Source organism: Lissotriton vulgaris, unplaced genomic scaffold (genome assembly GCF_964263255.1).
Source record: "Lissotriton vulgaris unplaced genomic scaffold, aLisVul1.2 SCAFFOLD_1616, whole genome shotgun sequence".
Lineage (NCBI taxonomy): Eukaryota > Metazoa > Chordata > Amphibia > Caudata > Salamandridae > Lissotriton > Lissotriton vulgaris.
In genome coordinates this window covers 80,882-225,060 of record NW_028242739.1, presented here as the reverse complement: position 1 = coordinate 225,060, position 144,179 = coordinate 80,882, and the positions used below count along the sequence as shown (strand labels likewise).

The window sequence follows — 144,179 nt, the reverse complement described above, 5'->3', positions numbered from 1 at the left end:
TGGTTTCCCCGTTGTCGAGAATTGACCTGATGTCGTCGGTAGCTGCGATGAGGGCGGTCTTGGTGCTGTGGTTTGCTCGGAAGCCGGACTGTGATGGATCGAGGGATCCGTTTGTCTCGAGGAAGCCGGAGAGTTGTTGGTTGACTGTCTTCTCGATGACTTTGGCAGGAAAAGGGAGGAGCGAGATGGGAAGAAAGTTCTTGAGGTCCGTGGGGTCCGCAGTGGGTTTTTTCAGGAGGGCGCTGATCTCGGCGTGTTTCCAGCTCTCCCGGAAGGTGGCAGATGCGAAGGAGCTGTTGATGACATCCCGGAGTTGGGGTGCGATGATGGAGTCGGCTTTGTTAAAGATGTGGTGTGGGCATGGGTCGGTGGGGGAGCCGGAGTGGATGGTGCTCATTGTGCGGGCGGTGTCTTCAGTGCTGACTGGGGTCCAGGTGCAGAGGGTGGCGGTTGGGTGCGCTGGTTCGGTGGTTGGGTGCGTGGTCTGTGCGCCGAAGCTGTCGTGTATGTGGGCGATCTTGCCATGGAAGAACGAGGCAAGTGAGTCGGAGAGGTCCTGCGAGGGTGTAATGTCGTTGTTGCAGGCACTGGGGTTGGAGAGCTCTTTGACGATGCTGAAGAGTTCCTTGCTGTTGTGGGTGTTGTTGTCCAGACGTTCTTTGTATGTAGTTCTCTTGGTGGTGCGGATCAGTTGGTGGTGCTTGCGGGTGGCGTTCTTGAGGGCTGTCATGTTCTCTGTCGTCTGATCCTGGCGCCAGGTTTTCTCCAGGGAGCGGCAGGTTTTCTTTGAGTTTATGAGATCGTCGGAGAACCACGAGGCTTTCTTGCTGTGGGGTCTGCTGGGTGGTTTCTTCAGTTGTGCGAGTGCGTCAGCGCAGTTGGCGAGCCATTGTGCAAGGTTGCGGGCTGCTTCGTTGGGGTCCGTCGTGGTGGTGGAAGGGTTCTGGCTGAGGGAGGTGGTGAGCTGGTTGGCAGCGATCTTGTTCCAGCTTCTGCGGGGGCCTGTTGCTGGTGGTAGTGGGCCGTGGTTTTCCTGAAGGAGAAGTGGACGCAGCTGTGGTCTGTCCAGTGGAGTCCGGTGGAGTGGCTGAAGGAGATGTACTTGCTGGAGGAGAAGACGGGGTCAAGCGTGTGGCCGGCGTAGTGGGTGGGGGTGTTCACCAGTTGCTTGAGTCCGAGGTTGGCAAGGTTGTCCAGCAGGGTGATGGTGTTGCTATCATTGTTGTTCTCCAGGTGGAAGTTGAGGTCTCCTAGGAGGATGTAGTCTGGGGATTAGGGCGTACGGGCTTATGAAGTCTGCAATGGCTTCGCTGAATTGAGTGCGTGGTCTCGGGGGTCTGTAGATTAGGGTGCCTCTCAGAGTGGTCCTGGGGTCGGTGTGTATCTGGAAGTGCAGGTGTTCGGCGGCTGTGAGGGTGTCTTCCGAGTTGGTCGTGATGCGGATGGTGTTTCTGTGGACGATGGCGATTCCTCCTCCGGTTTGGTTGGTGCGGTCCCTCCGGGTGATCTTGTATCCGTCCGGGATGGCTATGGCGATGTCGGGGGCTGAGGAGACGTTCATCCAGGTTTCCGTGAGGAAGGCGATGTCAGGTGCTGTAGTGTCTAGGAGGTTCCAGCGTGGCGGTGGACGGAGCGGGTGTTGAGCAGGATGCACTTGAGGTGATTCTTGCTGGTGGTAGGCTTGGCGGGTTCCGGCCCAGGACGGATGCTGGTGAATTGGCAATCTTGGCAGGTGCAGAGTCCGTGGGTGCGTTTCGGAGTGGCCAGGTGGCAGGCGGAGTTCTGTCCGGTGTTGAGGGTGGCGGCGTTGTAGGTTCGTCGGGTGTGCTGGCATCGTCGAGATCCAGGGTTCCTGGCGGTGGGCACGATCCAGGCGCGGATGGGCGTAGACGGGCTTGCCTTTGGCGCGCCTTCGACTTGCAATTGGCGCGCCCGCTGCGTGTGGCCGCTGCGCGTATGCGTGGACTCCGCCATAAATGGCAAAGTGGGAGGAAGGTGGAGCTGAGAGGCGGGAGCGGGCTGGCGAATGGGAAAGGGGAGAGGGTACAGAAAGCAAGAAGGGGGCGGGCCGCGGGGGAGCAGCGGCAGGGATCGGGGAGCGGGAAAAAAGGCGGCAGAGAAGCCGAAATGACCGGAAAAACAGGGGCGTGACAGTGGGACAATCAAAAGATTATAGGCACAGAAGAGCAAAAAAGACAGACCCAACAGGCACCCAAGCCACGGGGCTGCGACAAACAGGCGGAGGAAGCAAGGCGGGGCCGGCGCACTCAGGAGGAGCCACGCGGCGGGTGGAGCGACCAGCTCTGACAAGGTCAGGTCAGGTCATAGCTCCCCGTCGTGTGTCCACGACCTAAGTAGCCAGTGGGAGGGAGGCGCAGCTGGGAGGCGAGAGCGGTGTGGCGAATGGGAAAGGGGAGAGGGTACAGAAAGGAAGAAGGGGCGGGCCGCGGCGGAGCTGCGGCAGGGATCGGGGAGCAAGAAAAAAGGCGGCAGAGAAGCCCAAATGACCGGAAAAACAGGGGCACAACAGTTGGACAATCAAAAGATTATAGGCACAAAAGAGCAAAAAAGACAGACCCAAGAGGCACCTAAGCGACCGGCTCTGACAAGGTCAGGTCAGGTGACCCTACACCACAACAGTAGGGAAAGCGTTGGATAGCGTAAGGGTAAAAATTACTATTCCCATTCCAGAGAGTGCAACAGTAGGGAAAGCGCTAGATAGCGTAGAATTTAAATTTAACATACTTATAAATATTTTTTATATTTAAAATAATGTATAATTACATTTTTAAATGAATCTACATAATTTACAAACAATTAATAATTATGAAAAACAATTACATTTGAATAATTAATTAACAATAAATTAACAACAAATACCAATAAATATTAATTATTAAATATTACTCACCAAATAATAAATATTAAAGAATAACATATTTTTCATTAAAAAAATAATATTTAAAATGATTTCACAAATAAAAATTATTAAACAATATACTAAATACTACTACTTTATAAAACATTGATTACCAATTAATTACAAATATTTTGCAAATTAATTTGAATTAATTACCAATTAAAAATATTAATTGCCAATTAACACAATTATTTACCTATTAAAAAATGAATTACCAATTATAAAAATTATTTCCCAATTGCAAACATGAATTACCAATTAAAAAAATGAGTTAACAATTAAAAACATTAATTACCAATTAATAATTAATGAAAAATAAATTAATTATTCATTACAAAAAAATTATAAATCATTAATTAATTAATTTAAAATTACTTCCCACCCAATTCACCTATAAACCCACAACCCGCTACAGAAATAAAAACAAACATTTATTAAATATAATTAATAATTCCTAAAAATGTATAATTCATTTAGTATATTTAAATTACTTCCCACCCTATTCCCCTATAAATCCACAACCCGCTCCGGTACTAAAACATAAAATGTACTTAAAAATAACATTAATTACCAATGAAATAAATAAATTATCAATTTAAATATTTAATTGCCAATTAATAATTAATTAAAAATAAAATAATTATCCATAACAATTTTTTTTTATAAATCATTATTAATTACAATTAAATTACTTCCCACCCAATTCCCCTATAAACCTACAACCCGCTATAGAAATAAAAACAGAAATTTATTAAAATTAATTTATAATTCCTAAAAATTTATATTTAATTTAATATATTTAAATTACTTCCCACCCTATTCCCCTATAAACCCACAACCCGCTTCGGTACTAAAACATAACATTTACCTAAAAATAACATTATTAATATATAAAAATAATACACAAATAATTTTAAAAAATTAAAATACTTAACAAAAACATATTACACATACATAATTAAAACATATAAATAATACAAATATCGATATTAGTAACATCGAAAATAGTTACATAGATATATATGCTATCGATATTACTAACTTCAATATTACTTACATCGATATAAATAAATTCGATATTACTTACCTTAGGGTCGATATTCTATCCAACGATATTCTTGACATCGAAATTCTGTACCTTCGATATTTCCAACTCGATATTTGTGTAGGTCGACAATTAGGAATCGATATTTTGACTGTGTACCAAATTAGTTGCATCTGTTCTACTTAAGGAGTTAATTGATTGGGCTAAAGAAAACCATTTAATTCCACCGAACCAATTAGGTTTTGTACACAGTCAAGGTACAACAACAAATGTGTTAACACTGGGAATTTTAATGGAAAGATATAAAACAAAAAAACAGCCATTATATTTATGATTCATTGATTTTAAAGCTGCCTTTGACTGCATAAATAGGCAGATTTTATGGAGGAAACTGGATCGTTATGGTACTAGCTCCAGCCTTTTAAATGCAATACAATTGTTAGATACTGATACCTGGACAAGAGTCCGGCTAGGGAATGGTTCAAAGCTTTCGAGGAAAATTAAAAAAACTCAAGGCCTAAAGCAAGGGTGTGTTTTAGCTCCATATTTATTTAATCTATTTTTATCAGACTTTACTCTTGCAATTAACAATGAGTTAGCAGACTCACCAAAGCTGGATGAGAAACAAATATCGAACTTATTATATACACTGATGACGTCGTCCTGCTAAGCCAAACAAGGATAGTACTGCAGCTATTAATAAACAAAACATCAATGTATTCAATTGAGAACAAAATGACAATAAACGAAATAAAAACAAAAGTAATGGAAGTCAGTACCAAGAATCGGAAGGGCAGTCAATACAAATGGTACCACCAAAAGCGACAGCTAGAAAAAGTTCAATGTTATAAATATCTTGGGTTACTGTTTGACGAGAAAGGAACTTTTTCATACTATAAAATGCAGATGAAGAAAAGAGCCAAAAGTCTACAAAGGGCTTTTTGCCTAATTTATAGCTCCTTGGGAGGCCCAACTTATACCCCATTAAAAAAAGTTATAAAAGCAAAATTGCTCCAAAGCCTTATATGGAAGTGAAATACTCGTGGCTTGATGCCGCCCAGTGGGCGTGCCCCAGCCCTGAGACGCTGGTGCTGCTTTGCCAAAAGCATACCGAATTCTCGGATGAAGATAGGATCAAGCGCGCCGCTTTGGGGAGGGGGACCGCCCGGGACGTACCCTTGCTAACCTCCTACGTCCACCGCGCGATGCCTCCTATATACCTGCTCTCAGTGATGGAGCCTGGACAGGACCACCTCTCCGGAAGATATTAAATCCTGTTTTCTTGACTTTTACTCTCACCTCTATTGTGCCGGCACTCCCTTGCCACTGGAGGAGTTCGACCAATATTTTGAGTCCTTCGCCCTCATCTGGCTCGAAGACTACCATCGAAGATTTCTTGATGAGCCATTCTCCAGGGAAGAAATATTGGCAGCCATCAACAGTTTACCTAGCGACAAGGCCCCTGGCCTGGATGGCCTGCCTGGTTCTACAAATCATTGGCTGACATCCTGGAGCCGCATCTGGTGGCCATGTATAATGAATCTTTCGACACCGGGCTATTCCCGCAGTCCCTGCGCGAAGCATTGATAAATTTGCTCCTTAAACCAGACCGTCATGACTCCTACCATCCTCTTTCCCTAATAAACATAGATAATAAAATCTTCACCAAATCTCCCTGATCAATCTGGCTTCATACCTGGCAGGGCAACCTCACATAATCTTCACACCATTTTCTCTGTCCTGCATCAATTTAACCCTAACTTGCTGGCCGTGGCCGCACTACTCGACGCCACCAAGGGGTTCGATACATTGGAGTGGTCGTTCCTGTTCAACATTCTACAGCGTGTGGGTTTCAGCGCTCACTTTCTGCGTAATATCAAACTCCTTTACACCAGTCCCTGCGCGCGTCTCCGCATTAATGGTCAGGTATCCGACCCGATAAACATTGCCCATGGCACTCGCCAGGGTGTCCGTTATCGCCCATGCTTTTTGCCATCGCCATGGAGTCCCTGGATGCCAGGCTACGGCAGCACCATACACACAGGGGCATCCATTTCTCTTCCCGCTCTCTCCTGGTCTCAATGTATGCGGATGACGTCACTCTATATGTCCGCCACCCCCAGGAAAATCTTAGCCCCCTGGTTTCGGGAAATCATACGTTTTGGCGGGCTTTCGGGAATCCAGATGAACTGGAGTAAGTCAGTCCTATTTCCTCTGACTGATGCTACTGTCCCCTTCACACCGGACTTTCCATTTGTGTAGGCATCCGGCCCCACGCGCTATTTGGGCATCTGGTTAAGTAGGGATTTTGAAGAATTGTGGAGGTCGAACTTAGGGACAGCTGTTGATTGGCTTGAATCCAGAATCCCTTCGTGGAGCCGATTGCCGCTATCCTTGGCTGGCCGTATCGCCATAGCAAAAATGGTGGTCCTGTCTAAATTCCTCTATCTCTTCTTGAACATACCTATCCCCCTCACCTCTCATTTCTTTCTCAAACTTCGCTCTCTAGTCATTTCGCTTATTTGGGCAGGTGAACAACCCAGGGTGGCCTATAATATCCTCACCCTCCCTTTGTCTGCCGGTATGATGGGTGCGCCTGACTTTCGGATCTACGCCTTATGTGCCCAGGCCAGCTTCTTGCATTTCTGGACTCAACCCACCCCATGGAATTGACATTTCGGAGGCGGACTGGTTGTATTGCTGTAATCAAATCAAAAAGTTGTCCCCGAATTACCGGCTCCGCCTGATCCACTTCAAGTACTTGCACAGACTGTACCGCACCCCAGTGCTGCTCCACCGGTTCGGGCTCACCCCTGGAGATACTTGTATGCGTTGCGCTGCTCCCACCGCAGACTTTGTCCATTAGCTTGGCTCTGCCCCAAGGTCTCTGAGTTCTGGCAGGCGGTGTGCTCCACCGTCTATGACATCACCGGTACTGCAGTGCGCCCAGACCCTCCCCTGTGCCTTCTTTGCTTTGTTAAGTTTCGCCCTGATGCTTCCCGCCGCCTGATTTTGATGCTTTTGTTCCTCGCCAGGTGTAGGGTGGCCATCTGTTGGGGTTGGAGGCCTGCTCCTAGGGTCGAGAGTTGGTTGGAGGATGCCTCTCGATGCCAGACTCCTCTCTGAGTTTTGGGATTCAATGCCTGCCAGGTCCCGCCCTTTCGACATTTGGGCCCCCCTGGTCGCCTATCTCCTTTTCCCGCTTCCACCCCAGCGGCACTACCTCTCCCGCACTCCCGGACGGCCCTGGGTCCGCAGCGGCCACCTCCCCTATTTCCCATCAGCACCCCTGCTGCTTTAGACTTTCATCTGTTATTGTGCTTCAATGCGTGCTTCCCCTTGGGAGGCTGTAGCCCTGGACTGTGGTTCAAAGGGCACCCCACCACAGGTAGTGGTATAAGGGGGGCCTTTGTTGTGCCACCTGATTTGCCACTGGCTTGACAGGTGACACATGAGCGACAAAACTCTTTGGTGTCTTCAGACATATGGGGCCAGTGAAAGTGAAGGACAAGCCTGTCCCAAGTCTTGTTCTAGCCTAAGTGACCAGCAAGGGGAATCTCATGGGCTAAGGTAAGAAGGAAACCTCTAAGAGACAAGGGGATGACCAGCCTCCTGGCAGCACCAGGCTTGGGGTCTCTTGCCTCAGAGTATATGAGTCCATCATCCCAGTACACCTTGTGGGTACCTGTAGCATTCCCTGCAGCCTCAGCAGCAGCTTGCTGTCTGAGGGGTTCAAGGGAAGAACAGTCTAACGGTGCCTGCCTCAAGTCTGCCCTGGAAGGTCCCCCTGTCCCAAGAAACTCAACCTGTTCAGTTCAAGCTCTTCTAGGACAGTTCCTTCTGGGGTCTTTGGGTCAGCCTCCTAAGAGGGCTGATCCTCACCTTGAGGCAGGGGGGAAGGCACTGCCTTAACCCTACTGCTCTTCCTCTTGGGTAGTGTCTGGTCCATTGTTCCAGGATCTTACAGTAGGGGTCATATCCATGTCCCCACTACAAACAAGAACAGCCTGAGTAGGTATTCTGACTAAGTCAGAACCCACCTCAGTTCCCAGGTTTAACCCAACTATAGCTTTGGGGGGTGCACTACCACTACTAACTGTACTAGGCGGTGCAGGTGCCTTAGGGGCAGTAGTGGTAGGAGCTGAGCCTTTCTTGGTGCACTCACTAAACCAGTGAGTTTTACTTTTACAGTACTGGCACAAATGGTTTACTTGGAACATCAGTCTTCTTCTTTTGGGAATTCTGGGCCCCACCCTCCTTAGATTGTTGGGGCCCTGTTGAAGACTTATGGTCGTTTTGTTGATTCTGATTACTACCCTTTTGGTCTGCTTTCTTCTGGCCACCACCCTGGTTCTGGTTCTGATGCTTGACCCTGGTTCTGACCCATCTGTCTGCCTTCTTTCCCAATTCTTGGGGAGAGGTCAGATCTGAGTCAATCAGGTGCTGATGCAACAACTGGTTCTGACAATTATTTAAGATTTGTTCTCTCATAATAAGATTGTACAATCCTGTGTAATCAGTAATTTTACTTCCCAGTAACCGGCCTTCCAAAGCCTTAGTGGCACAATCAACAAAGTCAATCCAATCCTGAGCCTGAGTTTTCTGGGTGTCTCTGAACATCAACCTGTACTGTTCAGTTGTTAGGCCAAACCCATCAATCAGTGCATTTTTCAGGACTTGGTAATCATTAGCATCCTCAGCTCTAGTAGTGTGGAGCTTATCTCTACCTTTACCTTCAAAGGAGACCCACAATATAGTTGCCCACTGACCCTGGGGTACCTGCTGTACTGTGCAGGCCCTCTCCAAAGCAGTCATCCATTTGTGGATGTCATCTCCTACCTTATAGGAGGGCACTATTTTACTCAAGTGTCAAGTATCAAAACTCCTGTTTTTATCTCTAGGGATAATGCTGCCACCAGTGGGTTCTAACCCACTCAATTTCTTCTCTCTGGCAAATGCAAGTTTCTCCTTGGCAAGGGCAAGTTCTTCCCTTTGGATCCTCAGATTAACTTCCTTCATCTTTGCCTCATGCTCTCTTCTCTGAGGGGAAGTCAGTCCTCTCTGAGAAGATGTGTGAGAGACATGGGAGTGAATAGATTTGTTAGAGTCTCTGGAGTGAGATCTACCTCATCTAGGTTAGGCCTGCTTGTGGATAGGTCTGGGGCTCCCCCAGTTCCATCCCCATGTAGGCTTAAGTTGGCCCTTGTAAGTCTGCTGACTAAAGCTTGGCCATTGTCTACCTCTTCCTCAGATGAGTTCCCATCTTCCCTACCATCTACATCTTCTGTTTCAGGGAGGTTAGACTCAGGGTCACCTTCTAAGGGGGGGCATGCTTCCATCTGCTGGATCTGAGCGGCCTGGATTAGAAGCCCATCTAGCATCATATGTCTCTAAGAGACCTAACAGAAAAGGAAGGTTAGGTGTTGGACCCGGCCTCATGGCGTGGTCCCCCTCCTTCCACATGGCAGGCCCTGGATGACATCGACCCCTATCCCGGGCCACCAGCTCAGGCCCCGACTCCATCTTGGACCCTCCACATCCAGCCCCGTGGCCTCGGCCTGAACCCGGCCGTGGCCCCAGCGAAGCCCCGACATCGAGGCACCAAGGTCCGGCCAGGTGGTAAAACGGCCACTTAACTTCGATCCGACACCAACCACCTTAAATGCATCCTCCTCAACACCCGCTCGGTCCACAAACACGCCATCGACCTTTGGAATCTACTCGACACCACTTCTCCGGACATCGCCTTCCTAACAGAAACCTGGATGAATACCTCTTCAGCTCCAGACATCACCATAGCCATCCCGGACGGCTACAAGATCATCCGTAAGGACCGCACCCTCCAAACAGGAGGAGGCATCGCCATCGTCCACAAGAACACCATCCGCGTCTCAACCAGCTCAGAAGACTATCGCCGAACACCTTCACTTCCAGATCCACACCGACCCCAAGACCACACTCAGAGGCACCCTCCTCTACAGGCCACCAGGACCCCGCATAAAATTCAGCGAGGACATCACTGACTTCATCACCCCACACGCCCTCCCCTCGGAAGAATACATTCTACTGGGAGACCTCAACTTCCATCTGGAAAAGAGCAACGACAGTAACACTACCACCCTTCTGGACAATCTCGCCAATCTCGGACTCAAACAACTCGTCAACACCCCCACACACTATGCAGGACACACCCTTGACCCTATCTTCACTTCCAGCAAGCACATCTCCTTCACTCACACCACACCCCTCCACTGGATGGACCACAGTTGCATCCACTTCATTTACAACAAGACCACGATCCACAACCACCCTCAACCAACTCTGCGAAGAAATTGGAACAAAATCACCATCGACCAGATCTCCACATCGCTTCTTCAAAAAACCCCTGCCTACTCAACGAACCCTAACCAAGCCGCCGTCAACCTCACACAATGGCTAACCCAATCCGCCGACAAACTAGCACCCTTGAAAAAACATCAAATCAAGCAAGTAAGCAAGAACGCCCCCTGGTTCAACGATGACCTCAAGAAATCCAAGAAGCTCTGTCGCTCCCTTGAGAAAACTTGGAAAAAGACCCAAACACTATCACCCAAGCCGCCTTCAAAAACTCCACCCGCAAACACCACCAACTAATCCGGACAGCCAAGAAATCAGCACTCAAAGACCGACTAGACAACAACGCTCGCAACAGCAAAGAACTTTTCAACATCATCAAAGAATTCACCAACCCCACCGCCAGCTCAAACGACATCACCCCCTCTCAAGTCCTCTGCGACTCCCTCGCCTCATTCTTCCATGACAAAATCGCCGACATTCATAACAGCTTTGACAACCAACCCGTAAACCAGTCCACCCCACTCACCTCCGAACCTGTACCTCCTCCGAATAGCCTTTTCAACTGGAACCCAATCACCACAGAAGACACCATCCACCTGATGAACTCCATCCACTCAGGATCCCCCACAGACCCTTGCCCCCATCACATCTTCAACAAAGCAAACGCCATTATCGCACCCCATCTCCGAGACGTCATCAATTGCTCCCTCAACTCCGCCACATTCCCAGAAAGCTGGAAACACGCCGAAATCAGCGCCCTTCTGAAGAAGCCCACAGCTGACCCCACCGAACTCAAAAACTACCGCCCCATCTCGCTAATCCCATTCCCTGCCAAAGTCATTGAGAAGGCCGTCAACAATCAGCTCGCCGCCTTCCTCGAAACCAACAAATCACTTGACTTCTCACAGTCTGGCTTCCGAGCCAAACACAGCACCAAGACCGCCCTCATCACAGCAACAGACGACATTCGCACACTACTAGACAACGGAGACACAGTCGCCCTCATCCTCCTTGACCTCTCGGCAGCCTTCGACACAGTCTGCCATAGCACCCTGATACAACGCCTCAGAAACATCCTAATTCAAGGAAAAGCATTGGACTGGATCATCTCGTTCCTCGCCGGAAGAACTCAGAGAGTCCGCCTCCCCCCTTTTAAATCAGAGGCCTCCGAAGTCATCTGCGGGGACCGCAAAGGTCATCACTCAGCCCCATCCTCTCCAACGTCTACATGAGCCCCCTCGCAACCATCGCACGTCAACACAACCTCAACATCATCTCCTACGCTGATGACACCCAGCTGATCCTCTCACTCACCAAAGACCCTATCACCGCCAAAACCAACCTACATGAAGGAATGAAAGAAGTAGCCGAGTGGATGAAGCACAGCCGTCTGAAACTAAACTCGGACAAAACGGAAGTCCTCATCTTAGGTGCATCCCCTTCCGCCTGGGACGACTCTTGGTGGTCAACGGCCCTAGGAAAAGCCCCCATACCGATGGACCACGCACGGAACTTGGGCATCATCCTGGACTCTTCACTCTCGATGGCAAGACAAGTCAACGCCGTCTCATCTTCATGCTTCAACATCCTACGTATGCTCAAAAAAACTTTCCGCTGGATCCCCACCGAAACAAGAAAAACGGTCACCCACGCACTGATTACAAGCCGTCTGGACTACGGAAACACCCTCTACGCCGGTACCACCGCAAAACTGCAAAAAAAACTCCAACGCATCCAAAATGCTTCAGCCAGACTCATACTAGACATCCCTCGCAAAGACCACATTTCCGGTCACCTGAAAGACCTGCACTGGCTTCCCGTCAACAAAAGGATAACGTTTTGTCTCCTCACCCACGCACACAAAGCCCTCTACGAACTAGGACCGGAATGCCTCAACACGCGCCTTTCCTTTTACACCCCCACCCGCCAGCTGCGTTCGCCGCCGTCCCGCGCATCCACAAAGCCAGCTTGGGGGGAAGATCCTTCTCCTACTTAGCGGCCAAAACCTGGAATTCCCTTCCCATCCACCTCCGCCTCACTCAAAACCACCTTGCCTTCAGAAAACAGCTCAAAACCTGGATATTCGATAAGTAATCTACCCCCACCCTTCCTCAAGCGCCTTGAGACCCTCTGGGTATGTAGCGCGCTAGATAAATTATGACTTGACTTGACTTGACCTCGCTGAAACCGTCTTTGGAGCCCTGCTGGCGCTGCCACGGCCCGACCTCGCTGAAACCGTCTTTGGAGCCCTGCTGGCGCTGCCGCGGCCCGACCTCGCTGAAACCATCTTTGGAGCCCTGCTGGTGCTGCCGCGGCCCGACCTCGCTGAAACCATCTTTGGAGCCCTGCTGGCGCTGCCGCGGCCCGACCTCGCTGAACCATCTTCGGAGCCCTGCTGGCGCTGCCGCGGCCCGACCTCGCTGAACCATCTCGGAGCCCTGCTGATGACGTCGAGGCTCGACTGTGCGAAACCCCCAGCTCAAGGACCGCGAGCTGAGGGTAGGGAATCCCTGTGCCAGGCTGGTACGAAGACTGTCCCGCTACCCTATTCTCCCAGTTACCGAGACATTAAGGATCCCTCGATCCGATTGTACATATTGCTGAAAGAACCTGCCTTGATTGCTGATAAAGACTCTAAGAATCTATCCTTGTGTGGTGTCCATTTGTAGTGGTGTGATTGCTCGGCTGTACGATTCTAGGAGAGGAACCTCGCCAGGAGGCCTCTCGACGGCGCTCGGCCAACTCCAGAAGGAAAGGTGGGTCTCGGGGTGGTCGGCCAGACAACTTCTGCCTCCCCCTAGGATCGCCTTTCTAACAGTAGGGTTAGAACCCTGTTTCAGTTACCTGGAGGTACACAATTGTTTCATCTCCTGGAAGCTGAGTGCTGCATATCTGGAAAGGACCTGTGGAGGGTCACTAATCACAAGGGGAGTCACTGTGTTCTCTCCTGTGATAGACATGCTTTCTATTGAGGTGTAAGTGGTGCACTTACCTACACTGTGGGTTTTCCTACTGATCCCTTGCTAAGAGTTGTAGTCAGGGTGTGCTACTCCTTTTTTACTACAACAGCTGGTTCAGTAGAACTCAGAGTTTTTCTAAGCTTTGTTATATGTACCTATGGTACCTTATGTGATCTTTCAAATGATATCTCAAGATTATATTTGGTAAAAACAATTGCAAGCTCAAACCCCAACCGCTGCACACCAATGTGAGAAGTTGGCCTGATATATGATGCTCACTAGTTCTAGTGATCCCCTTGTATCAGTCCAAACAACCCTTATGGTGATTGGTTGTAAGTCAACCTTATAGACCAGCTATCCTAATGGTAGCATGGACAAAGCAGTCTTAGGCTAAACTCTTTTGGCATGTGAAGCCAGCTGTTTTACCACATATAACCCCTTGAATACCAAATGAAAGGACACCACACAGGTTGTTATGAAAATAAACAAGATATTTATTACTAACAAACACCTCTGAACTCTTTATGAGATCAGAGGGCTAAGCACATGACAAGACTCTTAAGAAAAATACGATAAGTTGCACAAATTACAATGGTGCCCTAGGGGCACGACAAACCATATACTAAGTGAATGGTATAAGGAAATCGATAGAAGGAATGGAGCTGTCCAGAGGCTGTAGGATCGCTGGGACTACACTACGCGGGTGCAGAGTGTGAACTCACACGAGATGCGGGACAAAATCAATGGACACTACAAGTTATGAAAGGTAAGTAAATGACAGTTCCGACTGGTTAAGACTAACACAACAGGATACCTGGACACTAGGAGAGTCAATCTACCCTTGAGCACCAAAATGCTCTCGTTACCTCACCCACGGGCTGCGGGTGCATAGTTGTGAAAGCGTGTCGGATTTCTGCGTCGAAGTCTACGGAACCTTGAAGAAAGATGCTGCAGGCGACCAGGAGGAAGATGTCCGGAGCGATCCAAGGGTGGATCGAGGAAGATGGAGACCTGAAAGCAGAGGGGACAATGTTCAAAGTCACTAGCCAGTGACCGGAGTGGAAACAGGAAGGAACCAGATGCTGTTGTCGCGATCAGGTGAAGAGTGGACGCTTGACTCTGCAGCCACGTGGACCAGGAGGTGTCTTCGACGACCAGGATGGAGGCACGAGCTGTCCCACGCAGGCTCTCGCTTTCAGCGGTGTCGGATCCGGATTCGGAGTCAACAGGCCTTGGCAAAGGCAACCCACACGGCGAGTGGAGATGGCGTCTGGTGCGGACCAGGTGGGTCCGGGGTGCTTCTCCTTTGCAGGGAAGCAAGGGCCAGTCTGGGGCAACCAGACCAGCGGTGTAAATTTCTTGGAGCGTCGTCTAGGAGGCCACTAGCCAGCCGGCAAGTGACCAGACAACGCGTCGATCAGCAAACAAGCAAAAGGGCCCCACGCAGATCTCGTGGATGCTGGAGGGTTGATCTTCTGTGCAGGAGCTGCTCGGGCTTCTCAATCCCCAAAGCACTTTCTCGAGGATGCCTCTGAAGTCGTGCTGGAGGCGACGTGCAGTTTCTCCAAGATGGCCGGTCCCACGTGTCTCGTCACACCCACGGATCTCAGCTGTGCTGCAGGTGTGGGTAGAGGTCGGAGAGGTCTGGAAGTCCGGGTCTCGTCGGGCTCTGAAGTCTGGTTCAACCGGGAAGGACGACAAAGTGAACCGCTAGGACGCTTGATGGTGCCTGCTTGTGCAGGGTGGTCACTCCTTGGCCACAAGAGAGATTTCCTCAGTCTTCTGTGGAGCAGAACGTCGAAGTCCAGAGTTTCTTCTTTGTAGTTTCAAATCAGGATTAATCTAATTTGGAATGGGACTAGCTCCTACCTTTATTCTCCTAAAGGGGGCTGTAATGTGACTAGGTCCCTCCTATGGGTGGGACCAGGAAGGGGGGTGGTTACACCCCATATCCTTTGTCGGGTTTCACGCCAGAGCTGGGGCTGGAGTGCACCAGCATCTGGTTTGAACCGGGGTATGCACAGGGACACCTTATGTGCCCCAGGCATGTCTCATTCCTTTCAGCCTGTCCTACCTCAATACACAAAATCCTGTCTGGGGTGGTGCTAGCACCTCCCAAGGCAGGAAACCCTTTGTCCAGGCCTCCCTCGCTGGAAGGGCTCCCAGCAGCAGGAGGTCAGACTTGTGTCTGTGGTGGCAGCATCTATTTTGTGATGCTGAGGCTCGAGTTAACTTTAACCGGGGTTCACAGTTACATACATGTCGTGTCCCTCTAGAAGGGTGGAATGCTACCCCAGTCGCCAGAATTGGCGAGGGGGTAGTATTCCAATTCGTCTGACACCTTACTCGACATGTTTTGATAATGCTATGCCAAAGTTAGCAATAACCGCAAGAATTATAATGCACTTAAGAGTATATGGTATAGCGTTATCATGGAAACAGCTAAAGGACATGGTTTCAAAAGCTGCAGACAGGCCCAGCTCATGCTAGAGCACCACCTAACATAATTCTAAGTACTCTGCCTCCAGGATTGATAAGGCCAGCCATAGGAGGCTCTCCGTCAATAAGAGGATTACCTTCCGACTCCTAATCCACGCCCACAAAGCACTCTACGAACTTGGACCCGAATGCCTCAACACACGACTTTCCTTCTACACCCCCCCTCGCCAGCTTCGATCTTCCAACCAAGCCCTTGCTACCATTCCTCGCATTAATAAAACCACCATGGGAGGCAGATCCTTCTCCTACCTCGCAGCTAAAACCTGGAACTCACTCCCCACCCACCTACGTCTCACACAGAACCACCTAGCATTCAGAAAGCAACTTAAAACCTGGATATTCGACAAGTAACTCCCTTCCCCTCCTCAAGCGCCTTGAGACCCTCTGGGTATGTAGCGCGCTATATAAATTTCCTACTTGACTTGACTTGACTATGTGCCCATTTTAGGGTTAGATATAGGTATACTACATCTAAAGCAAAGGGTGATTACACCACCTTGCCCCAGCTGTATTACCAGCCAGTTGTGTCTGTTTAGATGGCCAGCCAGGGGTGGCACAATACATGCTGCAGCCCCTGGTAGGCCTTGGATGCACTTATGCCCTGGGTACCTATGGTACACTGTACAAGGACTTACAAGAGTGACCCAATACCAATTGGTAAATGCACCTAAAGTACATGGATGAAAATTTAGAGAGAGAACAGCTAGGCTGTGGGTCTGATTAGCAGGCCCACAGCCAGGGAAAGTCGTAAACCAGTGAAGCAAAAAGCAAAAATCTTGGGTGACTATAGGATTGCAGACCCTACTCTCCTACACTCGGGTCCAGAGATAAATCCACATTCAGGATCTTAGGTCTTCACATTTTAATCCCTTAGCTACTCCATCCTTTAAACGCTTGAAACTGGGGAACTAAGATTTGTGGTCCTGGCCCCTCGATTATGGAATTCTCTCCCTCAGGACAATAGATCAATGATATCATATTCTCAATTTTGGAAACTCTTAAAGACTTGGCTCTTTCGCCAGACTTATGAATGAATCACTTAGCAATCACTTAGTCCACAGCGCCATGAAACCTTGTGGTGTACGCACGCCTTATAAGTATTTTAAACATAACATAGCATTTAACATAGTCTAAATGGGGCAACCTGGAAAGTCCATCTGCATTGGCAGTCCCTGGTCTCTGTTTCACTTCAAAGTCTATTCCCTGTAGGGTGATGGACTACTTTAGCCGTTTGGGAGTTTCACCTTTGATTTGCATTAACCATCAGCGAGGCCTGTGGTCTGTTTGAACTAGGAAGTGAGAGTCAAACAGGTTTGACCTAAACTTCTCAAGGGACCAAACCACAGCAAAGGCATCCATCTAAATGGCAGTTCAACGTTTTCCCCTGGGGATTAGCCTTCTACTGATGAAAGCCACTGGCTGATCTTGACCTTGGTCATGTTTTTGGGATAGCACTGCTCCTACACCATGTTCAGAGGCATCAGTCTGCACAATGAATTGCTTGACATAATCTGCTGCTTTCAGAACAGCTGCAGAGCACATCGCTTCCTTCAGTGTGTCAAAAGCCTTTAGACAGCTCACAGTTCAGTTCACTATTTGTGGGCATTCTTTTGGAAGTTTGTTCTGTTAGGGGTGCCACAATGGTGCCATAATCCCTCACAAACCTCCAATAATACCAGAGAAGCCAAAGAAGGCTCTCACTTGAGTCTGGGTAGTTGGAGCCACCCAGTCCAGAATGGTCTAGATCTTGGGGTGTAAGAGTTGAACCTGGACTCCACTCACAAGGTGACCCAAGTATGCAACCTTTCCCTGCCCTATCTGACACTTGCATGCCTTGATAATGAGGCCTACACTTCTCAGAGCCCCCGGTACTTTCCTAAGGTGGATCAGGTGATCCTGCAAGGTGGAGCTAAAGACAGCAGCAATATTGTGTAGATATGCTGCACTCAAGGATTCAAATCCAGCAAGGGCTTAGTTCACCAACATTTAAAAAGTGGCAGGTGCATTTTTCAAACCAAAGGGCATTACAGTGAACTGATAATACCCATCTGGGGTTGAAAATGCTGATATTTATTTTGCTCCTAGAGTCAGACCTATCTGCCAGTACTCTTATGTGAGATCAAACATACTCAGATACTTGGCTGCTCCCAACCTGTCAGTAAGTTCCTCTGCCCATGGAGTTTGGTATGCATCGCTTTTGGCGGCAACTACTCTTGGCCGGCCTTTCCATGAGAACATGAAACCCACCTATGACAGCTGGCGGGGATTCAACAGGAATTGGAGTGGTAGGTGACGGAGTCTGAATTTGATAATTGTCCCACTCAGTAAGGAGGGATCTATCACCCATTCCCCTTCTTCTCTGTCGTCGTCAGTTGTGTGTGCGTCCTCCGGGTGATGAGGCATTGATGCCACCGGAGGGGGCAGCTCGATGATCGATGAAGGCAGAGGAAGAGGCATCTGTGGGAAAGATGAGGCCAACTTTGAGGGAGGAAATCGGCGGTAGTAGTCATCAAGCATATGTTGCAAATTAGAGATGAGAGACCTGGGCATCTGCACAGCTGGAATCTCAAGTGGTGGTTGAGTATTAGGCTCACGGTAATAATCATATCCTTGGTCATTATCAATATCTTGGCATTTGATGAGAAGATCAGAAGGAGTACGAGTAGCACGGAACCGGTCATCCTCTTCTGAATCCTCCTCATTAGCGCCATAGTCAAAAGCTCCACAGGAAGATTTGGTGATGGTTGAATTGGCAATAAATCCAAAGAAGAGTTCCTACGTTGAAGTAGGGAAACATCTGTCGTACCTGAAGGCGGCAAAAGTGTTGCTGAAGATTTCAAGGGGACTAGACTCATCAGAGCTGAAGGTGGAACCAAGGATGCCGACGACTCAGCGGTCGACGACGAAGAGCGTGGTTGAAGTTCCGTAAGCAAAGGCTTCTGTGCTGTCGACGAGTCAACTGTCGATGAGGCAACCCTCGACGAGGCAACCGCCGACGAGGCAATCGACGACGAAGCACCCGTCAACGACGAGGCAACCTTCGATGATGAGGCATCCGTCGATGAAGCAGGTAGAACCTTGAGAGCCATCGACCATCTCGCCGGTAAGGAGGCATCTGTAGACGACCGACAGGAGACAGTCCTCTTTATCATCGACAACGAAGTGAGGGAGGTGGCAGAAGAGCGAGGCTTCACCGACATTATGACAAACATCGACTGAACGGACGCCGATGACATAATCATTGTAGGTTGAGGAGAAGAGAAGGTGGAAGTCATCCTTGTAGCAGTGGCAACGGAAGTCTTCGTCGACAAGGGACCCATTTTATTAGGTAAATTGTCTCAGGAAAAGACTTAGATGCCTGAGACATAGAGGCAGATCTCGGAGGCGTAGAGGGCATAAGTTGTCCCTTAGAAGGAGCAGGAGCCATTTTGAGGAAGAAGTCTGGCCTTTATGAGTAGAGGTGTGGTCTTTCTTGAGCACCTTAGCAGATACCATCTCCGCCTCACTAGCTCTCTTCTTAGAGATGACAGTCCTGAGAGCGGAATCACTCTCAACATCTGATAAGGGAGCATCCTTGGTCTTGAGTTTCTGTAACCAGAGAAGTAGACATCCCTCTCGGTCTCATAAAGTCTTTTGAGGAAAATTCCTGCAGGTTTTACAATCTCTCACCTAATGTTCAGGGTGGAGGCAGTAGATACACTGTTGCCGGATTGGCTGGAGTATGGACCATATCTAATGACTTGGACAAGTATTAAAGTGACACGTTTTTTCCTGTAAACGTCTATGTTCCAATACTTCCTATTGCTCTTATAGCTATGCTTTCGCTATTGCTATATTGCTATTCTATGTACTGTGGGAATCCCACTTTGACGACGGGGAATGATGCAAGCATGTGAATCTATGAAAGATATCCCATTACTGGAGAACAGCAGATTTCTCACTACTGAAGCTCTTACTCAAGTTGCTTTAGCCTTAGCCATCTCTCACATTGACTACACTAACTCTTTACTTTGGCATTCTGGCATATCAATCTAAAAGACTGCAACTAGTGCCGAACCAGGCTGCTAGATTAATCTATTGCCAGCCAAGAATCCAGTATGTCACCCCTCTTATGAAGAAGTTACATTGGCTTCTGGTAGTCGAACGCAATGCATTCAAGTTGGGATGCCTCCTCTTTAAGGCGATCCATGGCAACTGCCCATTGTCTGTATCTACTCGGGTCCAGAGATATATCCACACTCGGGATCTTAGGTCTTCTCATTTGAATCCCCTAGCTACTCCGTCCTTTAAACGCTAGAAATTGGGGGGGACTAAGATTTGCGGTCCTGGCTCCTCAATTTTGGAATTCTCTCCCTCAGGACAATAGATCAATATTATCATATTCTCAATTTTGGAAGCTCTCGCCAGACTTATGAATGAATCACTTAGCGACAGGACTCCCTTGTCCGCAGCGCCCTGAAACCTTGCGGTGTAGCACGCTTTATAAGTATTTTTAGCATAACATACCATTTAACATCGTCTAAATGGGACAACCTGGAAAGTCCATCTGCATTGGCAGTCCCAGGTCTCTGTTTCACTACAAAGTCTATTCCCTGTAGGGTGATGGACTACTTTAGCCGTTTGGGATGTTCACCTTTCATTTGCATTAACCATCGGAGAGGCCTGTGGTCGGTTTGAACTAGGAAGTGAGAGCCAAACAGGTTTGACCTAAACTTCTCAAGGAACCAAACCCCAGCAAAGGCATCCATCTAAATGGCAGTTCAACGCTGTTCCCTGGGGATTTGCCTTCTATTGATGAAAGCCAGTGGCTGATCTTCACCCTGGTCATGTTTTTGGGATAGCACTGCTCCTATACCATGTTCAGAGGCATCAGTCTGCACAATGAATTGCTTGACATAATCTGCAGCTTTCAGAACAGCTGCAGAGCACATCGCTTCCTTCAGCGTGTCAAGAGCCTTTAGACAGCTCACAGTCCAGTTCACTATTTGTCTGCATTCGTTTGGAAGTCAGTTCTGTGAGGGGTGCCACAATGGTACCATAATCCCTCACACACCTCCTATAGTACCAGGGAAGCCAAGGAAGGCCCTCACTTGAGTCTGGGTAGTTGGAGCCACCCAGTCTAGAATGGGCCAGATCTTGGGTTGTAAGGGTTGTACCTGGTCTCCACTAAGAAGGTGACCCATGTATGCAACCTTTCCCTGCCCTATCTGGCACTTGCATGTCTTGATAACGAGGCCTGCACTTCTCAGAGCCTCCAGTACTTTCCTAAGGTGGATCAGGTGATCCTGTCAGGTTGAGCTAATGACATCAATATTGTGTAGAAATGCTGCACTCAAGGATTCCAATCCAGCAAGGGCTTAGTTCACCAATCTTTGAAAAGTGGCAGATGCATTTTTCAAACCAAAGGGCATTACAGTGAACTGATAATACCCATCTGGGGTTGAAAATGCAGATATTTATTTTGCTCCTGCAGTCATCAGACCTATCAGCCAGTACACTGATGTGAGATCAAACATACTCAGATACTTGGCTGCTCCCAACCTGTCAATAAGTTCATCTGCCCATGGAGTTTGGTATGCATCTCTTTTGGTCACAGCATTCATGCCCCAATAGTCCACACAAAACCTAATTTCTTTCTTACCATCCTAGTTATGAGGCTTGGGGATTAAACCAACTGAGAGGGACCAGGGGCTCTCAGAAGGCTTTAGAACTCCCAATTCCAGCATCGTGCTTACTTCAGCTTTGATGCTCTCTTTCACATGTTCAGTCGGTCTGTATGTTTTATTCTCAACAGGTAGTCTTTCATCAGCGTCTACATCCTGGATACACCAGCTAGTCTGGTGAGAGGTCAAAGAAGAGCTCAGCAAAGTGATTTAGGACTTACCTGCAATCAGTCTCCTGATGGGCAGCTAAGGTGTCTGACAAGACCACACCTTCCACTGACCCACCTTTTGGATTGTTGGACAGGTCAGGGACAGGTTCACACTTTACTTCCCGATCCTCATCTGTAACCATGAGCAAGGTCACATCTGCCATGTCATAGTAGGGTGTAAGGCGGTTGATATCTTATGATTCCTTTCAGAGCCAGGGTCTACCAGGTAGGTGTCCGCCCCTTTCCTTTCTAGGTTAGGGTAGGGTCCACTCCACTTACCTTGCAGGGCCCTAAGAGCCACAGGCCCCAAAACCCACACCATCTGCCCTGGCTGGAACTCAACCATAGCAGCCTTTTGGCATCACCAGAGATCTAGGCTGGCCGCAACGTTTTTGCTTGCTTTTTCCACTTACTCATACATACTGGAGCAAAAGCCAAGCACACAGTCCACTATATCTTGCTAAGGTTCAACAAGAGGTTTCTCCAATCCCTCCTTCACAAGGCACAGTGGTCCCGACAGGAAACCCAAACAGAAGCTAAAATAAGGAGGACCCCACTCCCTTCTGTGGCCCTTCCCAATAGGCAAAAAGCGGGCATGGAAGTAAGACATCCCATCTTCTTTGGAATTGTTCATGGAGTCCACGAGTCATGCCCTTCATGGTCTTGTTAAATCTTTCAACAAGGCCATTACACATAGCAGAGTGGCGTTGGCCACACTGACCAGGACTTATGCCACGGGGGATTGGAGGTCCCACATTTGGACCCCTAATAATATGCCGTTCAATTGCAACACGGAGCTCGATGGCTCAACACAGTCCCTAGTTGGGAAATGCGGCTCTTGGCGGGAATGGTGGACGCTGGTTGTCTTCTAGAGCTGTTAATGGAGGAATCGGGTACACCGAGAGATACTCCATATATTGAGCGACAGACGGCCAGAGTATGGCAATGGTTTGTAGTGAGAGTACTTAAGTGCGCACCATTCCATAGGGAGCTCCCAATCTGGATATAAAAATCAGGCAGATAGCACTCAGTATGTCCTTCCAGGCATGGAGGGAGGGGGGATGCGAGCAATAGGGTGAATTATACCCAGATGAGACTTATCGCCCTTAAACATGCCAGCAAGGAGTTTGGTCTAAGCCAGGGGCAATTTTTACAACATGCGTGCTTGGCGGACAAAACTAAGCACACCTGGCCATGCTATCCGACAGCTCCGCAGCATACTCAAACCCTTGCGATACTGCTAACGTATGGAGCGTGTAGACACCTAATTATGCATCTTTACAGAACAATGCGATCAGATACAGTAGGCACTACACACGGGCCCGACATTCCAATGGAAGATCAAGACTGGCAGCGGGCTATGAACTAATACGCATGCTTTCTACTAATGCCTATTTTCGACTGATACATTATAATTTCCTGCAAAGAACCTACTTAACGCCACAACACCTTCATCGAATGGTCAGGTCTTGCCCAGATATATGCTTGCGCTGCAACACTGTGGAGTCTGATTTCTTACATTAACCATGGTCCTGCGATGAAATACACTCCTTCTGGCAACTAGCTGCCGAAGAAATGGTGCATGCCACACAACTAAGTATTGAGCTGACACCCAAATGCTGTTTATTAGGCCTCTTTAGATGCCAGAAGGGTGCTAGATAACCTATACATTTGGTCAGTCGCCTATGGAACTGGCATGACGTAGAATTGCAATCACATGGCTGCCCCAGCATGCCCCAACGATTGGGCTCTGGCATAGAGATGGGCCTTTTCTCCTATGGCGGACGGTTCTATCTCGTGTTGGTCAGATTCTTCCCAGAAGATATCCAGAGTGTGTTGAATGCTTTGACGCTGCCTCTGTCATCATCGAGCCTGATGATCGGGTAGATTCCCCTTGGACCGAAAGGACTTACAAGCACGCAGTCTTCCTCCTTGTGCGCTGGAGAGAGGCACAAGTTACAAACTTGATGTAGGTCAGTGCAAGGGTACTTGGCATGGCACCTAGGACAGAAACAGAATGGAGTCCATTCCATTTGCAGGTGGCTGGCCCTACGCAGCAAGGCCTGACGGTTGCCCACAAGGTTTTCTATCGAAAATTGAGAGTTTGTCGATCTATTTGAAACGCTGTGAACAGTGAAACGGGTACTGAAACAATACCGTTGAGGGTAGAGTGGACTGCGGTGAACCTAAAGAGCGGTTTCAGAGCGCAGCAATACACATCCGAACCCGTTTGGGGTAAAAAACTAACAATGGAGTTGATGCCCATGCGCACTATCACCGAAAGGAGGAGTCACCTTACCTCGTGACTGGAAAGACTTCTACAAAGAAAAACAACTTGCAAACATCCGGACCCAACACAAGATGACAGGAGTATGGAAAGCATGTGCATCTACAGCACACAAGCCTCGAACAGAGGATTCATGCCCCCAAATCCCTGCTGTGGTATCTTGTCATGTTGTGGCTGAGTGTGCCATGTGATGTGGCGGGCTATAGTGCTTGGTGTGAATTGGTCATTTTTGACAAGGTGGAGTGGTGACCAGTTAGGCAAATTTTGATTTTCTTTGTTTTTGGGATTGTGTGAAATAGTGCGGTACCGACCGTATGATGTAAATACATTAATTACATTGCTAATATACCATAAGAATGTGGGGTGAGTGTTATTAGGGCCAAAGCCTTGCTGATTATATGCAGAATAACAGGTCTGGGAGGTCACTACTGACTAGTGCAGTTTAGGAGCTGCACAGGCCTTGGGCATTGATCCTATTGAAGATAATATGTGACGGGCACTGGTGACTGGACCTGGGTAGCAACAACGCTGGCCTCTGGTATTCATTACAGGCAGGGTAACAATGCATGTCAATATTGACTGGATCTGGTTGGCAGTAGAGTTAACCTCTGGTTTTGAATATTTGCAGGATTTAAGGTACAGGGGTCACTACTGACTGTAGTTACTTAGCAGGATAATAGGTCTCAGGGAGCCAATACTGACTGAAGCTGGTTAGTATGATCACTAGTCCCAAGGTGCTACTAACGACTCAAGTTGGCTAGAATGATAACAGGTCCCAGGGGCCAGTACTAACAGGAGCTGGCTAGTAGGCTTTCATACAGGTCCAAGGGGGCCACTACTGACTGGAGCTGGCTAAAAGAATAACAGGCCCAAGGGTGGTGGGGTGCGACTGGCACCAGTGACCGGAGTTGGCTAGAAGCCTTGACAACCTTTGGTACTGATTAAATGCAGGATTTCAGGTCACAGGAGGCACTGCTGAATACAGCTGGCTAGCAGCAGTGGTGGCCTCTAGGAAGAAGGAATTGAGAAAGCATAACTGGATATACTGGTTTCTTTAATACCGATAATTGGTTACACATGAATGCCACACGTGCATTGATACATTACATTACCAAATTACAATATTCGTATATTAGTTTGATGTCTCTGTTCGCCTTAATATGCCTGCAAAGTTACATGATTCTATTAGGGCCCAGAACCATTTTATTTAGTGATGTCCATCTGCACACTTTCCTGCACCTTGTAGTCAAGTCAAAATTCTTTATTCAGTTATTAAAACACAATAACCATAAAATATCAAATAAAATCACAGTCATTAACAAAAACATCATAAACACCGCGGTCAGTTCATCATAATTCAGGATACAATTGATTTACGTGATTTAAAAGGCCTGAAACTGGGGCAAGGTACTCCTTACTAATTCTTTGAGAAAATCTTCACGGACTATTTTAGTCCATTTTAATGAGTAACCATTTTTCCTGGCCAGAGAAATGTTATCTACTAGTACATTAGGCGTACCTCTATCGCGTAATGCACTAAATCTACTTGGAAGTACTAAACTAAGGGGAAAATGATCACGCAGTGAATTCTCAAGAGTATTAAATGCCTTAATCAAGCCCCCATGCCTTACAGTCACAATTATAAAATCAATCGTTGAGGTTGCCCCTCTGCCACAATAAGTGGGGAGAAATGGACATGCTGGGCTAACCAATCTATTTGCAAAGCCCATATCACACCCGAAAATGACCTCGTTTAAATGGTCCCCACACTTAGTATGTTCAAAGTGGGACAGACTAGTGTCTTTATACAAGTTCAATTTTAGTACATAACATCATGTTAGACACGTATGTGCTTAAAACCCCTTTTGACATTCCATGGGCTGAACTGATTGCTGGGGAAAAGTAAGTCCTAAAACCATTGACATGGTCTGGGGCCGTGGTCCAGGTTTCTTGGAGACTAACAACATCTTGATTATTCACAAGTTTTATCCAATTCTCATTTCCCAATTTTGACCTCAGACCAGCGATATTCCAACTCACGAATGACCATGTGTCCTTATTCTTAATACTAGCCAAAGTGTCCACAGTACACTTAGGGTCCAAATTTACCCCTAGGGATGGATCTTCAACTGGGATGCTGTTGTTCCATAGGACCTGCTCCTTTTTCATGGGATCTGTAGGCCCTTCCCCATCCAATTCCTTTGTCACATTTACATGAAGTCGTAGATATTCTGGGACTTACAAAAGATGCGTCTGTGGGAAGTCAATCGATGTCCTCCATTCCATGCAATGTGGCAAAGTGGTTGAATGTTGGTATATTGTACCTGACCCCATTCATATTCCACAGCTCCCCTTGTTGATAGGGATTTGCTGTGAACACATTAGAGAGCTTCAATGGGTAAAAATTAGACAAGTCCAGGGTTTGAATCCCACAAGTCATACTGTATCTAACAGCGCGTCTATCTCTAAAGTTAACTATTATGTATTCCCCAGGTGTTTTTGTGTGTGTCCAACCCAGCCCACTCTACGAACATGTATAATTTCTGCTTGAACATGTCCTGGAAGAGGCCTGTGAGTGTTCAACCAGAAGACAACCTTATTTCTCAAATCTGAGTAAGATTCCCCTCTGTCGTTTTTCTGTTCCAGGACCCCTGTCAATACCACAGTATAAGGCATAGACTCTGGTGGCAAATCTATGCGTGAACATCTGACCTTCTGTGTATCAATACTGTTCTTTCCTGATCCTCTATCAGTATTATCCACGTTTCGTTCTTCCCCTGGTTTGTCTGTTATAGTCGCCCTTTCCACCCTCTTTCTTGCAGTGTTTTTCGTAGCCTGCACTCTATTCCCCGAAGGTAGAGAATGCTTTAATCAAGCCCCCATGCCTTACAGTCACAATTATAAAATCAATCGTTGAGGTTGCCCCTCTGCCACAATAAGTGGGGAGAAATGGACATGCTGGGCTAACCAATCTATTTGCAAAGCCCATATCACACCCGAAAATGACCTCGTTTAAATGGTCCCCACACTTAGTATGTTCAAAGTGGGACAGACTAGTGTCTTTATACAAGTTCAATTTTAGTACATAACATCATGTTAGACACGTATGTGCTTAAAACCCCTTTTGCCCTTCCATGGGCCGAACTGATTGCTGGGGAAAAGTAAGTCCTAAAACCATTGACATGGTCTGGGGCCGTGGTCCAGGTTTCTTGGAGACTAACAACATCTTGATTATTCACAAGTTTTATCCAATTCTCATTTCCCAATTTTGACCTCAGACCAGCGATATTCCAACTCACGAATGACCATGTGTCCTTATTCTTAATACTAGCCAAAGTGTCCACAGTACACTTAGGGTCCAAATTTACCCCTAGGGATGGATCTTCAACTGGGATGCTGTTGTTCCATAGGACCTGCTCCTTTTTCATGGGATCTGTAGGCCCTTCCCCATCCAATTCCTTTGTCACATTTACATGAAGTCGTAGATATTCTGGGACTTACAAAAGATGCGTCTGTGGGAAGTCAATCGATGTCCTCCATTCCATGCAATGTGGCAAAGTGGTTGAATGTTGGTATATTGTACCTGACCCCATTCCTATTCCACAGCTCCCCTTGTTGATAGGGATTTGCTGTGAACACATTAGAGAGCTTCAATGGGTAAAAATTAGACAAGTCCAGGGTTTGAATCCCACTAGTCATACTGTATCTAACAGCGCGTCTATCTCTAAAGTTAACTATTATGTATTCCCCAGGTGTTTTTGTGTGTGTCCAACCCAGCCCACTCTACGAACATGTATAATTTCTGCTTGAACATGTCCTGGAAGAGGCCTGTGAGTGTTCAACCAGAAGACAACCTTATTTCTCAAATCTGAGTAAGATTCCCCTCTGTCGTTTTTCTGTTCCAGGACCCCTGTCAATACCACAGTATAAGGCATAGACTCTGGTGGCAAATCTATGCGTGAACATCTGACCTTCTGTGTATCAATACTGTTCTTTCCTGATCCTCTATCAGTATTATCCACGTTTCGTTCTTCCCCTGGTTTGTCTGTTATAGTCGCCCTTTCCACCCTCTTTCTTGCAGTGTTTTTCGTAGCCTGCACTCTATTCCCCGAAGGTAGAGAATGCTTTAATCAAGCCCCCATGCCTTACAGTCACAATTATAAAATCAATCGTTGAGGTTGCCCCTCTGCCACAATAAGTGGGGAGAAATGGACATGCTGGGCTAACCAATCTATTTGCAAAGCCCATATCACACCCGAAAATGACCTCGTTTAAATGGTCCCCACACTTAGTATGTTCAAAGTGGGACAGACTAGTGTCTTTATACAAGTTCAATTTTAGTACATAACATCATGTTAGACACGTATGTGCTTAAAACCCCTTTTGACCTTCCATGGGCTGAACTGATTGCTGGGGAAAAGTAAGTCCTAAAACCATTGACATGGTCTGGGGCCGTGGTCCAGGTTTCTTGGAGACTAACAACATCTTGATTATTCACAAGTTTTATCCAATTCTCATTTCCCAATTTTGACCTCAGACCAGCGATATTCCAACTCACGAATGACCATGTGTCCTTATTCTTAATACTAGCCAAAGTGTCCACAGTACACTTAGGGTCCAAATTTACCCCTAGGGATGGATCTTCAACTGGGATGCTGTTGTTCCATAGGACCTGCTCCTTTTTCATGGGATCTGTAGGCCCTTCCCCATCCAATTCCTTTGTCACATTTACATGAAGTCGTAGATATTCTGGGACTTACAAAAGATGCGTCTGTGGGAAGTCAATCGATGTCCTCCATTCCATGCAATGTGGCAAAGTGGTTGAATGTTGGTATATTGTACCTGACCCCATTCCTATTCCACAGCTCCCCTTGTTGATAGGGATTTGCTGTGAACACATTAGAGAGCTTCAATGGGTAAAAATTAGACAAGTCCAGGGTTTGAATCCCACTAGTCATACTGTATCTAACAGCGCGTCTATCTCTAAAGTTAACTATTATGTATTCCCCAGGTGTTTTTGTGTGTGTCCAACCCAGCCCACTCTACGAACATGTATAATTTCTGCTTGAACATGTCCTGGAAGAGGCCTGTGAGTGTTCAACCAGAAGACAACCTTATTTCTCAAATCTGAGTAAGATTCCCCTCTGTCGTTTTTCTGTTCCAGGACCCCTGTCAATACCACAGTATAAGGCATAGACTCTGGTGGCAAATCTATGCGTGAACATCTGACCTTCTGTGTATCAATACTGTTCTTTCCTGATCCTCTATCAGTATTATCCACGTTTCGTTCTTCCCCTGGTTTGTCTGTTATAGTCGCCCTTTCCACCCTCTTTCTTGCAGTGTTTTTCGTAGCCTGCACTCTATTCCCCGAAGGTAGAGAATGCTGACCAGTGCGATTGTTACCCTCCCTCACTAGCGTAGGTGTCACTTGTGATGGCTTATGGACACTACTATCTGTGGTTATGATTACACCCGGGCTAGGTTTATCCCCATTTAAACCATTTATTTTAAGATGTTTCAGTAAATCCGAATTGCTTGAGACCGACTTTTCCAGATTCCCTATTTTGTCTGTTAGAACTTTTATTCTTTCCAACAAAGGTAGAATTAGGAATCTCAGCATCTGCTCTAAATGTACCATGAAACCCACAGGATTTGGTGGTAAAATTTCCTGATCAACCCTCTCTATACTATGATGTACCTCAGGAGTGGTTGGCTGACCCTCGGATTTTTCTCTACCTTGTCCCTGTGCAGTGGGTACGTTTTTTCGCTGTATGCGACTACTTTTACCTTTCCCCCTATTTTATGCTGTTCTTTCCTACCATGGGTTTCTTTACGTTTAGCTTTTTGCCCTCTTGTTCTATGAGGGAGGCTCTCGTTATTTGGACTGCCTGATAGCTTAAGATCAATCGCAGAGGAGGCATCCTAGCCCTCTATATTAATTAAATAATTTTTCGAAATGGAAAACTCCGCGATTGAGTGTGATTGTAGCAGAGTAGGTGTTAGTGAGAGTCGGCTTATCGAGGGGGAAGGTACAATGGGTGGATTTTGCAATGGCGGAAAAGTGTGGTTGCCCTCTTTCCTTGGGAACTCTGCATAAGAATCCATGAGCATGGAATCAAAAGAGTTGGCTTGTGTTACAGTTGTGTTAGATTGTAGTAAAGGTAAACACATATTAGGGGGAAGCGAGAGGCGTCTCTCAGTACTCCCGATTGCAGTTACAACAACCCTTATTATTTTCTGCAACATCCTGTCTATTGCAGTCAAACTTGGCAGGGGGGTAGTAGTACCTTTTTCTGTATGGTGCTAGATCGAGTGGTCACAGGAGTATACTTACCCATAGTTCAGAAATAGCGAACGTATTCACAATGTAAATAGTGTAATGTACCTTAACTTCACCTCACAGTACAAGTCCAGGATGATCAGAGCAGCAGAACCAAGAGGGGTAGCCCAGCCCAGCCTTGGCCAGCCCTGGACGGCCACAGACGGCCTGCCCTTTGCCCGGGCTTAGCCCGGCGCCCGCCCGCGCATGTCCCGCGATGCGGGGGCTCTCGGTGGTTCTTATGCGCTTCCGGACGCGGAACTGGCGTAGGCTTCTTCCTGATGCTAGGAAGGCTGGGCGGTGTAGTCCCCCCCTCTCTGCGGCCGTGCCGCGATCACAAAGGCAATGGCGGCGGGGGAGACTGGCGAGTATGGCGCAGCGTCAAGGGACCAGCAAGCACGAGAAAACAAAAACAGGGAGCCTCCAGTGCCTCCCCTGCTGCACCGGTAAGTGATGTGGTTAAGCCCCGCTCCACCGAGGCTCTCGTGGTTCTTATGCGCCTCCGGGTGCGGAACTGGCGTAGGTGTCTTCCTAACGCTAGGAATGCTGGGCGGTGTAGTCCCCCCCCCTCTCTGCGGCTGTGCCGAGATCACAAAGGCAACGGAGGCGGGGGGAGACTGGCGAGTGTGGCGCGGCGTCAAGGGACCAGCAAGCACGAGAAAACAACAACAGGGAGCCTCTGCTGCACCGGTAAGTGATGTGGTTAAGCCCTGCACCTTGTAGTAAATTGAATATTGACAAACAGAAGTGTTATTTCCAGAAACAGTGAATTCTGCAGCTTGTCTGTGTATCTTTTATCTGCACCTCACGGACTCCTCACATTCCTCTCGAGAGAAGATCCTGCCTCCTACTCCTTAGTGTTGTTTCAGTAACTGTTTCTATCACGTGTTCATGTTTCATTGACTTGTATTAGGAGAAAAGTGTATAAAAATACATGGGTAGTATTAGCATTATATACTCCAACTTGCTTTAGGGTGGATGCTCTCGTCCATTGCAAAGACAATTGTCACTTGTTAGTTTGCTTGGCCTTTTGCTATTTTTGCATTAAATGTAAGATAGATTTGTTGGTCTCTCGGTGTGTTGTGTTTTATTTTACATAGCACAAGAGATGACGAGGAAAATGACTGTCCAGTATACACATTCTTCATATAAATCAACTCACAGTATACTGTTCTGGAGGTTAGTCCCACAGACATTATCTCTAACTAAACACCCTAGGAAGCATGTGCTTTTCAAACCAGTTGCCCTCTGATGCGGCGTCCTCGCTATTGGATAAGTCAGTTTGTCCTGAATTTTATGAGGGTTACCGTATCTAGTGCACTCTGTTAGAGTGTGCTCACCTGTGGAAGTAAGATGGTAATAGGCACCTTATCACCTATGCACGGTGCAGGGCTTTGAGTTACAGAGCTCCTCACGCTGTGGAGAAGATTAGGTCACATTTACCCATTCCTGATGAAATGCCAACAGATTGCTCCATGACTACACAAGGCATAAAAAAAGTTGACCTGAAGTACAGACCCCAGCTTACCAGCAGGTCCATAGGTAATCGACACTTTCACACAGTGATAGGCGCCATTAGTTCCTCAATTTCTCTGCCACTGTTTTTAATCTCAACATGGACCAGGAAGATCACATAAACTATATTGCGGCAACTGGTCGATAGTTGATCTTATATTCAGCCTTTCACCAATCTCACATCTTATGACACAACATCCTCTGTCCTACTATGCTCATCCGGCGTACTTAATAAAAGATTTGCACCAAAGTGTCCTCTTGTGGTGCCCGCCAGGCATTGTAGCGCCGGCCTGGTGAGGAGTATAGCCCAATGATGAAGCATGTCACCTTTAGGTGAGTGAACGCAACTTGTCTTAAAAGCACATGCTTCCTAGGGTGTCTGCGTTCAGTTACAGATAATGTCAATGGGACTGAACCTCCGGAACAGTATACTGTAATTTGACTGTTATATTTTAACAAATGTACATAGCAGATATTGGCCCTTCCTTGTTTCACAAAAATGATTGGATACCTGCCTCAGAGCGCACTTCTTACAGACGAGTATGGGGTTATCATGTTGCTGCTACAAGCTCCTTACCTGTGCGAGTTATCGCGAACGATGCAGGGGGCTGACCCAAACCAGCTACACATGGAGATCAATGACAAATACTGAAGAATTAACAGAGCTTCCAAGCTGGTGACCATTACTTAATTGACCTGGAAAATAAAAGACACATTTTTAGTATTCTGGTGACTCATGACCATAAAAAACAAAGGTTATAAATTCAATATTGTGTCAAATACTTAAAAAATTGAACTGGATGTGCTGAATCGGATGTTGTCCCAGGTCATGCGTGACACCTTCCACCACTATTACTTATAGGACTTGTAGTTTTGTTTTTCTCGTTAAAAGGATGGGCTCTAAAGTCCCAGTGTTCTAAGCAATGTTGGTTATAATTGGAGGCCTGAGTGAAGGTGAAGCATGACACTGCTCTGCTTAGCAGTGAGATGAATGGCAGTTCCCCAGCCCTTCCATTCTTTGACCTACAGAGGCTCGTCGGCCGTTTTTACTTTTTTGCAATGACAAAGAAACCTTTATTGCAGCTTGAGTCAACTGAAGAGATAAAACCCCTGGGCGTGTTTCATTAACCCCTTCGACGCTCATGAGGAGCTCAGCTCGTCATGAGTTACGCCTGTCGTACGTTCATGACGAGCTGAGCTCGTCATGTAACGCGGGTTTTTGAAAAACTCAGCGCACAGCGGGAAAACCGCTAGCGCGCATGCGGTTAACTACTGACAAACATGAACAAATAAGAACATGAGTTTCTGGAAAACTATCAAGCACCCAATCAGAATCAGCCGCCCTTCACACCCAGGAATTCTTGAGGCTTTGGAGAGGGTGAATTGCACGTGGTATAAGAGGAACACTACATGACTCAAAGCTCACTTCTCAGGGATGTACTGAAATGCCAGCCGCAGGGCACACTTAGCCAGCTCTTCACCTCCTCCTCAAACTGTTGACCAGCTATCAGGGCAAATGAGCCTGCAGCAAAGCATCGCTGGCTTGGTTCCACACCGGACCAGACAAGGTGGTCAACTCAATACTCCTCCAAGTCAGCAAGCACTCTGGTCGAGCCAGTCCTATCCCCACATGAATGTTCCCCATCACAACAATTTTAATGGTACTAAGTTATGTTTCTGCCAAATGTATGACTCAAAAAGTGAAAGGGTTTACTTTGAAGTGCTGAAAGAAAAATCATGAAGTTTATCAATATTTCTGAGTCTGCCAAAGTACACAGGAGCATTATTTCTCTACAGCAGCAAATCATGTATGTGCCCTGTAGAAACACGTTTGAATGAAACATGGAAGGCATTGCAGCCAAAGATCTGTGCAACAACTTAGAGTGCAAGATAACTGTTATTCTTCCAGCAGAACAAAGTGCCATTCCTAATGTGTACGTCATTTTAAAGACAAACCCAGAAAAATGTATGGTCAGTGTTGTTCTTCTGCCTGTTAAAAGACAATCTCCATTAATGTGTCAGGAAAAAAATGTAGCCGGACATACGCTCGACCCAATCTTCACCTCCAGCAAGCACATCTCCTTCGATCACACCACAGCTCTCCATTGGACGGACCACAGCTGTGTTCGCTTCAGCTACAAAACTACCTCGACCCACAACCCCCCACAACCTATTCCGCGAAGAAACTGGAACAGAATCTCCACTGACCAACTCCTCACATCGCTCAAACAAAACCCTCCCGCCCTCTCATCGGACCCAAACCAAGCTGCCACCAAATTCAAACAATGGATCACTCACAGCGTTGACGAATTAGCACCCTTGAAAAACCACCGAACCAAACAGGGTAGCAAACGATGACCTTAAGAAATCCAAGAAACTATGCCGTACTCTCGAGAAAACATGGAGAAAAAAACTCAACCACTGACAACCTGACCACCTTCAAGACAGCCACCCGCAAACACCACCAATTGATCCGATCCACCAAGAAATCAGCATTCAAGGATCAACTCGACAACAACGCCCATAACAGCAAGGAACTATTCAACATCGTCAAAGAATTTAGCAACCCCACCGCAGCCTCAAACGACATTACTCCCTCCCAAGACCTCTGCGATTCCTTATCCTCTTTCTTCTACAACAAAATAGCCAACATACATAACAGCTTTGAGAACATTTCCAATGAACAATCCACTCCACCCACCTCCGAACCCAAACCGCCCTCTAATAACCTTAGCGCCTGGAACCCAATCAACACTGAAGACACCATCCGCCTAATGAACTCCATCCATTCAGGTTCGCCAACCGACCCCTGTCCCCACCACATCTTCAACAAAGCAGACTCCATCATCGCACCCCATCTCCGTGATGTCATCAACTGCTCCTTCAACACCGCTATCTTCCCAGAAAGCTGGAAACACGCCGAACTCAGCGCCCTCCTGAAGAAACCCACAGCAGACCCCTCTGCACTTAAGAACTACCGCCCCATCTCCCTCCTCCCATTCCCTGCCAAAGTCATTGAGAAAGCCGTCAACAGCCAGCTCGCCGCCTTCCTTGAATCCAACAACTCACTCGACACCTCACAGTCCGGCTTCCGAGCCAAACACATCACCGAAACCGCCCTCATTGCAGCGACAGACGACATCAGAACGCTTCTGGACAACGGAGAAACAGCTGCCCTCATCCTACTCGACCTCTCCGCCGCCTTCAACACAGTCTGCCATAGCACCCTCATACAACGCCTCAGCAACATCGGCATACAAGGAAAAGCCTTGGACTGGATCATCTCGTTCCTCGCCGGGAGAACCCAGAGAGTCCGACTCCCCCCATTCAAATCAGAGGCCACCGATCATCACTCAGTCCCACCCTCTTCAACGTTTACATGAGTACCCTCGCATCCATCGCACGACAACACAACCTTAACATCATCTCTTACGCTGACGACACCCAGCTGATCCTTTCCCTCACCAAAGACCCTAACACCGCCAAAACCAATCTTCACGAAGGCATGAAAGAAGTAGCCGAATGGATGAAAAACAGCCGCCTAAAACTTAACTCAGACAAAACGGAAGTCCTCATTCTAGGATCATCCCCCTCTGCCTGGGACGACTCATGGTCGCCATCGGCCCTGGGCACGGCACCCATACCCACAGACCACGCACGTAACCTAGGCTTCATCCTAGACTCCTCCCTCTCGATTACCAGACAAGTCAACGCAGTCTCATCCTCTTGCTTCAACGCACTTCGTATGCTCAAGAAAATCTTCAGTTGGATCCCCACCGAAACAAGAAAGACTGTCACTCACGCACTGGTCACTAGCCAACTGGACTATGAAACACCCTCTACGCCGGAACCACAGCCAAATTACAGAAAAAACTCCAACGCATCCAAAACGCTTCTGCCAGACTCATATTGGACATCCCTCGCCAAGCTCACATTACCGGTCACCTGAAAGACCTCCACTGGCTTCCCGTCAACAAGAGAATAACGTTCCGTCTCCTCACCCACGCACACAAGGCCCTTTACAAACTAGGACCCGAATGCCTCAACACACGACTGTCCTTCTACACACCCACCCGCCAACTAAGATCCTCCAATCAAGCCCTCGCCGCAGTTCCGCGCATCCACAGATCCACCATGGGAGGAAGATCCTTCTCCTACTTGGCGGCCAAGACCTGGAATTCTCTCCCCACTCACCTCCGCCTTACGCAAAACCACATTTCCTTCAGAAAGGAACTTAAAACCTGGCTTTTCGATAAATAATGCACCCCCTCCCCCAAGCGCCTTGAGACCCTCTGGGTGAGTAGTGTGCTATACAAATCCCTGAACTTGAACTTGAACTTGGTGCAAAAGACAATTAAAATAGTAAAGTACAGATCATATGTATCATAGTTGTATTCCCAAAGGTACTTGTGCCCCTTATATGTTTATCACAGTAACAATTAAAAAAGGAAATAATAAGAACTACTACAAACAAAATACATTATAAAATATTAAATACTATATACAATAAAACGTTTCGGCGATTCAGTCCTGCAATACTCAATTAATGTTCTTTTATCCTCTATTGCAGAATCCTAGTTAAAATTTCAAACCCTTCTTCATTCTTATATAGTTGATATCCAATAAAAATCTAGAAACTCCAAATACAGTAAGCTGGGTGTTATCTGTTTTTAAAATGCGTAACATATCATTATATCTCCTGACACCCATATTCCTGCCCAACGGACTCCAAGGGCTAAATCTTGGACCTAGTTATTTCTAAAACAGGCATGCTTCCCATCACTACCCCTATTCATGTAGACTGGTCTGGCCACCTCCTCATCCCATTCTCTATTCAACTATCACACTCTATAACAGTTGGCCAACCCAAGAGGGCTAGCTCCTGGTTCTGTGATGTTAAAAATATCGATGTTGGTCCCCTCTGTGAATCAGCTTTGTTATCACTTCCAATGCTAGACCCGAACCTAGATGTTGACGATCTCACCTCCCAATGCCTCACAGTTCTTGCAGATGAAATCAATAACGTTGCTCCACTCAAAAGCAAAAGGTTAAGGCCCACCCCCTCAGCACCTTGGTTCAACAAATCCCTCTATGAAGAAAGGAAGCAGCTAAGATTCCTGGAGAAACAATGGAGGCAAGTGCCCTCCACCGATAACTTGTCCACGCTTCGCTCCGCAAGATCCAAATACCACAAACACATCTTCCTTGGGAAAGCGGCGCACTTCAAAACCCTCCTTGACTCAGCCAAAAATAGACCCAAAAAACTATTCGATCTCATCAAGATTCCTGACTGCTCTCCCCCATCCTCCAAGTAGGAGGATTCTGCAAAGAGAGCAGCGGATTTTGCTATATTCTTCAACGAAAAAGTGAAATCACTTGTGGATCAGGTCGCTCATCCTACCCCTCCAGAGGAGTGCAAATCCTTAGCCATTCAGCAAAACTTTGACCCCCTATCTGAAGATGCCCTTCTCAAGTGCATCCGTGAAACAAAGCCCTCCAAACAGCATCTGGACCCCATCCCCAGTGCCATTGCCATTGACTTTTATACCCTTTCCCTCTCCTACTGGACCACTCTGGTCAACCTCTCCCTCTATCAAGGCTCCCTTCCTGTCTCCTTCAAAACTGGGCAGGTCACCCTGCTTCTTAAAAAACCAACTGCTGATGGGTCTGACCACAACAACTTCCGCCCCATCACTAACTTACCCTTTCTTGCGAAGATTACAGAAAGATGTGTAGCGAAACAACTCTCTCGTCATATCAAGGACAATGATCTTCTTGACAATTTCCAGTCTGGCTTCATTCAAAACTGCAGCACTGAAACAGCCCTACTGCAAGTGGTTGATGACGCGATGAGGATCCTCGACTCGGGGGGTCCTGTCTTCTAATTCTCCTCGACCTTTCTGCAGCCTTTGACACTGTCAATCACAACACCCTCCTCAACATTCTTAAACAGAGAATGGGCATGGAGGGCACTGTGCTTAAATGGTTTGCCTCCTTCCTCTCTGATAGATCCCAAATGATCAAAATAGCAAACAGTCTTTCATCTCCTGTGGCGGTAGGTCAAGGTGTTCCTCAAGGCTCTATACTTGCACCCACATTGTTCAACCTCTATTTAGAACCACTAGGAAATCTCCTAAGTAAAACCGGGATCCACTATCATCTCTATGCTGATGACACTCAAATCTACCTCAAGGTTGCCTCCACTCACAATCTCTCTATCCTAAGCTCTACTCTCGACTCCATTCATAACTGGATGTTTACTCATCAACTGATTCTGAATCCCTCCAAAACCGAATTCCTCCTCTTCTCCTCTTCAATCTCTCCTCCCCCGGTACAATCATGGATGGATCAGTTGAATCTACTTAACACTAAACCCATCATTGCCGACAGCGCAAAATCCCTGGGTGTCATTCTTGCCAAAAAACTCAATCTAACACCCAACATCAATTCCGTTGCAAAGTCTGCTCGATACCATCTGCGCCTTCTTTGGGGAATCCGTCGCTTCTTCCCGGAGCAGGACCTTATAACCCTGGTGCAAACGCTGGTCCTCTCCAGACTTGACTACTGCAATTCTCTTCTTACTGGCCTCCCCAAATCCCACTTGTCCCCCCTTAAATCTGTTTTCCATTCAGCAGCTCGTTTCATTTATGGGGCCAAAAGAAGCGACCACATCACACCGATGTTATCCACCCTCCGCTGGCTTCCAATCGAGGCTAGAGCTATCTACAAGACTGCTTGTATCACCCACAAAGCCTTGCACTTCTCCTCTCCTCGCTACCTGATGAATAAACTGAAACTCTCTGGAGGCTCTAGACCATCACGTAATGCGGAAAATCTTCTGCTTGAACCTACCACTTTCAAGAAGGAAAGAACGATGGCACAATCCTTTTCAGGCAACGCGGTGAGAATCTTGAACTCCCTTCCGCCGCAGCTCCGGACCACCACCTCCTCCCAGGCCTTCAAAACTAACCTCAAAGTTATCCTCCTTCAAAGACACTTTCAAATGTAATCCATGCCCTCTCTATTATCTGAAGGTAGCCCTTCCATTATAGAAAAATCTACTTTACATGACTATGGACGCTTCCCTAACAGAAGCGATTGTCCCTAATGAATGGAAGCATGCAATGGTGGTACCATTATTAAAAAAGGCCAACGCAGACCCCAATAATCCTTCCAATTTCCGCCCTATCTCTTTGCTCTCTTGCTTTTCCAAGATTCTGGAGAAACATGTTAATTCTTTGCTTAACTCCTTTGTTGAATCCACCAATTTTCTTCATGGTTCTCAATCCGGGTTCAGGGCTGGCCTCTCCACGGAAACAACTCTCCTTGGCGTGTCAGAAACCATCAGACGCCAAGTGGATAATGGTGAGACGGTGGCACTCATTCTGCTTGACTTGAGTGCCGCTTTTGACACCGTCTCCCATTCCATCTTATTGTCCACCCTGGAGGCACTCGGTGTCGGCGGTACCGCTCTGGCCTGGATTGCTAATTTTCTGTCTGATCGCACGTTTCAAGTCTTTTCTTCCACATCTGTTTCATCTACTCTCCCTTCCTCTCACGGTGTCCCCCAGGGGTCTATCCTTAGTCCCCTTTTCTTTAACCTGTATGTGGCCTCTTGCTTTCCTGGCGGAACAGGCTGGCCTCACAATTTATTCCTATGCTGATGACACCCAAGTCATCTACTCTCTTTCCACCAATAAAAACCTCCCATCTTCCTCTCTCCAAGTTGGGCTGAAACATATCTCGGACTGGATGCTGAAGCACAAACTGAAACTAAACGGGGACAAAACAGAGCTGCTCCTGTTTGGCCCAGACACCTCTCTCTGGGGCCCACACCATTGGCCTCCGGAGATGGGTCCTCTACCCATTCCATCTGTGTCTGCCCACAATCTTGGTGTGATCTTCGACAACCAACTTACTTTCAAACAACATGCTGTGAAAGTCTCAGCCACCTGTACCACCATCATCAGATGGCTGAGAAAGATCACCTGGATGCTGCCTGCGGACACCTTGAGGACTGTAGTCCAGGCTCTTGTCATCTCACGCCTGGACTATGGAAACATCCTGCTCCTAGGTGCCGCTAAAGAGGTAATTAAGAAGTACCAGGTGGTACAGAATATGGCTGTCCGCCTGATCTATCACCTTCCTGCCAGATTGAGGTTCCGTGACGGTTCCGTGACGACTTGAACCCGTGTTTTCAAGTTTGTCGGAAATACATAGTATTGGTATCAGTGAACCGCAAATGATCCATTTAGTATATCCTAGTGTTTTCGCTACGCTACGAGCAAGAGCACTCCTTCCATTGACATATTTCTGATATACCCACGGCATCCATCTTAGATCATGGCCGCCATTTTGTGTTTCCTTGCCCTCACATATGCAATAGCCTCTGATCATTTCATTTACTCCACTTTGATTAAGGACACGTAGCCTTAGCCGGAGATTCACCTCTTACATGACACGTGCACCTTAAACCAGATCACGCTGTAGCTGCATGACTCGACAAAGGCTGCCTCCTCTGCCCAAGGCCAGTCTTGCCAAACTGGTCTTCGTGTCCATTGTACCTGATCATGATTAGGCGGCCGAAGCCGGTAGCCTTGCCCATTTACGACCTACAAACATCCCTTATCCCACTTTTCTATCTTCCACACCTGGCTCTGTTTCTTTCTTTCTGAATCTTTATTAGGGGGAGGTAACGAACTTTACGATGAGGCGGTCCGAGTCCTGAATGCAATATTGACAGGGGATTGTGATGAACTAGTGGGAACCCCTCTTCGTAGATGTTTGGTATCAGATTTTATCGACGGTTCCTGTGTAACGTCAAATATTTATTGTTTAGAGACACAAAGGTTTGGGAATGTACCGACATGTGAAATATTTGCCTAGAGCACAATTTTTAGTATATAAGGAGCGACCCACTTTGTACAAATCGAACAGGCTCCTAGTTTCTGCCCGTGCGTAGATTCTGTGACTTCTGTGTCCCTGCAGTAATAAACCTTTGGTCTTTGACGCCACCATCGAGAAGCCCGTGTTTCTGTTCATTTGTGCACCAAGGCAGGTGGAACTCCGGGGTCTTTGGGTGTTGTACCCTGACACCTCTGGACGGAACCAAAAAGTCCAGAACTCCAATTGGCGCCCAACGTGGGGCGACGTCATTCGGTACCGGTCCAAAAGCCTGAAGAGTTCGAGAAGCTTCGTGTGAAGATTCCTGAGGGAGGCGCCCCACTTCATCGATCCCGGCATATCGCAAAAGTGGCCCAAAGTTCTCTTCCACGAGGGTTTCCCGTTCAGGACGGCTGCAGTGGGCCGTTGCCTTGACCGTCGCCCTGTCTTGGACCCGAAGTGGTGCAGTCCTTAGTACGGCGAAACGTGACGGGTTTCTCCTTGGTGACGTCTTCAGTGCCTCAGTTAAGTATTTAGTGATAGCTAGCTGGTTACTTTGTGAGGATTGTTAAAAATCCTTGATCGGTTCTTGGTTTAGTTTGGTTTTGTTAGATTATCATTGGTTGTTCTAGTTACGATAATCTATTTGGTTTAGTTTTGGGTATCGATACATCAGTTCGTTTTGGTAGGCCTAAGTTCTTGGTTCGAGTGCACATATTTGTTCCGTGTTTTGTTTGTTTTGTGTTCCGGACTGAAAATGGTAAGTCGGAAAATGTTGTCTTGTTTTAGTTGCAACAGTGACTCGCGATTGGAGGACTCTTGTCTGGTTCCTCCGATTGGGACTCCCCTATATGATTTATATTGTAAGTATGGCGTGGGTCCTATAAATTATAATGAGATATGGGTCCGCTATTGTAAGAAGGATGGTGTCCTTAGTTGGCCACTGCATGGTAGTTTTGAGCAAGAGATTCTCGACAATTTAGAAGCGAAATTGTTCAAGAAGAAAGCCCGGCCGGCAATGTTTGATTCCTTCCGTTATTGGCGGAAAGAATCCAAACAGAGAGAAATGAAAAGGTTGAAGAAAGAACAGAAAGAACAAGAAGGGTTAACTCTAGAGCAAGCGACTAAACAGTTGCAGGCTAACGAGTGTGAGAAGGTCATAGATGTAGCCATTAGAGAGCATAACCTAGCGATTGACAAGTGCTATCCTGCCTTGCCATCGAAAATGGCTAAGATATTGGAGGACTCCGAAAACGATCCTCTGCTGTCTTATCTGTTACGGTCACCTCCACCGTATGCACAAGGTGCTACGGCTCCACTCGTCCCGAATGTTCAATTGCCGGTTGCTGGACAACCTGGTGCTCCTGCTCCTGTCCCTCAGAACCAAGTTCCTGTACTTCCTGTGGTGAATGTAAATGTTCCTACAGCTCCTCCTCTTCCTACACTGCCAACTCTTATACCTACCTCTGTACCTACTGCTCCAGAAGCTATTTTCCTCGATACTCCTACTGCTTCCTCAGCTATTCCTACCTCCACTGCATTCTCTATGTCTGCGAGTGTACTAACTCCACTTTCTGTTCGTCGAAGAATCACTGATTCAGTTACTAATATGCTGTCTCCTATATATAAAACCCTGATTAAGACTCCTACTCCTGACTCTGTACAGAGACGGAGTCAGCTTCCTAGTACTGAGGAACGGGGAGTTTTAGACTCCACGGCTCTCAGATGGATTTCGAAGGGTAGAAGATATAGTACGAGAGATGTGTTAGACACATTTATGCAGTGGGGAGAACCAACGCAACGATACGTCTTTGATGAGATGTGCTCGTTGTTACGTGAAGAGATAGAAGAAGACGATGTCGAATCAGATTTGGAAGATTTAATTAGGGTTCAAAAGGAGTTTGCTGCTGGAATGATAGTGGGTGAGAATATAAAGCAAGCGATGGAACTCATTTTAAGTTTTAGGAATGATCCATCTCTTCGTTCTCCGAGAGATTTAGAGAAAGGTAAAATGAAGCTAAGTCGCCAATATCCTATGAGGGAAGTTCCTCCAATCTGGCGCGAAGCAGTGCCACGTGATGATAATGCTGGTATTGCAGGTGCTCCAGCGCAGTTCCAACGAGTGTGGATACACATTCCATGGAAACGAGCAGAAGTGTTAGCAGTAAAGCAGGCCTTGCCAGATCCGCGTAAGAATCCAGCCGGATATTACAAGGAATTAACACAGACAGTTGAGGCTTGTATAATGAACTTAGCCGACATTGATATGTTATTTGGTAACGTAGTTCCGCAACCAGTGTGGGCTAAAATTCGTAGAGAGGATCATCAGGCTGCTTTAGGTGGTGATTGGGTAGCTATCACTGCAGCAGATGGTCAACAAATAGGTGGTGCGAAACCCGAACCTTTGATCGCTAATCTGCCAGGTAGAATAATTGATCTAATGAAGACTCTGATGCCAGCATTACGTGTTAATTGGGACAAGTTGTCAGCATGTAGGCAAAAGAAAGACGAAAGTGTCTCGGACTTCTTCACGAGGTTCGAAGAGACTTTTGTAGATCATAGTGGTCAGGATATGAGTACAGAAGGAGGGCAAAGATTGTTTGTCGATAAATTTGTGCATAATTTGTTACCTGAATTATGCAATAAATTAAAAGACTCAGAAAGTGCGTGGGCTGTATCTACGACAGCGCAAATACTTGCGACTGCGCAGTACTACGAAAATAGAGATAAAGAGGAAAAGGAAAAATCAGAAAAGAAAACGAAAGATTTAAAAACTAAAGTTCTTTTGCAGCAGGCGTATCCGCCTCGCGCGAACCAGACTAATACGCAGCAGAACTCATACCAAAGGACAGATTATAGTACATCAAGACCTCAATATCAATGGAATCAATGCGCGTACTGCAAGAAAGAGGGTCACTATAAAAATGAATGTCCGATCTTGGCGCAAAATAATGCAGCAGCAGCTCAGAGAGGTCGTGGTGGTTTTGTGCAGAATTCTAGAGGTCGAGGACGAGGTGCTATGCCTCCACAAACTAATGATCGTCCATCCAATCACTTTGATCAACGAAATGGACAGTCTGTTCAGCAAAATAGATCTCAGCAATATCTTGTTAAAGATTATTGTGAAGTAGAAGAGGGTTTTCAACAAAATGGGTACTAGGACAGCCATGGACAGAGAGAGGGAGTAGTATCAGTTCCAGTGGATCAGAGTGGGCCTTATGTCGCAGTAGCAACATCAGGTGTAGTCGAACCGTTTCTGTTGGATACTGGTGCCGCAAAAAGTTCTATAATGCATGCGAAACTCCCTGGCGCACCTTTGTCTGGCTCAACAAATGTTTCCGTAGGTTTTTCAGGCGCCCCTGTGTACAACCCGATATCTGGTCCTTTGTCTATTTCTGTTGGACCGTGTCACTTGAAAGCACCCCTGATTTTGACGACAGGTTGTAATGAAAATCTGCTTGGTTTAGATTTGTTAAAGCGACTATATGCGACATTGTACTGCTCTCCGGAAGGAGTACAGCTTACACTGGGAAAAAACATCACCTCTCCGATGTACTTGTCAATGGACGCACTCCCGCCGGAGCTCCGTTCACTCCCTGATTCTCTTTGGGCGACTGGTCCTAATGATGTAGGTCTCCTAGAAATTCCACCGTATGTAGTGACTTTGAAAGCAAATGTGAAATTTCCAAGAATTCCCCAGTATAAAATATTGAGTGAAGGTGAGCGTGCACTTTTATTGATTGTGCAAGACTTGATTAAGAAGGGTGTAGTTGAAGAAACTAGAGGAAATGTCTGTAACAGTCCTGTATTACCGATTCTGAAGCGAACTGACCCTACAAAACCTCCAGTTTATAGGTTTGTCATAGACCTTAGAGAAGTTAATAAGATTGTAATTCCGCAGTTTCCTGTAGTGCCAGACATTACTGCCTTGTTAACATTGATACCTGCTACAGCTACATGGTTCTCAGTTATAGACCTAAAGAATGCTTTCTTTAGCATTCCGATAGCCGAAGAGAGTAGGGATATTTTCGGCTTCTGTCTAGGAGGTCGCAGTTTCAGATTTAAACGCGCTCCACAAGGCTATTGTGAAAGTCCATCCATTTATAGTCAAGCTTTAAAAAGTCAGCTAGATTCTTTTGTCCTTCCTCCAGGTTCTGCCCTAGTACAATACGTAGACGATCTTTTAGTGGCTGCCGATGACAAGGAAACTTGCAAAGCAGCTACGATTTCGTTATTGCATCATTTGTCCAATTTGAATCATAAGGTGTCTCCTTCCAAGATGCAATACTGCTGCCAAGAGGTAACCTACCTAGGTCACCTCTTATCAAAGGAGGGAAGGAAGTTGACCCCAGAAAGAATAAAAGCAATTACGCAGATGAGTGTTCCACGCACACAGAGAGAAGTACGTGCCTTCCTAGGTATTACCTCTTACTGTAGGCAGTGGATCCCAAATTTTTCTCTTTTAGCGAAACCATTGGTAGCTTTGACTGGGAAAAATGTTCCGAGTCCGGTGCCATGGTCTGATGAATGTCAAAAGAGTTTTATTGAGTTACGAAAAGCATTGTGTTCAGCTCCTGTATTAGGTACACCTGATTACAGCAAGCCATTCACGCTCTACGTTCACGAAAGAGAAGGTTGCGCGTTGAGTGTTCTGACACAGAAGTTTGGTGATAAACAACGCCCTTGTGCGTATTTTTCATCAACATTAGATCCGGTAGCCAGAGCGTTACCTAGTTGTTTGAGGGCTACAGCGGCAGCTGCAGCTTCCATTCGACAATCTGCTGGTTTGGTGATGAACAATATGCTAGTGGTCATGGTTCCTCATGCAGTGGATACACTCATGAACCGAACGAAGACTCAACACCTTACTAGTGCGAGATTATCTGGTTACGAGCTGACGTTATTAGCGAGTCATATTCAGATCAAAAGATGCAATGTATTGAATCCAGCAACATTGTTGCCGACTGATCAAGAGTCGAGTGATTCTGAGCCACATGACTGTTATTTCAAAACGGAGGAAGAGACAAAAGGACGTATCGATTTAAAAGATACTCCCCTGTCCGACCCAGATGGTACGCTGTATGTGGACGGGTCATGTTTTAAATTGGAGAATGGTGATGTGACTGCTGCCTACGCGGTAACGACTTTGAAGACGATTGTGGAGACTGCAAGAGTGAGTCAGAATTCTGCCCAAGCTGCAGAATTAATAGCTCTAACGAGAGCGTGTGTTTTAGCTAAGGGAAAGAGAGTGAATGTGTTTACAGATAGTCAGTACGCATTTGGCGTGGCCCATAGTTTTGGCCGGTTGTGGAGAGAAAGAGGTTTCATTACGTCCCATGGGACTAAGATCCAACATGGTCAGCTAGTTAACGACTTGTTGGAATCTCTAACCTTGCCGACTGAAGTTGCGATTGTGAAGTGCAGTGCTCATAAAGCAATCACGGATGATGTTGGTCGTGGGAATGCCTTTGCTGATGAAACTGCTAAACAGACAGCTAGAGACACGATGAGTAGAATGTACGTTGCTACGTCTGCAAGATGGATTGCTGAGTCTGGAATGTGTGAGGACACTATGGAAAGTGTGAAAGAGATTCAGAAAGAAGCGACTGAGGAAGAGAAACGTGTATGGAGAGAAAGTACGGGCAAGTTGGACTCGAATGGATGTTGGATTGATTTGACAGAACAGCAGCGTTGGATGTTGCCTGATGCATATGTGCTTGCAGTAGTGACGATGGCGCATGGAGTGGCGCATATAAGTTCTAAAGGGATATGTAAGATGTTAGCTCCGGTTTGGAAGAATGAGGGAATCAGTAAGTGTGCAGAGAGAGTGGTGAAAAATTGTATGGTATGCTTGATGCATAATCCTGGCAAGGGAACTCCAACTCCAGCTGGTCATTTCGCTCCTCCTTCCTGCCCCTTTGAAGTGATTCAGTTAGACTTCATTCACATGGAACGCTGCAACAATTTAAAGTACGTCCTGGTGGTAGTTTGTGCTTTTTCCAGGTGGATAGAAGCATACCCATTAAAGGACAACACTGCCCTATCAACTGCCAAAATTCTTCTCAAGGAATATTTCCCTAGGTTTGGAATGCCACGGATTGTATGGTCAGATAACGGAAGTGAGTTTATAGGGAAAGTTATGCAGAGTGTGTGTGCTGGTCTAGGAGTGAAACAAAAATTCCACAGTGCAAACCATCCCCAATCTGCTGGTTTAGTCGAGGGTTACAATGGCACTCTGAAGCTTAAGATAGCCAAGATACAAGCATCCACAGGTTTAGCCTGGCCAGACGCACTTCCTTTGGCCTTGTTATCAACGAGAGCAACAGTGCATTCTAGAATAGGGCTTTCTCCATATGAGATTGTGTTTGGCCGTCCGGCAAATATCTGGGGTGTGCCGAGGCCTAAACACTTTTGCTCCATTGAATATCCTATGTTGATAGACTACCTTTACGACTTGACTGCTAAATTGAGTCTTATTCATCAACAGGTCTTCGATGCTTTGCCAAAACCTCCGGAGAGTCCAGGGCATCAGCTGAAACCCGGCGACCACGTGGTGGTCAGAAATTTTGCGAGGACAAAGAATCTTCAGCCTCGCTACATCGGCCCCTTCCAGGTCCTACTGGCAACGAGGACAGCTGTACGTGTCGCTGGCCGTAAACATTGGATTCACGCCTCTCACGTAAAGCGTGTTCCACTGCCGCTGCCCTACGACGACTGGGTGAAGAAGGGAATTGGTGCCTCCGAATCTGAAATAACTCCGAAATTTGTCCCTTTCAGCGATGCCGATTTGATTACTGACACTTTGAAACTTGACTCCCCTCCTGAAAAGACTGCTTTGAACACTGAACATTTGTCTCCAGCATCACAAGAAACTTTGCTATCTGCGAACTTAAACTCTGCAACAGCTGCTAGTAATACACTATTTTCCGATCAGACAGTACCAGCGAAGAAAAGATACAACCTTAGAAGCCATAAAAAGGACTAATAAAGCAGGCAACTGCATACTGTGATTTTGATATATTTATATATATTTTGAACTTTTGCCTTCAGCCAGGAAGTTTGCTATTGTTTATTGTTTTTAAAATTGCCTTGCCGTCTGGGTAGCCGTAGGGTCGTGGCTGTGTGCCTAGTTTGAATTTGCAGGGGTCTGACACAAGGTCGATCTTTCTGTTGGTTCTGGGAACTCCCAGGGCTGATAGAGGCATTTTCATCTACGTACACATCATCAGTGGTCGCGAGCGGATTGTAGAAGATGGAGCTTCCTGCGCTGCAACGAAAGAATGTGATTTACGTTCGCAGAAACAGACTTAATAGAATTCTTCACAGCAAATGTTTCTTGATGCAATGTGCCGTTACATTTTTGATTGTTTTAGCAACATTGGTGGGTGGAATCGTCTTTAGCATAAATTTGATTTTTGTGCCAGTTTCTACAGTACCTCCCCTTGATCCTGCTATTTCTACTGTTTCCTCTATACACTCTTTTCACTCGTTTCCGGAACATGAGCAAGCCAGACGCTCAGAATTCACCAACAACACTTTTGTACAGCTCTTGCACCAACACCAACTGGTAGTTAACACTACAGACTGCTGGGTATGTGGCTTGATACCTCACACTATGGATAAAGGTATTCCATATTTGGTTTTGCCTTACAGCTATAATGGATCATTTCAGGCCTTCCAAACCATCTTTGCTTATGCCCTTGAAACCTATCCTCCACGTCCACCACGTTCCACTAAATATAACTCTGCCAACAAAGCCTTAGTCCAGGGAATTATTGACATGGTCAAGGACGTCAATAATACTCCATCTTACCCTAGAGACGAATTGCGAGTATATTTAAGTTGGAATACTTCAGAGTATCGCCTTAGTTTAGGAGAAAGCAAGCGTAAAAGCTCAACTCCAATCTGGGTCGTACCTCACCGAGGTCAGGTCTGTTTGCAAGGTAATGGGAGAAATCCGAGAGCTCAGCTAGGGAGGAGTGAGTGCGTAGAGACTTATGTGTTTCCGGCTAACTCTTCCCCTGCCTTCCTCACTGCTAGGGGTACCTACTTCATTTGTCGAGACAGAGCTTATACATGGTTGCCTGCCGACTTCTCAGGATCATGTTATATTGCTCGATTATTGCCTCCGACATACACTGCTTCACCCGATTACCACAGAACAAGAGTAGCGAGAGGTGTCTTCAGCAAGGAAGATACAGCTGGTCAGGAAGCTGGAGACTTCTTCAAAGGCTTCCTTCCGTTCTGGGGACCTATGGCCAATAGTAGAAACATACGTCAGCTAACACGGGTAGTTGAATCTACTATTACTGAAACTGCTGGTGCCCTTAGCAATCTGACAGCTGAGCTTCAGGCGGATAGGCTCATGACGTTGCAGAACCGTATGGTTCTAGACGTTATACTTGCAGATCGAGGTGGGGTATGCAGAATGATCCAATCGAGCTGCTGTGTCTTTATTCCTAATAATGCTCCAACAGTCTACGAGGCGATCTCTAAGTTGCACAAGATTTCGGACTCCATTCATGTAGACAAGGGAAACTGGTCCTTCATGGAGTGGTTTTGGACTCTGATCTCAGCGTGGGGATGGAAAGTTCTAATGGTCATTGGTGTCATCCTAGTATTCCTATTCTCATGTTGTCTGATTATCCAGTGTGGTCCTGCTCTGTGTAGTCTTTGTGCTACGACTTGTCTCAGAAAACCACCTGCGTTTGGAGAAAAGACACGAGAAAGGATGATGATACAACAACATGTCACTGACCTGATGAGCATAGAACTAGATTCTGACATAGACTGAGTAATTGCCTATGTAAGGGCAAAAGGAGGGTCTGAGGTTCCGTGACGGTTCCGTGACGACTTGAACCCGTGTTTTCAAGTTTGTCGGAAATACATAGTATTGGTATCAGTGAACCGCAAATGATCCATTTAGTATATCCTAGTGTTTTCGCTACGCTACGAGCAAGAGCACTCCTTCCATTGACATATTTCTGATATACCCACGGCATCCATCTTAGATCATGGCCGCCATTTTGTGTTTCCTTGCCCTCACATATGCAATAGCCTCTGATCATTTCATTTACTCCACTTTGATTAAGGACACGTAGCCTTAGCCGGAGATTCACCTCTTACATGACACGTGCACCTTAAACCAGATCACGCTGTAGCTGCATGACTCGACAAAGGCTGCCTCCTCTGCCCAAGGCCAGTCTTGCCAAACTGGTCTTCGTGTCCATTGTACCTGATCATGATTAGGCGGCCGAAGCCGGTAGCCTTGCCCATTTACGACCTACAAACATCCCTTATCCCACTTTTCTATCTTCCACACCTGGCTCTGTTTCTTTCTTTCTGAATCTTTATTAGGGGGAGGTAACGAACTTTACGATGAGGCGGTCCGAGTCCTGAATGCAATATTGACAGGGGATTGTGATGAACTAGTGGGAACCCCTCTTCGTAGATGTTTGGTATCAGATTTTATCGACGGTTCCTGTGTAACGTCAAATATTTATTGTTTAGAGACACAAAGGTTTGGGAATGTACCGACATGTGAAATATTTGCCTAGAGCACAATTTTTAGTATATAAGGAGCGACCCACTTTGTACAAATCGAACAGGCTCCTAGTTTCTGCCCGTGCGTAGATTCTGTGACTTCTGTGTCCCTGCAGTAATAAACCTTTGGTCTTTGACGCCACCATCGAGAAGCCCGTGTTTCTGTTCATTTGTGCACCAAGGCAGGTGGAACTCCGGGGTCTTTGGGTGTTGTACCCTGACACCTCTGGACGGAACCAAAAAGTCCAGAACTCCAAGATCCTCGGTCGCTCACCATATGCGGAATCTGCACTGGTTGCGGATTGAAAGCAGAGTCAACTTCAAAGCTCTCTGCTACATGCACAAAATCATGACTGGTAGAGCCCCTCGCTATCTCTCTGCTCTGGTGCAGCAATATATTCCCCCCCGTACACTCAGGTCCTCGACGCAGAATAAATTTAAGATTCCGCGCACCAACAGAGCCAAGATGGGAGGACGCTCGTTTTCCCTGCTGGCTCCATCCTTATGGAATTCCCTTCCTCAATCTCTGCGCACGGAATTGTGCTTTCTGAAATTCCGTAAGGGAATAAAAACTTGGCTCTTCAACAACTAACATTATGATCTGATGCTCCTCCCTCCCTCTCATCGTTTAGTTTGCCCTAGCGCCGGGAAACCTCCGGGTAGCTGCGTGCTTAATAAATGTAATTATATATATGGAAGTGTCTTCCCAGTGTGTTCTTGTGGTTTGAGAGTCTGCCATTTATTGCAGTATTTTCTTTCTGTGTTTTGTACTCGTGTGTAACATGCACCCGTCACTTTCTCTTGTAACACACTGTCTTCTACCTATTACATTTGTTTATTTTCGATACCTGCACAAGTGCCACCATTGCCTACATAACGTTTGTTCTTGTGCTTGAGTGTCCTCCGTATATCGCAGTATTATACCTCTACTTGTACTTCCTACGCTTTTGTACCCTGCACACGTCACTTTTTCCTCATGTAATGCACCACTTGCTTCCTCTTGTATTTTGTTGGCTCACGATTGTCATTTTTGCTTCATTTAATGTAACGTTTGCTTTTGTATTTTGTTCACTTGTAATGTTCTCATGTATCAGTTCTGTTCCTATTGTGAAGCGCTCTGACGCCTTCGGGTAAAGTCCGCGCTATATAAAAACGCACAAATAAATAAATAAATAAAGTCTGTGCTTGCTGTGATTGAGATTGTGTTCCTTTTGCCTGCGTTCTTTTGATTCTATGGCCTGCTATTTTTATTTGTTCCATCCTGTAACAGTTCTCTCATGTAATGTAACTGGTTCTGTTGGTTCTATTGTACGGTGCTCTGATACCTTCGGGTAAAGTCCGCGCTTTATAAGAATGCATTCAATAAATTACCTCACCTGGGGTTTAATGAGGGTGCTGTGCTCTCTGTTGTGGGTCGGGTTAAAAGACCTGTGGATAAACAACTGCGCATGTGCTGGGGACAGATACAGCTTCCCACAGCGCGGGCTAAAGAGGCATTGGATTAAGTACGCATGCGCTGAGAACAGACACTGACTCCTTCTGCGGAGCGTGGGCCTGATGGATGACCAACTGCGCATGCGCTGAGGACAGACATCGACGTTACTACAATCCAATTGCAGAAGTCGGTGCAAGAAAGATTTTTTCATGTAGTTCACAGCACAGGCCCCGACAGCACGGAGCGCAGTAAAGGGCGACAGCTCAGAGCCAGCACAGTTGAGACGGGGTCCGAGCAGAGACACAAAGATGCACAAGAATAACAGTGTCCGCGCGGGGACACAATGAATGAGATACAACCGCCTGCCGCCGCGGAGCGCGAGGCGCCTCGCGCCACAGCACAGGGTGAGAAGTATTTAAATGCAGAGCTCCTCGGTCCGCTCCTCTGGGGGAAGTGTCTCTGCATTACGCATGCGCAGTGAGGCTGAGCGTCCTCAGTCCAAGGCAGTTCACAGTCCGTACCCCATGCAAGGTCCTAACTCGGCGATAGGACGTAGTATCTTCGCTCCGCACGTGCGCCGCTGTGACACGCGGTCCTGCGCGTGCGCAGCAGTGAGACGCTTTGTTTTATTTTGTTGAGCGCGCGCGTCACTCGGAGGGGGAATAACGCACCGGGCCCCACTCCTCACAGGCAGCCGGGCCCCCGGTGCCTCCCGCCCCCCAGACCCTGCAGCCCCCACTGAGCGGGGCTCCAGCAGAGGTGAGGGAGGCCTCTGACCCCAGGGTGACTCACGAGCACGGGGGCATCTTCAGGACACTGAGAGGCAACATTCAGGGCAGGGGCTGTGCAGTGCTTTCCAGACTCTGAACTGTTTCATACATGTGTGACTTAAGAAAAGAAAGTGCATTGAAAATGAATAGTTCCACCATCTTTCTAAAACAATGTACATATGCAAGCTGTTGTGTTTAACATAAACTATTGCTTGGTCCTTATTGCACGCGCAGCATGTTCTCTGCACGCGCTGCCTGCCGGTGCATTATGACGTCAGGGTGTTCTACCTGACCACCGGCAGGCTGACAGTTAGGATGACAGTTGCTCGCCTATGGCACTTGCTGTCAGACGTACCTTTGGTGTCAGGTGTTTCTTTACACATTAAAGACTTTACTACTTACCGGTATCCTGTCATCATTACACAAGCATATACAAACTTTATATAGCATTTTCCTACTATGCTTTCCCGTGTGTGTGTCTGTGTGTCTGTCTCCCATTTCCTGTAGGGAAAGTATGTAGCTCCCCATTGTAGAAGAGTTGGTCAAGAAGGAGCACACTGAATTGAATAATTTCTTGGTATGCACTTTTTATTAGTATTACAGGAAATCGCAATGATTGATTGTCTCTGTTATATTCTTCTTTCCCACAGGGTCTTCCTCTTCAGTCCCTTAGGTGAGCCTCGGCCTCCGTCGTCCCTCGGACAGAAGGAAAAGACTCAGGTAAGTGTTTTTGCTTTATGGTTTAGTCAAGGGAGGATGTGAGGGATAAATAATAACTATGAATAAATGTGAAGGGAGGGGGTAGAGGTTGGAGCAACCAAAAGAAAAAGAGTAGCCGATGATTTCTGCTCTTGTCTTTCTTTTCCGTCTCACTTATTTCCTTTTCCCTGGGTCCCTTTCACCCCTCCGCCTCCCCTCCCATCCCTCTCTGACTCAGCCCCTTTCCAAAAGCCCCATAGACGCCCACGCACCTTGAAGAGTCACGTCACTCCGGGGCCGTGGCGTGGTGACTCCACGTCCTTCAGTGAGGTCTGGTCTCGTTCTGTTTCGACTTTCCCTCGCCAACAAGCTGTGACCTCCCCAAGGCTCCAGTTCTCTCTCTCGGAAGGCTGTTCAGTGTTCTCCGTTCCCTGCTGGTTTCTCCGCCTTAGGTTATGGCTCACTTGAGCTCGTGGAATGCCTTTCTGGCGGCTTGGGGAGGATTTACCAAGTTTTAGTTCCTTTTCTCTTTCTTCAGTAGGTCGGTTAGTGGTGCTGCTATTTCAGAATAATTGGGTTTAAACCGGCAGTAGTAGCCTTGTAAGCCCGAAAAGGATCTAATGCCTTTTTTGGTGGTAGGGAAGGGGGTGTCTAAGACTGCTCTCAATTTCTCTTGTTGCAGAGCCATAAATAGCCCAAATATTTGACTTTGGTAAATTTTATCCTGGTCTTTTTGGAGTTCACGTGGAGCCCTGCAGTCCTAAGTGCTTTGAATATCTTCCCACAATGAACGACATGTAGTTCCCAGTTAGGGCTAAATATTATGATATCGTCTATGAAGGCTACGGAGTTCTCTTGATGTTGGGAGCAAACTTTGTTCATAAGTCTTTGGAACGTCGCTGGTGCTCTGTGTAACCCCAAAGGCAGTGCAGTAAACTCATATAGCCCATTAGAGGTGCTAAAGGCGTTTTTTTCTTGGTCTTCCTGTTTAAGTGGTACCTGCTAATAGTCTTTTGTAAGATCGAATGTGGTTATATATTGGGCTAAGGCTAATTTCTCGATTCATCGACTCTTGGTAATGGGTATAAGTGAAATTTCGAGATGGCATTGACTGCTCGGACGTTTATACAAAAACGGATGGAACCATCAGGTTTCAGAACTATGACAATGCGGGAGACCAGTTACTGCTGGAAGGTTTTATGACTCCTAGTTGTAACATGCTCTCTATTTCGGCAGGAACTGCGTCCCGCCTAACGCCTGGTATTCTGTATGGGCGTTGTTTTATTACGTTATTTTGTGGGGTAACAATGGCATGCTCGAGTATTGTTGATTTTCCCAGGAGGTCGGAAAAGATAGAGGAGAATGACTCTAAGAGGGTCTGCAGAGACACTTTTTGTTCCTCTGTTAGATGTTCGTTTATGGGCAATTTATTCAATGTTGAAGGAATGGGTTTTGAGTCAGACAAAACGTAATGGGTGTCTTTGGGGAGGGGTCCCAACCATTTCTTTAGTAGATTTATGTGGTATATCTGGGTTTTGGTTGAGGAAAGGCGTAACCGGTAAGTAGTGAGGCCTATCCTTTCAGCACCTTCATATGGTCCCTTCTATTCTGCCCGTTTTTGGCGTATAGAGGAAGGTAGGAATAGGAGCACCCAGTCATGGACCTGTAACTGTTGTCACCTCTTTCCTTTATTGTAAGACATCTGCTGGCTTCTTTGAGCTTTTTCTAGGTTTTTGTGAGCAAAATCTCGCAATTTCTGTATGCAGTTTCTTAGGCTTTGGGTGTATTCTAGATGGTGTTGTGTCTCTTCTTGTTTCTCTTGTTCCCACGCTTCTCTTGTCATTTCTAGCAAGGTTTGTCGCTGTCTCCCGTAAAGAAGTTCAAAGGGAGAACAACCCAAGCTTCTCTGAACCTGGCTTCAGATAACAAAGACGGCGAGTGGCAACAACATGTCCCATTCTTTACCTTCGGTGGTTAGCATTTTCTTCATGGTTAGTGTTGGACTTGGCCCTTTTGGCAGGTTCACCCCTAAACTTTTTGCTTTTAATGGTGACCTAGTGATGGTGATTTTGGGGTTCTGCGCACTTTCACTGTGTCCCAGTGGAAAGTGTGTGCGCACTCTGAGTGCGTGGAGTAAGGTTGGCCTGCCCTCCCATAGGAATGCATGGGGAATGTATGTGTCCCTGGTAGTTCCTGATGCGTGGGGTGTACAGGCTCGAGTCTGGTATGTGTGGACTCGTGTGATTGAATGCTGCGAAATGATGTAAGCGGCGTGTATGTGTCTAGTGTGGAAGTGCCACTTCTAGACATGGCTGTGTGTGTGCTGTAAAGGTGCTGGAGTTTGATTGGCTGGAGCTGGCTGGGATGCCAGGCTCCATGAGTCATGATGGGTCTGCCCGGGGGTGAGTGTGGAGATTAGCATGCTGATGGCTGGGGAGGAGTACGCATGGGTCCAGAATAGGGCTGGGCTTTCCCCACACAATGCTGGCTCCGCCCCCTGTGTTGCGTCTAATGACCCTAGCCTGCCTAGTGAATAGAGTGAGGGGCTGAGCACATCAAGGGTGCTCCCAGACCAGCTGGGACTTGTTCTTCCCCCACCCTGCACACAGACAAAGGATTTATTAGTATAAAAAGGGGCTGTGTCCCCTGGCATGTTGTTCTTTCCTGATCTTACTGAGGGGGGCTGCTGCTGCTGCTGGCGCCAGAAGGAACCACCACTTGGGACTGCCTTCCTGCCTGGAGGGCCCAGTGAGCTGGCCCCTGGCCCAGCCTTGGCCCCCCATCTTGCTGCATTCCAAGGACTTTCCCTGGACTTGTGCTGTCCTCTAGCGCTTGGAGTGCTGGAATTGCCTCCTAGCGCTTGGGAGCACTTTATTTGCGCCTGGACGCACTTTATTTTCTGGTTATAGCGCTGGGAGCACTTTATTTTACCTCTAGCGCTGGGAGCGCTTTGTTGCTGGAGGCCGGTGCCCACCCACAACCATTCCCCCCAATCTGACCTGCACCTAGTCTTGCTCTGTGTGTTTTATAATACAGGAAGAGAAGACTTTATCCTTCCGATTTTAAGGCGCCACAATTTTAAACAATGCCAGGTGGCACGGTACTTCTTTAAATCTCTGCCTGATCCCTTTGTCTGTGGTAGCCACCTTTTGGTGGGCCTATATGAAAAGGAGAAAGGCGCGAGGTTGGTTTTAACTAACAATTATATGCAGAAATGAGTAATTTAATGTAAACTAACTGGATTCGGTCTATGAGGCACATGATGCACTTTATGGGATAAAATGTCCTGTAAAAAGTATTTGATGTTCTTTTTAGATAATTCTACTTGCTCTAGGGTTTTAACTTGCTATGAACTGGGGCTGGTTGTTGATCACTGATTTAAATTGTGCTTTTATGATCTGTATTTAAGAGATCGAATACAGATTTTATTGATTGATTGTTTGCATGTGTGTCTCAGAGTCTCACACCTCTGTGCTCCCTCTACCTGCTGCTTGGAGCTGCTGCTGCAGTGTCCCTGGCATGGCAGTGAGGAGATCATGGTAATCCAAGGCCCGGGAGCAGTGTCTGTCCTCAGCGCATGCGCAGCTGTTAATACAAGGCCCTCTTGAAGGTGTCTGTCCTCAGCGCATGCGCAGTTGTTAATCCAAGGCCCTTCTTAGCTCGCGCTCCGCTGCGGGACGCAGTGCCTATCCCCAGCGCATGCGCAGTTGTTAACCCATCAAGACCTCTTTAACCCGCGCTCTTAGTTAAGTCCTGGGTTTTCAGTTTTTCTGAATGGAAGACAGTGTGGACGTTCCCAGTTGCGTCCCCTCTCGGTTGGACTCTCCAGGCCGTGCTTCCCCGTGGGCTGCTCAATTACACACTCTTTATGTTTCATGGGCTCCGCTATTCTCAGCGCATGCGCGGCCACAACAAGCAGACATCCTGTGCATGCGCACTTGTGACAAACTGAGTGTCCTGCGCATGCGCAGCTACAGATCATCATGGCGGCCCTTGTCCAGCGCGCGCTTTGTTGTCATGTGGGGCCCTCGGTGTGTCCCCTCCACCAGGCCGACACTGCCCCCTCGAAACCACAAGAGAGGTAAGGGGAGACAAGGACTCGAGGCAGTGGTGGAAGAGCATTAACTTATGATTCCTGAGAGGGGGCGGGGCCTGTGGGTGTCAAGGCGGGGCCTGTGGCAGTGGGGGCAGGGCCTGTGGGTGTTGATGCTCCTCCTCTGCCCAGGGCAGGGTCAGTGAATGTGGGGGCGGGGCCTGTGTGGGGCAGGGCCTTTGGGTGTGAATGCTCCTACTCGGGCGGGGGCAGTGAATGTGGGGGCGGGGCTTGTGGGTGTGGTGTCTGTGGGGGCGGGCCTGTGGCAGTGGGGGCGGGGTCTGTGAGTTGGGGGCAGGGCACATGGGCGTGGTCAGTGGCTGTGGGGGCGGGGTCAAAACAATACACCTACACAGCCTGGAGGCATCGACTGTTTCGTGTTCCTCACTGGAGACTAGTTTGTCCTTACGCTTCAACTCTGGAATGTGTTTTTTTGGAACCCTAATCGCTCCAACTTTAGTTTGTATCGTGTAATTTTTGGTGGATTTATACTCTGTAAAGATGTTACCATAATATCTAATCCTATAAACTTCGCTCTATTGTAAAGCGCTCTGACTCCGCTGGGTAAGGTATGCGCTATAAAAAATGCCTAAATAAATCCAATGCCCTGCGACCAGGCTGTTGGAGGCTCGTCGCGGCATTTGGGCTCCCAGTCACACGTCCTCAGGTCTGTAGACTAAAGACTGTTGCAGCTTGCAACTCAGAACTGGCAATTCCTCAGGCTCCGGCGGGCTGCTTTTGGAGGCTTCAGGCATGATTCTGAATGCCTCCGTAGTCCGCGAATCTCAAGCTGCACATTCTTACCTTTCTCCTGAGCCACCGCAACCACAGACTTTACCCACTTGCTAACCGCATCTATAAAATAAGTTTATGACACAAGTGTGTCCACATGAGCATCTTTTAATTTGGCTGATCTGGGGTTTGCAGCAAATATTTTTTTTAACCCTTGGATGCGTGCGTTGGCCAACAGCCGTCGCAAGCACTACCTCAGTAGTGCTGCGCACGTCCGTTAGCCGACACTGCCCCGCCTGCGCATTCGAACTCCCACACCGCAGCGGAATTGCCGCTGCAATAAACGGGTTAAAGCCATGCTCTTGTATTTACAATCAACAGAAGCTTGTGCAGTGAGGGCTGGTGCTGTTCCTGACCTCCCATTCATTTTGTGGAAGTGCCTGGACCAGTCTTCAGCGCGTTCCTTGCTCCCAAAAGGTGCTTCTCAGGCCCTAGACCCTTGCTGTGGTTCGGTGGGCTCCTATATCAAGCTTTTGAACTCTTCATGAGTGGAAATGAGCCCATTCGCACCGGAATCCCACTGCTCGCACGGAACTTCAGCACAAGCCCCTGCCGCCTATCTCCTTGCACGGAAAGCATCAATCGATCTGGAAGACCAACAACGTAAAGCTCCAGCCTGACCTTCTGCGACACCTGGTCTGCTCTTTGTGCCATATCCACCACCGCCATCAACTCTCTCCTTACTCCCTGCAACCCTCTCCAATGGAAACGGGGCTCTTGGCTCAAAACTTGAGAAGGTAAACCTTCAGCTGAACTAATCTGGGGCTCTATCTAATTCGCGCTCCATCGTGATCAGCGTGAATTTTTGACTTTAACCTGGTCCAGCATGACCAGATTGCCTCGGTTGACGCATTATGTTTTTAGGTGCTATATAGAAGTTTATACTTTAAAAATTCATATCTCCGGTTATACTGATTGGATTTTTGTCTTTTGGGTTTCGATTTGTTGATTAAACTGAGCTCTATTTTTCTAACCTGGTGTTGATTTTGTGTGCTGTTTACGCTGTTTTACTGTTTGAAGTGTTGCACAAATATTTATACATTGCCTCTAAATTAAGCCTGACTGCTCTGTGCCAAGCTACCAGGGGGTTGACCACAGTTTAATTTGGGGTTTGCGTGTGCCTTATCCTGACTAGGATTGTCAAATTCTGAAAAGGAGCATACAGTTATTACTAGATTCTTTCATCAATTATGCTCAAGCATGTAATTAAACCTCATTTCCTTTGCAAACTATACAAAATATTATAAGATCCACCAAATCAGAAAATACAGCGCAGAGTCTTGAGATTTCTTTTTTTCAATATATTCTTTATTTGTACTCAAATGCATCAGCCCAGCCAACGCGTTTCGTCCAACATGGACTTCATCAGGGTTGAAATAGTCTTTTATAGAAGCTCACCAAGGTGCTATTTCTGTAATCAGATGTAGTATAGATATATAGGCAATCACCGTATCAATCATGATTGATTTAATTCCTTCGATCCATATTGAAATAGTTTTATTGGAGAACACCAAGTCGCTTATTCTTATTAAGAGATGCAATATCAATAAGCTGGTAATCACCATCGCATCCAGTCAGATAAAATCATGATAGGATTATTGCCTTTGATAAGTCCTGGCATGTAGTCTCGTTGGGTATGCAAAGCCATCTATCCGATCTGATAGACAGACGGTCTTGCATGCAGCGGTGATTGGCTATATATCTATCCTACATCTTATTACAGAAATTGCACCTTGGTGAGCTTCCTTGCACCTGCTTCACTAATGATTGCTGCTCCTGTGTGGCCGTAGGGTAGGCTTCAGTGAGCTCTTACCCCTTATTTTTTTTAAACTTTATTTTGCGTTTAGGTATGAGTAAAGAAGTACACTAGGACAAGTAAAATCCTTTGGCAAGTACAGGTAGACATAGTACACGCTGCCAAGGGCTCAATCAATGCCGCAGAGTGATCACATGTTACATAAAGCAAGTCCCTCGGCTGCTAACATATTTTCTGTTACAATCGTTCTTGACTCTGATTCACATAAACAGTGTTTACAATCATGGCATGGGAATACGTCCTCTGTACCGACATCAAAAAAGGAGTTTAGCATCCGGTGTAGTTGATTATTGACATGTATCTCGGGACAGTCTAAACCACCCCTGTTGGGACTATGCCCTGTTCTTTCTGGGTAGGGGGTCTTGTCGCTGCGCCTCTAGGTATGTTCTGAAAGTTCCCCAGATATCTCTGGGCCTGGAGGTGGGGGGGACCGTTATTGTGTATAGGTCGCTGTTTGTGGAACAGGACGCCATGCTCTTCAGCTATCCCTTCACCGAGGGTGCTGTTCTGTCACCCCAATAAATGGATACCTCCCTTTTGGCCAGTAGTAAGCTGATGGCAACGAACCTGCGAATTGCCGGTGGGAAATCCTTTAGGTATCTCAACAGGGCAATCTCGGGCAAGGGGGTCATTGGTACCTTAACCAAGCCACTCACTATCTTATGTATTCCTACCCAGTATGAGTGTTTGCGTGGACAGGTCCAGGCGAGGTGGGCGAAGTCTGCATTTGGAGCGTTGCATCTTGCACAATGGTGCAGTCTGGCAGGGTCTATCCTGTGGAGTCTGGAGGGGGTAATGTATATCCTACGAAGAAACTTAAAGTGTATTAGTTTGTGTCGGCTATTAAGGGAGACATTTTTCGTAACTGCACAGCAGGGAGCCCACTGTTGGCCTGTGATCGGATTACCCAAGTCGGTCTCCCAGGCAGTGCGTACTCTGTCTACGATTGCAGCGCATGCCTTATAGAGCTGGGATATTAGATGTACCCCTCTCTCGCTGCTTATCACTGTCGTGAATGGGGGGAAGGAAGGATGTTCCAGAGGGTAGTCCGGTAAAATAGCTCGCAGGGCAGGACAGATTCGTAGAAGGACTTATCTGTTCATGAATGTGGCACCAGGGAACAAGGACTCCTCATCGGGATCAAAAATATGTCCATCTGGAAATAGATCGCCTATCTTAGCAATGTCAAATTTAGTGCATGTCTTCTGCATGAGCTTTTTGCTAGTTATAGGTATCCATTTAGGGTTCGGGAGTGGGAGATCAGAAGAATAAAGCAATGGTGTGTGTGTTATGCAACGTAATTTCTCCCATGCCCAACTAGTGGTCGATGCGCGTTGGATATCTTTGGGGAAACCCTTCGGTAATATCGCCGCTAAAATGTCCGGGAGGACTAAGTCAGACTCTGGTCGGAGGTATGGAATTCTGGCATCAGGGTGGTACCATGTCTGTGCAAAACTGCACTGTGCAGCTAAATAGTACAGTTGTAAATCAGGGACCCCAAAGCCACCTTTATCGCAGGGGAGTGTCAAAACCCGCCAGTTTACCATGGCGTTTCCGCCACCCCATACTAATCTTATTAAGTGTGATCGAAGGGTCGAAAAGAATTTATTCATGAGAGGGATCGGGATATTTTGAAATAGATATAAAAATTTAGGAAGCACAACCATCTTAATGAGGGAAACTCATCCAGCCATGGATAGTGGGAGCTTTAGCCATTTCTCTGTTTGAGTCTCTAATTTGGAAACAGCTGTCCGTAATTGCGGCGGATGATCTGCTCTGTTTCTAAGTGTATAAGTATGGCCAGGTATTTAACCGAGTCAGTATTCCATTCCAGGGAGAATTTCAAGTCCCACTTGTCTGTGCTGGCAGTGAACGGAAAAATTACAGATTTGTTCCAATTGATTCCCAGTCATGAATGTCTGCCAAAGCGCAGAATTTCCCGGATAATGGGATCCAAATTAGTCTGGGGGTTGCGTACATATAAAATCGTGTCATCTGCATACAATGATACTAACAATGGGCCGGTGGTTAAGTGTAAACACCTATGAAGGTGTTTCTCTTGGAAGTGCCGTATTAGTGGGTCCGTGGCTAAAATGAACAACATAGGCGACAACGGGCAGCCCTGTCTCGTGCCACGTGAAAGCGAGAAGGGAGCCGTCAATGTACCATTTAGTTGGAGTCAGGCCAGCGGTTGACTGTATAGCAGGGCAGTCGTGACAATGAAACCAAACGGCATCCCCATGCGCTCCATGATGGATAAAATAAAAGGCCATTCAAGGGAGTCAAATGCCTTTTCTGTATCAAATAGGATTGCCGCAGGAGGGATTTCCGGGTTAATTCTATGCAGAGTGTTCAATAATGTGCGTAGATTAAAGGCTGTCGAGCGATGGGTTATGAAACCAGACTGGGCCGGGGAAATGATACATTCTATTAGGAGAGACAGGCGACATGCCAGACCCTTTGCCATTATTTTGTAGTCTAGGTTTAAGAGTTATAATGGTTGATAAGAACCACATAGCAGGGGGTCCTTGCCAGGTTTGGGGAGAAGAATGACGTAATATCTGCCTCTCCAGGGCTTCTGCATATTCTTTAAGGAGATGGGGAATCAGTACATCTTATAGGCCTTATAAAAATCCGCCGTGAAACCGTCGAGCCCCGGGACCGAGGAACTCTTCAGGGCAGAGATGCCTCATCAATGCTGTCCTCAGAGATAGGCTAAGCGAGAAAGTCCTGCATAAAATTCTCGAGATAAACTAAAGCGACCTCGGACAAATAACTCTTCTGCTGCGCCCTGTCTTGACCCAATCTAGTGGTGTAATGTTTTAAAATAGGACATAAATTCCCCCTGGATATCCAGCTGTCCCGACAAAGTTCTCAACTCGGGAATGTATGCCTTACAATAGGGAGGTCTAATCATCTGTCCTAGGACTCGTCCCGGCCACTCGCCTTCGCCGTATTTCCTGGCATTGTAGTATTTCCGCATAAAAAGGATCTCCCTCTCAGCGGTATCTTTGAATTCTGTGAGCAGGGACAAACGTTGCTTGTCTATTTTGGGACCTGTCGCCTGGCGTTGTTCAGAGTCTAACGGCCCTAGGTCCTTTTCTAGGCAGGCTAACTCACTGCAAAAATCCTGCACTACACCGGCATTTTTGGATATACACACGCCCCTCATGTATGCTTTAAAACCCTCCCATAACATTGCCACAGTGTCTACTGAACCAGTGTTAATGACGAAGTAGTCCTCTATCGCTTCTCGTTATTCCTGTTTAAAAACTTCATCATCTAATGCGCGGCTGGGGAATCGCGGGACCTTCAATATTAATAATACCGGGGAGTGATCCGAATATGTGCAAGGAAGCGTCCGGATCACATGACACCAGCTGATAAATTCTGGGGATGCCAGCCAATAGTCGAGCCTCGTCCATGTGGTATGACTGCCAGTGTAGTGAGTATAGTCAGTGCTATGCGGGTTTTGCGTACGACCTATGTCAATTAAGGAGAATTGATCGCAAAGCGAGCTCAATGCCTTTCGTACCCACGGTTTGGGATCTAGTGCTCTCGAAGTGGTGTCAAGTGACTGGTCCTGGACTATATTAAAATCACCCCCCAGTAAAAGGGGAACTGGGCCTAGCTGCGCCCGTTTAGAGAGTAGGGTATAATAAAGTCCAGGGAGTCGCTATTGGGGCCATACACACAGACCAATGCCACCCTGTGACCCATTAACGTGCCCAGGACTTTGATATACCTGCCTTCACTGTCACGTATTACAGAATGCAAATGGAAGGGGAGTCATTTATGTATAAGAATGGCAGTGCCCCATGCGAAGTTGCTGAAGTTGGCAAAATATCGATGTGTTCCCCAATTTGCGGCAAAGTGGGCCTGATCACTAGGAGGCAGATGAGTTTGTTGTAAGAAAGCTACATCTACCCTGTGACGTAGTAAATACTGTTATCTTCCTTTTCTTGCGAGTGTTGTTCAGGCCGCGGACGTTCCATGTCACCAAAACCACCTCTGAGGGTACAGAATTACGCCCTAACTGAACCATGGTGGTGGTAAAAATGAGTGCTTAATGAAAATCAACCGTGCGTACTTGCTAGTTACATCCAAGTGTGTACCTAAGAACGTCTCAGTGTAGCTAAACAATGTCCCAGCCTCACCCCGCACCCAGCCTCCCCACCCTACCAGAGAGGCAAAACCATTACTATCCAAAAACAGTGCAGTACTAATAGTTCCTCTGCATCGCTGAAAAACAACCATAAATAGTACTTACTAAATTCACACAACAATTATAAGGTGAACACCATTAGGGGTGGTGGCAGCGGCCCCACAGGTACGTGGCAATAAAAAATGATACTATAAAGTGATTGACTGAAATCCCAACTTATTAAAGTCTCCATGTAAAGGAAGGCCATATTAACAGTTTAGCCGTGCCCAGATCCTGAGAATAGTTCCATGCTGGCGTCTGAACCACTCTGCGTAAGGGGAAGTCTTTTGTCCTCAGCTGGGCGTTTGTTGTTAAGTTTGTAAGTGTGACAGAACTCCTGCACCTCTGTAGGATTGTCAAAGACACAGGCTCTCCCATTGATCTCAACACGTAACCGAGCTGGATAGAGCAGTCCTAGATTTCTGAGTGTTGCCTTAACTCCAGTGTATTTCCGCCTGGCCTGACTTGTAAAGTCTAGGTATAGGGACAGCTTGAAGCCCTGCCATACCGTTTCGCCCCGGTCACGTGCCAGGCGCAGGGCCGTGTCTCGATCCCTAAAGTTCATGACACGGGCAGTGATGGGTCTGGGCGGGCATCCAGGATTGGGCCTTGGACCTAGTGATCTATGAGCGCTTCCTATCACAAAGCCTATAGTGAAGACTTCTCTACAAAACAAGTCTATCAGGATTGTTTCTACCAAGGTGTCCATGCGACCAGTGGCTGTCGATTCCGGAACACCCAAAATGTGCACGTTATTTTGCCGACTGCGCACCTCCAAGTCCTCTTTCTTGATCGCGACGTCTTTGAGGTAATGTTCCATTCGGCCGAGCCTTTTCAAGGATTGCGCCGTTCCATCTCCTAGATCTGATGTATGCGATTCCACCACGTCGAGTTTTCTGTCGTGAACTTGGATCTTCGATCCCAGATCCGCCATGTGCTTATCTAGGGCATTAAAGTGCACATCTAGGGCTCTGAACCCCGCTCTCATCTCTTGTAGCACGGAACCTAATTGGTTGGTATCACCCTCTGGTGTTGTGTCTTTCTGGCCACCTTCTGCCATGTGGTCAGGGGCTTCTTGGGCTACTTCGGTGACCTTTTCGAAAGGGAAAAAGGCACTGTTTGGGGTGTTTGCGGCCCGTACCGCAGTTCCACCCGCCAAGTATTAATTAAGCCCAATGCCAGAGTCTTCTGGTTATTGCCGCAGAGCAGGTGTAAGTAGCTGGCGAAGAGAGATTAGGTAGCAGAACTGATCAGCAAGGAATGGGCATCCAACCCGTGTTTGTATTTTCCTGGCAACAGGGGAGGTTTTGGGTATTTCACTATTGTCTCCCATAATGGAGCTTGTGGCACAGCAGTGGTCGAGGCACAGTACTTCCACGAAGCAGGTTGTTTGAAGACAAGGCAATGTGCAGTGGGCAGTTAATGTTTAAGGTTTGCTGCAGCATAAATTGGTGGCTGGGGCGGAGACACTGCTGAGGTTTGGATTCAGTTTTTCGCTCCGGGAGCAGCGCAGACACGCCAGGAAGCGTTATAACAATGGAGCCCTGCGGGAGAATAGAGGGAGAACAGCGCAGGCTGTGGCGGAGCGAGTGCATATGCGGAGAGGAGATCCCCAAGGGCGCTTTGGAAATGCTGTACCAGGTGTCGACGGGGGAGCGATCACAGGCACCGTCCCTGTGCGCCCCTGCGATCAGCGCAGACATAAAAGTGCTGCGCTCAGACCGCCGGAGGACCTCCCACCAGTACCGAGCGCCGCTTTGCCCAGATTGTGGCCGCTCAACGATCCGGCCCGTGGCCAGGTGACTCGCAGCACCCCAGCTGATGGCTCAGCCCCTCCGCCACCGCACCCGGAGTCTCCTCATATCGTCGATGCCGCCATCTTGAAAGTCGCCCGTCCGCCTGGAGTCACCGATTATCTGCTGTTCCGGTGGTTTTCTCGCAGCACTGCAGGGAGACTTTTAATCAGGATCCCTTCTGCTGCATTATGGCGTCTTTTCCCTGCCCGGTAGCCCCGCTGGATAGCGGGACATCACGTTGTTGCAACGACTGCTGGCGGAGCTTCAAAGTCGAGCGACCATCTTGGTCTCTGGCTTGGCCACGCCCCCGGCTCTTACTTATTCTTCAGCCCTGGTGCCACTGTGCCTGCTGCACTAATAATAGATGTGCCTATGTTCTCTGTCCTAGGAGCATTTTGTACTTTGACCCCTAACCTTCGGTGCCCTGAGAGTTGGTTGCACTGGGCTGTTTACATTTATGTGCCCTCATGTGACTCCATCTGCCCTTATATGAACCATACATTAGAGAAGACCCTTTCAACTCTGCGATCCGGAAGGACCTCTCTGAAACCTGATATGCAGAGAATATATATAAGAAAACAAAGAAAGAGAGAAAATGGGGATATAAAAAAGAGTGAATGTTGTAGAAAAACAGAACGAGAAACAGCAAAGGAGAAACAAAGGTTATGAAGTGCATGTGTGATTAGGGTGACCAGGTGCCCCGGATTTACCAGGACAACCCCAGTTTTTCACATTTCAAGAAATTTGTCCTGTGTCCCTGTTTTCATAGAGGGCTAGCTGAAAGAGGCACATTTTTATGTATTCCATTGGAGGACTGGCTAGTTTCTGTTATCAGAAAGCAATTTAATTAGCAGGTATGAAACGGTGTTTAAAATGACATTATATCTATTTCCTTGGCATTTCGATGTTGATAAGCACTGTCATCCCATACCCCTCAGTTGATGTAAAATAGTCGTCCTTCTTAAGTATACAGTTTTTTTGTTGTTTTCAAAATCTGGTAGTCTTATGTGTGACCAAAATAGCAAAAGAGATAGAAAGATAGACTAAGAGAATCTGAAAACTAAGTGAGAAATAGCATGAGAGAACCAGAGCAAAAGAGAAACACATTAACATGAAAGGGACTGCAAAATCAAGGGAATTATAGAATAGAGTGAAAAAGTCAAAGGTTAGTATTTAGAATTTGTGAGATGATGGATATCAGCCAGAGATTATCAAATATGATGTCCCCCTTATTCAGAGTGCTTAAAGGTGCACACTCTGCAAGTAGGGTGGAGAGTGAGAAAGATGAGAATGGAGAGCAAGAGGAAACCCAAAGGTATCAGAGAACAGAGTGAAAAAGAGGAAAGAAAGAGGGTGATGCAGACAATGGTTAAGAAGTAGAGCAAATAAGGCAAAAATAAAGAGAGAGATAAAAGGAGACAAAGATGAGGATGAGAGAAGAACAGAGGGATAAAAAGAGCAGCAGAGCTAGCAGAAGAGAACAAGATCAAGAGAGCGAAAATACAACAGACAGTGAGACATAAAAAGTAAAAGCAAGAAAAAAAGTGAGAAAAAAACAAGATTGAAAGAAAAAAAGGCTGTTGATAAAGAGGAAGAGAGTTAAAAGAAAACAGTGAGATAATACGGGAAAAAGAAAGTGAGAAGCTAGAAAGAGAAAGTAAGAGATAAAGTAAGAGCATGAAGGACCACTAAAGTGAGGGAATGAGAGGCTGAAAAGGATAGAAGAGGGACCACATTCGTGAGAGACATGTTAGGAGAGAAAGTAAAGTGGACTGAGAAGAAAGGCTGCATTGAAGGAATTTGTGATGTTAAAGGTTTTTTTCTCATAAATTGACGTACTTTTCATAAATACTATCATCAGGCGCAGGTAGCAATGTCTTTTGCACGGGGATTTACTAATGAAAATCAAAACAATGACACCACTTGTAGGTGGTGGGAATAAAGAAAAATCAGCAATATTGATCCATTAAAAAAATTCAGGATAAAGAGTTTTGAAGTTAACTCACAATAGAATGGTACATCGACTTTCAGTGCCAACTAGTTCTCACAAGGAAATACTGTCTGTACACTGCTGTTTTAGGGAAAAAGTATGCCACAGAGTCTGAATCGTTTTTGGCCACTATAGGTGTGGCAGGGTATACTCAGACAGGAGTCCCTTTCTCACTGCTCCATCAGGATTGAAGCAAGCCGGGCCGAAGACGGCTGAAATGCCAGAAACCGGTCCCCGGTAGCTTGTCTCCTTTCTGGTGAAGAATTGGCTTGGTAGTTTAGTCTGCCCTGTTCCCATGATGCACTGGGCCAGGGACAGACTGATTTGCATATAGCCAGGTTCTGAGCTGGGATGGGGCAGTGAGATAAATAACGGTTGTTAGACGGACCGGGAGGGTCGGCCGAGGACAAGGGGAGAGGTCTCCGGGGAGAGCCGTCTCCAGCGATCGTACAGACGAGTAACTTCCCCCCCACAGATGTACACCACACAAAGATAAGGTTTAACATTCTTTATAAGCAATCTTTAAGTACGGTGGAATGGTACAAGGAGGTCTGGACTCAGGGGTCCCCTCGGTTCTAGTCTCTTGGATGGGAAAAGGGGGTAGCGGGACAGTCTTGTTACCAATCTGGTAGGAGCGATGATAAGATGGATAGCTCACAATCCTCGAGCTCGGCGTTCTAGATGGTCGGGCCGCGGCGGAGCCAGCAGGTCCCGAGATGATCGAAGGTAGCGACGGTCCGCGGCGGCGCCAGCAGGTCCCGGTGAAGGTGGTGATTACAACGGTCCGCGGCAGCGCCAGCAGGTTCCGACGAGGATGAAGGTTTCAGAAGGTTGCGGCAGCGCCAGCACGCAAGACGATAGTTCGCAAGGCAGGGCTACGGCAGCGCCAGTAGTCCGTCAAGGATGAGTTCTTCACTGCGTCTCTCGACTCCAGGATACAACTGCCTTCCTGCTCTGGAGCTGCCCCAGTTATAGGTCTGGCGCCCTTTGATGTCCGGACCCTCGCACTTGGAGGTCGGGAGGTCCGGGAGGAGGGAGTCCAGACACCCAGCAGGGGGGTGGAGCCAGCGCCGGGGGGAGCTGGGGGCGATCGGCACCTGGCGGGGGAGAGCCATCGACACTTCTTTCTCCCATTGACCTGCCAAGTGGTCCGTTCACCTCCTGGGTGGATGGTGGTGCCGGGATGTCGGGGCCTGGCCAGGCCCAGGGTTAGGGTCGATCTGAGGCCACGCGGCCTCGTGGTGCAGTGTCCAAGATGGCGGCCAGGCCGGGCGAGGGGGCCGGTAGTGATTTGACCCCATGATGCAGAGATGTCCGGGGGCAGGAGTCCCGTATGAGACGGGAAGCGGGTTGCTTCTGTGGGTAACACCTGGAGGGCCGGGGCTCGGGCCCTGTCATGCGGGGAGGGAGCAAGCCCTTCACGTGGCCTGTCCAACATGCGTCCCCCCCAGCTGAAGGCGGGGAGAGTCACCCATCCTCTTGGGGACTCTCCTCGTCGAGGCGGAAAAAGCGTGACAGGCCATCTGCGTTGGCGTGGTCTTGCCCAGGTCGATGTTCCACAGTGAAGTCCATCCCCTGCAGGGAGGTGGACCAACGCAATAGTTTCGGGTTTTCCCCCCGCATCTGCATTAGCCACTGCAGGGGCCGATGATCTGTCTGCACCCGGAAGTGGGTACCGAAGAGATAAGGCCGGAGCTTTTTGAGGGCCCACACCACTGCGAAGGCCTCCCTCTCGATGGTGCTCCAGCGTTGCTCTCGGGCCAGGAGACGTCTGCTGATGAAAGCCACTGGTTGGTCAAGTCCTTCAGGGTTCAACTGGGAAAGGACTGCCCCAATGCCATGGTCGGAGGCATCCGTTTGGACGATGAATTCCCGACTGTAGTCGGGGGCCTGGAGCACAGGGGCGGAGCACATGGCGGCCTTCAGCTTCTCGAAGGCCGCTTGACAGTCTGGGGTCCAGTTGACCTTCTTTGGGTGGTTTTTGGACGTGAGTTCCGTGAGGGGCCCCACAATGCTGCCATAGTCCCTCACGAACCGCCGGTAGTAGCCTGTGAGCCCCAAGAAGGCGCGGACCTCGGTCTGGGTGATGGGGGGCTGCCAGGACTGGATGGCAGTGATCTTGAGTTGAAGAGGGGCCACCAGACCGCATCCCACCTGGTGTCCGAGATAGGTCACGGACCCCTGACCAATTTGGCATTTGCTGGCCTTGATCGTGAGGCCGGCTCGTTGGAGGGCCTGCAGGACCTCTCGGAGGTGGTGGAGGTGGTCGGACCAGTGGCGGCTGTACACAGCGATATCGTCCAGGTAGGCGGCGCTGAACTCCTCGAGTCCCGCCAGGACCTGGTTCACTAGTCGCTGAAAAGTAGCTGGGGCATTCTTCATGCCAAATGGCATGACCTTGAAGTGGTAGTGGCCATCAGGGGTGGAAAAGGCGGATCGTTCTTGGGCCCGGGGTGTGAGACCGATCTGCCAGTAGCCCGCTGTCAGGTCGAAGATGCTGAGGTAGCGGGCAGCTCCCATGCGGTCGATTAGTTCATCCGCTCGGGGGATGGGATGTGCGTCGGTTCTGGTGACAGCGTTCAAGCCCCGGTAGTCGACGCAGAATCGGAGCTCGGGGGTGGTGCCGGGGGCGGCAGCTTTGGGGACCAGTACCACTGGGCTGGCCCAGGGGCTGTCTGAGGGCTCGATGACCCCGAGCGTGAGCATCTTGGACACCTCCTCTTGGATGCAGGCCCGTACCCGATCTGGTACGCGGTAGGCCCGATGTCGGATAGGGGGACTGTCCCCAGTGTCCACGTCGTGCAAGCACCGGGGGTGACCCCTGGGGTGAGGGAAAGCAGAGTTGCGAACTGCAGCAGGAGGTCTCGGCAGCCTTGGCGCTGTTCCGGGGTGAGGGCCTCTGAGAGTCGGACCCCGTCCACGGAACCATCCTTCTCCCGAGTCCTTAGGAGATCAGGGAGGGGTTCGGAGTCTTCTTCGGCTCCGCTGTCTGTAGCCATCAGGAGGCTGAGCTCCGAACGCACAAAGTGGGGTTTGAGTCTATTGGCGTGGAGGACCCGGAGGGGGTTCCGTGAAGATTCCATATCGATGAGATAGGTGACAGGGCTCTTGCGCTCGACCACTTTGAAGGGCCCTGTCCACTTGTCCTGCAAGGCGCATGGTTCGGTGGGGGACATCACCCACACTTGTTGGCCGGGTTCGAATTCGATGGAGGAGGCATTTTGATCGTACCACTTTTTCATGTCCTCCTGACTGGCCTCAAGGTTCGCTTTTGCCATTTCCCTGAACCGCCTGGTCTGATTGCGTAGGGTCAGGAGGAACTTGAAGACATCTGGAGGGTTCTTTAAGGGGGGCATCTCCCAACCTTCTTTGACTAGGCTGAGGGGCCCTCGCACAGGGTGCCCGTATAAGAGTTCGAACGGGCTGAAGCCGAGGGACTTCTGGGGGACTTCTCGATATGCAAAGAGGAGGCACGGCAGTAGCACATCCCACTGGCGACGGAGGGGCTCTTCCAACCCCCCAATCATCCCTTTGAGCGTGCGGTTGAACCGCTCGACTAGTCCGTTTCCTTGAGGGTGATAGGGGGTCGTGAATCGGTAGGTGACCCCGCACTGTTGCCAGAGGGACTTCATGTATTTTGAAATAAAGTTTGTGCCTCGGTCGCTGACGACTTCTCGGGGAAAGCCAACCCGGGAGAAGATCCCCATCAAGGCCCGGCCGACCACCGGGGCTGTCACAGTTCGCAGGGGAACAGCCTCGGGGTAGCGGGTGGCATGGTCCACCAGTACCAGGATGAACCGATGTCCTTGTGCTGTACTGGGGTCCAGGGGCCCCACAATGTCTATTCCCACCCTCTCGAACGGGGTGGTGACAACTGGGAAAGGTTGCAGAGGTGCTTTAAGTTTGCGGCCGCTCTTCCCGCTGGCCTGGCACGTGGGGCAAGACCGGCAGTGATTGAGTACGTCGTTTCTCATCTTGGGCCAGAAAAAGTGGGTCACCAGGCGACTGTAGGTTTTGTCCTGACCCAGGTGACCAGCCAGGGGGACATCGTGGGCCAGGTTTAGCAAGAAGTCTCTAAAGCGGAGGGGCACCACTAGCACTCGACTGGCCCCTAACTCCGCGATTCTCTGTTCACTGTACAACAGGTCGTTGTCCCAATAGATCCAATGGGCTCCGGAGGTATCCCCTGCACTCTGGGCGAGGGCTTGCTGGCGGAGTCCCTCGAGGGAGGGACAGGTCTTCTGCTCTTGACGGAACTGTTCCTGAGTGGGCCCCCCTTCCTGACGCCACTGAGCCAGGTCGGGAAGGTCCTGGGGCTGAGCGAGCCCTTCGGGGGTTTGCTCTGGGGGGTCGGCACGGTCGGTGTCTTCTACTGGAGCGACCGGGGGAGGAGGTGCTGGCCATTCAGGTTCTTCGGGTCGGGGGATGGTACGGGCAGCCATGGACCGGGTGGTTACGCACGCCCAGTCCGGGAGGCCTAACATCCCCAGGTGCTCTCTTCTCTCTACGGCGGCCCACGGGGAACTCTCAAGATCAATCCCCAGGAGACAGTCCACGGGGGCATCATCTCGGACCGTCACCTTCAACATGCCGGAGACTCCTCCCCACTCGAAGGGGACGCAGGCCATCCGGCATAGACTCTCCGAATTGTCGGCTGAACGGACAGGGCAGAGAATGTTCGGCAGGATCTGTTCTGGGGTCACCAGGTGACAGCGGACGGCTGTCACACTGGCCCCTGTGTCACGTAGGGCTTCGGCCCTGCGCCCATTAATGTTCACCCACTGACTATATTTCCTGGTGTTGGCGGGTAGGGGGGCCCGCGGGACCATGTCTCTTCCCCCTAGGCACGCTAGAACCATGGCGGCTGGTTCCCACTCCTGGTGTTCTTGCTCGCACTCTGTTGGACCTGGGCCTCTTGGCAGGGTCATCCCTAAACTTTTTGCCTTCCTCCAATACTCTCTCTGACCTGTTTTTGTTGGTTTAATGACTCTGGGCACTTTACCACTGCTGACCAGTGCTAAAGTGCATATGCTCTCCCTGTATAAAATGTAACTGTGTTTGGTATACCTGATTGGTTCATTGGATTTACTATCAGTCCCCAGTAAAGTGCACCAGGAGTGCCAGGGCTTGTAAATGCCAATACTGCTAGTGGGCCTGCAGCGCTGGTTGCGCCACCCACAGAAGCAGCCTTAAAATGTGTCTAAGGTCTGCCATTGCAGAACCTGCGTGCAGTCTGGTACTGTCATGCTGGCTGGGCAAGTGCACACACTTGCCAGCCCTAAACCTTCCCTTAACTTCATATTAGTCACCCCTATGGTAGGCCCTAGGGCAGGGTGCATTGTAAGTGTAAGGTAGGACATGCCCTGATGTGTGTGGCATGTCCTAATAGTGAATTACAGCCAAATTCGTTTTTCACTATTGTAAGGCTACCTGCTCCCCTTAGGCCAGGATGGGCTGCTGGAATTATTACACTCTATAATCCCAGCAGGCTCAGGGAACATGGTAGAGAGTCATGTTTAGTATGCCTGAACTCAGAATAATAAAATACTTCTTTTAATAAAGTTTATTTTAATATCCTGGGTTTGCAAATGCTACTTTTAGAAAGTTAGCATTTGCTTGTCTAACCATTTCAGCCCGCCTCTGCTCTTGTGTGTATCTGACTGTCTGGGTGTGTGAGTGACAGGGCTGGGAGTTGACAGGTTGTGAATAGCAGGATGACACCTTAGTGGGTGGTGGGAGTTTCCCCTGAGTGATGCATCAGGCTGTGCTCTGCCACCACAATGCTGGCTCCGCCCCCCTGGGGAGCGACTGATGACTCAGCCTGCACCTGGACCAGGAAGGACCGAAGCTTGTCAACAAAGTGCTCAAGCTGCCCCTGTCTTCACAATGCCGGCTCCGCCCTCCTGGGGAGCGGCTGATGTGCCTGCCCTCACACTGAATGCAGAAGCAGAAGTACCCCCAACAAGTGCTCAGAGGCTGAGAGCAGTTATGCAAAGGCCCCCCTGGCCTGTGAGAACAAAAGAAACTGTGTATAAAAGTAGGAGCCCTGCTCCTTGTAAATCAGAATCCTGTTTCCCCACAAAGGACCTCTGCCCGACTAGAAGGAGAAGAGACGCTGGAAGGACTGGCCTGCTGCTTGCCTTGCTGAGAAAGGAGAGGGAAAAGACTTGAACAGACTTTGCTGCTTTGTGCTCAGAAACATTCTCCAAGGGCTTGATTGAGCTTGCCCCCTGAACTGAACCCCAGGACCAGTGGGTTCTCCTGTGCTTTGGCTAGCCTCCTGCCTGAGGCCGAGTATTTCTTCCCGCCAGAAGGAGAAGTCTGCCCCCTCTCGCCCCCTCCTAGGGCCGTGGTACTCGGGAGCCAGCCTGCCCTCTTGCCCGTGAGAGCCTCGCTCCCCACGGAGTCGCTCTCTGCCCCAGGGCTAAGGCCGGCCGCTCCTCTACCACCTGCCTGCTTGACAGAGAAGCGTGAGTCCGACTGAGCCCCTCCCGCCGGAATTCCGGGGACGCGAGCTGCCTGCCGCCTGGATGATCGATGTGCCTCTGAGTGCACCCGGCCGCCCCGCTGTCAGCTGTTCCCCCCCCGAAAGGCCACGTCGCACGGTGAAGGGAGCCCCCGCTCGGTACTGCCTGTACTGAGGGCTCCCGTGTGACGTCTTGCCTCCCTGAGATCCTCCGCCTCTCGACGAGCCCCCAAAGCACGGACCGGACCGAGTCGCGCTGTGCTTGCCGACTCGGCCCCAACCACCAAAGAGAAGGAACGTCTCGTCATCGGGCTCGGGCCCGCAACGCCTTATTTCCCCGCTGCTGATCGGCCATACAAGCAGGTACTGTGTACTTCCTCCGCGGTGCGAGCCGCTCTCCTGGCCCGTCTCGCACCGCCCTGTGTGCCCCTGCAGCGCCCCTCCCTCGTGAGCGCCGCTCCGTTGTTCTGAAGGCAGCAGCGCGAGCCCTCCTGACATCGAGGCTCGCGCGGCTCGGTGTTCTCTGCCTCCCCCCTGGACCGTCCCAAGAGCTGTGCCCTCTCAGTGTGAGTCCCGCATAGCCGGTGGGACCCGTCCGCTCCCACAGACCCGGCCGGGCTGAGAAAGCCCCTCGCGGGAAGCGTGAGTCTTGGGAGGTCGGGCCCGCCGCACTACACGGAAACGGGCCAGAAGTGTTCAGGAGCCCGTGGGCAGCACTAGGGAGAGGGGAAGGAGTGAACAGACTCCCAGAGTGCCCTCAGAGAGCTAAAGGCTTGGGGAAATAAAACCCAGAGAGACCTAGAGAACTATTTTTAAGTAAAGTGAACTGAAACAGAAGAAAAGCTTGACTATTTACAATCTGTGGCCTAATTTGAAAACAACGTTATATGTGGTCTTGTGATAAGACTGTACCTGAGTATATTTATATTTTTACATAAAGAAACGTATTTTTACATATACTTACAGCCTGGTGTCCATTTGTGGAGGGATTGGTGTATTTTACTGTGTGTGTAATTACAAATGCTTAACTAACTAACGCCTGAAGAATAGCCTTGGCTGCTCACGCCACGCACCTAGAGGGTGAGCAAGGGTACTTCTAAGGGGTCATCCTTCGCCCTGACTTAGAGGAGAGGGTCCCTGCTTGTCACAAGTGAAAACTTGCGCCAACCAGAGACCCCCAATTCTAACACACTCCTCTTGTTCTTCGGAGATTTGTTCTTCCCCCAGGGCGGCGGCAGCCATTTGGCGGGGTCTCGGAGTCTGGTTCTGTGGACAGTTCGGGTCATTTGCGTAGTGGCCGACTCGCTGGCATCGGTGACACGTGACATTGGCTCTGTACCCCGGGCGCGCCGGGGGGTTGCCCCAGTTGGCCGGGGGTGGTGTGCTGGCAGCGGGAGCGGCCGGGGCGGTGTCTCTTCCCCGTCCCTGGCCTCCTCCTCCTCGGGGACGGTGCTGACCTTGGTTGTTCCGGTTCTGTTCATGCGGCCCATTCCGGCCTACTCGGGTAATCTCCCACCGGTCAGCCTCGGCGGCGAGCTGCCGTGGATCAGTCAATTTACTGTCGAGGAGGTGCTGCCTGAGCTCGACGAAGCAGTTGTTAGAGAGGTGCTCCCACACCATGAGATTAAAGAGTTGTTCGTAGGTCGTTACATTGCTTCCATTGATCCAACCCTCAAAGGCTCGGCTGAAATAGTTTACATACTCCACCCAAGTTGTGCCCGGGATCCGGGTGCAGTCTCGGAACCTCTGGCGGTACATTTCGGGTGTGAGCCCATAGCGGGTGAGGAGGGTAGCCTTCATGTGGTCATAGGAGGTCATCAGGTGGTCTGGGAGCTGTAACAGGGCATCGCGGCCCTCATTGACGAACCTTCCCCATAGACCAGCTCCCCAGTCACTTCGATCGATCCGGTGGGAGGTCATGGCAATCTCATAGGCCTTGAACCACTGTTGTATGTCGTCATCTCGGAAATACTCTCGAACGACATCCTTGGGGATGTGTACTTTCTTTTCTGTCGCTCCCGGGGTGCGCGGTTGCTCGGGCACCCCTAATTCTTTGTTCTGCTTACGTAAGTCTATTTCTGCTAGCTTGCGCTCGTGTTCATACGCTAGTCTCTTTTCTTCGAGTTCTCTTTGTCTCTGTTTTTCTTCCCGTTCTTCTCGGAGCCGCAGATGTTCTAGGTTCAGTTTTTGTTCGGCTAATTTGAGTTCACCGTCCATTTTGAGCCGGGCCATTTCTAATTCATGTAGTCTGCTTCTTTCTCTCTCTTGGATCTCTTCCTGCAAGAGACCCGTTCTTCGCTCCTCGGGAGCCGTGGTGTTCCTCTCTGATGCTGCAACATTTTGGTCCGGGGGTCTAACGGCCCCGGTTTCTGCCCATGACTCAATGGCGTGCTTAAAATCGTCTTTAGTACTCAGACCGGTGGTAGCGATGCCTAGTTCAATGCAGAATTGTTTCAACTCACGATGGCTGTATTCTTCCAATTTCTCCATCTGGAATTTCTCGGTGGATCCGCTTTCTTTGGTTGTCATTGTGGTTTCGTCGTGGGGTGAGCTACTCTCTGTACGATTACGCGTTGATTCGGATCGCGCCGCTGGCCACCAATGTTAGACGGACCGGGAGGGTCGGCCGAGGACAAGGGGAGAGGTCTCCGGGGAGAGCCGTCTCCAGCGATCGTACAGACGAGTAACTTCCCCCCCACAGATGTACACCACACAAAGATAAGGTTTAACGTTCTTTATAAGCAATCTTTAAGTACGGTGGAATGGTACAAGGAGGTCTGGACTCAGGGGTCCCCTCGGTTCTAGTCTCTTGGATGGGAAAAGGGGGTAGCGGGACAGTCTTGTTACCAATCTGGTAGGAGCGATGATAAGATGGATAGCTCACAATCCTCGAGCTCGGCGTTCTAGATGGTCGGGCCGCGGCGGAGCCAGCAGGTCCCGAGATGATCGAAGGTAGCGACGGTCCGCGGCGGCGCCAGCAAGTCCCGGTGAAGGTGGTGATTACAACGGTCCGCGGCAGCGCCAGCAGGTTCCGACGAGGATGAAGGTTTCAGAAGGTTGCGGCAGCGCCAGCAGGCAAGATGATAGTTCGCAAGGCAGGGCTACGGCAGCGCCAGTAGTCCGTCAAGGATGAGTTCTTCACTGCGTCTCTCGACTCCAGGATACAACTGCCTTCCTGCTCTGGAGCTGCCCCAGTTATAGGTCTGGCGCCCTTTGATGTCCGGACCCTCGCACTTGGAGGTCGGGAGGTCCGGGAGGTCTGGGAGGAGGGAGTCCAGACACCCAGCAGGGGGGTGGAGCCAGCGCCCGGGGGAGCTGGGGGCGATCGGCACCTGGCGGGGGAGAGCCATCGACACTTCTTTCTCCCATTGACCTGCCAAGTGGTCCGTTCACCTCCTGGGTGCATGGTGGTGCCGGGATGTCGGGGCCTGGCCAGGCCCAGGGTTAGGGTCGATCTGAGGCCACGCGGCCTCGTGGTGCAGTGTCCAAGATGGCGGCCAGGCCGGGCGAGGGGGCCGGTAGTGATTTGACCCCATGATGCAGAGATGTCCGGGGGCAGGAGTCCCGTATGAGACGGGAAGCAGGTTGCTTCTGTGGGTAACACCTGGAGGGCCGGGGCTCGGGCCCTGTCATGCGGGGAGGGAGCAAGCCCTTCATGTGGCCTGTCCAACAACGGTGATGGATCAAGCCCTGATCTTTGGACTGGGTAAGAGTGGTCTGCTTAATTCAGACACTCTGTTCATCACCACCCCCTTTTCTGAATCGTTTTTGGCCACTATAGGTGTGGCAGGGTATACTCAGACATGAGTCCCTTTCTCACTGCTCCATCAGGATTCAAGCAAGCCGGGCCGAAGAGGCTGAAATGCCAGAAACCGGTCCCCGGTAGCTTGTCTCCTTTCTGGTGAAGAATTGGCTTGGTAGTTTAGTCTGCCCTGTTCCCATGATGCACTGGGCCAGGGACAGACTGATTTGCATATAGCCAGGTTCTGAGCTGGGATGGGGCAGTGAGATAAATAACGGTGATGGATCAAGCCCTGATCTTTGGACTGGGTAAGAGTGGTCTGCTTAATTCAGACACTCTGTTCATCACCACCCCCTTTTCTGAACAGAGTAATCGCAGGCACATCTGTGAAGTATAAATAGTCCAGTAATCATGATCGATACAAGACTTTGATTGCCAACGTGCTGCACTCCAAAGAGTAGGCAGTCAAGCAGTTACAAATGGAGGCTGCATAGATTGAGAGAGAGAGAATTTACTAACTAGCCTATGGCTTAACTGGAAGATCCTATTATAAATTGATATCTTTGAGCGTAGAGGTAAGGGCAGAGGAGCACATTGGGTGTCAGTGAGTACCCGAAAGTGGATAGGATCATTCATCAGTGAGGCAGAAAAGCCAGAGTCTCAGAAAATGCAGACGACTGCCATTGATCACATGTGAGTTTTAATTGCGACAGTGCCCTGTCCCTCAGGGCCAACTAGCCCTCCTGTTACCTCCAGTAAGCCCCATACAGCTGGATTGCTGAGAGTGTTCAAAGGCCACAGCACCTTTTTACACCATTCTGCAAACGTGACTCCTGGCGCACTGCTGCTCAGGGGATGAAGTTCACTTTAGTCCTGAGGGCCTCAGGGCACAACAGGACCTCATTGCCCCATCAGCAATGCGCCACAAGGCGCGTTTGCAAAGTGGTGTAAACAAGGGAGTGGCCTCGGACCACCTCTCAGCAATCCCACTGTGTGGTGCTTGCTGGAGGTACCTAGTGGGCTAGTTGGCCAGTAAGGACCCATAAGATGCGAGGGGACTTCATCCCCCAACCCAAAACGCGCCTGAAGGCGTGTTTTCAAGTGGTACGGGGAGGGGGGGGGGGGGGGGGCCTCCGGCGAGATCCAGCTTCGGTTTTCTTTTTTGTTTTTTAGGAGGGGGTTGTGTGGCCCGCCTTCTCATTAACATTTTTTGGGCCCCGGGGACCACATCCACCGGGGCCTGGCCTTGTTTTATTTATTTTTTTGCAGGGAGGGGGTCCCCAGGACCTTGGGTCATTTCTGACCCCGCGGGATCCAATCCCCCAGGACCTGGGCCTGTGGTAAGAAATGTTGCCGGTAGGGAGGCAGCGTGGCCTCACTCCCCTGGGCCACCTCTAGCCCCCGGGGACCACATCCCCCAGGGCTGCCCTTCCATTAAAAAAAAGCAATAAACTAAAGGGGAGTAGGCTTTGTGGCCCCCATTCCCGTGCCATTTCTGGCCCCAGGGACCTCAATTTGGGGGGAGCCCCAATGCCCTCACGGTCCCTGCCGGCTCCTCGCCTCCTGCGGGAGCCATAATTGCTTTTGGGCAAGGGAAGCTGCTAACATGCAGCTCCCCTTGCCCAAAAGCAATTCTGCTTAGCTTCTTGGAAGCGAGAGCAGGTTTCCTGCTCTCGCTTCCAAGAAGCAAAGCAGAGTTTGCTATGGCATGGCAGGAGACATTGCATCTGGCCCTAGGGGGTGATAGTCCCCAGGCCATCAAGGGCTCTAGAATGGGGGCTGCGCGGCCCCCCCTCCCAACGAGTACAAAGCCCCTTCGAGGTGGTGGTCCCTGGGGCCCATGGTGTCATGAAATGGTGGCGTTGCCGGGATGTTCTCAAGTAAGTGGTATCTACTCCTGGCAGGATCTGATTGCTTTGAAACCCCCTAACCTCCCCTGCCACTATAAGTTTACTCCTGAGGCCCTTCGAGGGTCAGCTCATTGTGGCTGTCATACTGGCTTCATGGAGCCTTTACCCTTTGTTAAGTCTGATACACGATCACCTAAGGTTTTGGGGACTATCAATACTACTACGGAAGTGGGCTTTCTTATCAATGCTAGATCATTGATAAAAAACAACATAGCCTTTAATGATTTTGTTGCAGCCAGGAAGCCCTCATGGGTTTTTATTACAGAAACATGGGCCACCGCCTCTTCTGGTCCTGAATTGGCTAACGCTGTTCCAGAAGGCTATGCTCTAGCCAGCATGGATAGAGTTGGTCGTAGAGGTGGAGGCCTGGGTATCTTGTATAAAATCTCGGCCTCCTGCCGTACTGAAACCCTTTCCTCCCTCTCGGATCCCTTCCAGGCTTTATTCTATTCCCTAAATTCCTCTTCATCGGCCTCCTTTTCAGGCCTCCTGATTTATAGGCCTCCGGGCCCTAGATCGGGTTTTTGTCTCAAGTTACTTAGTATTCTAGAGCCTTACTTTGGTAGGTCTAACTTGACGATCTTAGGTGATTTTAATTTCCATTTGGAGGATGCAGGTCCCGGTGATACCGGATGCCTCGTGGACTCCTTAGCAGCATATGCTTTTTTGCAATTAGTGGACAGACCCACTCATCAAGCAGGGCATACACTGGATGGGGTCTTTTCTAATGATCGGCGATTAAAAACAGGTCCCCCCATCCCTCTGGTATGGTCAGATCATCTGGCTGTCCCTTTTGAATTAAAATCTTCCTCTGTTTCCACAAGGACATGTCCACCCAGGAGAAGGGAACCTAAGCGGAACTACAGGAACATCACTAAAGACACCCTGCCCCCCCTTATATCCAACATCAGGGTAACCCCTTTAGCGGAGGTCCATGATGCCGCATTAGACCTTTCTAATGCCATCACTAGAGCCGTAGACCTCCTAGCCCCTGTCTCCTATGGCTATTCTGCTAGGAAACGACCCTCGGCCCCTTGGTTCTCTGAGACCCGTAGGCTTCTCAGACAGGACTGTAGAAAGCAGGAGAGGCTCTGGCGAACTGGTTGGGACTCCAGAGAAAGGGAAAAGCACAACATCTTGTTGGGAAAGTATAAGAGGACGATAATTGAGGAAAAGCAGGCCTATTTTTCCAGCCTTACAACCTCCCTCACTTCATCAAGAGAATTGTTTAACATCGTGGATTCCCTGTGTACTCTACATACTCCCGACCCTGTTACTGGGTCTCAAGAACTGTGCGACAAGATCTTGCTGTTTTTTCACACTAAAGTAGCGGATATCTACGCCGCTTTGGAATCCCAAAGGGACCTACAGGATCCCTTTCCCCAGACCGAATCCATCTCCTTCGGACTGTCGGACAATGAACTCTTCTAGTACTCTGTCCAACTTCCCTCTCCTTACTCTCCAGCAATTGGACTTGCTCCTTAACAGAACCAAATCTGTCTCTCCACTGGACCCCTGCCCCCTTAGGACTCTGAAGGATTGAAGGGATGTTCTTTTACCTCTCCATCTTGAGTGATGAACCTTGCCATAAAGGAGGGCATTTTTTTAGTATCCTGGAAAAGGGCAGTGGTGAAGCCTCTGCTGAAAAAGCCATCATTGGATCCGGAGATTTTAAAGAATTTCCGTCCAATATCACTGCTGCCGGCTCCAGCAAAAATGTTGGAAACTCATCTCAACTTACATCTAACTGCCTTCCTTGATTCTGCCATCCTCCTGGATCCATCGCAGCATGGGTTTCGGAAGCACCACAGTACTGAGTCGGCCCTTACTGTGGTCGTAAACAATATTCGCACAAAGGTTGATCAAGGTCAGACGACTTTATTGGTCCTATTAGATCTGACAGCAGCTTTCGATACCCTATCTCCCTCAATTCTAACATCGCTTCTTAGGGAGATAGGGGTAGAGGCCTCTGCACTCAGTCTGCTGTCTTCCTTTCTCAATCAGCCAGAGCAGATGGTCAAGCTAGGAGAGTTTGTGTCCCCTCCCAAACCTGTGTGTTGTGGGGTACCTCAAGGGTCGGCTTTAAGCCCTACCCTTTTCAACATATATGTGACCCCATTCGCCAGGTTGGTACGATCTTTTGGAATGGAGGTGGTGTCATACGCCGATGACACCCAAATCCTGGTCTCTCTCTCTCACTCGGTGAGTACCTCCGTCCTTAGCTTCAGGAACTGCATGGAGGCAGTTGCACGGTGGATGATCTGTAACTCACTGAAGTTGCACGGGGAGAAAACCGAGGTTTTGATCTTCGGGGGAGACCAGGATGCCTGCTCTAATGACTGGTGGCCCCCATCCCTTGGAGAGTGCCCACGGCCCACCAAATCCGCCCGGAATCTGGGTGTAATGATTGATTCATCTCTTGCCATGGACCAGCAGGTAAACCGAACGATATCGACCTGCTGGGGTGTCATTAGGACTTTGAAGAAAATCACACATTACCTTTCCCCGAAAGCCCGTAAACAGACTGTAGTGGCCTTGGTTACCTCCTGGCTACACTACTGTAATGCACTCTACTCGGGTATTAACCTAGGCCTGATACAACGACTGCAGTCTGTTCAAAACGCGGCAGCTAGATTTATTCTTGATGTCCCCAGCCGTTCATCTGCTGCTCTAGCCAGGAAGAGTCTGCACTGGCTTCCGATTCAAGCCAGGATCTCCTTTAAGATCCTATGCCTGGTCCATGGGGCTCTATTTGGAGAAGGCTCTGAAGATATTCGATCTCTCTTAGCCTCCTACACTCCCTGTAGAAACCTACTCTCCACCAGTAAGAACCTCCTGATTGTTCCTCGGGTTCGAAAGGTCAGGTGGGGTAGAAGGGCCTTTTCGGTTGTTGCCCCTAGGTTGTGGAACACCCTTTAGGAGGGTATTAAAACATGGCTTTTCTCAGAGGCATATCCATAAGCTGGCTCCTGGCACATATATCTTGGGAATTGTTTCTGTTAGGCGCCTTGATGCCCACGGGCTAAGTACGCGCGATATAAGACTGCTTTCATTCATTCATTCAATTCACCCACCTGTACTCCAGTTTGTTACTTCCTTGATGCTGCTGTTACCCAACTCCCTCTGAACTCCACCAGAGAGGCAAGGATAGTATTCACTTGCCGCCCTGATCGAACCCCGGGGGAGGGGGGAATAGGGACAAGAGAAAAGAGAAGACACACTGGATTCTTGTAGACCGACTTGACAATTCAGTCATGTAGAATGTCTCTCGAGAAAGGCAAAGTGTTACTGGGCTTCAGTTTTCAGCTTGTGTATAATCTGATAAATGTACCCGATTAATCTGAACACCCTAAATCACTTCTTTAGGTCAAACATCGGCTTTGGAACTCTTAATTGGGTATACCTGAATTACCCTTGACCTTTTGTCAAAAGGATTCTTGAAACTAAAAGAAAGAATAAACAAAAAAAAGGATGTATGACATTACAACGCATGCTTTTACATCGCATGCTTTTACAACACGGTTTTTACAACGCATACCATTACAACGCATAGTGCTTTGGGGCGCTGGATAGTGAATAGTTTAATTTACTATTGCAACTCCAGTCCCCGTGGATAGTAGGGTAGGTGTTGGACAGTAAATTAAACCTATTCCCTATCCTAGAGCGCCCCCAGCGCAATGCGTTGTAACGGTTTGCGTTGTAAAAGTTGCGTCGTAAAGGCACTGCGTGGTAAAAGTTGCGTTGTAAGTGATGTTTCCCTAAAAAAACACTACAGGTGCACTAATAATCTGTGATTGCTCAAATTATCTCAAGAGTTACTGATTTCCTTTACAATATTTGCTCCGTAATTTCACATTAAATATATATAAATAACAACAATCGAGCTCTCTGTTTCCTTTCAGTCTTCTAATCAGACTCAAGGTATTTACACAAATGTCCGTTTTACTTTAACATTCTTCACTTACTCAATGTCCTTAAAGTCCTTGGATTGTTTCAGGAAGAGTTTCAAAACGTTCTCTTGATTTATATAAGGTCAAGAGGTCTGCCACAGTTTTCATAAAGTTTAAATTCTTACTGGTATGTGTTCAAGCATGCTAACGCTTTACCATTCAGAGCGAGGTGTTGCTTGGCAACCCTTTGTTGATTCTCTTTTCTTTTCTCTTTTGCAGGAAATCGGAAACCGTGCCGGGAGAGGATTTGGAGCCGGAAATTCAGAAACAGGAAGGAACGTCTGAAATGTGCTCCGGGGAGCAAGAACACAGCCGAAGACACTGAGTGAAGACAGGGAAGGAAGCAGGGTGGAGCGCTAAAGAGCTTCGGATGATCTGCCACCAAGGTCCGGAGTCAGGTGAGTGTTTAGGGTCTCCGGTTTTCTCACATGTGCATGTGAAGGTGATTTGGGCCTTAGATCTTTCCCAAGTATTTCACGTGTACATACCTACTGTCGTTGCTAGAACGGATGGGAACTCCATTTAGCTTTCTAGATTGGATCAAGCTATTGTACACTAAACCACACGCTTCGGTCCTACTGAACGGGTCCCGTTCGGCCCCCTTTGAGATATATAGAGGAACTCGGGCTATCTTTACACGGAAGCCAGTATGACTGACCGAGACCCCTCCACGGTGGATTGCACAGTACGTGCCTGGCTTAGGATTGCGGAGCGTATGGGTGTGGCCCTTTTGTATTCCCCACGCATGACCCTAGCGTATGACCCTAGATTAAGTATCACACGCAAAGAAATAGGACGCAAACTGCTCTCCAAACTAGCCCTTCATACATGGGGAGATTTGTACGTACAGGGACAGTTTCGTACAGCGGACCAATTTTTTGGGGAGCACGCACCCTCTGTTATGGACACGTTTCTTTACACGCGATTACGACAGAATATCAAAACCGTTACACCCGGGTTTCCGGACGAGCCGGAAGTCTTAGCGCCCTTGCATGCACTGCTTCAAAATGACACCCCGAAACACGTAGTCTCCTTGCTCTACAAACACGTGTATGCGACCTTCACACCCCCAGATCTACGAGCGAGACGTGATTGGGATGCAGACCTAGATTCCCCTCTCTCAGACGAACAATGGGAAGACAGCTGCTCACACACGACTTCAGTGACAGGAAATGCCCGCCTCCGACTGGTCCACTATAAGTTTTTGCACCGCCTCTATTACACCCCCGCCAAGCTGTGCCGCTTCGGACTGAGTGACAATGATCGATGCCTCAGATGCAAACGGACAGGGGCAGACTTTATTCACTTGGCATGGTCGTGCCCAGCTGTGGCCCTATACTGGGCGCGGGTGTTCGAGGCCATGTCTGCAATGATAGGGACGGAGGTCGAAATGTGTCCCAAAATTTCCCTATTAGGCCACTCCATCCCGGCGAATAAAAATCACCGGAAATTCTTCGCACTGGGTTTCCTGCTTGCGAAACGCCATGTGGCATGTAGATGGGGCCGTTGTCGTGCCCCCAAATTCAAATTGTGGCTGACTACTATGTCAACTTGGCAGGATCAACTCCATAATTACGCTGACGTACTGCCCCATAAATTGCGCCCCAAAGACCTATGGGGCCCACTCTCCGCCTATCTGCTTCGGGCCCAAACTAATGCTGAAGCTGGACTTGATGATCAGGAAGATGCAGGACAAGCTGTGCAACCCTCCGAGCTTCTAGGTGCGTCCTCTACACTGCCGACTGATGCTGCTGTTCCTCTCCTCCCCACCCTCTAGGTGCACTACGGGGTAGGAGATATTGATACCAATACAACTCCACCTGCGGTCCCAGGCGCCTTCATGCAAATTTATAATAGCGCACTCCACCTTCTCCCTGACTGACCGTAAGACGGGCATCTGACCCTCTCTGCATCAGCGCTCTACGCCCCTCTCACCCCCCCCCCCCCCCCCCGGAGCTTTGCGCACAACATGGCATTTCACAATGGACTATCTCACCAGTACACAGAAACGGGCACAGGTTTCACACACACACCCCCCCTCCCATCCCCCCCACACCCCCCCCCCCCCCCCACGGGACATTCACGTCGGTCCCTTAAGACACAGAGTACGCACACCTCTAGCACACCTAGACCCGTGCTGGAGGAAGCATCACACCTTACTCTGCGCTAAAAGATCCTATTCACCACATCCCTCGACTGGAGATCATACAGGGAAAGGGGACTGACAGCCTTGGTTCTCGTAGTTCGTTATAGTAAAGTTTGGAGTTCAACAAAAAAGAGAAAATGAGACCTCAAGTGTTTAAGAATTGACATTACCTGGTTAGTTGCCTGTGGAATTACACCTCCTTTTACAGCTTTATAAGCTTTATATCGCGGCCGGCCCAGATGGGTTGTAGGCAGCATGCTGTGTTAACTTATTACTTCTATCATATGGTTATGAGGTATGATGAAACTACATACTACAGCTGCCGGCCTGCTTCCTCAGGTTGTAGGCGTCGAAGCTGTGTACTGATTACGTGACTTCAATAAAGGTCTTCCAAAAAAAAAAAAAAAAAGTATTTCACGTGTACATGCCAAGACCGTTTACACATGCAGGAAATGCCTCCTGCCCCCCCCAAAGGTCGTCGTATGTGACAGGGTTTTACCCGACGCAAGGCATGGAAAGATCTGACCAATCTTGGAGTATGTACATGTGTTTCTGTTTCCAGGATCTTTCTGACGCATCATAACCCTTCCAGTCAATTAAATACTGTAATCTACCATGTATACGTTTTGCATCTATAATGCGATTTTCTTCATATGCAATATTGTCTCCAACTACAACAGGTGGAGGAGGGTTGTCTTTTCGTGAGGAATGATGTAATGACTGATATTTTCCTACTTTTCTGGTGTTTCAGCTAGTTAGCTATAAAGTAATTACTCATCACAGTCCCTTCCCAGAATGCCTAACAAGAAAACACCACATTCAGACTACCTATCTGAGAAAGGAATAACATAAATAACTAAAGATACTATAGATCATAGCTCAGAGGGTATGTATAGCAACGTCCTCCGACGAATCAGAATCAAATATCAAATCAGGTGAGCAACGTCTTCCGACAATCAACGCGCACTTACGCGAGCAACGCACCCTGGTGTGAATCAATATCAAATCAGCAACGTCTTCCGACGAATCAATATCATATCAGCAACGTCTTCCGATGAATGAAATATCAAATCAAGTCAGCAACGTCTTCCGACGTTCAACGCGCACTTACGCGAGCAACGCACCCTGGTGCGAATCACCAACACCTCCCGGTGAAAATCCGTACGTACCTCTTACGCTACGTTGGGTTGGTCTACCAGCAATTTAGGTATTCCTGCTTAGGAGCCGATTTCCCTTCCGAATCTACAATTACTCATTAGAGGGGAACTAGCACATCCCTCTGTAAGCACTTCGTAAAAAAGGGGCCCGACCTTCCTCCACAGAGAATAAGGACAAATTATATATTCTCCCATGTAGTCATCCCTAATCATGAGCAGCGCACCTTCCCATCATCAGTTACCTGTAAGAAGGGAATCACACATCCTTCTATGCAACAGCACCTGGTTAAGAAGAACCCACACTCCCTCTTAGTGACAACAAACAAATGGAATGAATGCAAATTGGGGTCTTTTATTACACAATGATGAAAGGACATAGAAAGAAATGACTTATTAATATACATACACACATATAGAACCTGAAAATAAAGGAATAATTAGATAAAATTAGTCATACATGGAAGACCTCACCATATTATTAGACATCTGCAATCTGAAGACTGGTCTGTCTCTCTTTCCCTCTTCGGTTGGGTCAGGACTCTCTGTTCCACAAACACGACTGCACGTCTGCACCGTGATGCTTCACCAGACCGCCAAAACCACCAGACAATCATCTCACCCTCACTTGGACCCGCTTTCACTAATATAGAATGTAGCTCTCTCTCGAAGCTTCTAGAAGAACCCGCCTACTGTTCTCATGAAATTCCTGTACCTGGCACACAACAGCAGCTGGCCAAGCGTTTGTTATGGCTCCAGCGCGAAGAGAGCACATTTCTCCGATAAACTAAAACATTGCCCTTCACCTAAAGAGGCTTAGCAGGATGGTGTCAGAAAAGAACATGGCATCGCTCGAGCATAGGCCTTTAGGCCCGAAAAAGAGCAAAAAACAGCATATAAGGGGACATAAAGCTGTCAAAGTCTATAGGCAAGCCCTGCCAACTAGGTGAAATAAAGGTCGGGAATGGACAAAACACCATACATGTTCGATTGACAGCAGCATATACTGAGATGGTGGTGGTCAACGGTCATAACCGAGCCAAAAAAGCACCAATACCTCAGTCACTTCAACGGATCATGTGGTTTGAGCAAAGATACATGAAAAACCGGGTGGATGGCATATTCCGAGGGCAAAGTTAATCTCATTGAAACTGGATTCAAAATGTTATTTATGGGAAAGGGGCCAATGAACAAGGGTTTTAGTTTCTTGGGGCTTTCAATCTGGATATTTCTGGTTGATAACCGGACGAGATCCCCTACTTTATAGGGTGGTGCTGGTGTTTTGTGTTTATCGACTGATAATTTGACCTTTTAGTTTATTTTTGGCTAAACTACGCTTGGCCTGTTCTTGAAATTCCCTCAATTCTTGCAATGTTTCGGTCACAGCAGGCATAAATCTGGAAGGATGGCAGGAATAGATCGTGGATGTAAGCCAGTTATAAAAAAAAAAGGGGAACAGCCTAAAGCTGCATGATAGCTATTGTTGTATGAAAACTCTGCCAATGGTAGGACCTCATCCCAATGAGCCGATATAATGGAGGTTAGGCACCGTAGACTTTGTTCAAGGTATTGATTAACTTTTTCTGTCTGGCCGTCAGTCTCTGGGTGAAAAGCGGAGGATAATGCTATTTCAATTCCTAAATGTTTGCACAACTGACTCCAGAATTTTGAAACGAATTGAGGGCCCCTGTCAGAAATTATTTTACTGGGAAGGCCATGTAGTTTTACGATATGGTTTCAGAACACTTCACTAAATTCTGTAGCTGTTGGTAGTTTTTGTAATGGAATAAAGTGCCCCATTTTAGACAAAAGATCCACAACTACTAAAATTGCAGTGAAGTTATGGGATTTAGGCAAATCTGTGATGAAGTCCAAACTGATAGTATGCCAGGGAAGCAGAGGTATGGGCAATGGTTGTAGAAGACCTTTAGTGGGTGAATGGGAGGACTTTTGTCGTGCGCACACTGGGCAGGCTTTTATATATTGTTGGACGTCCTGTCTGGTGTTTTTCCACCAGAAATGCCGCTGACATAACTCTAAAGTTTTGTCGACCCCTGGATGTCCTGCTGTACTAACATCATGAGTCCATTATAATATCTGTTGTCGCAAGTTTTCTTGAGGGATAAACAGTTTATCCTTGTGGAAGAAGTAACCCTCATATGGTGTTTTGTTTCTGAGCTAGTCATTGCTGTTCATTTAACGTCTGAACACTCAATTTAACTTGGTCTAAAAAGGTGTCCGCTTGTGTGACTGCCACTATTTTTTCAGAAGGAATTATACTTTATGAATTCTTTGTTTTGCTAACATCCTTTTCACAAACTAATCTAGACAAAGTGTCAGACAGCAGTTGCTTCTGTCCAGGGCAGTATGTTATGATAAAAGCGAATTCACAAAAAAAAGTAACCAGCGCATCTGTCTGGGAGTGAGTGCCTTAACTGTGGTGAAAAACTGGAGATTTTTATGGTCTGAAAATATGGTAATTGTATGCTTTGCACCCAATAAATGGTGTCTATTCAAGAAAGACTGCTTTAATTGGCAACAACTTGCGTTCTGCAATGGTATAATTCTGTTCAGCTGGTAACAGTTTGCGCAAGTAGAAGGCAATTGGGTGTAAATGTCCAGTTGCAGCATCGTTTTGCATTAACACGCCTCCCAATGCAGTTTGGGAAGCGTCAGCCTCAACAAAGAATGATTTATCAGGGTCTGGGTGAATCAAAAAAGGTACTGATGTAAAAGCTTGCTTCAATTTAAAAAAGCTTTTTCAGCGTCTGGGTTCCATTGAAATTTCTCACCCTTTCGAATAATAGTAATTGAGGGATAGGTGTCACTATCTCAGAAAATTTATCAGGGTCTGGGTGAATCAAAAAAGGTACTGATGTAAAAGCTTGCTTCAATTTAAAAAAAGCTTTTTCAGCGTCTGGGTTCCATTGAAATTTCTCACCCTTTCGAATAATAGTAATTGAGTGATAGGTGTCACTATCTCAGAAAATTTAGATATGAAGCTCCTATCAGAATTGGCAAAACCTAGTACTCGCTGCGTGTCTTTTACAGAAGAGGGAGTGGGCCAGTTTAAAATTGGTTCAACCTTTTTTGGGTCCATGATTATTCCTTCGAGAGAAAGCCAATAACCTAAAAATTTGACCTTATTTGTGTTAAATACACACTTTTCAAGTTCTACATACAAAGAATTGTCTCTTAATCTTTGTAGAACTGAGCGAACATGTGTAGTATGCTCTTCGTCAGTCTTGGAGAAGGCCAGTATGTCATCAATATATACGATGACACAGATATCAAGTAAATCATGTAGGACTTCATTGATGAAATACTGAAATGCTGCCGGGGCGTTACAGAGTCCGAATGGCATTACTGTATATTCGAATAGACCATATTTCGTGCGAAAGGTGGTCTTCCATTCGTCTCCCTCCTTAATACGAACAAGGTGATACGCACTACGTAAACCCAATTTAGTATAAATACTTGATCCTTTGATTTGATTTAGCAAGACTGAGCTAAGAGGTAATGGATAACGATTTTTAATTGTTGCCTTGTTAACTGCACGGTAACCTATGCACCCCCTCAGATCGCCCGATTTTTAGCTCCAAAGAAAAGTGGCGAAGAGACTGGTGACGTAGAGTGTCTAATAAAATCAATCTCTAACAGTTTGTTTAAGTATGTTCTCAAATATTGGTTTTCAGGCTCAGTTAAGGCGTATATCTTACTACAGGGTAAGACTGCACCAGGGATCAAGTCTACCCTTATAGTTGCTCAGACAGGATCAAAGACATCAGCATAGTCTTGATATTCGCTGGGTAACTGTGGAGAATCTTGTTGTAAGGCAGAACAAAATAATGGAGTTATGGGATCTTGAGTTTCCGAATAACAATGATTTCTGCAATAGGAGGAGTCAAAAGTGACAGTTCTTTTAATCCAATCTATCTTCAAATTATGTAGTTCTAACCAAGGAACTCCCAGTATGACACCAAAAGTGGGTGTATCAATTTGATCAAAACAGTTTCTTCAGTGTGCCCATTTTCTCCAACTATGGTCAAAGGTTTGATATGAAACTTAATTGATCCAGAGGCTAAAGCTGAGCCGTCTACAGCTCTGACTGATTCTGGTTCAGATTTTGCAGCTCGAGTTATTCCTAATGTACTGGCTAATTCCAAATTAAAAAAATTGCCGGTAGCCCCAGAATCAATCAGAACAGCCAAGCTGCGTCTTTCTTGAGTTGTTATAATAAAGGTTACCCTAATGGTAAAGTGCTTCGGAGTACGATTAACAACATTAGTGGCATACTGTGAGATCTGTACTGAAGTTTGTGAGAAGTTGGCCTGGTATATGATGCTCACTAGTTCTAGTGATCACCTTGTACCATGCCAAGCAACCCTTATGATGATCGGTTGTAAGTCAACCTTATAGACCAGTTATCCTAGTGGTAACGTGGACAAAGCAGTCTTAGGCTAAACTCTGAAAGGCATGTGAAGCAAGCTATTTTACCATACACAATCCCCTTGAATACCAAATGAAAGGACACCACACAGATATATATTGAAAATATATATATATATTTATTAACTACAAATGTCCCCAATACTCTTTATGAGCACAGAAGCACAAGCGTTAAAACAAAACACAGTTTAAATACACAAAAGTTGTACAATATGGATGAGGGCGGGTGGCCACTCAAACCATATATTAAGAAAGTGGTATAAGAGATACCAATCGAAAAGGAAGTAGGCCTAGGGCCTTGGGAATCGCTGGAGCTGATCAGGACTAGCAGTGACTAAGTCGGGAAAGGCCCCCGGGACTCGGGTGCAGTGCTTAAAGTGCACGCGTTCACCAATGCATTGTCTATGGTGCGTAAAAGTTACAAAGTTAGTGTTTTAGGAACCTTCTGAGTGACCTATAAGGATGAAACTTTAGACACAAGCACTAGAGGTGTGTACCAGTGTAGGAACACCGGCGTTGTTGAGTTACCTCACCCACAGGAAGCGGGTGCACAGGTGCGAAGTAGTGTCGGGTTTCGTCACGCAGGTTGATGGTGCTTGGAGCTGAAGATGCTGCAGGCGGCTCGATGTGAAGAGTTCCGGTGGATCCAAGGGTGGATCTGAAGTGGTGAAGACCTGAAAGCTGAGGGGACAATGTTCAAAGTCACTAGCCAGTGACTACCGTGGAACCAGATTGGAACCAGGCGATGTACTTCCATTCGGGCTGAAGTCTGCGCCCAGAACATTCTCGAAGTGCATGGCAGTGGTAGCGGCACACCTGAGGAAGAACCAGGTATTGGTCTACCCGTACCTGGACGACTGGTTGATCAAGGCCTCCTCCTTCTCGGAAGCTCAAGAGCACTTCCAGAAGGCTGCGTTCTCTTGAACAAGCTGGGGTTGCACATCAACATGTCCAAGTCTGTCCCGATTCCGGTCCAGTGCACACAGTACTTGGGAGCCTCCATCAATACGCTATCAGTAAGCGTGTCTCCTTCGGAGGAGAGACGATTATCACTCCTTCGGAAGGCTCAGGCTCTTATGACCGCTCCATCTACAACAGTGAGGACGGTGTCTTCTCTACTGGGGTCGATGGCCTCTTGTATCTTCCTCACGCCACACGCACGGCTGCACATGAGACCATTGCAGGAGTGCTTGGAGGATCAGTGGGATCAGAGGAGAGGGTCTTGGGACGACAAGATACGACTGTCTCTGCATGCTCTTCAGTCTCTGAAGTGGTGGTGTTCAGCGGAGAAACTCCTCAGAGGGGTTCCCTTCCACAAGGACATTCCTACACAGACGATCGTGACGGAAGCGTCTCTCCACGGCTGGGGGGCGCACTCCGGAGATTTACAGATACAAGGAACGTGGTCCCCGATGGAGTCCACGTATCACGTCAATTTCCTGGAACTCAGATCTGTACACTTGGCACTGAAGGCCTTTCACCCGTCCTTCTAGACCAACTCTCTGCTTGTACAGACGGACAATACGACCACGATGTATTACCTCAACAAGCAGTGGGGCTCGAGATCACGCACTCTGTCGCAGGAGGCGCAGGCGATCTGGCGCTGGCTTCTAGCCAGAGGACTGACGATAACGGCTACCCATCTGCCAGGTGTGCAGAATGTTCAGGTGGACGCACTGAGCAGACTGATTCAGGAAAACCACGAATGGGTCGTAAACGACGAAGTACTAGGAGAAGTCTTTGCAGACGTAGATCTGTTCGCCAACGCCGAAAACAGCAAATGCCGAGACTTCGCCTCCAGGTACTACCAGCAGGGGACACTGGGGAATGCGCTGTGGATCAACTGGTCGAACAGCTTTCTGTACGCTTTTCCACCCATTCCCCTGATTTCGGCGGTGCTCATCAAGCTGTCCCAGTCCAGGGCGCGGATGATCCTGATTGCCCCGGAATTGCCCAGGCAGTGGTGGTTCACGGACCTGCTTCACCGGTCTCTCCTTCCTCACATTAGGCTGCCGTGCCGGCTGGACCTTATCGCGAAGTTCGGGGGGCAGATGGTGCACCCCAACCTCTCGTGTTTGAGGTTGGCGGCATGGCTCCTAAGATAGTGCAATATGGCCATTTGAATCTACCAGAAGATTGTATGGACATACTGAAGGAGGCTAAGCGACCTTCCACTAGGACTTCATATGCTTACAAGTGGAAGAGATTCTGCATCTGATGCAAGTCCAAAAACTATGATCCAACGACATGTAAGGAAGAATACATCCTTCCGTATCTTCTGCATTTGGCGCAGTCTGGCCTTAATTTTCATTCCATTAAGGTTCATCTCGCTGCGCTGACTGCCTACAGGAAATGCCCTTCACAGACGTCCTTCTTCCAGATCCCTGTGATCAAGGATTTTTTGGAAGGCTTGAAGAAAGTGTTCCCCCCTGAATGTGGTGCTGTCCAGATTGATGAAGGAGCCTTTTGAACCTATTCATAAGGCTTTGTTGCAGCACCTGTCCTGGAAGGCGGCGTTCCTCGTGGCCATCACATCGGTGAAATTCAGGCGTTCTGTTGCCAAGAACCTTATACTGTATTTCATGCTGCTAAGGTTGTTTTGCGAACTCACCCTAAATTTCTTCCAATGGTTATCTCTGATTTCCATGTTAACTAGACCTTAACTTTACCTACGTTTTTTCAGAATCCTTCATCTCCAGCGGAAAAGTCTCTGCATTCCCTGGATGTTAGGAGGGTATTGAAAGTTTATCTGGATAAGACCAAAGATATTCGTAGGTCAGACCAATTGTTTGTCAATTATGGATCCATCAGGACCGGTCTTGCTACCTCAAAACAGTCCATCTTGAGGTGGATTGTGTCCTGTATACAATTGTGTTACCAGAAGGCTAATAAGACCTTAGGGGGTAAACCTAAGGCTCATTCCACCAGGGGCAAAGCTGCCACAACTGCTTTGCTACGTAATGTTCCAATTGCAGAAATCTGCAAGGCGGCCACTTGGAAGTCGGTTCATAGCTTTGCTAAGTATTACTGTCTGGACACTGATGCCAGGACAGACGCTCAGGTTGGGCAGGCTTCGCTGCGAAAGCTGTTCGCACAGTAGTGGTGTTATTTCTCTTCTCTCCACCGCTGCTTTGGTGTGGGGATGGGCTTGCCATTCTATTCACTAGATTATGACTATACACAGAGATCCCCTACTACAGAAGGAGTAGTTTCTGTCCTGTAACTCCAGTTCTGTAGTAGGGGTATCTCTGTTATAGTCATAAGCGCCCGCCCTCCTCCCCGGTGGAGAAAGATATTCATGTAAGGAATGCTACAGGTCTGGGGTGTTACGCCTTCAAAAAGAACTGAAAGTAAAAGTGACCTGCTGTGCATTCTGGGATACTGAGAGGGTTCTGGAAAGTTCTCTTAAAGGCACAGTATCCTGTTCTGAGCCACATAATGTTATGGGGCTTGTCTGTCCACTCCTTCCTCTCTATCATTCCAGAGGCTTTTGCTGGTAAAGGAAAGTTTTTCTCTGTGGAAAAAACTGGACAGGCTGTGCTGTTTGTGGGTTTTTGGTGGAATTTCTAGTTGAAGTACTGGACAGTGTAGCCTGTGGATATAGGCTGCATTATCTGTCTTTAAATTCTCTCTTAAGTGTCGGTGCAGGTCTGCATTTTTGATGATTTAAGAGATTATTTTTGATTGCTCCGGGGTCCACGCACATGGGCGGGACTATTCACTAGATTATGACTATAACAGAGATACCCCTACTGGCAGAAGAACAACACTGACATACATTTCGTGGCACCGTCTTTAAAATGACGTACACATTAGGAATGGCATTTCGTTCTGCTGGAATAATAACACAAGTTATCTTGCACTCTATGTTGTTGCATGGATTTTTGGCTGCAATGCATTCCATGTTTCATTCAAATGTGCTTTCTACAGGGCACATACATGATTTGCTGCTGTAGAGAAATAATGCTCCTGTGTACTGTGGCAGACTCCGAAATATTGAAAAACGTCATGATTTCTCTTTCAGCATTTCCTAGTAAAATCTTTCACTTTTTGACTCCTACATTTAGCAGAAACATAACTTAGTACCATTAAAATAGTTGTGATGGGGAACATTCATATGCGGTTAGGACTGGCTCGACCAGAGTGCTTGCTGACTTGGAGGAGTATGGAGTTGACCACCTTGCCTGGTTCGGTGTGGAACCAAGCCAGCAATGCTTTGCTACAGGCTCATTTGCCCTGATAGCTGGTCAACAATTTGAGGAGGAGGAGGTGAAGAGCTGTCTAAGTGTGCCATGAAGCAGGCATTTCAGTACATCCCTGAGAATTGAGCTTTGAGTCATGTAGTGTTCCTCTTATACCACGTGCAATTCACCCTCCAAAGACTGAATAATTCCTGGGTGTGAAGAGCGGCTGATTCGGATAGGGTGCTTGATAGTTTACCATAAACTCATGGTTCGAGGTATATGATAGTACACTGTGCATTAGATCGCCACCTGGTGTTGGGCTCGGATGATTGCAGGTTGTTGTCTTCTTGGAAGAAGTCTTTGTTAGTCCCGATAGGTGACTCCTCCCTTGGGCAATACTGCGCATGGGCATCAGCTACATCCTCAGATTGTTTTTTTTCCGCCACTGGGTTTGGATGAAAGTTTCTCCGCTCCGGCCAGAAACAGTTTTTCTGCAACTTCGACGCGCAGACCTTCATAAAACATATACTACTTGCCTTCGACATAGACTGCGGCACCTTTTGACAACGAACTTTCCATTCCGGTCATCCAAGTGGGCCCTTGGGCCTATCGACGCCGTGTGGCCTGCACCATGTGGAAAGGACCATTCCGAAAATGCCCTAAATGTCAAGCAAAGTTCCCACATAGCGACCACCACAAGGTTTGTAACCTCTGCCTGTCGCCGGACCACAACGAGTCGACTTGCACAGCCTGTGCTTCCTTCCGCTCGAAGAAAACCATCCTAGACCGGAGTGCCCGTCGACACGAGATGAGGAGGACAGCTCCAGCACTGGAAGACATCTTCGACGACGAGGTTCTACTCGTTCCCAAAGAAGACTCATAGGATCTCCTGATTGTCTCCGAGGCAGATGACTCTGACGACTCCATTCCATCGGGTCAGCGCGTGAGTACTACTGCCCCGGCCACACATACGCCCAAACAGAAGGCAAAGGTCAGCACTCCGCCCGCTGGGCCCAGTCGAGACCAATCATCTACTTCAAAAGTCCCGCCTTCAGACTCGACTCCGAAGAAATCTTCCACGCCTTCCGGTCCCTCGACACCGACCAAGAGTCTTCCGTCGGCTCCGAAAAAATTTCCTCCGCCTTCTGGTGCCTAGTCACCGAGCAAGACTCCGTCGGCACCGAAGCCAAAACACTCTTCGGCTCCGACACCGAAAGAAGTGCCGAAACCGAAACCTGTTTCGGTCCCGATACCGAAACCAAAAGACGTACCTGCTCCGAAGCCGCACACGGTGCCAAAAGACACACAACCTGATTCTGAGGCATCCAAGCCCTCGAACATGCCTTCCAAGCCAAAAACAACGCCTTCAGCGCCGAAACCTAAGCCACAGAACGCTCTAATACCTTCCAAGGCTAAGGACACTAGACAACCTACGCCGGCTCCAAAAAAATCAACGCCCAAGAAGGTTGTGCCTCAAGAGGACCTTTTTCAACCAGATGGTCAACAGAAAAAGATCTTTATCGACCCGAAAACCGGTCATGTTGGTGCCACACCCCTTAAGAAGAGACCTGCAGCTACACCACCTACACCTGTGGTTCCTGCCAAAAAGGAGGACTGTGCAACCTCTCCATTGCACTTTTCCTTTCCTGTCTCTCCTCCTTCTCCCGCTCCTCCCTATATTTCACTTCAAACCTCTCCTATACAGTCTCCATTGTCACCACATTCTCCACAGAATGATGATGAATATGATTTGGGTGGAGGGGACGGGGAAGGAGACACTGCATACCCTGTAGGCGAGGGCACGTGGAATTTCCATACACAAAACCTGCGTCTGGGTGGGACTTTCCATACCCTGCAAATTAACCTGATGTCCCTGAGACACCCTCATACCCATCTAAACCTTCTCCTCCTGAGGATACTATTGGTTTTGGACAGCTGATAAACAGAGCTGCTACATACCATGGCGTCTCCATGCATTGTGAAACCATTGAGGAAGATTTTCTCTTAACTACTTTTGAGCAGTCTCAGAGATCCGCTCAAATTCTTCCCATGATCAAAGGAGTGGTTAAACATGCTACTGAGGTCTTTAAAGATCCTGTGCGTACCAGAATTTTATACCCCAGGATTGAACAGAAATATAGACCTGCACCCTCAGACCCAGTCTATATTAAAGGACACCTACCACTAGACTCCTTAGTCCAACGCACGTAAAAGGGCCAATTCTCAGACTTCTGGTGAAGCTCCCCTGCCTGCCAAAGAATCCAAAATTATTGATGCGTCAGGCAAGAGAATAGCTGCGCAGGCTTACAATATATGGCGCATAGCTAATACGCAAGCCCTCCTCTCTCATTATGATCAGGCTCACTACGACCAATTGGAGAAATTGCTTGAGCACCTCATAGATCAGTACAAAAATCAAGCTACTGACCTCATACAGGAAGGCAAGTTAATATCTAACGCTTCCATCAAATGCGCACTAGATGCCGCAGATACAGCATCTAGGGCTATTAATACCAGTGTTGTTATTAGGAGACATGCTTGGCTACGCATCTCAGGGTTCAAACAAGAAGTACAAACCACCATTTTGAACCAGCCTTTTAATCAAAACCAAATATTCAGCCCAGAGGTAGACACTACCCTTGAAAAAATGAAAAAAGACACAGACACTGCCAAGTCTATGGGGGCTTAACAGTCTACCCCTGCTCGAGGTTCCTTTCGTCACTCCTTTTACAGAGGCGGCTCCAAACAAATTGGAACGGACATTAACACGCCTTTCAAGACACAAACCTCTTCCAACAAGAGTTACTATAGAGGAGGATACAGAGGCAATAATACCAAAGGCAGAGGTAGAGGTAATAACAACACTCGAGCCTCTTCCGCCCCTAAGCAATGACTTCCCTACGCTCCCGCCGCAGCATTCCACTCCTGTAGGGGGCAGACTAACACAGTTCCTGCCTGTCTGGAACTCCATTACAACAGACAAGTGGGTAAGACAGATTATCCAACATGGCTACTGCCTAGAACTTACAGCAACCCCTCCACACATACCTCCCAGACAGCGTCCAATGTCTACAGATCATCTAGCTCTGCTTCAGCAAGCGGTCCTGTCCCTTCTACAGAAGGGTGCGATTCAGTTAGTTCCTTTACAGGAACAAGGGGCGGGGGTTTACTCGCTGCACTTTCTAATTCCCAAGAAAGACGGGACCCTGAGACCGATTCTAGACCTCAGGCCCCTCGACCATTACATACAATCAGATCATTTTCATATGATCACTCTGCAACAAGTGCTTCCACTGCTGCAACAGGGAGACTTCCTTGCTACACTAGATCTGAAAGACGCCTACTTTCACATCCCTATACATACTGCTCACAGGAAATATCTAAGGTTTGTACTGGAAGGACAACACTATCAGTTCACAGTCCTTCCATTTGGGGTGACGACGGCACCAAGAGTATTCACGAAGTGCCTAGCAGTCGTAGCAGCACCTCTGCGAAGACAACAGATCCATGTCTTCCCTTATCTAGACGATTGGCTCATAAAAGCCAAATCGGCCAGTCAGTGTGTTACACACACACATCAGACGATCCAAACGTTGCACAACTTAGGGTTTACAATAAACTACACCAAGTCGCACCTAGAGCCTTCGCACGTACATCAGAATCTAGGGGCTACAATAGACACGCCTACAGCTCTAGCTTATCCCAGTCCAGCCAGGATACAGAGCATTCAAAACTTAGTTGCTGTTTTTCAACACCAACAGTCTCTCCCAGCCAGAGTGTTCATGAAACTCATAGGCATGATGGCATCTTGCATCTTCATAGTTCCACACGCAAGATTGCAAATGCGTCCGTTACAAGAGTGTCTAGCACAACAGTGGAACCAAGTTCACTGTCATCTAGCAGACCTGGTGTTGTTGGACAGCCGCACACATCGCTCTCTGCAGTGGTGGAACACCAAAAACCTGACAAAGGGACGGCCATTCCTAGAGCCAGTTACACAAGTAGTGCTCACAACAGACGCATCCCTCATAGGATGGGGAGCCCATCTCCTACATCATACCACTCAGGGTCAATGGACCGCTCAACAGCGGCTACTCCATATCAACCATCTCGAGCTGCTAGCAATATTCCTAGCACTCAAGTCCTTCCAACTTCACGTGCAAAGCAAGGCTGTCCTTATCCGGACGAACAATATGACAGCCATGTACTATATTCAAAAACAGGGGGGACACACTCTCTGAAACTGTCCCAGCTTGCACAAGACATTTGAAGATGGGTTATTCCTCAAAACATACATCTGTTAGCGGAACACCTTCCAGGAGTTCACAATCAGATAGCAGATCTGATGAGTTGGCAGTCATAACAGATTCACGAATGGGAATTGCATCCACAAGTTCTTCAGCCATTCTTCCAACAGTTGGGTCATCCACACATAGACCTGTTTGCCACCCAAGAAAACGCAAAATGCCCAGCCTTCGCCGCCAGGTTTCCACACCCACTGTCCGAAGGCAATGCGATATGGATGAACTGGTCAGGCAGATTTGCGTACGCTTTTCCGCCTCTCCCACTAATTTCATTAGTGGTGCGCAAGCTCAAACAACAGTCTCTCAAACTAATCCTTGTAGCTCCCACGTGGGCACGCCAACCGTTGTTCACCACGCCGCTGGAACTCTCTAGTTCCACACCAAAAGTTGCGGCTCACTCCATCTCTGTTAACACAGAACCATGGTGAAATCAGACACCCATACCCGCACTAACTGAATCTAGCGATCTGGCTCCTGAAGTCTTAGAGTTTGGTTATTTAAATCTACCACCAGACTGTATGGACATTATTAAAGAAGCCAGGAAACCCACTACCAGAGCGTGTTACGCTGCTAAATGGAAAAGATTCGCAATTTATTGCACAAATAATCAAATTGACACCCTGGATGCTTCCATCCAGAATATTATTTGTTACCTTCTACATCTACAAAGGTCTAATTTGACATATTCTTCCATACGCCTGCACCTTGCAGCAATTGCAGCTTATTTACAGAACAGGCAACATCTGTCTCTCTTCAGAGTTCCCGCGATTAAAGCATTCATGGAAGGCTTTAAAAGGATAATCCCACCCAGGTTGCCTCCTTCTCCTGTGTGGAACCTAAATGTTGTCCTTACCAGACTTATGGGACCCCCTTTTGAGCCCCTAAATAGATGCGAGCTGCAATTCCTAACATGGAAAACTGCTTTCCTTGTTGCTATCACCTCTCTCAGAGGAGTAAGTGAAATACAAGCTTTCACTATACAAGAACCATTTTTTCAAATACATCCTAACAAAGTGGTTCTTAGGTCTAATCCAAAATTTCTCCCAAAAGTTGTCACTCCTTTTCACCTCAATCAGTCTGTCGAGCTACCTGTGTTTTTCCAAAACCCAGACTCGGTAGCAGAAAGGGCTTTACACAGCCTAGATGTTAAAAGAGCTCTACTCTACTATATCGAGAGGACTAAATCATTTCAAAAAATGAAACAACTGTTTGTCGCTTTCTCTCCTCCGCACAAAGGCAACCCCATCTCTAAAGGCGAGATTGCATGGTGGATTGTAAAGTGTATAAAAATATGCTATATAAAGGCTAAACGTACACTAACAGTTCCTCCTAGAGCGAACTCCACTCGCAAAATAGGAGCCTCTATGGCTTTCTTAGGAAATATACCACTAGAGGACATATGCAAGGCAGCAACATGGTCTACACCAGTGGTTCCCAAACTTTTGACTCCTGAGGACCCCCACTGAATCACTACTGGAAGCCGGGGACACCCAAACAATTTGTAGAATTAAAATTTCTTTTTAAAAAAGCCTTTTGAAGCAGAGGAAATTTCAAGAGGGAGACACCCTGAATTGGGTCTATTGGCATGGACATGTATGCATACAGCAGTGTATTATTTAGTGGTACAAGTCTCCTGCTCTCAGCCATAGCAGCACCTCTACATTCTGATTCCAGAGCCTTGGAGTGTTAACCCTTCCTTACAGCAACAGGTTGAATGATTGTGAATTATTAGCATTTTTACCTATTCACAGTTTAAGAAGGTCTAAAATATTATACAATTATGAAGCATTTTATAATTAGGGCTCCCGGTTTTCCGTTTTTACGGATTTATACACATAAATACAGACGGAAAACTATTTTTCCATTGTCTGCATTTATATTTAGAAACTGAAAAATACGAGTAAAACTTCATGGATAAGGTCACCTTCTGGCATGTGCTAATCAGCAGTGAGGAAGCACACCTTGGGCGCACGTTAAGCTCCTCTGCTACAATCTACTATTGCCAAGTGAGTAAAGGCATTGTCATTCTAAATGTGATAATCGTCTGCAGTCAGAATGACAATGGGCTGTCCTCAGCCTGTGCCGAGGGTGGGGATGGGCGTTTGCATCCCGCGGAGTTCCAAAGAGAAGTGTGAAGTGCGAGCTGGCACCAATAAAATTTTAACTCCTGGGGCCTATCACAGCTGTAACGTGACACCAATGTATTCATTCTCTGGGGGTTCTCACCACCACACATATCCTGGGTGATGGTGAAGGGGGGTCCTGGTGTGTGAGAGCAGGCAGCCTCCTGGGTGATGGTGAAGGGGGGGTCCTGGTGTGTGAGAGAAGGCAGCCTCCTTTGTGATGGGGAGAGCGATCCTGGCGTGTGGCAGGGAGGGGGCCGCTCGGTGATGGATACACTGTCCTGGCTGTATGTGTGTCTGTTCACCGGGCTCTGTAGGCAGCTGATGGCTGCTCCGCCCCCGCCCTCGCTTCTCTCCGGCTGGCTCTCACAGCCACAGCTGAGCCGCCTGTTTAAGCTCCATCCCTCTCCTCCTGCTCAGTCCTGCAGAACAGAGCGGGAGGGAGGCCTCCCTGGTCCTAGCGCCCCTCCGGCTGCTGGACACAGGACGGGCACACCTTGCTGTCCAGGGCGCTCACCTCCGGGGCCGGAAAGGCCTGAGAACTATAGCCATGCGGTAGGGCTGGTGCAGAGTCAGTCACGTCACGAGGGAGCCTGCGACTGGTGGGTAGGATACAGCAGAAGTTTCATTAGTTTTTTCTTTCTCCTATGGCGCTTCACTGCCCATAGGGTCCCACCAAAGGCGCGTCTTGACCGGAACTGGAGGAGGGGGGGGGGTATTGGGCAGTGTCCTCTGACATACCAAGCAATGGAGGCTTCCCGACTGCTTCAAATCTTTTGGAAGTGGACTTCTCAGAACCAACTCAAGAAAATAGTGACAATATTTTAAACATATTGGACAAACCCAATACTTTCAGAAGAAACATGTTTTTGCAGGGTTAACAATGTTTACAGGCTACTGACAGATCATCAAAGGGAGGCTTGAGAGAAATGAAGTCACACGCTGTTTGTACAGATTTTAGTACAAAGCACATTCCATCATCTTTCCTAAACTTATTTCAACATAAAGGCCCTTGTTGCAAATTCTCTGACAATTCCTTCTGTGGCAAGAGAACCTGTTCATTAAAAATGTATAAATATAACATGTCCAGAAATGCACTCCTGTTAGGATGTTGGCCAAATGTATGCTTCCAGTCTGTATATATACTCACCCAAGGAGAGTTAAGAGAAAGTGTCTGAAGTACGTCAACATACTGACAGAAAAGGTACTGGAAGAGATACAAGTGAAACAAGCATTTGAAATGCCTTTTATTTATGTGTTGTTTTTAAAAAAGATAAATGAAAGGCATTGTCAGTTACAATGCCAATAGCTTAATCTCTCGCGACTGAGCAGCCCCCGTCCAGTGGTATAGGACCCAACAGCACTTTTGATCTGGCCAGCAAACATTGGGCCTAACAAGTGGGCTCAATGCATTGCAAACACAGAGCCTCACAAAGCACTGCTTTTATCTTCCATCCACCTATTTTCATATAGACGTTCAAAGGCTCAAGCACTAATGGCGTCTCATCAGCTCCCCATTACTTTCAAGTCCATGGGAAACGTGTCACATCTGCCTAAGAGTACACTTCACCTGTTGAACTAAGGTCCCGACCTGGTTCCCCCTCACCCCTGCAGTACTTGCAGAACCTTGTCTGTGAAGGTGTTGTCACCCAAAACACATTTTTGGGGCCCTGGACTTACTTTAATCCAGAGCAAGAGAGGGACACACAATGCATTTCTTGTATATTATAGAAGTAATGCAGCACTAAGTTTACTCAATGCCTTCAACTTCAAGTGTAGAAAGGCATTTTATTTCTGCTGTGTTTTCAATTTAAATAAATGTGGAAAAATACTAGTTGTAGCGTCGTTTTTTGCGTGTGGCAAAAATAAATGTGGATAAATACAGAAAAAATGCCCCAAAAATAAATACAGATAAATACAGACGGAAATGGCAAAAAAATAAATACCATAAAACCGGGAGCCCTATTTATAATAAAGACATGCCCCAAGGAGCAACGAATATTGTGAAAATTCTAACAAGATAGTTCACAAAGTGATAAGTCCAGTGTACAGAGCAAATTCAAGGTCTATATTAGGAGTTCATCATGGAGGTGCAAGAGATGGCAGGAAGGTATCTGCACTGGAGGCTTATTGTTTCAGTGAGATCATGGAACAATGCTATGCCAATTACCATAAACCCCGTTAGACATAATCTTTAGTCACAGACAGCAGAACAACATTTTACCACCAAGGGACGAGCAGTGCAGTTAAGGCATATTTCAGAGAGGCCCCGCGTGGCACCTGACATGACCCTCTCCTGTTAGGATGCCCACTGCCCCGTCCCTTGCCAACAACAAACTGCAAGGGTTACACAGAATAAGAGCTTGATATGTCTGAATATGACAGCTTGACAGCACACATAATTAACCCAAGAAGTGGAAAGTGAGCAATCAGACAGCAGCACGAAAATCCTACTACTGGCTGGATCTATTTTTACTTGCCTGCCAAGTAACATTAACCTATACACATGCGCCTTCCAATGCTTTATTGCTTTTATTGTATTGCCTGTATTTTCATTGTTGTGTCTGTGACTGCTGTTGTCTGTCTTCCCCTGCTGCCTGTACGTGGTCTGTGCCCCTTTTTCTTCCCTCTGTTCCCCTCGCTGTCCACGTGCTCTCTCTGCCCGGTCTTTCCTTCTGTACCCCTCGCTGCCCCGTGTCTCTGCCCGGTTTTCCCTTCTGTTCCCCTCGCTGCCCCTGTGCATCCAGCTATACACCACATCCTGACATTGAAGAAATGACAGGTCCAGAACTATTAGTTCAGCTAAAACAGTTAATCAAAATATATAGACAATTGGTTCAATATGTCATGCAGACTTTAACAGTCCAACCTGCTATAAGGATTCCACAGCACATCCCACACCAGGGGAACACAAACAAAATTACACCACAGACTATACAATCAGTCATTGGTAAAATACCCACAAAAAGGGAACAAATTCCATTATGGTTAAAGTTGAAGTTGAAGTTAAAATACTTGTTAAGCGCACGGCTACCAGGCGGTTTCTTGGCGCTGGGGATGCAGACCCTAGAGGGCAGAAGTGCAGATGCTAGGGCGAGAAGGCTTGTAAGAAAAGAAAAGTCTTGAGCGCCCTGTGGAACTCAGAGCAAGAGACAGCAGACCTAATGGTGAAAGGAAGGGTGTTCCAAAAGGTAGGGGCGAGGACAGAAACTTCATGCCCCCCGATTTGATCTTCCTAAATCGAAGTACAGAAAGAAGAGACTGGGAGGAAGAGCGAAGCTCTCTACTGGGAGTGTAGGCTTTGATTTCAGAATTAGCTCAAAGAATTACTCAAATTGAGGCATTATTTCCCAATAGTACACCTCATGAGAAACACAGGATTCTAACAATCTGTTTACCAACGGGGATCGCACCATACCTGGAGGACTGGGACACTTGGGGTACAGTCTTTGCTGCAATCTACACAAAAACACATGGCGTTCCGTCTATGGCAGTGATACCAGACGTCCTGAAACAGATTCAAAATGAATACGGACCAGAACCTGCCTTAAATCTTGGTATGAAATTACTAAAAGATTTCACACAGGTCTCGGCTATATTATTAGCTAAATTTAAAGGTGAAGCAGCATCCTTGGCAATCTGCCAAAAACTAAAAGAACGTTATATTACTGAGCAACGATATGAATCATTTAAAAATTCATATGAAGAGTTAGGCAGAGACAGTTTGGGTGGTAAACCAGGAAAACCTGAACTGACTGAAAATCCTGAAAAAGTCTTTATTAAAAATAATCTCACTACTCCTAAAAAGAAGTGGGAAAACACTAAACAGACACTTCTTAAAGAGAAGCGTTCTCAGTCTAGAGGTAGTTCTCCTCAAAAGGAGCCCTCTGAAAAGAGGTATAACCTCAGGAATAGGGATAATTTGAGAAAACCTGATGGATATCCTGATACTGATACACGTTCCTCTCGTACCTTTCAGACTTCCTCACAGAAATCGGAAAGAAAGAAGAGGACGGTCAGAACACAAGGAAGAACGCGTGAAGTCCAAAGACGATCAACACGTTCAGAAAAATAAAACTCAATTCACCAAAAAGAAGGTAGCAGGTCTAAAAATCAGACATGCCGAGGATCTTGAGGACACAACTCAAGAACGGGGAGTGGGCTCAGACAATGCTAGACAGCGCAGCAGCAGTCACCATAGCTCGCAAAATCCTGAAGGTTCATCTGGAGACAGTGGACTTGAATGGATACATTCAAGTTGAAACTGCTGACACTTGGGTTAGTGTACCCCATAAGTTATATGAAATAACGCTCCGGATTGAGGGGGACATAGCGAGGAAAATAAAAGCACTCTTTTGGGAGAAGCTCTCTAAGGGTTATGACATTCTTCTAGCTGAAAAAGACTGGCCACCTGAATTTGTCAGGGAGTGCCCACATGGCGAAGAGATCATTATGCCAGCCTTCTCAAATCATGTTCTAATACATAAAAAATACGCATATGCCAGAAAATGGGCTGTCGCCCAGGCTCCAGCATTATATAAAAATCATGTAAGGTGATTTTTAACCCATTCCCTCTTCATGTCTGATAGTGATTGCCAATCTTCCGATTGGCTTCCAGTTGCGCCATCACTGTCGAGGCCCACTACTGCTTAGTCTTCACCATAACTCAAAACCTGGCCTTCCATTGCCTGGTTGGGAGGGTCTAGTTTGGGTGAATAAAATACACCCTGACTTGGAGGGTGACCACTCAAATATAATGGTGTGTAATCCAAATTTGAGGGGGACAGACCAAATCTTACCTATCGAAAATAAGTCCCACTGGGTTTAGCCGTGCAAAGAACTGTATACAAAAAGGAGGGACTTTCGGGCTTTTTCCACTCACGAGGGAGTGGGAGGTCCAGCATAAACGGGGGCCCCGTCACAGTATCCAAGAAGTAGAGTTATGCCGGTCCTCTAATGGCAAAATCACAGACGGGCTCCCTAAAAAGGGGCACTTTACTGGTGATCTTTTATCCAAAAGCCGTATGGTGAAGTGCAGGTGTGGGACCAGAATTGTGTAGATGGACAGTGGTGAGTTAAAATAGGATTGGGAGTATCTAGCAAAAATTGGTGTTTATTCCCTGTGTGTTAGCTTCTTTATTTGTCAGAATGCAGAGAACTGTTGTCTGAAGGCCATTATTAAGGGCTAAATAAAATAACTGGACCCTGCTGTAGCGCCTGGAAGCACCTAGATATGGGTGTGTAGGTGTGACAAGAATCACCTAACCCTCTGATACTTTGTCTCTTTTAAATACCCAAGAAATTATTGGCATACATTCCTGTACCATGTAGAAGCGATACAAAGCTTGCCTTCGAGGGCCCCTTGGAATGACTGAAGGCATGACTGACATAAGTGTACATTGAATGTGTGAATGAGTGTGCCGTACAGCAGAAAAGAACCGACTATAGTATCAAGCCTCTTGGGAGGACTTTCGATTTGCTTTTATCACAGTTTATCCCTTAAGCCTTATCGCCTGCTTCTGAGGGCGTTAACAAACAAGATTAACGCCCTGCAAAGGATGTTAACTGCTGTTAAGTGAAAGAGCCAAAGGCGAGGGAATGCAACGAGGGGACAGACAATTAACAAATGTTAATGCCAGACGGCATGTTAAAAACAAGTTTATATCCTTTCTCCATCATCATACCATACCCAGAAAGGCACACTCTTACTTTCCGGTCGATGTCCATGCTTCTCACTCTCACAGGGTCTATAATGCAGACAAATGACAGTATTAGTGGCAGAATTCTAAGCATGCTGATTGGTTGAGCCGATCTCTTCACAGTGATGGCTGAAGAGCATGTGCTGATTGGTTGAGCCGATCTCTTCCCAATGATGGTGATGGCTGAAGAGTGCGTGCACTGTGATCATGCTTCTACGTGCAGGAGAATCGGGGATAAGTTATCAAGTGAAGTACAGGTGTTATTTCAGCTACGTTTTCATTATATGAAATGAAAATATAATTATGTAAAAAGAAGTATATTTGGGGTTTAAATAGGGCAAGCCTGTCTCTGTATCGCCAAGGGAAGGGAGGCTGAGACGTGGGGGGAGGTGAGACTTCACAACTTATGTCTAACACAGCGCCTCATCGGAGCACTTGGCAACTTGTAACCCGGCTCAGCTTCATGGATAGAGGGGTGCATGCCTCGGTGTTAGTCAGGGTTTGGATAATTCTGTCCCAGGCGCTCTCAGTTCATTGAGTTATTTCAGTAGCCAGAGCATATTTCTACCACATGTAGCGTTCTGTGGTTTTTTCGGAGTCTAGGCGCCAGTCACGGTTCTGTATTTGCCTTTAACCAGAGTCATTGTGAGCTGCGGATAAAGCTAGAGTGATCCCTCGCTCTGGTGCCTCAGGAGAGACATAGCCATCTCCCCAGCTCAGAAAAAGGGTATTGAGGTGGTAATCTTTGATTTTCTAAAATTATTTGTAGCCCATGTGAGCAAACTCCAGAATTATGCGATTTACTCTTGTCAGATGTTCCAAGAGGTCATCATCCGTCAGATATAGGACATCGACACAGGACAATACCTGGTCATTAAAATCTTTTACTAGCTTTGTTACTCTGGCTGAAAACAGCCCGGGCTATTCTCATCAAAATCTAAATTGCGATCTTGGCAGTAGAGCTGAGGAAGAACACCCATTCAAGTAGGCCAGTTTTGGGGACCCCAAAGATCTTTATTCTTCCCCAGAATCAGGACCTTTGTTTTCTCTCCATTGAGTTTGAGAAAATTGGCCTGCATCCAGTATGCAATTTTACTCGACCCCATCTGGAGAGCAGATGTCTCAGACACCCTCTCCACAGAGAGAGAGAAGACTATCAGGGTGTCGTCAGCATAGGAGAACAGGGACAGCCCGCCTCCTCTGCAATGTCAGCCAGAGGTCTGACACTAACGTTAAATAACAAAGGGCTAAGAATGGAGCCATAGGGTTCCCCGCAGGGAGAGGAATGAGTAACAGAACTGGCCGTTGGGGCGAAGACCTGGAACGTTCAGTCGGTGAGAAAAGAGATAAGCTCGTGAGGAATCTATGTTGTATGTTGTGTGCGGAAAATAGTGAAATAAGAATTAACCTGCAATGCAATCTAATCCTACATATACATAAATGAATAGTTTACTACATGTCCTGGTAGAGCCGAACCGCATTTCTGCGTTTGTGTTATACCAGGGTCTTCGCCTTTTCAATAGTGAGAGCTATTTCTGATCTACTGCCTTTATCACGTGGCTTAGCTAAGGGTAGATGAATGCCAAACAACCTAATTGCACACCTAGAACGCCCAGTCCTGCTGCAGTGAGTGCATAGCATTTGTAGCACTGGGTTAGGAAAGGTTTACCTGTAGGGCCCCTAAGCCTTTGTAGCACTGTTAGGTTTACCTGCGGGACCCCAAGCATTTATAGTACTGGTAGGAACGGTGTATCTGTGGGGTTCCCAGGAACCCGTTTTGTTCATTTTATTCTTATTAACGAATCCCATCTGAGAGGTGAGTGTTTCACTGAGGTTTGTGGTCTCTTTCTCATGCAATGCATGGGATGGCATTGTTTTCTCTAAGTGAGTGTGAAGACAGAAGACTTCTATTATCTGGTGAGTTGCCCTCCTGTTCATTGGCTCCTGTCCAGATCCTGGCCCTGGTTTAACAATTCAAGATTAATGTTCAGTAGTGGCAGTCACAGTATAAGGACTGTGAGCAAGACCTGCTGTATAGTTTTCGCTGTCCTAGGAAATATACCTGCGCTGATTGCAGTGTCCGATTTATTAAAAATTGCACACAGAGTACCCCTTAGAGGGGTCCCGTAAAATCTACCACTCCTTAGTGTGGTCACCGACTGGCCTGAGCCAGCCTGCTACCACCAGAGTGTATTCTGTCCTCGTGGGGAGAGTGCCTGTGCACTTCAAGGTCAATAACAATGCCTTTCCTCGGTGGAGGTGCTCACACCTCCCCCTAGTCAGGAAGAGCCTTCTTTGGTAAGGATTTTCAAACGCCTTGCCGCCTTTGTAATGCGACCCCAACCTCTCCTGTTAGAGGGAGCAAGCGATCTTCCTGTCCTCACCCCCTTTTAGGTGCAAGGACAGGTGGGAAACCTTAGATACAACAGGAGGTGTGCCCCCCGCCCCCTCTGTTAACTCCATCCCTCAGGTGCTAGAGGCGAGGTGAAGTACACTTTGTAGTGCCCACCATCTTGAAGATGATGGGACTTATCCAATCAGGGCTCGGACTACGTCCCCTCCCCACAGGAGGTGAGCATGATAAGAGGGTGTAGACACCCCAGGAAAGGGGCCCATTAGCCTCTACCTGTCACTCCCTTGTAACATCCTTAAATCAAGATTTTAGGTGTCATCCCCAGACCATGAATTTCAGTTCTTGGCGACCTAAGGGCACTGCAGCCTTCTCTGCTGGTGAGGATCTGTAGAGAACTATTGTCTTGGTCCCAGCCCTACTGGCCTGTCTGCATCCCTGGATGATCCAGAACCAAAAGTTAAGTCGTCTTGCAGCCCAGCGACCTCCAGTACCTTGGGAGGACTATCTGCCTTCGATAAAGGGCAATCTAGTTTTATGTAGTGGGATTTGGGCAGGGAGTGTCAGGACAAGCCAAGCTATGCTACTCACTCTATATTTGCAGACTTTGTGTTTTTGGTCCAATCACTCTCATTAATGTGCACCGTATTTTCGGTGTCAACACCATCGATTGAGCACTTGTTCAATAAAAAGAGATTTACAAAGTACCTGTGTCTTGGCAAGATAAGCAGCGTGCTGGTCATTTATTCAATCGAGTCTGTTGTTGAGCTCTGAGTTCAAGCTGCCCTTTAATGTAAACAGGGTCATTGATTTGGCAGTATCACTATCTGTAGTTAAATTAGACAAAACTGACTTCTAATTGCCAACTCCCTGACACCCTGAATGACCTCAACCCAATCGCCATCGCCAAGCGGGCCTAGATCCCTCTCCCACACAGCTCTCCGTGTCCCCAAGGCATCCAGAGAATTGTAGATCAACTTCCTATAGATGGTTGAGATTGCTTTTTCGGTCAGGAGATCAATTAGTAGCTGGTCCTCCAGTAGGGATGCATCAGGCAACTGCCCCCCTTCCCGGATGTGACTTTGCAGAGCGTGGCCACCTGCAAATGCCAGAACTGTTTTTATTCCCCTAATTTATACTTTTGTTGTAGGATCGTGAAGGACACAAGCGCCTGTCCCCCCACACATCGCCCGGCTGCTCTAGGCTAATCAATCCCCATTTTGTGAAGACCTGCAATACTCCAGCTGCACCTAAGAGATCACCATCATACAGTGGAGTCATTTCAGTCAGCTTACCTTCCCAGCCTAAATACCTAGTAGGTAGGGTGCACTCATACTTTCTTCGATACAGCACCAGGGTGGGGTAACCTCTCATGCCCATGGCCAATCTATCTACCCGGTAAGCAGGATACTCACAGTCTGCAAAAACCCAGTTGTTGACTGCCACCAGCTGCGAGGCCCAGTAATACTTGTGAATACTCCGGACCGCCAGTCCATCTTAATAAATTCCCCTCTGCACCTTACTCAGCGCGACGCACCGCCATCCCACAACAGGAGCCGAAGTTCTCAGACTATCTTTTGAAAAAAAATGTCTGGTAGGATCTTAAAGGACATTTATTGCACAATGTACAGGAGACCCTGGAGGGCCATCACTTTAAATAGGGCCACCCGGCCCAGTAAGGAGAGCGGGAGCGCCTGCAAGTGTGGGGTATCCCAGCGAAGACGGTCTAATTTCGGGAGTATGTTCCTGCCTGTGCTCTCTTGTAATGACCACAACCAAATATTTAAAGCTATGTAGTGCCACCCTAACTGTGCACCTAGAGTGCAGCCGCAGGGTCCCTGCCACCAGCAGGAATATTAAGGACTTCTTCCAGTTGATATTATATCCTGAATAATCTCCAAGTATGTGAAAAAGGTGTAGGATTCATTCACTCGAGAATGCTGGCTACGTGTCATATACCAAAACGTGTGAGTAGACGGAGATTCTCACATCCCACTCCTGATCAACTGGAATACCCCATATGAGAGGTCCTGGTGAACCCAAACATGTGTGAAGAGCATAGGAGACAAGGAACATCCCTGTCGGATGGCAAAGACTCAGTAGACTGTATTATTGACTCGCATGCTCGCTAGAGGAGCCACATACAAGAGCTTAACAGCAGCGCCACTGGTTCAGCAAAGGAATCCCCTATTGCATATGGTACTCCATTAAGGTGTCGGAGATTTAAGCGCGTTCCCTGGTGTGGTATAAAGCCCAATTGATCAGGATGAACCACTGTTGCAATTACTGTCCGCAGGCAGATCGCCAGGGCGTTCGCAGGGACCTTAGTCTCAATATGAAGCGGGGAGATAGGCCTATAAGACCCACACTCAGTTGCTGGTTCGTCCTTTTTAGGGCTCGGGCCAACCGTCCCACCGCGTCAGCAGTGGGCGTGGCCTAAGAGTCATTTTCTCAGGGCTTCCGAAAACGTACCTAACAAATTCCTGGCTGCTCGTGGTTTTTCGTGCTTTTTTTGCTACGTGCATTGCTATTGGCCTTCGTGTGCGTGTGCTTTAGAAATAGAACACGCAATAGGCCATAGGCGGTCGAGTAGCTCCACCTATGGCCTATTGGTGTCTGTTACGCGCACCAGAAGGCCATATATCTTCAATTATCTCAGCCGTCACGGCAGAGATAATTCAAGACATATGGTGGCAGTGGCTTGCGCGCGTGCACCACTCGCCGGCGGTTTACGATTATGTTTCTTTCTTTTTTTTTGCGGCTTCTGTTTTTTGTGGCGAGTTGCTCTCGTATCGGGCATACTAATATCTGTTATGAGATCCAGTAGGCAGGTGTGCTGAGAGATAGACTCGTATATTATATTTAAATTATATTTAAAACTTTTAATTGAGAGACTGGATACATTTCATGCCCATGATTTATGTCAGCAAATGGGGCCGCTTAGCTGTCTATGAACTGAATAACAAGAGCATTTGGGGCCGGCGCTTGCTTTCCAGCTGGAGTTGGCAAACTGCAAAAATTCCAAATATGTATTTAGAGCAAGGAGCTCTCTCTGTCAGCCTCTTCTCTGTGTCTACGCTGGGCTTAGACAGGGTCAGTCTGCTCCCAGGGCATGGTTCTTGCGACACAGAGTGGCGCTGGGCTGGGGCAGGGTCAGTCAGCTTCTAGGGCATGGTTCTTGCAGACACAGAGGGGCGCTGGGCTGGGGTAGGGTCAGAGAGTGTTGAGTGCAGAGAGTGTTGAGTGCAGAGAGTGTTGAGGGCAGAGAGTGTTGAGGGCAGAGAGTGTTGAGGGCAGAGAGTGTTGAGGGCAGAGAGTGTTGAGGGCAGAGTGCAGAGTGTTGAGGGCAGAGTGTTGAGGGCAGAGTGTTGAGGGCAGAGTGTTGAGGGCAGAGTGTTGAGGGCAGAGTGTTGAGGGCAGAGTGTTGAGGGCAGCGTGTTGAGTGCGTGCAGAGTGTTGAGGGCGGGCAGAGTGTTGAGGGCGGGCAGAGTGTTGAGGGAGGGCAGAGTGTTGAGGGAGGGCAGAGTGTTGAGGGCAGCGTGTTGAGGGCAGCGTGTTGAGGGCGTGCAGAGGGCAGCGTGTTGAGGGCGTCTTGAGGGCAGCGTCTTGAGGGCGTGCAGAGGGCAGAGTGTTGAGGGCAGCGTGTTGAGGGCAGCGTGTTGAGGGCAGAGTGTTGAGGGCAGCGTGTTGAGGGCAGCATGTTGAGGGGATACAGAGTGTGTGAGTGCAGAGTGTTGAGGGTGTGCAGAGGGCAGAGTGTTGAGGGCAGTGTTGAGGGCGTGCAGAGGGCAGAGTGTTGAGGGCAGTGTTGAGGGCGTGCAGAGAGCAGAGTGTTGAGGGCGTGCAGAGGGCAGAGTGTTGAGGGCGTGCAGAGTGTTGAGGGCGTGCAGAGGGCAGCGTGTTGAGGGCAGCGTGCTGAGGGCAGCGTGCTGAGGTCAGCGTGCTGAGGGCAGCATGTTGAGGGCAGAGTGTTGAGGGCAGCATGTTGAGGGCGTGCAGAGTGTGTGTGAGTGCAGAGTGTTGAGGGCGTGCAGAGGGCAGAGTGTTGAGGGCAGTGTTGAGGGCGTGCAGAGGGCAGAGTGTTGAGGGCAGCGTGTTGAGGGCAGCGTGTTGAGGGCAGCGTGTTGAGGGCAGCGTGTTGAGGGCAGTGTGTTGAGGGCATGCAGAGGGCAGCGTGTTGAGGGCAGCGTGTTGAGGGCAGCGTGTTGAGGGCAGCGTGTTGAGGGCAGCGTATTGAGGGCAGCGTGTTGAGGGCAGCGTGTTGAGTGCAGCATGTGAATGAGTGCGGCAGAGTGTGAGTGAGTGCGGCAGAGTGTGAGTGAGTGCGGCAGAGTGTGAGTGAGTGCAGCATGCCACCATTGCTACAATTCCAATCCAACCCACATAATTCCACTACACACCACCTGCATACACTCCATAGCACATGGCTAAAAGACATTGCCATTGACAATGCCATTAGCTCTAACTCAAATAAATCCGAGACCTATTGCATTTCTAATGCTTGTTGGGATGACCACCACCTCAGATGTTCTTTGGTGCTCCGGGAGACACCCTTATTTTCAGGCAGTCTGAAACCTACTCTGGAGGTACTCCCTGATTTTATCCATCATGCTTTTATATAATTCTAAGGGTAGCTCATCAGGCCCCATCGCTTGCCCTGTTTTCAAGGTTCCTATTGTCTTATTTATTTAGTCTACTGTCAGGTCTTGGTCTAGTGCGTCTCGGTCCTTATTCGTTAGCATTGGCAGGGTCAGGTCTTTCAGGGAGTCTCTCCCAGTATTTCCGTCCCCTTGTTGTCAGTGTCCTCAAGGATCCAGTTCCGTCCTTTGTCTTGTCTCTCTAACCATGTAAGCAACTCATTGGCTTTATCACCGACATCATAGAGACAATGCTGGGTAGCCAGCGCATGAGTTCACACTATTTTCCATTAGTGCTCTTAATGTGTGCTGCTTCAGTTGATGGTGTAATGGGAGAGAAACTGATTCCCCACTTGCCACACAATCCTCCAGGAAAGCACATTCCTTGTCCTGAGCCTCGCACTTCAATTTACGTTCCTTACGTACATTCTCCCAATCAAGGCTTGTGTCTGGCCTTGAATCACTGCCTTGAATTCACCCTATAGCACGCAAGCTGATTCAACAGGCCGCCCATTCTCCTTAAAATAGAATTCTGCTCAATCTCTCATACAAGCTTTGAACGTCTTGTCTTTTAAATATCACGGATCAACCCTTGGGGGTAGGATGAAGTCCACAACCGGGCCATCAAGTTGCACCTCCACCAGCGAATGGTCTGAGATTCCCCCTGCTATGTGCGTAACAGCTCTAAAATCAACTTTATGGACAGTCTGGGTGAAAGGATGGTGCAGGCATGCCAGACTACCATGTGCCTAGACAGGTGCATCCGGTTCTGATACCCTCTTCCCCTCTAGGGGAAGAGGAGAAGTGTGGCTCACCGATTAGAGCGGCAGACCCTGAGGTAGAGGTCTGGCCCGGGACCAGGGTTCAGTTCCCGACGCGGCAGGGTCTTGGGCTCAATGTCCACGGACTTGATAATTCTCGCCTAGGTGCCTACTCTAATCATGGGTCCCACTCTGAAACTCTGGGCAATAGCTTGCTTAATCTCCACAACGGCCCCGAAAGCGCTAGGATGCCTGGCCTCACCGTGGAGGTGCCCAGTAAGGGGGCATCTCACAGGGAAAGCCAGGAAGGGTTCCACAGCGGTATACAGCACCATGATACCTTTCAGGTGATAGTGCGCTTTACAAGTATACCCACATTTACATTTACGTTTAGGAGTATCATGAATATAGTATAGGTGCAGTTCTGTCACTCCAGTCACCCCAATGCGTATATGCTCTGTCGTAAGCGTTTTATCCTTCCACAGGATGAGTCAGTCTTTTCTGGGTCTCTTTCCTGTTTCCCGGCACTTGAATGGCACGCCCGAACACTCGAGAGAGCAGTGACCCACCAGCAGGCTTTTGTGGAGCGCTTTTGTCCTGGATGTAGGGCTGCATACAGTAGGGCATCCACTCTGTCTTTTCTTTGCCTTTGCCTGAAGATCAGCAGTCCCAAGGTAGAAGTCACACCTGGCCTGTCGGAGCCCCTCTGGAGGCCCGACTGTCAGCAATTAAGCCCACACTGTGGCCGGCTGGACCACAGGCGTAAGCTCATACAGGGTGTTCGACACTGGCGTAGTTGTAGTCACTCATGGGCCTCTGACACAGAGTAGTCAGAAATTCAGCAGCTAAAAGCCCAACACAGGCTCTCCAGGAAGCCAGTAGATTCAGACCCTTTTGTGTTAGGAATTTGGCAAATGCAACCTTGAACGGGGTGTTGCCAGCACACAATCGTCCAACTGGGCCTCAACAATCACGTTGTGGTAGAGTTTTATTTCCTGCCTTGATCTGTTGGGAGGGTCTTGGCGGGGGAGGAGGGGGTCCCTCAGACTAGCTGGTCCTGCTGGATGGCTTTCCGGCCCGCCCTACAAATAACGAGGATGTGTCGGACCTTGCTTTTTCCAGGACAGCCTTGTCCTCCTGCTGGATAGTCAAACTCATTTCCCTTTCTTACCAGAGTATAAAAGAGGGATAGATGGTCCCACTTGTATAAACAACTGGCAGGCAGGAGATGCAGTTTACTCTGCCGCACTCTCACATTGCTTTTATGCTACGCACACCAACACCCTAAACACGCACATGATGTTAGCGCAAAGTCTGGGCACAGGCATAGAAATGGAGCATTACATGGGTGTGTCATCTATTCCAGGTGTAGCAGTTCTGAATAAACCCAGGGCATTTTCTTTTGACCGGAAGCTTCTCCTGGATGAGCAGTTTATTGTGTATATGCAGGCTTGGATGGCTGAATTCCTTCGTATTAATCGGGGTAGTACTGATCCTGAGTATGTTTGGGATGCATTCAAGGCTGCTTTTAGGGGAGAAACCCTTAGTTATGGTTTGTATAATCAGACGCAACAGGCATTAAAGGAACATGAGCTATATCAGGGTCTGGTCAGAGCTGAAGAGGCTCTAGTTCAGGGTATTCATATGGGTAGGGACATTGGGGCATTTGTAGTAGAAGTGTCAAAGATCAAGGCGAAAATAAATCTCCAATGGAGCCAAGAGGCTGCTAAAAAATATGTAGTAAGACAGTGACTTAACTATGAATATGGGGAGGCCAGCGGTAGGTGCTTGGCGTAAAAATTAAGGATGAAGGAGGCAGCTGAGAGAATCAATTACATTTGGGATAGTAATGGCCAGTGTGTTGAGAATGAGAATGGTATTCTGGAGGTGTTCAGAAGTTTTATATGAAGCATTATACACGGATGATCAATATGATGTCCGGAAAGTCAAGGAATTTGTATCTCAACAGTGTGAGCAAGATATTGGGGAGGAGGACGTAACGAGATTAGAAGCTCCTATTACAATGCTGGAACGCGAACAAGCTATTAAGGAACTTGCAATTGGTAAGGCTTCGGGCCCTGATAAATTACCATTGGAGGTATATAAAGCTTTCTTCGAGTTTATAAAAGATGATATGTTATTAATATTTAAAAGAGCACAAGGTGGATTGGCACCGAAATCACGGGGCGAAGCCAGCATTATTGTGTTTAGAAAAAAGGTAAACCAGCGTAGCTTCCAGCATCGTATCGCCCCATATCTCTTTTAAACGCGGATGGCAAAATGTATTCAAAAATGTTGGCCACTCGGCTTGCCACCGTAATATCGCCACTTGTGTCTATTAGACAACATGGCTTTATCCCTAAGCGTGGCACTACAAATCATGTTAGTAGAGTTATTGCATTATTAGATAACGCCAACGCTACTGGGGACCCGCTGAGCCTTATTTTGTTAGATGCCGAGAAGGCGTTTGACCGAGTGTCTTGGTGTTTTTTATGGGAAGTAATGCGGCAGCGGGGTTTTGGGCAGCAATATATAGTAGCAATACAAACGCTATACTGCCAACCTGTCGCTAAGATCTGTACCCTGGGCCTCAAGTCAAAAGCAGTGGTAATAAAGTGGGGTACTAGACAGGGCTACCCCTGCCCCCCATTATTATTTGCCCTGTATATAGAGCCTTTTTTGAAAATGCTTGACCATAGCCCACAAATACAGCCTGTTATTGTTCAGCAGCAACAATATCGGGTTCTGGCTTACGCAGACGATGTTGCGGTGCTTTCTGTTAAACCTGCAGCAGCAATACAGGCAGTAGAACATCTTGCTGCAGAATATGGGTCTGTATCGGGATATAAATTAAACACCGCCAAAACGCAAATCTTGTGCCATAATGTTAGGGGTTTTAATGACCCACGGGTCTCACAGGAAGTAACATATCTAGGAGTGCTATTAAGGACCTCGGCACCAGCATTTGTTGGCGCTAATTGTTGGAAGCTTGTACAAGGGGTGTGTAGACAGCTTGATCGGTGTGAATGCTTGCATCTGTCATTAGTTGACAGGCGCAATATGCTGAAAATGATGATTCTGCCAAAAATACTGTATTTTTTTAGATGTGTTCCACTTGAAGTCTCACGCACTCATTTGACACAATTACAGTCATTATGTATGAACTTTATATAGGCACGAGGGAAGGCCCGCAGAGCTGCACGGTTTATGGTGTTACCAAGAGCGGTTGGGGGATGGTCTGTACCAGACTTTACACTCTACTACTATGCATGCATGCTCCAACATATGAATATACTCTTTACTGGAATAGGGCCAAGTGTGGCTGCTGAATCTCCTGCTATATATCATATGTTGCTGGGGTCAGATGCAAAAAACTGTTTGTTCATTCACCTAGACTGGAGCTATTAATAGCGCACAAGATTCAAGACTGTATTAGCAGCTTGGAAGGTTTGGAAAGCTATTAAGAAAATGTTCATGATAGAGAAAGTCTCCTGGTATACCCCATTAACTGTTGCTACTTGCTTTTCGAGTGTATTTTGGGATAGGACAGTGCAGAACTGGCAGAGTAAGGGTATAAAAATAGTGGGGGGTTTGTATACGGAAGGGGGTCTGAAATCGTTTAATCAGATCATGGAACAATACCATATACCCGGGCAGATTTTTTAAAATATTTACAAATTAGAAACTATCTCCTCACTGCCCGGTGGAATATTCAGACTAAATCTCTTATTGAAGCTAGCCGAAAAGCAGTAAGAATAGGGGGGTTATATAGTTGTATGTTAGAAACAAGATCCAATGATTTGGAAGAACATAATCGTAAGTGGGAAAGCAGGTTAGGATGTTCTGATATTAGTTTGGAGACCTCCATTGAATTAGCTAGTCGATTATTTATGACTGCTAACCTGTCTGCCCAACATTATAAAACTATTTTTTATTTATATATGACACCTCATAAGATTGCCAAATGGGGTGGTGGACAGGAGGGGAAATGCTTTCGCTGTGATAACCCTGATGTAGATGTGATGCATATCTTCTGTACGTGTCCACTATTAAAAGAATTATTAGAGCATGTTGATAAATTTCTAACTGCTATTTTGGAAACACCTATTGATTTGTCGCCTACGCAGCTTTTGTTGGGTGTAGAGATGGGGGTAAATGCTGATAGTGTACCAAGGAATGCTATATATTTGAATTTTTTAGCAACAGCAGTATTAAGGCTATGTATAGCTTCAAGCTGATAACAAAGGGATCCCCTATAGTTTGAGGCTTGGAGGGCTAGGTTCTAGGCTAAATTTAATTTAGAGTATAGTTTGTATGCATTAAAAGGTAGGCGTAAGCGAAAGCTGGGCGTACAAATTTGGGGTCCTGTTTTATCTTATGTGGATGGCAATTTTTTTGTTGTTGTGTTTAATTCTATGTACTAAAGTTGGGCATACCAGAAGAAGTCGATCTGCTATGGAACTGTCCGAGTTAAATGTATATGCTTAAATGTGGTGTGATGGTTAAGACGCATGTACTCACTATACTTTAATTTGTTTGTACTCTTGTGAGTTGAATACTCATGTATTGCTAATAAAAAACAAAAAACAAAAAAAATAAACATAGGTGTGTCAGCAGGACGCCACTCCACTGACCATGATGCAAAGATCTCATCAGGCTATTGATCCTTACAACAGAGTGCATTGCCACCACCGCTCAAGCTGTTAAACCCATGATAGTCCTCTGGCTTAAATAAGGGAACACTTGGTGTGACCCTCCAGGTCACAGGACCGGTCCAAGACCGCTCATAGTCCCTTGTTAGAAGTTGCACAGTGCTGGAGTGGCAGAAAAATCTCATGTTATTGTTTTTTTTTAAACTTTGTGGTATATTTACCCCAGCAACATGCAGTCACAAGTTTGACGCCATGGACAGGGGAGTTGCCACGAGGAACAGATTCGTCTGCCTGTCAAACCACATGCCATTCACTATTTCATAGTGTTTTTCTGCTTTTATTTACCACTTGTTTTAAGCAGGTGGTAGATAAATGCATGTGGTTGGTTGGGCGATGGGTGAAGCAGGGGAGGGGAGGGTAAAGAAATGTCTAACAAAGGGAAGAATTGTGTGTTTCTCCCAGTTTGTATAAAAACAGCACAAGTCTTGGCTGCTTCTGCTGCACCCAGAGTCTTGTGCGTCTTTTCAGTCTTATTTTCCTGTCTGGAAAAAAATGGTGTCCTGTTTTTTTGCACCCGGTACATCCAGGTGCAGAAAAACCTAACAACTGATAATCAGGTGGAATAAAATGAGCACATGAAAGTACTCCTTAATTTCATTGCCCTTGATTCATACTCTGGACATAGTTGAGGGATATGTGTAGGCATAGTCCTCGCAGCACACAATAGATTTGTGTGCAGCAGAGACCAGAACTCAAAAGTCAGGATACCAGATACAAGTAGGTGGTAACTCAGGGCAGGGTAAACGCCTGTTGTCCATGGAGGGGAAATTCCCGTCCCAGAAATCTACATTAAAAATTAATTAATAGTATCCTTTTTTAAATATCTGTTTGGTGCCAGTGCATATGACTTTAATTTCTGCCTTTGGGATTCAATGTTACAAGTCCATAGGGTGGACTTGTAACATCAAGCGGGCCAAGGCGACTTTTATACAAACGTCCCTGCTGCAGGCGCCTAATAAATCTCAAGCCCTGTTCAAAATTGTCAAGGACTTGTCTCATCCGGTTTGTGCGGCTAATTCGGTCCGGGCGTCACAGGCTCTGTGCGACTCGTTCGCTCTTGCCTTCGAGGAGAAGACCGCTAAGATCCTGGAGGGCTTAACACATCCCGTATCTGCGGAGGCCAGCCTGGGAATGGCCGCTGACCTGTCTAGTCGATCTTGTATTAGTGTTGCCGACCGGGGGCTGGGAGCTCTGACTAGCTCACCCAGCCGACCGCAGCCGATCGGGGTGGGAGCACCGGAGGAGCAGCCCAGTCGACCCCAGACGTGCATTGTTGCCTCTGATCTGGGAGCTCCGGGCAGCTCACCCAGTCGATCCCAGCCGATCGGTGTGGGAGCTCTGGTGGAGCAGCCCAGTCGACCCCAGACGTGCACTGCTGCCTCTGATTTGGGAGCTCCGGGCACCTCACCCAGTCGACCCCAGCCGATCGGTGTGGGAGCTCCGGTGGAGCAGCCCAGTCGACCCCAGACGTGCACTGCTGCCTCTGATCTGGGAGCTCCGGGCAGCTCACCCAGTCGACCCCAGCCGATCGGTGTGGGAGCTCCGGTGGAGCAGCCCAGTCGACCCCAGACGGCTACCGCTGCCCTTGGGCCGGGAGCCTCGACCATTTTACCCAGGCTATCCCGGCTGAATTTCCCCCCCCCCCCCCCCCTTCCTTTGAAGAATTTTGTAAGATTGCTCATTCGGTGTCATCGGGGTCTCCGCTTGATCCGCTGCCCCCAAGTTTTGGAAGGCCTTTCATGCAGAACTTCTTCCGCCTCTGTTTTCGATCTGCCTCCAATCCTTGGAATCGGCGTCGGTGCCAGAAAGCTGGAAGTTAGCAGTGGTGTCGCCTCTGCTAAAAAAGCCAACTTTGGATCCGGCCTGTTTCTCCAACTACAGGCCGATCTCCTTGCTTCCTTTTCCGATCAAGATCCTGGAAAAGTGGGTAACTCTCTCTCTCTCTGGCTTCCTGGAGAACATCGGGTGGTTCGACGAGGCCCAGTTTGGCTTCCGCCCTGGACATGGGACGGAGACCGCGCTGGTGACCGTATTGGACAATCTGCGTTCGCGTGTCGACAGTGGTCGGGCAGCCTTTTTGGTGCTGCTCGACATGTCGGCCGCGTTCGATACGGTCTGCCTTCGGACCCTGGTCCGGAGGCTGGAGGAGTGCGGGGTCACCGAGGGGGCTAGAGACTGGCTGATTTCATATCTTGGTGGTAGGCAACAGTTGGTCTCACTTCCGCCTTTCAGCTCTGAGCCAAGGAAAATAGGACAGGGGGTTCCACAGGGCTCGGCCATCAGCCCGATACTGTTCAACCTGTACCTCCGCCCTTTAGTCCAGCTAATAAAATGTTTCGGTGTCTCGGCATTTAATTATGCCGACGACACCCAGCTGGTCTTCTCCTTGGAAGGGAATAATGCGGTCTCGCTGGGCACCTTCCATCGCTGTATGGCAGCCACAGCGGACTGGCTACGAGCTAACTCTCTGCAATTTAACAGCTCGAAGACGGAGGTGCTCCACTGTTCTACTGATCGTATTCCGCGGGCACTGCCCGAGAACTTCTGGCCCAGTACCTTTTCCGAACCAGTGCTGGCATCGAAGTCAGCACGCAACCTGGGGGTAATGTTTGACCCTAATTTACAACTTGACATACACGTCAACAAAACCACTGGAACGTGTATGATGCTGCTACGCATGTTACGCAGAGTCCTGCCTTTTCTCCCTGTTCATGCCAGGCCGGAAGTAGTCCGTGGGGCCATATTAAGTCGGCTCGACTACTGCAACGGACTTCTTTTGGGGGCCCCAAAAAATTTGATAGGGAAGCTTCAGCGGGTGCAGAACATGGCCGCTAAGCTGGCCCTTTCCCGGCCCAGGTCTAGCTCTTCCACTCTTGCGCTACGAGATCTGCATTGGCTCCCGGTAGATCTACGGGTTCAGTTTAAAGCGGCATGCTTGGTGTTTAGAGCTGTACACCTTTTGGGCCCTATCCCTCTGCAAAATATGTTTGCATGGTACTCTGCCCCACCGCTTTTGCGGTCTTCGTCGGCTCACCTCCTGGTGGTGCCAAGGTTTCAAAGAGTGAGGATGGGTGGTCGCTCTTTTAGCGTGGCTGCAGCTAAATTATGGAACTCCCTCCCACTCTCTCTAAGGAGTCACAAGGACTATCTTCCGTTCAGGAAGGCCTTAAAAACGCACTTATTCCCTAAATAATGGTTGCGCGACTACTTCAGTCAAAGTGCACGGTTCTCTGATCAAAGCGCCAGGATGCCCTTTGGGTGACAGGCTTGCGCTCTACAAATATATTAAATAAATAAATAAATAAATAGGGTGCATGTATCCTTTGTGAGCTTAATAAAATGTTGAAAATTCTATAAATCCTCACTCCTACATCCAAGTACTCTCAGGCTACAATTCTACACTCTGCTCTGTATGAAAACCAGCTCAACATTTTCAAAATTCTGCAACTCTGCATTGATTTGGCTTGTAAATTATATTTTGGGAAATTTTCATGTATTAACTATTTAATTTTAATACTATAGGTGATTGAAATTACTGACGAAGAAAGCAAGATTTAGCACCAGGCAACTGAAGTCTGTGCCTTAAGAAGGATTATTTTGAAAAACTGAAGGACATCCAGCATTCTATGTTTAAACAATTTCCAAAATCTAAGTGTGTCGAGGAAGTGGGAGCTGAGGAAAGTACTATACTGTAAGTGAAGTCTCTAATTTAGCATTTCATTAACCCAGAGCAAAGCCATATCTGTGTACAGAATAACCTTCATCTAAAACATCATGTAATTCCAGAGAGGAAGCACACACTGCATAAAAGAAAGTTATAACAAAAGGTTTCTTCTGCAGACCATCAAAGAAAAGACGCTGAGAGAAGACTCCGAAGCTGACACGTTAACAACCAAAAGATTGGAAAATCACCTTTGTTCAACAACCGTTTTTATCCAGTTACACAAGTTTGAGACTATCTGACTCTGGGTAGAAAACCACGACCCACTCTGCTCACTCTTGCGAAAACCTTAAAAATTCACCACTTTATTGTGTTCATGACCATCTCAGATTGTTTCCTTTTTATTGTGTACTGTTCTGTAATTCTATGTAAATCGCCTCAACAGTATCTGCTGTGCGTGAGTGATATGTAAAACTGTTAAATATAAAAATGGATTAAATGAGCACAGTTGCGCTATAGGTAATGTAAATAAATCCTCGTCTTCAGAACTACAAACCTTAACCTTACACCAAACATAGAAAGGGTAAAAGGAACTGATGTTCTGAGACTCGTGATCCACAATAGTACTGTGCACGTTCTAACGCCCTCAGTTACTGCCATTACATCAGTGCAAAAAGATACTTATCAGTTTAATTAATAAATATCAGACTAACACCTTATCACTTCATTGCTAAGAACCTATACAAATAGATTTGAGAAAATCTTCAGTCACAAAATAAGTTGCTGCCGGATAGGCTATAACCTAAAGACTATTATCTGCTAGAAATATTTCGACAGGTGTTACAGGGCTGCTTTCAGACATATTTTGCTCAATTGAAGTGTTAAGAAGATTACACACAATTTCTTTTAGAGATAAATGCTGAACATTATCTAAACAAGCCCAACTCTAAAATCGGGTTCACTCTTACTGTGGCATATAAGCAAAAGAAAACTAAACGTAGAGATATTAACTCTAGGAATACACCTTATAAAAACACGGACTGTGAGAACAAATTCAGTGTTCAAAACCGCCTCAATCAAGGCAAAATAACCTAAGTTGGGGAAAAAAGTTACATGTGCCAAAAAAGATACAGCCATAAATCTTATCTCACAGAATTTGACACAATGCACACTGGGGCAAACCACTCTCAGTGCAAAGTATGCCAAAAAAGTTTCAGGCATAAATCTTCTCTCACTGTGCATATGAGAATCCACACTGGGGAAAAACCTTATCAGTGCTCTGAATGCCAGAAAAGGTTTAGTATCAAAGCGAGTCTATATCGACATGCATTAACCCACTCTGTGGAAAAACCTTACCAGTGCGCTGAATGCCCAAAAAGTTTCAGCCGTAAACCTTATCTCACTGAGCATTTGAGAATCCACACTGGGGAAAAACCTTATCAGTGCTCTGAATGCCAGAAAAGGTTTAGTATCAAAGCGAGTCTATATCGACATGCATTAACCCACTCTGTGGAAAAACCTTACCAGTGCGCTGAATGCCCAAAAAGTTTCAGCCGTAAATCTTATCTCACTGAGCATTTGAGAATCCACACTGGGGAAAAACCTTATCAGTGCTCTGAATGCCAGAAAAGGTTTAGTATCAAAACGAGTCTATATCGACATGCATTAACCCACTCTGTGGAAAAACCTTATCAGTGCTCTGAATGCCAGAAATGTTTCAGTGACAAAAGAGCACTTACTATACATACAAGGACCCACACTGGGGAAAAACCTTACCAGTGCTCTGAATGCCAGAAATGTTTCAGTTACCAAAGTATTCTCACTTGGCATAGAAGAACCCACACTGGGGAAAAATCTTTTCAGTGCTCTGAATGCCAGAAATGTTTTATTGACAAAAGCAGTCTCGCTTGGCATATAAGAACACACACTGGGTATAAACCTTTTCAGTGCTCTGAATGCCAGAAATGTTTCAGTATAAAAAGCAGTCTCACTCAGCATATAAGAACACACACTGGGTATAAACCTTTTCAGTGCTCTGAATGCCAGAAATGTTTCAGTGTAAAAAGCAGCCTCACTAAGCATATAAGAATCCACACTGGGGAAAAGCCTTATCAGTGCTCTGAATGCCAGATATGTTTCATTCAAAAAAGCAGTCTCACTCAGCATATAAGAACCCACACTGGGGAAAAACCTTATCAGTGCTCTGAATGCCACAGATGTTTCAGTGAAAAAATCAGTCTCACTCAGCATATAAGAACCCACACTGGGGAAAAGCCTTATCAATGCTCTGAATGCCACAGATGTTTCAGTGAAAAATTCAGTCTCACTCAGCATATAAGAACCCACACTGGGGAAAAGCCTTATCAGTGCTCTGAATGCCACAGATGTTTCAGTGAAAAAAGCAGTCTCACTTACCATATAAGAATCCACACTGGGGAAAAGCCTTATCAGTGCTCTGAATGCCAAAAATGTTTCAGCCAAAAATCTCAACTCAGTAAACATGTGAGAATCCACACTGGTGAATAAAATTATCAGTGCTCTTAATGTCAGAAAAGATTCAGAGGTAGAGATGGTTTCAAGCACCATAAGAAAACACACCATTAAAATAATTCAGTGCTCCGAATGCCAGAAAAGCATTAATTTTAAACGCAATCTTCCTCTACATGAGCAGACGCACACAGGGAAAAAACATTACCAATACTGTGAATGCCAGAAATTCCTATTTGATAGGCACAGCCTCACCAACCATAAGCGACTCCATACTGATGAAAAACCTTATGAGTGCTTTCAGTGGCGTCACTAGGAGGGTGCGGGGGGTGCGGACCGCACCGGGTGTCACCCCATCATGGGGTGACACCAATCTGGTTAGTTAGCCTCAGCCTCGCCCTCACGGTACCTCTCTGCTGCGGCTGCCTGCCAGTGCTTCACTGCTTTTTATTTATAGTGCATCAGCATCTGTGCAAGCCTTGATTGAAGCCGCCGCCCACCGCAACTTTGTCTTAGCGCATCGAGTTGCGCACCTGCTTACAAAATAAAAATATTATACTACTCTGCAGTCAGTACAGTGATTGTGCACTGCAGCACGTCGCCACTGGCCACGCACGCACACTACGCACCGGTGGGGTCGGTGATGATTCGGATGCGTGGTGTACCCACCCAGTTTGGGTCCCGGGGCCGTCAATCTTTAGCGCTACCAATGACGGCCCTGGGACAGCCCCCGCGCGCTGTGCTCCTCTGACGAGACTCGGAGACGGCAGCGCAGGGGAGTGCGTGTAGTGCTTCGCGCTGCTGCTAGAAATAAAGAATTCGTGTGTGTGCCAGCAGCCTGAGCCATCTTCTTTGATATCCCGAGCGGAGGAGCGCCGTCGTCTCCCCTTCAAATTTGGGACAGTGGCCTGGGACTGGGACTGACTTGGGTTCGGAGGCAGTCGGTCACGGACGGTGAGAGAGAGAATAGAGAAATATCATTTTTAGAATGAAGTTTTGAACTCAATGAAGTGAGAAATGTGGCAGGGCAGGCACACAGTTCACTAGATTCAGATCGCAATAATCGCATTACCAGAGTGAGAGTCCCAGACAATCGAGGCCGGCCCCGGGCCCAGGATTAACGAACATCCTTGTGAGTCATGTTTCAACTATGAATAAAGCTGTACAGGCCACCTGAAGGCCGGTTTTTACACCTGGAGGCCGGTAGCGCACCCAGGAGTTGTGATGCACCTGTTATGTGATCCCGGCGGCCTCTGTGAGATTCTCAGGCGGCAGGCCCATTTAAAATACTAATGTATCCATGAATTAGGAGAAAGCGTCTCAGAACTCTACCATCTTTTTCTCGTCAAGAACAGTATTCTTACATAGGTGCTTGCATGATTAGAAACTGTAGAAATAGCGCTACTGTGCTAAATAAACTCTTATGCACTTGAATATTTAATTTAAAAAATCCCCTTCTGAACGACCAGTAAAACTAGCGTATATAATTGAAACCTTTCAACAGGCACTTTTCAGTTTGATTTTTCCAAAATTATCCTGGGAAAATTATATTGAGCAAAGTGCCGGGGTCACTCACTCGGTGCAAATGGGAGCTGAATTAATAATTTGTTGCCAGGGCTGTTTTAAATTTTATAGTCTGCGCAGTGGGTGCTGGGTGAGGGCAGCTTGTGGGTGAAGTGGTGGAGCCTTTCTTAAGGTGCAGCAGATACAAGTGTGCCTACTTACCGCAATTCTCTACATCAAACTTTACTTGTCTATTCCAGATTTAAACGCTTGTTCTGAAACCATGTGACCCTGGGCAGACCTATTTATCTCTGCGTTCATTTTATGGTATATGTGCAGCGTTACAGAGCTGTCTGCATTGTAGTATAATGCAAATGAGGTTTTTTTTTTTTTTTGTGGAAAACCTTTATTGAAAATTCAAGGCACACAGCTATTCAGCCTTACATCCCTGAGGCTAGGCAGCATTAAAAGAACGGAGAGGAGGTGCGCACAAATCTAATCAAAGAGCAAATCAGGTTTAATTTTATATTTTAAATAAGGATCCTAAGAAACTAACAAGAAGAGAACAACAAAGAAAGAAGGTGGCAAGGTACAACACATGAGCGGCAGTGCACAATTCCAGGGGTGAGACCAGTTAGCTCTCTATAATAATCAAACTGGAGATGCATACAAAATGGAGGGGGGGAAGAAAAGCAGGATTCCGTGTAAGTAAAAAGTCGGGCGGAAGGAAGGGCTAAGGAGAGAGACGAACCTCCAGCGGACCTGTATCGGGGGGCACACAAATATCACCTCTATATTCATTCCACGCACCCCAAACCACCCCCAACCTCTTGGGCTTACCCCTGGCAACATACACCGTCTTCTCACGGAGCATGCACCAATCCATATTGGTTTTCCACAGTTCCACGGTGGGGGGAGATGGGGCACCCCACTTTTGAGCAATGTCTCGCTTGGCCACCATGTAGCCCAATGTGACCCAACGGGTTTGAGCAGTGGTGTAGTCAGTCGGACCCCACACATTCAACAAGCAGCGCCGGGCTTCTGCAGTCAAATCCACACCAGTCACCTCACGCATGACCACATGCACCCGTTCCCAATAGGAAGCAACAACCTGGCATTCCCAGATGGTATGCATGAAAGTGGCCAGTGCACCGCACCCACGCCTACAGAGACCATCCAAGGAGAGCCCCATGCGAATCAATCTAGGGCCGGTCACATAAACTTTGTGGAGTATCTTCAATTGGACTAAGCGCAGCCTAGCCGAGATTGCCACTTCTTTGGGGGAAGACACCGCACACTGCCAATCCTCATTATCCAACTCAATCCCATCACGCACCCACTGGTCTCTCACGTTCAACAACAGATCCGTCCGAACATTTATCAACTTTTTATAGGTCAGGGAAATGGCACTGTCAGGCATGTGGCCGTCCAGCACCCTGTCTTCCAGCGGGGATGATTCGGGAACCTTCTCACCAATGGGTAGGGCAGCCGTAAGTGCATGCCGCAGTTGGGCGTATCTAAAGTATTCTGTGGCACCCAATTGAAATTCAGATTTCAGAACCTCAAAAGACTTGATTTCCCCCCTGGCCATCACATCAGCAACCTTGGAGATACCAATAAGGTCCCACCGGTCAAAACCTTTCGAGTGCCACAGCCTACCTAGCAGGTCAGAGTCATAAAGTGGAGTGGCCATAGTAAGTCTGCCCTTCCACCCCAATGCTTTCGTAATGGCCCGCCAAATGTGCACAGCAGTCTTGGTGGGACCAGTCATTTTCCCATCCAGAGATCTAGAGTATAGCGCCCTGTAGTACATCCCATCATTCAAGAGCCAACGATCCATGGCGTACCCCGGACTCTCCGCCGGCCCATAAAAGCCGTGGCCAATTGAGAGGCCCAGTAGTACCGGCGGATGTCGGGCAGAGCAATACCGCCATCATACCAGGAGATAGTCAGTTTAACTACGGCGATACGCGGTCTACCCTCCCACAAGAGGGTCCGCTGTAGACCTTCGATTTCCTTGAAATACTTGGAAGGGACGGGATCCTGTGTGTTCTGGAGCGCGTACAAGAATCTCGGCAGGGACATCATCTTGAACAGTGCTGCGTGGCCCAACAGGGACAGCGGCAATCTTTTCCAGCCCTCCACATCGCGTCTGAGGCGCGCAAGAGGGGGAAGCAAGTTGTTAGTGTATCGTGCCCGGGCATCCGTTGATATATAGATGCCCAGGTACTTAAACCCCTGCTGTGAGACTCGTATAGCGCAACCCCTAGGAAGACGTGGGGTTCCCCCACTGAGCACATAGAGATAGGACTTCCACCAGTTAATAACTAGGCCCGAGTACCCACCAAAAGTGCTCAACACGTCAAAAGCCACAATCAAGGATCGACAGGGGGAGGTGAGGTAGAGCAGGATATCGTCCGCGTACAGTGAGACTCGGTCCTCAAAGCCCGGTGACCACTTGATCCCACAAATGTCAGGGTGGGTGCGTATCCAGGCAGCGAGCGGCTCAAGCGCTAAGGCAAAAAGGAGCGGTGACAGTGGACAACCCTGTCTAGTACCCCTGCGCAAGACAAAGGAAGCCGATACCCGGCCATTGACCGTTACATTGGCCAACGGGGAGGCATAGAGAAGCCTGACCCAACCAGTGTCAGTGGCAGTGTCTGTACAGCAGCAGTGGTGTCTTTTCTCATTATAGTGACAGTGTCGTTGTTGACTGGCCTCTTCCTGGACCCTCATGTTCAATTGCCACTTTTCCCTCAAATTTTCTTGGTGGGAAAAAAATCCCACCCCGCCATTCTTCCTTGCATGGGTCAGGCTCGCTCGCTATGCACCATATGGAGGCTGGTCAAATAACATTTGCCAGGGCTGCTTTGAGCTCCCAGTCCGGTCCTGAAGCTGTAGCAATCTGGTTCATTTCTATTCTGTGAGTGTGAGTCAGGACTCAGGCCTCGGAAGCATCGCTTCTGAACTGCCCACACCTTGGTGATTAAAAGCACAGCACTAGGAGCTGGCAGCCATTGAGAACAGAGATCGGCTGCCTGCCTTATTTCCAACTCCGACACACACAAAAACAGAAATTACCAATTCAACGGGTGAATTATCTTTTTTTGTGCACTCTTAGTCTTCACAGACAGTCAGTGCTATAAATTAGGAGAGCTTCAGCAGTCAGCTTTAAAGAGACGTGTCAAGAAGCGATCTCTGATCATAATTTATTTCAGAGCTGGTCGTGTTTGCTACATTATTTATGTGTGACTGCACGAAATGTTCCAAAAAAACAAGCTCTCTTGCTTTGGCTCTTAGAAAGTTTCCCACTGATCTGTTAAATGTGTACTGGTACAAAAAAAAGGGAAGTCATGAGGGGGTGGCACCATGATTTACCCGCACCGGGTGACACCAACCCTAGTGACGCCACTGAGTGCTTTGAATGCCAGATAAGCTGCATGAGAAACTCCACACTGGAGAAAATCCTTATGCCATAAAAGCTTGAATCTGAAAGACAAGAGTTATGCTTCACGAGAGATCCCACTCTGGGGAAAAACCTTATGAGTGCTCGAAATGCAAGCAAAGTCTTGAATACAATGTCATTTCACATAAGAGAATTCACACTGGACTAAAGCCATATACAGGTGGGGAAAACCAGAAACGTTATACTCAGAAAGGAGATCTCACTAAACATGAGAAATGCATCCACAAGAGGTGAAAAGTAAGGTGTATCTTGAGTTGCAGAAAAGCTTCTAACAACCTGACTTTACATGAGAGAGCACATATTGTAGTTGCAATAGGATTCATCAAGAAACACTTGCAGGATAACTTAGGCTGGCCGCATGCAACCTCCAAAGAAATTTCAGGCCTGGAAATATTTTTAATTGCAACAGAATCCACAATTTGAGTATCTGAAAGTTACAAAACTCTCAAGGTCTTTACTTTACATAGAGAAGTGTTAGTGCTTGCAAAAATCAACTAATTGCCAAAGAAATCACAATAATAATGTCTTAAATATCCACCCAAAAGGTTTCTACTCGCCCTTGTTTCTTAACATATGACTGATATCTATTTTTCCATGATAAGATTAAGCCTATGAGGAGTTCCTCGGTGAGGAACTCTGCAAAGTGACAAAAAAACTGGCGGTCTACGCGGAGTTCCGCAGGCAGCAGACTGCGTAAGGGTCATGCCGTTTGTGGTGATTTCATCCCATGTCGGAGGATCATTTGCCCTTCTCTTCCAGGAAGTTATGGATCTCTTTGCCAAGGGAGCTATCAAACGCATCCCTGTGCCAGAAGTAGGTCAGGGTTGCTACTCCCACTACTTCTTGGTACCCAAAAAGACATAGGCCTGCATCCTATCTTAGTCCTCAGGGACATCAACCGCTTCCTCCGAAAGGAGAAGTTCAAGATGTTAACCTTGGCTCAGGTCTTGTCTGCCTTCGACCCTGGAGATTTGATGGTAGCGTTGGACTTGCAGGATACTTACTTTCACATCCCCGTCTTGCCTGCCCAACGGTTCACGGTAGGCCACACTCATTTTCAGTTTACCATGCTCCCCTTTGGCCTTACCAGCCCTTCCCCGGGTGTTCACGAAAGTGATGGCGGTGATCGCAGCTCATCTGCGCAGATCAGGGGTTCCAGTCTACCCCTATCTCAACGACTGGCTGTTGAAGGCGAGCTCACCCAGGTCGTCTCCCACCTCAAGACTACGACGGACTTCCTGTATTTGCTGGGGTTCACAGTTAGCATGCTGAAGTTGCACCTGATTCCCTCCCATAAGCTCCTTTCCATCAGGGCGGTTCGGGAAACAGCACAGTTTTGGGTCTATCCTCCCTAGCAGCAAGTCCAGGATATTCGGGCTATGATACCGATGTTTCAGCCTCCATCCCGGTGTTCGGTGAGAATGACCCTGAGGCTGCTGGGCCTCAGGGCCTCCTGCATCCTGCTGGTGCATCATGCCAGATGGCATATACGTGCTCTGCAGTGGGACCTGAAGTTCCAGTGGGTGCAGCACCAGGGGAATCTTTCCGGTGACATTCAGATTTCGGAGGGGACTGCAAGTCAGTTGCAGTGGTGGTTCACGAACCAGGATTGGGTCAACGGCAGATCCCTCTCCCTTCCCCAACCTGAGTTCACAGTAGTGACGGATGCGTCACTCCTGGGATGGGGCAGCCATATGGGAATGGTGGAGGTCAAAGGCCTCTGGTCTCTGGCGAAGTCCAGGCGCCACATCAACCTTCTGGAGCTCCGGGCGATTTGTCTTGCACTGAAGGCAAGGAAGAGTGGTGCAGGTGTTCACGGACAACACCACCGCCATGTGGTACTGCAACAAACAGGGCAGGGTAAGGTCGTGAACCCTATGTCAAGAGGCTCTTCTCCTTGGACTTGGCTGGAACATCAGGGCATACCTCTGGTGGTTCAACACCTAGCAGGTTCCCTGAACGCCAGGGCGGAGAACATCCGCCGCCGGTACATGATGGATCACGAATGGCGTCTTCACTCGAAAGTGGTGCAAGGTCTCTTTTAGCAGTGTGGAGAGCCTTGGTTAGATCTATTCGCCACCGAAGATAACGCGCAATGTCAGCAGTTCTGCGTGTTGGAGTTTTCAAGGTGGCTCTCGCTCGGCAATGCTTTTCATCACTAGTGGAGTTGCGGCCTCCTGTATGCCTTTCTGCCTGTACCACTTCTGCTAAAATTGCTGAAGACGATCAAACGCGACCGGTCCCAAGTCATTCTTGTGGCTCCGGACTGGGCACGAAGAGTCTGGTACCCCGAGCTCTTGAGCATGGCCATCGATCCTATTGTTAACAGATTTCTGAAGTGCATTACTCATCTCTTTCCACCTTCTCCTTTCGTAATGCCCCAGTGGGACTTGAATCTTGTCCTCACTTATCTTATGTGTCCTTCTGTAGTAGGGGATCTCTGCGTATAGTCATAATCTTGTGAATAGTCCCGCCCATGTGCGTGGTCCCCGGAGCAATCAAAATAGTCTCTTAAGTTGTCTTCTACTGCAGTCCTGCATAGACACTTTAGAGAAAATCAAGACAAATAATGCAGCCTAAAACTACAAGGCTACATTGGCCAGCACTTCATCTTGAAGTGAAAAGGATAGCCAAATAATATTAAATTCTACACATTTTGTAAAGTTTCACATCTAGAGAATCTCCCCTTCACAAAAATTCTTTGTCATGATACAGAGGAAGGGTTGGACAGACAAGCCCCATATGCTGCCATTATGTGTCTGGAAAAGGGATACCGTGCTTTTAAGTAACTCTCCAAAGACCCTCGGTATCCCAGGATGCACAGCCAAAGGCCTTTTACTTTCAGTTCTTTTTTCCGGCTCCTGCTAGCAGGACCCTGGAGCATTGAGCTCTACCTTTTTGGGTATATCTTCAATTTGTTAAAATCTTTTCTAGTGACTTGAGTGTTTCACTCGACGTCTGGGGTTTTCCTCTTCCAGTTGCTGTGTTTTTTTCCCAGTTTTGCCACCTCTTTATTGTCGAAATGCCAGCTTCATTTGACAAGTGCCCTGAGTGTGGTAGGAAGAAGGCTAAATCTGACCCCCACAGAGTATGCATACTCTGTCTCCCTTCCACCCATGTCCCTGACTCCTGTGATATTTGTCACTCAGGGAGAAGATTTGTCTCCAAGGCCTAGAACAGAGGAGACATCAAGAACCAGGTGGGAGTTCTGGGCATGGAGGGACTCTGTCATCATCCTCTGCCCGTGCCTTAGCCTCTGGGGGGGCTCCCCAGTCAAGAAAAGGCCCAGAAACTGCACCGGTCCCAGTCGACATCGACATTGATGGCTTTCACTTCGGCGTCGAGAAGTATGACTACCATCTGTTCCCCGTCGACCCAGGGCTCTGGGTCGAAGCGACGTCGACGCTCGGCGCCGAGGGGCAGGATCTCGAGACCTTGGACGAGGCTGACGTCGAGGACTTCACCGGCGTCGACACACCATTGACGTCGTGATGAGTCCCGAAGAAGCAGGCGACAGCGCCGTTCGCCATTAAGGTTGACGAGACGTTCGACGTCGAGGAGAGAAAAATCGTCATCAAGGCGAGGACGTTCGATGTCGAGGAGTTCATCGACGTCAAGAAGGTCATCCACGTCAAGAAGGACATCCACGTCAAGAAGATCGACGTCGAGAAGAGCGACTTCAAAGAAGTCGACATCGAGGAAGGATCAGTCGACGTCAAAGAGGACGTCAAGGCCCAGGACTGTGTCTAGTGCCTCTGTCGTGAGCGTCTCATCATCATCATCGGCCAGTCCCCGGTCGTGGCGGCACCGGCCTTCGCCCTCAGAGATATCTGCCTCCAGTGCGTCCTCTCCGGGGTCTACTCATAAGAAGAGGAGAGTTGTTAGGTCACCGGACTCTGATTATTCCCGGACCTATTCGCCTTCAAGGCCCAGGACGCCTACACCTCCTGCTCTTCCGCAGCAGATTCCTCCACCACCACCGCCTCCTCCTCCTCCACCGCCTCCTCCTCCAACACCGCCTCGGCCTCCACAGCCTTTGGTTCCGGCTCAGCCTCTTCTGCCTCCGCACACTCAAAGGCCCAGAAAACCGAGGTCAAGGTCTAGAGGGAGGCATTGCTCTCGCAGTGAGCGTAGGTCTTCGACGAGGTCACGTCATCGTGGTAGTCAGGAAAGGTCACAGTCCAGGTACATGGACTCATTCAGTGACAGGAGATATTCTCCCACTTTGTCGGACTCTCCTCCTACAAGAGTGTCACCCGTGGATGACATTGTGACATTCCAGGATGTGCTGCTGAGTGGGGCAGCGAAGTTGGGGATCACATTGACGGTGCCCACTCCTTCCACCTCTGTGATCTTTGAAACATTGCAGCGCAGGCACCTCTCTCGTCCTTTGCTGCCTTTGGTGCCAGGGCTGGAGGAACCGGCCATGGAGCTGTTACGACACCGGTCTCGGTGAAGTCAGCGCCATTTTGGCTTCAAAAGAAGTACAGGCCCCAAGATTCTGATCCAGCATTTTTGAGGTCAGATCCTGTCCCGGATTCTGTCATTGTGACAGCGGCCAAGAAGCAGCATTCTACTGCCCCTTCGTCTACAGTTCCTCCGGACAAGGAGAGCCGTCAAATGGACTCAGCAGGAAGGAAAGTCTGCGAGCTTAGTTCGCAGACCTCTATGAAAGCGGCGAGGACCTCAGCGCTGTTGGGTCGCTATGACTGCCCTTGTGGGAGTCCCTGCAGCAGTTCATTGAGCTCCTCCCGAGGGATAGGAGAGAAGACTTTCAAGAGATATTGAATGAGGGCATGATGGTCTCAAATCAGGTCATCAGTTCGGCGGCAGACGCCTCTCTCCTGGCTGCTCATGGGTACTGTCACAGCATCAATTGGAGACGCCATTCATGGTTGTGCCTTACCTCTCTTACGCCTGAGGCACAACAGAGGATCGCTAACTTGCCCTTCTCGGGATCTACCCTTTTCAAGACTCATGCGGATGAAGAAATGGCCTGCATGAGCGCAGAAGTAGAGACACTGAAGGCTGTAGGTTTGGAAAAACCAAAGGAACAGCGGAAGTCCTTCCGCCCTTTCCAGAGGCGTTGCTCTTCCCAGAGGCGAGGGCAAGGTCGCCAAGCTGGCAGCAGCAACAACAATAGCAGCAATACCAGCGACAGCCCTTCGAGAAGCGTCAGAGGGGCAGAGGCGGACACAGGCCTCCTCGCCCACAAGGGCCCGGCCGGGTCTAAGCCCTGGGGAGTTACTTCCCCCTTGTCCATTATCCGCTCCGGTGGGGGGAAGCATACAAAATTACTTGGCAGAGTGGAGAAAAATTACTCAGGACAAGTGGGTGCTGAATATTGTTTGCAATGGATACAGTCTTCATTTTGTCAGCCCTCCTCCAGCAATTCCACTGGTTCGTTCAAACTACCAGCTGCGTGAACTTCAAGTGAAGGCCGATACCCTGTTAGGACAAGCATTTACAATGCAATGGTCTCGGCATCATTAAAGGTGGAGCTATTGGCATTGCTCATGACATTTCTTTTTTTTCTTTAAATCATAAATAAATGGCATTGTTATTTACATTGCCAATACACACCACTCTGCACTCAACAGCACACACCACTCTGCACTCAACAGCACACACCACTCTGCACTCAACAGCACACACCACTCTGCACCTGCACTCACTACTCTGCGCACTCACTCTGCACTCACTACTCACTACTCTGCACTCACTACTCACTACTCTGCACTCACTACTCTGCACTCACTACTCACTACTCTGCACTCACTACTCACTACTCTGCACTCACTACTCACTACTCTGCACTCACTACTCACTACTCTGCACTCACTACTCACTACTCTGCACTCACTACGATGCACTCACTACGCTGCACTCACTACTCACTACTCTGCACTCACTACTCACTACTCTGCACTCACTACTCACTACTCTGCACTCACTACTCACTAGTCTGAGCTCACTACTCACTACTCTGCACTCACTACCCTGCACTCACTACTCTGCACTCACTACTCACTACTCTGTACGCACTACTGACTACTCTGTACGCACTACTCACTACTCTGTATGCATTACTCACTACTCTGTACGCACTACTCACTACTCTGTACGCACTACTCACTACTCTGCACTCACTACTCACTACTCACTACTCACTACTCTGTACTCACTACTCACTACTCTGCACTCACTACTCACTACTCTGTACTCACTACTCTGAACTCACTACTCTGCACTCACTACTCACTAGTCTGCACTCACTACTCACTACTCTGCACTCACTACCCTGCACTCACTACTCTGCACTCACTACCCTGCACTCACTACTCTGCACTCACTACTCACTACTCTGTACGCACTACTGACTACTCTGTACGCACTACTCACTACTCTGTACGCACTACTCACTACTCTGTACGCACTACTCACTACTCTGCACTCACTACTCACTACTCACTACTCTGTACTCACTACTCACTACTCTGCACTCACTACTCACTACTCTGCACTCACTACTCTGCACTCACTACTCTGCACTCACTACTCTGCACTCACTACTCACTACTCTGCACTCACTACTCACTACTCTGTACGCACTACTCACTACTCTGTACGCACTACTCACTACTCTGTACGCACTACTCACTACTCTGCACTCACTACTCACTACTCACTACTCTGTACTCACTACTCACTACTCTGCACTCACTACTCACTACTCTGTAATCACTACTCTGCACTCACTACTCTGCACTCACTACTCTGCACTCACTACTCTGCACTCACTACTCTGCACTCGCTACTCTGCACTCAGTACTCTGCACTCAGTACTCTGCACTCACTACTCACTACTCTGCACACACTACTCACTACTCTGTACGCACTACTCACTACTCTGCACTCACTACTCACTACTCTGTACTCACTACTCACTACTCTGCACTCACTACTCACTACTCTGCACTCACTACTCACTACTCTGCACTCACTACTCACTACTCTGCACTCACTACTCACTACTCTACACTTACTACTCACTGCTCTGCACTCACTACTCACTGCTCGACACTCACTACTCACTACTCTGCACTCACTACTCTGCACTCACTACTCTGCACTCACTACTCTGCACTCACTACTCACTACTCACTACTCTGCACTCACTACTCACTACTCTGCACTCACTACTCACTACTCTGCACTCACTACTCACTACGCTGCACTCACTGTGCTGCACTCACTACTCACTACTCTGCACTCACTACTCTGCACTCACTACTCACTACTCTGCACTCACTACTCACTACTCTGCACTCACTACTCACTAGTTTGCACTCACTACTCACTACTCTGCACTCACTACTCTGCACTCACTACTCTGCACTCACTACTCACTACTCTGCACTCACTACTCACTACTCTGCACTCACTACTCACTACTCTGCACTCACTACTCACTAGTCTGCACTCACTACTCACTACTCTGCACTCACTACTCTGCACTCACTACTCACTACTCTGCACTCACTACTCACTACTCTGCACTCACTACGCTGCACTCACTACTCACTACTCTGCACTCACTACTCACTACTCTCTACTCACTACTCTGCACTCACTACTCACTAGTCTGCACTCACTACTCACTACTCTGCACTCACTACTCTGCACTCACTACTCTGCACTCACTACTCTGCACTCACTACTCTGCACTCACTACTCACTACTCTGCACTCACTACTCTACACTGACTACTCACTACTCTGCACTCACTACTCACTACTCTGCACTCACTACTCACTACTCTGCACTCACTAGTCTGCACTCATTACTCTGCACTCACTACTCTGCACTCACTACTCTGCACTCACTACTCACTACTCTGTACGCACTACTCACTACTCTGTACGCACTACTCACTACTCTGCACTCACTACTCACTACTCTGTACTCACTACTCACTACTCTGCACTCACTACTCACTACTCTGTACTCACTACTCTGCACTCACTACTCTGCACTCACTACTCTGCACTCACTACTCACTACTCTGTACGCACTACTCACTACTCTGTACGCACTACTCACTACTCTGTACGCACTACTCACTACTCTGCACTCACTACTCACTACTCACTACTCTGTACTCACTACTCTGCACTCACAACTCACTACTCTGTACTCACTACTCTGCACTCACTACTCTGCACTCACTACTCTGCACTCACTACTCTGCACTCACTACTCTGCACTCACTACTCTGCACTCACTACTCTGCACTCACTACTCTGCACTCACTACTCACTACTCTGCACTCACTACTCACTACTCTGTACGCACTACTCACTACTCTGTACGCACTACTCACTACTCTGTACGCACTACTCACTACTCTGCACTCACTACTCACTACTCTGTACTCACTACTCACTACTCCCTACTCACTACTCTGCACTCACTACTCTGTACTCACTACTCTGCACTCACTACTCTGCCCTCACTACTCTGCACTCACTACTCTGCACTCACTACTCACTACTCTGCACTCACTACTCACTACTCTGTACACACTACTCACTACTCTGTACGCACTACTCACTACTCTCCACTCACTACTCACTACTCTGTACTCACTACTCACTACTCACTACTCTGCACTCACTACTCACTACTCTGCACTCACTACTCACTACTCTGCACTCACTACTCACTACTCTGCACTTACTACTCACTGCTCTGCACTCACTACTCACTGCTCTGCACTCACTACTCACTACTCTGCACTCACTCTGCACTCACTACTCACTACTCTGCACTCACTACTCACTACTCTGCACTTACTACTCACTGCTCTGCACTCACTACTCACTGCTCTGCACTCACTACTCACTACTCTGCACTCACTACTCTGCACTCACTACTCTGCACTCACTACTCTGCACTCACTACTCACTACTCTGCACTCACTACTCTGCACTCACTACTCACTACTCTGCACTCACTACTCACTACTCTGCACTCACCACTCACTACTCACTACTCTGCACTCACCACTCACTACTCTGCACTCACCACTCACTACTCACTACTCTGCACTCACTACTCACTACTCTGCACTCACTACTCTGCACTCACTACTCTGCACTCACTACTCACTACTCTGCACTCACTACTCTGCACTCACTACTCTGCACTCACTACTCATTACACACTACTCTGCACTCACTACTCTGCACTCACTACTCACTACTCTGCACTCACTACTCTGCACTCACTACTCACTACTCTGCACTCATTACTCACTACTCTGCACTCACTACTCACTACTCACTACTCTGCACTCACCACTCACTACTCACTACTCTGCACTCACCACTCACTACTCACTACTCTGCACTCACCACTCACTACTCTGCACTCACTACTCACTGCTCTGCACTCACTACTAACTACTCACTACTATGCACTCACTACTCACTACTATGCACTCACTACTCACTACTCTGCACTCACTACTCACTACTCTGCACTCACCACTCACCACTCACTACTCTGCACTCACCACTCACTACTCACTACTCACTACTCTGCACTCACTACTCTGCACTCACTACTCTGCACTCACTACTCACTACTCACTACTCTGCACTCACTACTCACTACTCTGCACTCACTACTCACTACTCTCTACTCTGCACTCACTACTCGCTACTCTGCACTCACTACTCTGCACTCACTACTCACTACTCTGCACTCACTACTCACTACTCTGCACTCACTACTCACTACTCTGCACTCACTACTCTGCACTCACTACTCACTACTCTGCACTCACTACTCTGCACTCACTACTCTGCACTCACTACTCTCTGCACTCACTACTCTCTGCACTCACTACTCTCTGCACTCATTACTCTGCACGCACTACTCTGCACTCACTACTCACTACTCTGCACTCACTACTCACTACTCTGCACTCACTACTCACTACTCTGCACTCACTACTCTGCACTCACTACTCACTACTCTGCACTCACTACTCTGCACTCACTACTCTGCACTCACTACTCTGCACTCACTGCACTCACTACTCTCTGCACTCACTACTCTGCACTCACTACTCACTACTCTGCACTCACTACTCACTAGTCTGCACTCACTACTCACTAGTCTGCACTCACTACTCACTACTCTGCACTCACTACTCTGCACTCACTACTCTGCACTCACTACTCACTACTCTGCACTCACTACTCACTACTCTGCACTCACTACTCTGCACTCACTACTCACTACTCTGCACTCACTACTCTGCACTCACTACTCACTACTCTGCACTCACTACTCTGCACTCACTACTCTGCACTCACTACTCTGCACTCACTACTCACTACTCTGCACTCACTACTCTGCACTCACTACTCTGCACTCACTACTCACTACTCTTCACTCACTACTCACTACTCTGCACTCACTACTCACTACTCCGCACTCACTACTCACTACTCTGCACTCACTACTCACTACTCTGCACTCACTACTCACTACTCACTACTCTGCACTCACTACTCACTACTCACTACTCTGCACTCACTACTCACTACTCTGCACTCACCACTCTCTACTCTGCACTCACTACTCGCTACTCTGCACTCACTACTCTGCACTCACTACTCACTACTCTGCACTCACTACTCACTACTCTGCACTCACTACTCACTACTCTGCACTCACTACTCTGCACTCACTACTCACTACTCTGCACTCACTACTCTGCACTCACTACTCTGCACTCACTGCACTCACTACTCACTGCACTCACTACTCTCTGTACTCACTACTCTCTGCACTCACTACTCTGCACTCACTACTCTGCACTCACTACTCACTACTCTGCACTCACTACTCACTACTCTGCACTCACTACTCACTACTCTGCACTCACTACTCTGCACTCACTACTCTGCACTCACTACTCTGCACTCACAACTCACTACTCTGCCCTCACTACTCTGCACTCACTACTCTGCACTCACTACTCTGCACTCACTACTCTGCACTCACTACTCTGCACTCACTACTCACTACTCTGCACTCACTACTCACTACTCTGCACTCACTACTCTGCACTCACTACTCTGCACTCACTACTCACTACTCTGCACTCACTACTCACTAGTCTGCACTCACTACTCACTAGTCTGCACTCACTACTCACTACTCTGCACTCACTACTCTGCACTCACTACTCTGCACTCACTACTCTGCACTCACTACTCTGCACTCACTACTCTGCACTCACTACTCACTACTCTGCACTCACTACTCTGCACTCACTACTCTGCACTCACTACTCTGTACGCACTACTCACTACTCTGTACGCACTACTCACTACTCTGTACGCACTACTCACTACTCTGCACTCACTACTCACTACTCACTGCTCTGTACTCACTACTCACTACTCTGCACTCACTACTCACTACTCTGCACTCACTACTCACTACTCTGCACTCACTACTCACTACTCTGCACTTACTACTCACTGCTCTGCACTCACTACTCACTGCTCTGCACTCACTACTCACTACTCTGCACTCACTACTCTGCACTCACTACTCTGCACTCACTACTCTGCACTCACTACTCTCCACTCACTACTCACTACTCTGCACTCACTACTCACTACTCTGCACTCACCACTCACTACTCTGCACTCACCACTCACTACTCACTACTCTGCACTCACTACTCACTACTCTGCACTCACTACTCTGCACTCACTACTCTGCACTCACTACTCTGCACTCACTACTCTGCACTCACTACTCAGTACACACTACTCTGCACTCAATACTCTGCACTCACTACTCACTACTCTGCACTCACTACTCACTACTCACTACTCACTACTCTGCACTCACTACTCACTACTCACTACTCTGCACTCACCACTCACTACTCACTACTCTGCACTCACCACTCACTACTCTGCACTCACTACTCACTGCTCTGCACTCACTACTAACTACTCACTACTATGCACTCACTACTCACTAATATGCACTCACTACTCACTACTCTGCACTCACTACTCACTACTCTGCACTCACCACTCACCACTCACTACTCTGCACTCACCACTCACTACTCACTACTCACTACTCTGCACTCACTACTCTGCACTCACTACTCTGCACTCACTACTCACTACTCTGCACTCACTACTCACTACTCTGCACTCACTACTCACTACTCTCTACTCTGCACTCACTACTCGCTACTCTGCACTCACTACTCTGCACTCACTACTCACTACTCTGCACTCACTACTCACTACTCTGCACTCACTACTCACTACTCTGCACTCACTACTCTGCACTCATTACTCACTACTCTGCACTCACTACTCTGCACTCACTACTCTGCACTCACTACTCTGCACTCACTGCACTCACTACTCTCTGCACTCACTACTCTCTGCACTCACTACTCTCTGCACTCACTACTCTCTGCACTCACTACTCTCTGCACTCACTACTCTCTGCACTCACTACTCGGCACTCACTACTCTGCACTCACTACTCACTACTCTGGACTCACTACTCACTACTCTGCACTCACTACTCTGCACTCACTACTCACTACTCTGCACTCACTACTCTGCACTCACTACTCACTACTC

At 47.9% G+C, this 144,179-nt stretch overlaps 1 protein-coding gene across 2 annotated transcripts; it reads left to right on the top strand.

Moving 5' to 3' along the window:
• The first annotated feature begins 125,135 nt into the window (after nt 1–125,135).
• On the top strand, nt 125,136–126,548 carry LOC147668856 (uncharacterized). Of its 2 annotated transcripts, XM_086948394.1 has the most exons (2): nt 125,187–125,334; nt 125,755–126,548. In XM_086948394.1, exons 1-2 carry the CDS (start codon nt 125,187–125,189, stop codon nt 126,546–126,548), a joined length of 942 nt encoding a protein of 313 aa, XP_086804520.1. The 2 variants fall into 2 exon arrangements, with proteins under 2 accessions (XP_086804519.1, XP_086804520.1); XM_086948393.1 differs by having other exon boundaries at nt 125,136–126,548.
• Nucleotides 126,549–144,179: the final 17,631 nt, after the last annotated feature.

What these genes read in the sequence shown, in the direction of transcription:
- LOC147668856 (XM_086948393.1), top strand. Translation starts at nt 125,136, where the DNA reads ATGTGCCAAAAAAGATACAGCCATAAATCTTATCTCACAGAATTTGAC.